The sequence below is a fragment of the Vanellus vanellus genome (genome assembly GCF_965231255.1).
Source record: "Vanellus vanellus genome assembly, chromosome: 1".
NCBI lineage: Eukaryota > Metazoa > Chordata > Aves > Charadriiformes > Charadriidae > Vanellus > Vanellus vanellus.
This window is the reverse complement of record NC_138905.1, coordinates 24913381-25039679: the sequence shown is the minus strand read 5'-3', so window position 1 is coordinate 25039679 and position 126299 is coordinate 24913381. Positions and strand designations below refer to the sequence as shown.

General features: G+C 41.7%; 3 protein-coding genes across 3 annotated transcripts; all 3 read left to right on the top strand.

Moving 5' to 3' along the window:
• Positions 1 to 38549: 38549 nt before the first annotated feature.
• LOC309685963 (hyaluronidase-1-like) lies at positions 38550 to 48715 on the top strand (the record flags this gene model as incomplete). The annotated part of the gene is made up of 3 exons (XM_082498455.1): positions 38550 to 39467; positions 47047 to 47136; positions 48287 to 48715. The coding sequence occupies 3 exons, from the start codon at positions 38550 to 38552 to the stop codon at positions 48713 to 48715; spliced, it is 1437 nt and encodes a 478-aa protein (XP_082354581.1).
• Positions 48716 to 62972: 14257 nt separating this feature from the next.
• On the top strand, positions 62973 to 116212 carry HYAL4 (hyaluronidase 4; the record flags this gene model as incomplete). The annotated part of the gene is given in 11 exon segments (XM_082498454.1): positions 62973 to 63305; positions 63307 to 63347; positions 63349 to 63442; positions 63445 to 63450; positions 63453 to 63707; positions 63711 to 63815; positions 63819 to 63857; positions 65867 to 65926; positions 65930 to 65953; positions 115260 to 115336; positions 116155 to 116212. Coding segments are annotated over 11 exon segments (1092 nt in total).
• Positions 116213 to 116376: 164 nt separating this feature from the next.
• SPAM1 (sperm adhesion molecule 1) lies at positions 116377 to 122194 on the top strand (the record flags this gene model as incomplete). Its single annotated transcript, XM_082492676.1, has 3 exons — positions 116377 to 117345; positions 119614 to 119703; positions 121535 to 122194. The coding sequence occupies 3 exons, from the start codon at positions 116377 to 116379 to the stop codon at positions 122192 to 122194; spliced, it is 1719 nt and encodes a 572-aa protein (XP_082348802.1).
• Between the last annotated feature and the right edge of the window lie 4105 nt (positions 122195 to 126299).

Here is a 126299-nt window from a genome sequence, read left to right as displayed (position 1 = left end):
GAAGGAGCGATCGCCGCCGTCCCCGCCGCCGCCTCCCCGGATGGGGCCCGGCAGAATGCGGGCGCACGGCGGGGACCGGCGCGGCGCTGCCCCGGAGGCCGTGGGAGCCGCCGGGTCAGGGCGTGAGGGGGAGCGCGGGCGGGGTCGCCGGTGGGCGCTGCGGTAGAAGGGGCCGTGGGGCGGGGGGAGGCTGGGCCCGGCGTGGGGAGGGTCACCCGGAGCGCCAAGAGGTCCCGACATGTGTAAAACGGCACCGTTGCCTCGACTGGCCGGGCGGGGAACGGATCGAGAGCAGCCCTGAGGAGAGGGGAGTGGGGGTGATGGCGGATGAGAAGCTCAACGTCAGCCGGCAATGTGCGCTCGCAGCCCAGAAGGCCAACGGCATCCTGGGCTGCATCAAAAGAAGCGTGGGCAGCAGGGCGAGGGAGGGGATTCTGCCCCTCTGGTCTGCTCTGGTAAGACCCCCCCGGAGGACTGCATCCAGCTCCGGGGCCCACAGTATAAGAAAGACATGGACCTGTTGCAGTGAGTCCAGAGGAGGACCACAAAGATAAGAGGGCTGGAGAACCTATACCGTGAGAACAGCCTGAGAGAGTTGGGGCTGTTCAGCCTGGAGAAGAGAAGGCTCTGGGGAGACCTTATAGCAGCTTTCCAGTACCTAAAGGGGGTCTGCAGGAAAGACTGGGAGGGACTCTTCATCCGGGAGTGTAGCAATAGGGGTAATGGTTTTAAACTGAAAGAGGGAAGATTTAGGAAGAAATTCTTTACTGTGAGGGTGGTGAGGCACTGGCACAGGTTGCCCAGAGAAGTTGTGGATGCCCCATCCCTGGAGGTGTTCATGGCCAGGCTGGATGGAATATTGAGCAACCTGGTCTAGTGGAAGGTGTCCTTGCCCATGGCAGGGGGGGTTGGAACTAGATGATCTTTAAGGTTCCTTCCAACCCAAACCATTCTATGATTCTATGACTGACGCAGGTTACTGAATAAGTGCATGGGAGGGCCAGGCTCGGGGGTTCGGGGGCGAGGGAATGAGGGTGTGTCAGGAGCACTTCAGTTTTTAGTGAAACCTGATTTAATTTGTAACTCATAAATCTTTTCACCTTTTGTGACAGGAAGGAAAATGTTTCCTTGTGGTTTGCCATACAGATTGTGTGATTCCCCACTGTGTTGCATGGGGCGGGTAGTTCATGCGGTCCTGGCAGTGCGGAGGCGATGGTCCCTGGCTGTGTCACCCAGGGAGGCAGGCGTGGGGGTGGGTGTCAGCCATCACACTGCCAAATGCAGGCTGCTACACTTTGAGGCAAAATACCTAAAAATAGTAGCAGGTGCTTAAGGTTCTCCAGGGGGTCAGCTGCTGAAAAGAAATCATGTATACAATCAGCAGCTCCCCCTGCTTCTCTCCATGTGGCAGCAACTAGCTGTGATGGAGGTTGAAGAATTTTCAAAACCTGAAGACCCAGACCACAGCTGCCTTATGCCTAGCCTGGCTTTCAGCTGCGCAAAAGATATGCTCGTGCTTCTCGTGCAAGGGTGAAAAACAGATGTCAAAGTGAGCACCTTGGTTGTTTTCTCTGTGTTTTTAGGTGAAGAGCGTGTTAGCTTCACATCTTCTGATAAATTCGTTGTCCATCTGGAAGGCGCTAAAGCAGTCCCCCCATGGTGATTTACTTTGTTTGTATTGTAGGAAAGAACTGCAGAAACACAGGAGGAAAGTAACTACAGGAGCACAGGAGGAGAACCTGTAAACACAAGTCTTTGTATGAAGCTGTACTGACTTCTCTTCATATCTTCCAAAAGGTCAGGCGGGAACAGATGGCAACCCCTTCTGCTCTGCTTATAGGCCCTTTTTCCTGTACTTAAGTGTGTCCAGAAGTGTAAGGAAGGGAGAATTGGTGGAAAATCCTGAGCTTCCAGCATAAAAAGGATTTCAAATATTTACATATATGGAACTCCGCAATCTCCAAATCTTGCAGAAATGGCTTAGGCCTTTGCTGTAAAAGAAAATCAGTAGGAACCAATGCTGCCAAAGTACTTTCCAGCAATCCTGGGTTCTTCAGTTTTCATTCCTTTCTTGTATGTGCATATTTTAATGGAGGAGGAAATATTTTAGCTAAAGAATATTGGCAGTATTTCGCTCATTGAAAATGTATGTAAAGAGATAAAACACATGGAAGCACTTTACAAGACACTGTATATTCTGGGTTTTGTTTGTTGTTTTTTTTTTTTTTTATTTCATAAAATATAGCCAAAGCCATTTCAAGGAAATTTACATACCTCTGTTGATGGTCACAGTGTCAATAGCTGAAAATAGAGTACACCTTTAACGGGTACATGCTGGTACTGTCCTCACCTCTTCAATCACTTATACTCCTTGATTTTTTTCTCATTTCTGTTAATATTTACTGTTTGTTCCTTGTGTAGATCATGCCATTCAAAGAGAGTTCTGGGTGTTACGGGTGATACGTTTTGCTTCATACTGTTCTGCTCAGACCAGCTGGCTGGTAGCTATTTGTAAGGGCCCTTTAACCTTCAGACTCTATTGTTAGGATTTTGTTTGCTTTTTAATAGGGGTAGGCAGGAAAGGGAAGAAAAAAGGACTATTTTCAGACCTTCTGTTTCATTAATTATGCAAAAGCTGTTTCTGTTTTTGTATCATGGCAAAGCAGCAAGTCCTGAAGGGAAATGGAAATATCAGTATCTGGTGATGAGACCAAGGGAGCCACTGAAAAATAGATTTTTGCCTTTGATATTTACGGTCGCAGTAATATCAGCAAACCGATGCTGTTCCTGCATAAAACATCCAGTTACAAGCAAAGTTCTCCCAAGGAAAGCCAGCTGCTAGAATTACCTGTATATATTTTGAAGAAATTACAGTCCTCTTTCTGATCTCTCTTAGGGAAATTGCTGTCATTGTTTCTCCAAGTCTTTCCTCTGAATTTCTCACTGGAGTCCTTAGGGTTCAAGCTGTGTCACCCACTGCTGATGTCTGTAAGCTTTATGGGAAGCTGGTCTTCTGTATTTTTCCATTTCAGGGTACCAGCTCATAGCATCAAGGTACTGAAATACATTGGAAGCAACATAACATGTATCAATATAAGCAAGTGTAATGATTTTAAAGATTTATATTACAAATACTTATTTAATAAACAGTTTTTATTATCCTTGTCAGTCTTATCTTTGACAGAAAAGGTGTATCTCTGAATTTTGTCTTTGAATGTGGACCTCTACAGTAATTTTTTATAGTTTCATACTTTGAATTTCAGAGTTTATATATTCACACCATTTCAGAAATAATACTCTGCAATTGAAAATGGAGTAAAAAGGTCAGGATAGCTTTCTACTTAAAGTTCATTTTTCTAGCAATTTGAATCATATTTTCAAGGTTTTATCAATGTCTGAATTATCTAAATGCAAGAAGAAGTTAGTTCTCTGAGGATTTTTTTTTTTTTAAAGTAGTGTCACTGCATTTCCAAAATCTTGATTTTGTCCCAGTGCCAAATTTAGGTCACACAGTTTGGTTTTCTTATTTTCCATAAGATGAAGAGACAGTTGATTACACCAAAGAGCAGACAAGCTTAAAGGAGAACGCGTCTCTCCATAGAAAAAAAATTCCTACCATCTCTTTTTCCATCTTGTGTTATTCTCAGTGACAAGTGGAGCAGCCTGGGACAAGTGCAAACCTCGCTGCAGCGACCACATACGCGTGGCTGGGGGAGATCAGGAGTGAGAGCGTATGATTACTGTCACCGCACGGGAGGGGTATGTCAAAAGGGCAGCCCAAGAATGAACAAAAGGGAGGAAGGGCTTGTTTCCCTCAGCGCCCTTTTTGGTTGGGCATGTAGAAAACACCAGTCCACTTACTGCAAAACCACTTGTGGTAACCGAAAAAAGGAACTGTCTTTGTGGTTGAAAGTGGGTTTTGAGCTGTGAAGACAAAAGTTCTCTTTTTTAAGTAAACCACGTTGTTTTTCTCAACAGAGACCTCATCAAAGAGGACTGGATTTGCATCATTACTGAATTGATGGCAAATAACATATTAGTTATTTTAATGACAAGAGGTTCATTTACTTCTACTCTCTGTGCACTGAACCTTTAAACGTTTAGAAATCCCAGCCTGCTCTGGAGGTAACTGAATCATCTATTAAGTTACGGCTCATTTCAGATTCAGTCACTGCATTTCCTTTCTCACAGAGATTTTATATTATCTGTTTCAGGCAGGTGAGAGTCTGGAAGAAAGAGGATCTGGAGTCTATAGTGTCTATTTTTTCCTCTATATTGAATTCATATCCTGTAGATTTCAGTTACAGAAGGACATGAATTAGCAACAGAAGTTGCAAAAGTTGACAATTATGTTTTATTTTAATCAGTCAGGAAAGCCTCTGCTGATTCCATATGGATGTGAAAGTGTAGTGTCAGTAGGAAGAATCCTCTCCTTTTGTGGGCCAGCCGCACAGCAGAGCATCCTCGCTGCTAGAGTGAGCAGGCTGGAGCCTGAGAACCAATGCTGAGGGACAATAAGTTCTTTCATTTCTTGCACGAATGCCATCCGGGGTGCCAGCTAGAACTCTTTCTCTCCCTGTAGTGCCTGTTATGCATGTCTTTCTGTTTGCCATATATTTTCTAGATCAAATTTTTGACCTCAGACTGTTTACTTAAAGGAAAGTAACTTGTGGCCTTCTGTTTTGCTCAGCAAAGGATAACATTGATTTTGCTTTGGATGTGGAATCGTACTTTGAATATGTGAGGGTGAGATATGGGCAATTCTGTTTTAACTTTGAAATCAGTTATGGGGTTATTGAGCTCTTTTCAAGAGTTCCTCCGCAATTCCTTTGTGGCCTGAAGCATCGGACTGTATCACTCTCCTTTTCAGGACTGTGGAGAAGGTGGACTAAACAACATACTGGAATTTGAGGTATCCTATCTGTCCTCTTAGTACTTATTTATTGATCATCGCCTGCAGTAACTGTGGAACAGTTCTGTACCTTCTCTGCAAAATAGAGGAAAACATTTTTCTTTCCCCGGCCCAGCTAGCCTGTAGCCTTGCATCAAAGCTCATCTTCAAAATAGTATAGCACAAGGTTTGTTGAAACACTCTTTTTATTCTCTTTGCTTGGTTTATACCTCACCAGGGGTATGACTTCTAAGTTTAAAACCCAGCAATAACCATGAGTGGAGTAAATAAGTTCATTTTGATTTATCCACAGGTACTAAAAGGAATGTTTATTCCTTCCTCTATGTTTCCTGACAGTTTTTAAATTCAATGTAATGAAACCCCCCTTCAGCCATTAATCAGCCACTATAAAGCTCATGAACTTCACCAGTTAAAAACAGAAAAAGAAAATCATGTTCTTTCCCTACTGCGATCTGCAAATCTGTCGTTAGAGAACATTTCCTTAACAACAGAAATCTTGCTCTGGCTTTGAAACGCCAGTTCTTGCTTGCAGCGTGACTGACCTCCCACCCTCAGTGTGGTTCTGACCAGGAAGCCTCATCCTTACGGAGCAGAGGGGAGCACAGTCAAGTGCATCCCAAATCCACCCTTTTTACTGTAAGTGCTAAGTACAATGTACGTACTCACCCTTTAAGACCTGGCTTGAGATCTGTAGTTTACTCCCAATAGGTCAATGAACAGCTGATAAATATGTAATGCAACTCAGCAACAGTTGCAATTTGGATCTTGATGGATGACTTAATAACTTTAATGTAGTTTTTCTTTCTTTCTTTCCTTTTTTTTTTTTTTTTTTTTAATTCTGTATCTGTCATGTAACAACCCTAAGGAACAGGTGTGAACCACACACCTTGGTTCTTGTTGGGCTTGTGCTGGGGCTCACGCCACCAGATCCTTACTGCAGCCCTGTGGCGTGTCAGGGCTGGTCATGTCCTGCCAGGCCTGTTCTGCTGCTGCTGCCCTCCAGGAGTCCAAAAGGCAAGATCCCATCAAAGGTCAGCTTTCATCTGGCAGATGGGTCCAGACCTGGGGCTCCGCTGTTGCATCACACTGTCTCTGGTGCATTAGTACGTCTTTAATCATCTTACTTCTGTGTGGTTTTGCTAGTTGATGCAAATATTTAGGGGGAAAAAAGAAGAAAAAGAGCATTCTTTATGCATCAGTGTTCATGAAGGCGTATGGCTCCACTTCATAAAGCAAGACGGAGAACGTGCGTATCTTGATCAGCCTGATTTTTGTGTTCCGGGAGTTTACTTATATCAGCTCCAGGCCAACTAGAGCCACTGGTGCAGTGAACTAAATTGTCTTTATAGGAAAAAGAGAATATGCTTAACAAATCTAGAAGCTTAACAAATGTATGCTGTAGGAGCTTTAACAAATATAAACAACATGAAATTGAACATGCTGCAAACTGACTTGAGAAGATGGATTTTTTTCCAAAACCGTATGTGCAGTCAATTGACTGTTGCTTGTGCGTGTGATGCATCAACACGAAAATCTGCAGTCTGTCCAGTTGTGTCACCTCAGAGATAAGCAAGTCTAAAAGTAAATCTTTGGTTTTGATTGCATCCTAGTAAGTAAAGATAGTCAAATTTCCTTAAGACCTTAGGAATATCTAGAATTTATCAGACAGGCAAGTTATTTTAATTGGTACTTTCCTGGCTACCCTATTATTACTTTCAATTAAGGACTCTTCCCATGGTATGTTAAGATGGCACATACAAATGATATCAGTGCTTTATGTGGATATCTATTTTGCTCATGCTCATCAACTCAACCTGAAGAAGAAGTTGTCCTATGGGAACTAATCTAGCTGAATTTTTCTTTTTTCTTTTTCTAACTAAAATACTGCTATATGTGTAGCACAGCAGTGCCTGAAGCTCTGTACAGATTTGGTGCCCAGGTGCCTTGTAAACACGTATGAGAACCCAGCGGCTGCTCCAGAGGGAGGTGACGTTAAACTTGGAGAACATCCACAGGAGTCCACCTCCTAAAACTAACCATCCTTGAATAAATATTGATTCTGTGTGCTACGACCTGAAGTAGAGAAATTTAGTTAAGTTCCTTTAATCAATTTTCTTTCTATACTTTTTTGTGGCAAAAAAAATTGGAAAATGTGTAACACTTTTTTTTTTTTTTGTAGATGTCATGGTTCTTCAAGCCTACCATCACGTGTTAAATATATATATATATTTCTAAGCTTCAGACCCGCCATTTTTCAGCTGACAGAATATTTTTGTTGATTTTAAGAAGACCAGAACTTATTTTATTTGAACTTTAGGGTTCATTTTGCAGTGTTTGCTGCAATGGCATAACATACAATGCTCACCTGCTTTGTCCAGTTAAGTTTCTTGGCCTTGAATTTTATCGTATCTATTTAAAAGATGAAACCAAATGTCTTCGTTTAAAATACTCTCACAATAATTACAGTATGACAAGTTGCTGTTCAAAAACTAGAAACCTACAGCACAGTTAATCAGGCTTTCTGGGAAAATTCTTGCTCCTGCTATAGCAGCTCTTTCACAGAGGTCATGGCAGGGAGCCAGAGGAGGTTGGTAGACAGCTAGGCAACCAGAAAAGAACAAGTTTGTCAGCATGTACAGCTGGTTACCGTGAGAATAATTTTCCATAAGCATAGCCTGCGGAATGTTTGCTTAAAGGGGGGGAGTGGTGGTTAATTTTTCACTAAACTTCCTAAAAGCTAAGCCATTTTTAACTGTGGCAGAAAGTAATTTGTTCAAATCAGATGGAATAAGTCTCAGTGCAGTTTTTGTACTATTTTAATACTACCTACACATTGCAGTAGGATGAGGTATGATATTTCAGTATATATAGACGATAAAGGATTATTCTCATAATGGTACATTATGACAATTATTTTGGATAGGTGTTTTGATTTCTACTAGCTACAGCGTTCGATTCAGAACAAGAAAACATGTTCTTAGTGCAGAATAGACAACCTTCAGTTATTATGTTCTCCTGCTTGTGAATGTCATCTAGATTGCCACCATGTAACCATAGGAAATAAATTCTCTTTCTTTTCTCCGTTGCTCATGGTTATAACCATAGCGTAACTCTGTGGGAATACGGGTGGTCTTACAAGTTTTATGGTGCTCTGTAACCCAAAATCTCTAACCAAGTGTAACTGAATCATAGTTCCAATCTCCAAATCAGGTTTAGATGTGTTCAACTGCTGCGCTGTATCTGTACTTCCCCTTTCTCTGGCTACCATGCAAGGTCAAGGCTGAAAGAGAGTATTGTACAGGTCTGTGTCCTATGGAGACTTCCTTCACACTGAAATAATGTGGAGTTAGCTGGTTGCCTAACGAATGGTATAAAGTAGATGGACTGGAATAAATGCATGAACGCTAAACTTTCAAAAGAGAAGACAGAAATCAATTCATACTTACACAGAAAAAATGTTTTTGACAAAATAATAACCTACTCCGTTTTTAATATCGTCCTTGACTATACAGAATGTTTGCCAAAGTCTCTATAATCATGTGTGTTTTATTTCAAACATGATGCAATACATAACCTGCAGCCTGCTTAATTTTGCAATATGAGCTGCCTTTATCCATTATTTATTGTCTTCTAATATGAGGAGGATCAGAACATTAGACAGAAAGAGCACAGTGGCTTTGAAGATGAGTCATAGGAATGAGATGCAATTCAGTAGTAGAAAGCACTGTGCTGAAGTGTCTCGGTTGAGAACGACCGAGGGGGAGGCTGGAGAATGGTTGGGAGGTGCCCTGGCAAGGTGGCCTTGGAAAGGGGAATACGAGTCCCAGGGGCTTCAGGGGAGAGATTCCCGCTGAAGCCAGGGAGGCGTTAGTGCCATTGTGTAAGGCCCTAATGAGCCTTATCAGAAATAATGCGTGTGATTCTCTCTGCCTGTTTTCTAGAAGATGAATTTAGATTGGAACAGGTTCAGAGGAGAGATAGCACGTCTGGGAGAATAGCGAAGAGGAGATGAGGTATCACGGCAAAACAAAATGACAGAAGACCTGAGAAAAGAGAGAACTGTGTAAATATAGTGTACTTCCTGATCATCCCATAGATACAATTTTGGTTGAATAGGTATAATTTCAGTGCATACATGTAATTTCTAAGTGATCCACGATGACTGCATCCTTGTTTATGATGGGTTGAGGGACTTTGTAAGGAACACATCAGAGAAGAAATATATTTTTTTAAAGGGAAGGGCAACATTGAATCAAGAAAAATGTTTAGGAATGAATAATGGATACATTTAGACAGAAATGTACAGATTCCTAATTGTGAGGATAGTCTGTAAAGTGTCTCAGCAGGATTAAGTGGGGCCAAAAAATTGAACTGCTTTTAAGCTGAAGCTCAAGACATTTATCAAAGCAATTCTGTGAAGTGTTGCTTTTACCACCAAAGGACAGGACTCAATAATTCAGAAAATCCCTTTAGTTTTTCTGTTCATATTTGTCTTTTAGGTATCTTACCATCTAAAAAGTAATAACAAAACCAGTCACTGCTATGGAAGGAATTCAGAATGCTTGTGTCTTAAGTTGTGTAAAAATAATAAATAATGTGGGGTCTGTTGGAGAACAGTAGCTTCTAAACAAATCTGCCGAATCTTAATTTAAGTCTCTGTTTAGTCTGCAGCGGTGAAATTGCTCTGAATAGAAAATACATGATAAAATATGTCTGACAGGTCTTGTCAAAAAGCTCTTCCATTCTGTTTAGCACTTTCCAATAATAGACAATCTCTACTGCATTTAATGAAAAATAATAAAACTGCTGAAGCCAGAACTGATTGCTGGTTAGTTTAAAACAAAAAAAGTTTATAACCTCTCTTTACAGTGTACTGCTCACTCTCTCTATCTGGAAGTCAGTGGTTAAATAAAGTCTCTCTGGGAGGAAGTTTCCATTCTGAGTCATTGGATTGACAACCTTTGTAGAAATTTAAATGCAATCCTATTAAACAATACACTTCTATAAACGCTGAAGGATAGGTTTCTTTCGCTGAGTGCGGGGGCACGGAGCTGCAGTATCTCGGAGAACAGCTTGTAGAGAATTTGTGTAGCTATGAAAAGCAATAAGGCTGGGAACTGCCGGGCTAGAACACCTCTGGCATCCCATCAGGAGGACAGGCTATCTAATGGTACAGGACCCACCGGCCTGCAGCAATTATCTAAATGGTGTTTGCCCACAGGAATAAAGCAACAGCCACATAAATAAAAAATTATTGGGTTTTCTTTCAATATCCCATTAGAGCTGGATATTGTTCTTGCAAACATCATTTGAAATAAGTGTGTCAATAAAATGCAAATATCTGTCACAATACTTGCTGGCGTGTATTTTAAACATACAAAATTTAGAAAAATAATTTCCTCTAAACTTACTTTGTGGATTCATTGACATTTGCTCTATCTGCCATAACTACCAATTTGGCTTCATTTTGAGTTCACTCTCACGCAACTGCAGAATTTGGCCACAGGTTTTTACCCTTATAACCTCTGGCTAACCTATAAGTGAAAAATGTAAATGTGCTAAAAATGATAAAAAAAGACAAACACTACTCTTGTCACAGAAAAATCAGATACGCATAGAGGAAATAAATTTTTCCGATATTAAAAATAATCGTTTGGTGAATGTAAAGGCCAGTCAGCCCACTCAGGATGCTGAGCATACACACTGAGGAGAAAACTAGACAGATCACAGATGATGTTGTAACGATGCAAAGGATGAATGATGAAAAAGGGAAATGGGAAGGTGTTGGACAGCTTTCTGGAACAGCAGAGAAGACAACACCAGCAGGCTGGGAATGCATGAGATGCCTGTTCTGCTTGAATCCCAGCACTCACAAGTGCCAGGGCACGATCACGCTTCTGCAGAGCTGCCCCCAGTTGCTGGGCTGGGCTCATGGTGAAGCCTTTGGACACAGTCCCTCCTTGGTGGTGGGCAATTCTCAGTGCAGCTCTCAAAGCCTATGCAGATACTTGAGCATGAAAACCACCACTCCCAACATAACCCCTTCTGCTGGTCATGCACACGATGCTGTGCAAGTCGTTTCTTGTTTTCACCCTTCTGCTATCACAACCTCTAGATTGCTTAAGATTTGGCACTGGTCTTGGCCTCCTGGGGAAGGGCATCTCAAGGTGATTGCAATCTATACGTGTGGATGCAAATCCGGTATGGCTCGGCACCGTGCTTATCAGAAAGGAGGCATTCCAAAAGAGAAATGTGGTGAGGTCCTGCCACTATTAGAAAATACTACTATCAACAATTTCTGTCTTGTAGCAATAATTTTATCCACTATCTCCACCTCTACGTGTTATTTCTTCTTTGTTAATTCAAAGCAAACAGTGGTCGGCTGGCCTAACTTTCTCTTCTCCCTCAAAAGCAAACCTAGTCATAAAAGTCGAAAGTTTGTGTTTCGCTGTACTTGTTTTTCACTTGAAGAAACTGAATAGCTAAAGTTATGCCAAAAATTTTAACAAGCAAACAAACAAAACTCAGTGAACAATCTACACAAGTGAGTTGTGTTTCAACACATGTTTCTGAGCCAGCAATCAGAGATTTAAAATATTTGGAAACAAAGTCAGCCGTTGACCAATGCAGTCCATAAAGTTAATCAGCCGTAATATACTCCCTAAAGATTAGGAGTAATTTCACACCGGGGGGGTAACCCCTCTCCCCACTGGCAAAACAGGCACTTTACAAGTCTGTAACGCATCAGTACTTCACATCTCATGGTAGCCCACAATCCGGAAAGCAGTGTGCTCATTTACAGTAGCTTTCATTAAAATTGCCAGGTATTGCAGAGATGGGAACATTTGTGCATGTATGTTTATATATATGTATGTTTATATATATATGTGTATTAGTAGATACATCATCACTGATTTTTCTTGTCCTGCACAGCTGTTCCAACAGGGATGCATCCTGGGCACTTCACTATAGGAAAACTCTCACCAGAGAAGCATTTGCCTTCAACAAGCTTGAAGAACATCCTTTGTCTTTGGCCTTTCATATGCGTATTATACTGGAACTTTTGTACCAGCTAAGGCTATAACTGGACTTTCAGTGCGGCTGTACTGTCTGGATGAGATTTTAAAGCCCAGGGCCCTGAGGACAGGCAGGACTTGCAAGAAGGTAAAGCTTTTTCTTAGAAGGCTTTGAATAGCTCTGCTTCCTCACATGGATTTTTGAAGTCGCTGCTGGTCGTCCAAGATAATTTCAATCTAAAATCATGTGAAAAAACTTCTGCTCTCAAGGTGCTGATGTGTTTGTGGATTTTGTAAGCAGCTGTAAATGTAAACTTCCTCATATGGAAAACATTTACTGTGAATCAGAGGGATCTGTAGTGGGTGCAAGTTGAGCTCAGTAGACGTGTGAGACTTTAAATGCACTGTGAACCTGACTGGTTCTCCAGCATGTAGTCCTATCTGCAGTGAGGTAGGTGAGATTTTTACTAATGAAAGGTGTCGGAACAATCCTGAACCCCCAAACAGCTGTAACTGAGTGTTCAACCCCTTGGGTATTCTCTTTTCAGCCACTGCCTGTTTTAAGACTTCAAATCCTAAACTGTTCCATCAAAGCCCTTTTTGATATATTCTGCAAAGACTTCTGCGTCTCTTGAGCTGAATGGCAGGCAGTGAAGGTATAGAGGCCTGATAATAAATATTAGGATTTTAAAAATATATGATTATTGAATGAAGAAATTCCAAATTCTCCTGCTTTGATTGTGTCTTGTGTAACTATCTGAATGTTAAATACATCTTTTTTTTTTATTGATAAATCTTGATGATGATAAATCTGGCTAAATCTTTTGGCATCTTTCATTTCATAACAATAAAATTATTTCCAATGCTCCCTCATTTTTCCCCGTCACAAATGCTGGAAAACAGAAACTATATTAGGGTGTTGCCCATTCTAATACAGGCAGTTAAGCAAGCGCAGAGAACACGACAATTAATATGGCAAGCAGTATGACGAATGATGGTGACCAAGCTCTCTGCAATTATAAAACCGTCTCTGGGTTCTCCCAGTCTTGCTCCAAATTTTGTTCAAACTGATGAGGCAAAGCTTAAAATTTAGAGGATTTTTCCATCAAAATTGTGCGCTTGTCTTTATTCTGCAACGATGGACTGCAAATGGCAGGAGAAAAGATTTGGGGAAAGGTTCCAGCTGTGTCATGCTTGGGGTCGGGCCCGGGGTGCTGCAGGAACAGCTTCTACTCTCAGTGACATTTTCAACCCAAGAAACACAGCAGGAGATGAGAAGGTGGGTGGAGTGGCTAGCATTTAAATGAGCCAGGCTGCTTCTAACATCAAAAGAGATTCAGTTCAAGAATTGGCCAAAGGGTCAAACAGATTCCTGCCTTGCCTGAGGAAGTATTTCCATAATGATTTTGGTCTGCCCAAATGCTTGCTACAAACATGGAGCCAGGCAAACTCCTGCGTTTGCCAAGGGCTTTGTGTTGGGCTAGGAGTTGTCCTCTTTCCTTAAACGTCGGACATTTAACTTCTGGACAGTGTATCTTACCCAAATTACATCTGTACTGTGTTTCTGTAACTTTTCAATGCTCTAATATATGTTCTCAGTTTATTGCACAAGGTTGTGATGTCTTTCCTCATTGGGTGAATAATTGGGCTGGTTTGCTATATGCACTTTTAATGTCTCTTGCTTAATCTCTAGAAATTCACAGGTAGCTAATTATGGCCTTGTTAAGTAAGATTTCAGGGAAGCGTTTTCTTATGATTTGCCTTTACAACTTTATATATATATTTATATAGGTATATCTTTATATTCTTATGCTTCTTCATGAGTAAATGCTGCCGTTATTTTACAATGTGCATCCATGTAGTGTCCTGGAACATCCCTTCTCAAGAGAAGAGATGATCATGGGAAGGAGATCTCAGAGAGGATATATCCCATCTGGAATCCCTGTGGGTACTTCCTGAGTCAGCAGTTCCGAAATGGAGACCATCATCTCCTTGAGGGTAAGGTGTGGCATAAAACCCAGATGAATAATTCCCTAACAGCTTAACCTTCCAGAACTGGAAATTCTGAGAGCTGTGTCCAGAAACATGTGGGTGCTGGGTATGTCCAACCAGGCTTGTGCCTTGGTCCTGGCAGAGAAGCAGAGCTGGTGGTGACAAGGATGAGGGGCAGAGAGCAGTCCTGGTCCTGGGGGGTTAAGATGGAAGCACTTGGATGTTGTCTGTTTTCCTGCATGAGCTTTGGGCAGCAGAAGGCTCTGAATTGCTGTCCTGTGTCACACCGGGAGGATGGAAAAGACCTGTCCCACCTCTTCCTCTCACCAGACATGATCTCCACACCTTGTAGGTATAGGGGCACTGTTGAGCAGCAAAACCTACTGGCCTTCCCATTTTCCCCCCATGCTTTTAGGAGCAGCTAGTCCTGCAACAGGGTCAAGGGAAGGAGCTGCATCCAGGTGCTGTGAAGTTCAGCCTTCTGTCCAGCAACAGGGAAATGGCCTCTGAGCTTTGCTCACAAGGGGCAATGCCAATGCAGGACCATATTCTTTGCCTGACTATCTGTTTTTTTTGAAGGAGAAAACTCTTGTGCTAGGTTTTGCTTTACAGCCCAGCTCATACTCAGGCACTGATTTTGGAAAATAGTTTTAATTAACAACAAATATCTTATTGTTAACTTGTGTTTCAGTGATTAAAAAGAGCAGTTATTGTTACTTTGTACATTAACTTTTGTGAATGCCACTTTATACGTACACTTAGCAAAGGCCAAAAGAATTGAAAACACCTCTAAAGGTAAAGCAACCAGGGCTATAATATATAGTTCCTCCCATAGGTTTACCACAAAGGATCATGCCAACCCCTTGACGCAGCATGTGGAGCTCTATATTAAGCTATTTTAATGGCTTTCAATTCAGTTTTGAGCTTTAGAGCTTGTTCTTGAAATCCATATTTAAGATAGTCTGTAAGAAGTCATTTGGAGTGCTGAATTAAATATCATCCACAGGGCTCAAAAAATCGTGATAATGTCGTTTATATGAGGCACAAGGGGTGGGATTCATTTGACTGTGTGCAGATTGCTCCAGGAGCTATCTGCATCTATGCTAACCGCATCATTTTCCCTTTATAACCAAAGAAGAGAAATAAGGACTTCAAGGGTATGAGTCAGCTGATCTATTTCAGATATCTGGTGTACGAGGAGATGAACTGCACCTTAAAAGCAACAAGCACAAATACAGGCTCGGCGGGGAATGGCTGAAGAGCAGCCCTGAAGAGAAGGACCTGGGGGTGCTGATTGATGAGAAGCTCAACAATGTGCAATCGCAGCCCAGAAGGCCAACCATATCCTGGGCTGCATCAAAAGAATGCCAGCAGGTCAAAGGAGGTGATTCTGCCCCTCTACTCCACTCTCGTGAGACCCCACCTGGAGTACTGCAGCCAGCTCTGGAGTCCCCAACATAAGAAGGACATGGACCTGCTGGAGCCAGTCCAGAGGAGAGCCACGAGGATGATCTGAGGCCTGGAGCACTTCTATGAGGAGAGGCTGAAAGAGTTGGGGCTGTTCAGCCTGGAGAAGAGAAGGCTCTGGGGAGATCTTATTGCAGCCTTCCAGTACCTAAAGGGGGCCTACAGGAGAGTTTGGGAAGGACTTTTTACTAGGGCATGTAGTGATAGGACGAGGGGGAATGGCTTTAAACTAGAAGAGGGTAGGTTTAGATTAGACATTAGGAAGAAGTTTTTCACTCTGAGGGTGGTAAGGGGTCTGGGTGGTTGTCCAGAGAGGTTGTTGAGGCCCCATCCCTGGAGGTGTTCAAGGCCAGGCTGGAGGTGGCCTTGGGCAACCTGGTCTAGTGAGAGGTGTCCCTGTCCATGGCAGGGGGAATGGAACTCTATGATCTTCAAGGTCCTTTCCAACCTAAACCATTCTGTGATTCTATGATTCTATGATAACTATTACTCCCTAGGGGCTTCGAAAGGAGCCTTGGTGACCAGTTCAGGTATAGACAGTTGTACTGGTGTTATCCAAAGAGAGGTGGATCCCACTGAGATGACTGTCAGTAATTATGGGCATGCCTTTCAACAAATGAGCTCAAGCACTACGCATTTTACTCTTAGTCCTACAGCTGTTTGCATATTAAACAAGCTGGTAATATTCTATCATCAACAATTTTCTTGGGCTTCTCTTTTCTCTCTTGACAGCAGATTGCTGACAAGCTTGACTAGTCCTTTACAAGTAGAAGAAATTGCCGTATTTAGAAAAAAAAGACTGAGAAAAATGAGTCTCCATCTTGATAAATCTCAGAGTGAAGGTGCAGGTCTCAGTTTTTAAGCAAACTGAAATCCTTTATGTATGAATTTGAACAATTTTGACTCAATTCTGGGAGTAAGACGTTGCCACTGCAAATGTGGCCATTATGTTCTTGACAGACATATATTAACTTGCTGCTTTTTTTTTTTTTTAAATTTTCTGGGGCTGACCTCAAAAGGGTTTTTCAAAAATCATTTTTAGACATTAGCCGAAGTCTCAGAAATCTTTGTAGCATGGTAAGTTATCAGAATATCGTGCACTTTTTGCATAATAGAACACAGGTCTGCTCTAAAGTCTTCTGAAACAAGGATTATTTTTTAGACTCAAAAGGCTGCTCTGTAGAATTATGAGAATGAAAAAGGTGGGGGCGGGAAATGAGAGAAAAGTGAAAACCAGCTAAATTTACTAAAGAAAAAACCCTTTCATTTTCACCCACAAGATGGTGCCACTTCCTCAATTTAAAGCACAATTTTCTGTTGAAAACAATATAAAAATGACTCTTACGAAATTAATCCCCATGAAAAGGGTGAGAGCGCAGAATTCCTACTAGTGCCTTTAAAACAATGTTTAAATGGGATTTAAATGGCATATGGTCCTTGTGCTGGCCCTTTCCACGAGAGTAAGATACATCCTGCATGAATTCCAGGACGCGTTTGCTGATCTGCGTGACAGAAATAACCCGATAGTGCATTTTGTCACTGCTAACTCTTCAGAGTCACATCGCTCAGTCTGAGTGGGTTTCTGTTTCTTTCTGTGCACTGTGAAAATAATCATTTAGCAAATTTCAAAGCCTTATATCTAAGGAAACGTACTGAAGATGGGCGATGAGCACAGATATAACTGCAATTTGAAAAGAGTGGGGTTGCCAACGTGTGGCTGAGAACACGTCTGAAAGCCTTCGTTGCTGGGAATGATTAATCAAGTGGAAAGCTACCAGCTACCAGCTTTCCTTTGGGTTGCTGCTGAGTTTACAAAGTTGGCAGTTAGAAAAAGAAGACAAAACACTGCTAACTTTTAAACTAAATGCATAAGGAGAGTAAAAAAACAGAACATTCACAATGTAATTTTTATGAAGAAGATTCACAATAGAAGATTATGAAGAAGATTATGAAGAAGATTCACAGTATCATTTCAGAAGAAGAACTTTTGTGATGGCAACCGCTCTTTATTATTATTGTCACCTCATTAAGGGTGAAAACCTGAAAGATTAAGAAACCACATTATGGTTTTGTACACTTCATCTGTAAAAATATATTCCAATCAAATACCGACATGGCAGGAGATGGCACAAGAGGCAGCCCCATGGCAGCTATCAGTCCCTGTCCTCACCTGCCCTTTGCTTGTCCCCTCCCAGTCCCTCTGGACGCCCTGGTCTTTGCCCCAACCTTCTCCCATCCATACTGCAGCATCTCCTACCTGCTCCCCTGGTTGCTTCCCCTCTTTGCTTCCCCTCATACTCATTTAGTAGCTGCTTTCTCTGTACATCAGGCAAAGAAGTGCAGTGGAGCAAAACAGGATGGAGGGTCTCCTTGCCTTTATTTGGGGTTGAAGTACCCCAAAAGTAGTGTCTAGTGATGCGAAATCTTTGGGCACACCTGACCGTATGCATCATTGCCAGTCCAACACATGATGAGAATATGTTTTAATTTACTAAGAATAGAGGCATAATTTTGTGTTTTATCATGGAAATCCTAATCTGTATTTAAGGTGGACAAAGCAAGCTTTTAATCACATGATTTGTGTGCCTGATTCCTACTGAAAATCAAAACAAATAGGCTCCTACATCTCTCAGGCAGTCTTGTGAGTTTTATTCGAGAGTGTAACCCAAAACTGTTTCTATTCACATGGTTAGGAACAGCAGTGTGAATGACTGAAACGGTTTCAGGTGTTTTTATTGCACAATGAACTCTTTTTTAAATGTAGAAACCCTAATACCGGTAGCTGGATGACAAAGCATGAATTCGCCTCCCAACCATGAAGCAAGTCATTGCCTCAAGGTAATTTCCCACTCGCACCCCGCTTCTGCCTGGCCCAGGTGATACAGTGTCATCCATATGGTGACCCCTAACTCTGGTCACCGGCTGAAGCACGTCACCATCCCAATGGGTGTCAAAAAGGATCATCTAATTCAAATTGCGTTAAGTATGGGATTTTGCATGACTCAGGGTAGTATGATGGCTCCGTACCTCCTTTGTTTGAGCAAGCTGTGAGCCTCAGGATGTGTCCCAGCATAAGTCACGCAGGGTGTTTCTCCAATGTCTCTGTAATCCGGTTCCTTATGGGAGTTCCCCATATGCATATGCAGCCTATGCTTGAAAAATGAAAATTAGTTTAAAGATGAGACGCAAACATTTATGGAAAATGGCCATACTACTTCATTAGTTTGCACAAAGGTCTGGATTTGAGGTTGTGTTGCAACACCCTTGGTTTTTACCTGTTATGTAAGAAGCAAAATTACATATTTTTTTTTAATTAAAATGCTAAAAAAGGGAAGATTAATAGAGAGAAGGGAGGAAGAAAGCAGAAAAAGCTTCAAAATCAAGGTTTAGATTTTCAAAGAAAAAGAAGTGTATATAAATTGGGTTAAATCTTATTAGAAACCTCAGTACACCATATTTCTAAATAGTTCCACATTATAATATCATGTTTTTTATATTATACCATATTTTTAGAGAAAAAACCCCTCTCATTTGGTGGTCTTTAAAGTCATGATTAATGCCTCTTCCGTGAAAAAAAAAAAGTGTCGATTTCAGACAGTGGCTTTTGTGTTTCACAGTTAAAATTGAATCATATTTCCTTGTAAAGCAAAACAAAGCTCTCTGGTAGGAAGGGGAAGGAAGAAGGAAGAGCAAAGGCAGGAAAATATAGCTTCTGTAACTGGGTAGCTTTTGGAGCACATGATCCGAACTGTGTTCTTTGGGCCAGGAAAAACATTTGCCTTTTTGCTCTTATTTTCCTCTCTACAATTCATGGAAAACTTTTTTTTTTTTTTTTTTTTTTTTTTTCAGAACTAGGTCTGATTGTTTGGGACTGGTTTTTACCTTGCTGTGCTAAGCTAAATGTGGCAGGGTTAAGGCAATCTGCCTGACTAAGACAGGTTCTCATGCAGACAGAAAGCAGAAAGGATGGGGGAAAAATAATGCAAAGAAGGAAAAGAAGCTGGAAAGGAAGTTCATACATTAAAAGCATGATTATTAGAAAGCGCTTGTGTCAGAGGCGTGAGCTGGTTCTCTCCCCATGACTGATTGCTGGTTCCTTTTTGGTGCCAGGGCTGCTGAGCATCGCCACCCCTGCGGACACAGCTGCCCCAGGGTGCTACGAACATCACCCATTTGCTCTCTGTTTTAGTGTGGTGTAATGAAGCTGTGCGATGCCAGTGGGTTTTGGGGTGCTGGTTCACAGTTCTCCCATCCTTGTTTCATCTTCAGCACCTCTTAGTCTTTCCTCTTTCACTTCTCCTGCACAAAGGGCTTTTAAAAGGCCAGGGAGCATGGCCAAAGCGAACACTTCTGCAAATATCTGTATTTATCGTATTTCTACTAGCTGGAAAACAACTTTTTGACAAGATGTCATGAGCCTGAGTGTTCAACAAAGAAAAGGGCTAAATAATTTCAGAAAAAAAAATCCTTTGGTTCCATTGGTAGCTTACTGTTGCCCTCCCCACGTATCCAAGCTCTGTTTTACAACACAGACTTCAGATAATGAGTGTATAGTGCGAAGTGCATTTTGTGAGCAGTGGCTTTCTGATTGTGATTTCCATATATGACGAGGTATCTTTTAGATAAGCCAAGACTTATTTCCCACAAAAAGTGTTTTCTCAAGTGATGCCTAATTATTTTTTCTTTTCAGCATCCAAAACATAAGTATTTATTATGGAAAGGAAAAATCTTCATTTTCAATGTGGAGGAATAATCTGATCTTATGGGTTTTCTATGTTCCTGGCTTGTTTTCAATATCATGGTAGAAAAGATATGAAAATTATGCAGACAAGAGTTAGAGACAGGCCCCAGCTTCTGCTCTCTGGCTGTACAATAGAAACAGAAGAAAGTTGCCTTGCAGAAGTACGTGGGAAGTCATGGCTGTTCTTTAGCTTCCTTTTTAGTCAACATAAATTGACATTTTTCGCTCCTTATTCATTTATCTCCTGCTGTTGCTTGCAAGTACCGTCAGCCGTACGGGCCTGTGAGTCAGCCACCTCTCTGCATGAAGCTGAACAATAAATTCCATTTCTTCCTCCTTGTACTTTAAATATAACTTCATTCCTCTGTTCAACTAAGAACAAGGTCTGTTACTTACTCTCTTCTTGAGGGATGAGATTACCAAATCCCTTTGGTGTAACACAAAAATTCATCTAAGTTCAGAAAAAAGTGAATGCACAACATTTGTTTTCTAAGAAAGTACCAAAATAATGGCAATATCACTGAAAAAAAAAATTAGCAAGAGGTCTTTGAGTAAAGTATTTCAGCATCTCAAACCTGGTGACTTATCTTCAGGGTGATTCTTATCTTCAGTGTTCAGCGAGTCAGCCCGACTTTTCTCTAATTGATAGTTGTGCCAAGAGTTGGGGAGCCACAGATCTCATTTTATGAGAGTTGTTACTGAAGCAGTTATCACTCCAAAACGATGTTCTGAGTGTGATAAGCTTGTTTGAAGGCTTTGAGCTTTGAACATATTTTCTGCCTTTGTATTATATCTTCCTATTGTAGACATACCCATTGTCAGAGTAAGATCTTCGCTATCTAAGTGCAAAAGCCTGAGCATATTCTCAGGAACACCGTGCAAGAATACCTAAAAGCCAAGATTGACCAAGCCACTGGATACATCCAGAGAATGATAGTAAGGTGCACAGTGCATGCATTTACTCACAGAATTAAATATTTGCAGAAATGCTGGGGCATTGCTGTAAGACATTCTGTCTTAAATGGCTTTTTAGGTCCTTTAGAAAACATAAGGAAAGTCCAGGGGTTTATCTTCAATTTCTTATGTTTTGCATTAGGCTAAAAGGCAACATTAGATGTTCCTTGGCCAGAACCGCTAACCTTATTGCAAAATTTCCTTGTAACACTGCTAAACCCCTGATCTTTCTGCTGACGAAACCAGACCACTAGCCCAAACCTTGCATTGGTGTTGGCTGACTGACAATTGCCTTGGTATTCACAAGCCTGGCCTTTATTTCACCCTAAAGCTGTGCACACCCACTGTCCTTTCCTGCATGGCAGAAGCGTGACTCACACGCAGGTTGTACATATGTTATTCAGAGACAGTCCTACCAGAAAGAGTTTATATATATACGGTTTATATACATACACAAGAGGTAATGGGCACAAACTTGAACACAGGAAGTTCCATCTTAACATGAGGAGGAACTTCTTTACTTTGAGGGTGGCAGAGCACATGGCACAGGCTGCCCAGAGAGGTTGTGGAGTCTCCTACTCTGGAGACGTTCAAAACCTGCCTGGACACCATCCTGTGCAACCTGCTGCAGGTGACCCTGCTGTGGCAGAAGGGTGGACTAGATGATCTCCAGAGGTCCCTTCCAACTCTGACCATTCTGTGATTCTGTGGTTTGACATCCATGGGTTGCGTTGGCAATTGAGCATCAGGGAGTCTGGTGTCTCCTAGCAAAATAAGAGGGGTAGGTTGGATTTGGTCCTGCATCTTGAGAAAGGTGGATATGACACCGGGTCAGAGTCCTAGTGCTGGCAACGGGGGCCAAGCACTTTTCTGACAGAGGTGACCTGAGCATCCTTAACTTCAACCAAACTTCACTGAAAGCCTGTCACAATGGGGTGCTCTTCCCCAAAAAAGACGTTGTTGATAAGCGCTGACAAAATAGTAGCTAAGAGTAGATACAAGCATCCCAGACTTGTCCCTGTCCAAAAAGAAAGCTGGGAGAGACAGTTTATTTTGTCTCATGGTTACCTAGACATTTTTAGGATGTGTTTTAGTTTTACTTTATCTAGCAATAAAATCAAATGTCCAGTATTCATGATTAAATGTGCTCAGAAATGCAAGAGAGTGACCTAATCCATTAACCCTATAACCCTTGAAGGGATAGATTTATAAAATTATATAAGGGCTTAAAGTGCAGATAACGATCTAATAGTATTTTCAAAAGCAACAGCCCTGGGTCAGTGCTACCAGTCTTATGCCCAAAGATAGCTACGTGCCTGACTGCACTGAAATCGCCAATAAACAGGAGTTAAATATTTGAATAATTTTATGTATGAGCCCTTAGTCCTATGAGGCCAAATCTGTTCAACTGCTTTTAACAGCGTCAGTAAGTGCCTGTTTGCATCTTTAGGCAATGATGTGATCTGGAAATCTGACGACAGGGGCACAAACCGTCTTACTTCACATACTAACTTTAAATAAAATAGACCCTTAGGAGCGGAATTTAGTTTCAGGTAAATGTATGGGCTTGAAATAAAGCCCATAGCCCACAGGTCTAATCAATTTGACATAATTTATTTTAAAAATCAGTATTAAAACTCAGTCTAGTACTGGATTATCCCTACACCCCTTCTCAACCTTTTTTTTCCTAGCTATGGAGCATAAGGAGTTATTCTGTAGGTTATTCTGTACGAGTTATTCTGAGTTTAGCGTTTTTTAAAACTCTTAAAAGTAATTTTGTTACTAAATGTATATTTTTCATAGAATTGCTATATTAGTCCAGTTGTTTAATAAGCTGTGAGTTTTTTTAGAAGCATTTAGTGTTCAGAATGTGTTTGTGCCATGGCATAGAACCTGGATTTTAATGTATATCAGAACTTTGTGATTTTCTTATAGTCTTTAAACACTAATATTAATACCTACTTGGTAATTAGTTAGGAAACATACATTCTAATTATTTTGTCAGTTATCTGAAAAGAAAAACCAGCCTAAACCCCAAACCTGTTCTGTGTTTGAGAACAGACTACATTTCATTCAAGTGGCAACCCATATTCATATTGTGATTTCCTGAGGCATTTCTTTCTTGATGCATAGGAAACTGGATCATATTTATCAGGAATGAAACTTTGAAATAAAAATATCATTATTTTTAGATGGATAATAAAAGGCTGGGAACAGCTGAGCTTTCTCTCCAGCTCTAAAGAAATCCTACTCTACTTAGGCACGGCTTGCTTCCTCAAATTCCTTCCATTAAAGATCTTGGTTAAATTTGTGGTTGTCCTGGTTTCAGCTGGGAGAGAGTTAATTTTCTTCCTAGCACCTGCTGTGTTTTGGATTTAGCATGAGAATAGTGTTGAGAACAGATATTGTTTTAGTTGTTGCTAAGTGATGTTTACAGTAAGTCAAGGACTATTTCAGCTTCCCATAGAAGCTGAGAGGGAGCATAGACAGGACAAGCCGGCCAAAGCAAATCCCATACCACAGACGTCATGCTCTGTATATAAATGGGTGTTGGCCGGGGTCAGGGATCTGCAATCACTGCTCGGGGCAGTCTGGGCAATCGATCACTGGGTGGTGAGAGCAACTTGTGTTGCATCACTTTATTTTGTGTATTCTTTTATCATTATTATTATTTTCCTCTTCTAAACTGTCTTTATCTCAACCCACAAGGTTCTTTTTTCTCCTTTTTCTCCTTCTTTTCCCTACCCGACTGGGGTGGGGAGTCAGTGAACGGCAGCACGGCCCTGTTGCCAGCTGGGTTTAAACAACAGTAATTTACACAACAGTAATTCAAATAGAACCAAAGCACAAGCCTCTCTCTGAATTATTCCCCCAACAGTCTGTCCCTACAGCTCCCTCTCTTCTGCTGCAGCCTGTCATTCCCTCTGTACCACAGACCACTTTCTGCATGGCTGGGGCTGAGGTCCGGCTGCCGAGAAGAAGGAGCAGAACTTGGGAAGGCTCCCGATGTAGATGTTCAACTCCCGAGTTCAGGCAGACACAACAGGAGTTAAGTGCTCTGCAAAAATATCTCTGGCTGCTGTGGGCTTTCAGATTTAGCAGAAGGTTTGTATGGCACAGGGGGAGGTTGGCAGCAGCTAGACTGCAAATCCTGGCGTCATTCTCCTCCTGTCTGTCAGAATTATATATATCCACGCACAGGCATCCCTTTGTCAGATGGGAGGAATTCGATAGCTGCTGACTCATGGCAATTGTTGCACCTCCCTCATGAGCTCCATTTCTCAAATATCAAATTTTAACCGCAACGTCAAGTAAAAATAACAACAACAATGAAACACCCTGAGTTCTTAGTGCCCACACAAATGCAGGTAGAAAGAAAGGTGAAAACCCAAAACCTTTGGTGGGTTGAGTATTACACTGACTTCTATTTAGTATTAGTATCGCCATGAAGTAGTATTGTAAACCAGAAACTACTTGTTCTCAAAGCTGCTTCTTCCGTTCTGGGCTGTTTGGGGGCGTTTCATCATCTGAATACATGCTTTTGGCTCTTGCTGGCTTTTTTTCCCCGGTGGTTGGAGGGATTTCTCTTGCTCCGGCAGCTCAGAGCGCTGCCCAAATGACTTGTGATCCCTTGAAGCGCCATGTTCTTGAGTTGTCTTTATCTCCTGTTTATCCTGCAGAATCCACTTTTCTGAGCGGTTCCAAGTAAAGCCCGGGAGTAGGTTGGTGCCATTCTTAGTTGGTGCCAGCCCTTTATTTCAAATTTGTTGTTCTTTCCCACTTTAATCAAAGAAACTCAACACTTGCAACTGGTGTATCTGAGTTGTTTTTTCCACCCTACCATTCTATTTTAAGAGTGTTTGGGTCTATTTTTTGACTATACCAAAGATTTTCCCTACAGGTGTATAGAAAACCAAGTACAGGTGCAGAGCATGTAAATATTTGGGACAGCTGTTAAATGCACCCTCTGACATATCTACTGAAGGTATTAGGCAACAGTCTGTACCGAGAAGTTATTTCAGCTTTTCCCGTTGTAGAAGGGATGCTAAAGCCCTCACAGAGTATGTAGATATGGACACAAGTCTGTCTGTCTAATTGCATGTCCTTCCCTGACAGCAAACCTCAGCCAGACACTCAGTGGGGGGTCAGGTCTCAGAGACCATCTCATCTCTACCCATTGATGGAAAAAATCTGCTGAGCAAAAGATGAGAAAAAACGGGAGTCATGCTGCAAGCTGGAGAACCAGTGCAGGAGAGCTCTTCTGTACATGCCTCAGCCTTGGGAAACCTGAGTTTGGAGCTCAGTCAAGGATGAGGCGCAGGTCCATAAGGAAACTTGCCTTTATTATTTCCAGGACTCAGGGGTAGCTACTTGTTTCCTATTTAATTCAAATAGCTGTGCAGATTCAGAGACACATGTGGCAAGAACAACAACAAAAACCTCTGTAGTTGTTCCAATAATTCTCTGGACTTGTTTCCTGTATTTATTTCAAATTTAATACTTAAATGGCAACAGTCAAGATGAGGAAACCCAGGGTTTCCTTCTTTTACACTTTGCAGTTCCCACATGGGAATGGGGACGTTTCTGACCTCCTTGTCTGCACTATTATGATACATGTGTGCCCTTGACCATCATAATTCTGCATGTTGGGACTTTTTCTATCCATCCCTATACATTTGATGGGGTTTTGACTGATCATTGAGGTAAGATGTAGCTGTTTAAGCTGCTGTCATGCTGAATAATATTAAAAACCTCTTTGAGGAGCACACAAGGGTGCTTTGATGTTGTTGGTCTCTCCTGCCTTGCTTTGGTCACTCATGCCGTCTCATGGTGCTCAGCCACTGGGATCAGGAGCTGACAGTCCCTGGGGTCCACTTGCAGGTGTCATGTCCAGGGAACAGCAAACACTAAAGGCTTCGGATTAAGTTTTAGGGAGCGTTATGCCTGAATCATAGAACCACTTAGTTTGGAAAAGGCCCGTAAGATCATCACATCCAACTGCTAACCTAACACTATGAGGCCCACCACTAAACCATGTCCCTAAGTGCCATGTCTACACATCTTTTATGTACCTCCAGGGGTGGTGACTCACCCACTTCCCCCGACAGCCTGTTGCAATGCTTGACAACATTTTCTGTGAAGAATTTTTTTCCTAATAGCCAATCTAAACCTCTCCTGGTGCAGCTTGAGGCGCCATTCCCTCTTGTCCTATCACCTGTTACTTGGGAGAAGAGATCTACCCTCGCCTCGCTGCAAACTCCTTTCAGGTAGTTGTAGAGAGTGATAGGGTCTCCCCTCAGCCTCCGTTTCTCCAGGCTGAACACCCCCCCCCCCTTGATCTCTAGACCCCTCACCAGCTTCATTGCCTTTCTCTGGACACGCTCCAGAACCTCAATGTCTTTCTTGTAGTGAGGGGCCCAAAACTAAACACAGTACTCGAGGTGCAGCTTCACCAGTGCCAAGTACAGGGGATGATTTCTTCCCTAGTCAAATTATTCCTGATAGAGTCCAAGATGCTGTTGGCCTTCTTGGCTACCTTGGCACACTGCTGGCTCACATTCATCTGGCTGTTGACCAACACCCCCAGGTCCTTTTCTGCTGGGCAGCTTTCCAGCCAATCTTCCCCAAGCCTGTAACATTGCACAGGGTTGTTGTGACCCAAGTGCAGGACCCGGCACTTGGCCTTGTTGAACCTCATACCATTGCCCTCGGCCCATCGATCCAGCCTGTCCTGATCCCTCTGTAGATCCTTCCTACCCTCAAGCAGATCAACACTCCTGCCCAACTTGGTGTTTTCTGTGAACTTACTGAAAGTGCACTCGATCCCCTCATCCCGGTCATTGATAAAGATATTAAACAGAACTGGCCCCACTACTGAGCCCTGGGGAACACCACTTGTGACTGGTCCCCAACTGGAGTCCATTCACCACCACTCTTTGGGCCTGGCCCTCCAGTTTTTTAAAATAGCTCTTCCCGAAATATTTTTTTTTGCTTGGTTTTGCAAGCATCTCTGTTTCTCCCTGTGCCGCAGCGGCCAAGCTGTCTCTGCTGTTAATGCCTGTCCCTGCTGAGTCCAGAGCCTGTAATTCTCAAAACACAACTCAATTCTTCTCAAACACCAGTCCGGTGTCAGGTCATAAAAGTAGGTGATACAAAATTATTATATAAGACACAGGCTGCTTACAAGTAATACGGCTAACTGTTTAATGAACTTATTTACTTATTTTGCAATGACATGATGTGTGTTTAGGTAAAATTCTGCCCTTATCTTCAGATGCCCTCAGTTTCTCATTAGTTAAAAGCCCACTCATTAGGACGAGCACATTCCTAGGACAAACAGATCAGCAGTTGTAAATTGTTACGCCAAAGTTTTCTGCTGTTCACTGATTTTACAGAGGTAAGTGCCATGTTATTTACTCAATTAATAATCAGTAAAGACAAAGTTTTACTTCTGCTTATAGTCTACCAGTTAGGAAGGCTTTCGGTCTTATTTTCTGTAGCATGTCAATTCTGGACTATATTTTATTTCTTTTTTTTTTTCTGTCAAATAGCTATTTGGTGCTTTACACTCAGCAATTTTAAATTAGAAAACTGATCTTGAAACACTGTCTGCGAATAAAATTCACATTTGAAAAACAAGAGTAATGTTTTGGTGTTAAAGGTATTTCAGTATTTGATTAATCAATTTAATACTTAAATGCACTGGGCTGTGCATGAAATAGTACACACCTAGAAAGTAGCTAATTGTATGTTGGTCATGTATTTAATCCCATATGAAAAATAAAAAAAAATACTTATTTCATTAGAAGCAAAACATTCAGGGTAATTGTTTCAAGGTGACTCACAGTAAGGCAGTCCGTCACCTACAAACACTGAGTTTTAAAATAATCTCAAAAGGAGCCCAAAAGAGGATGCAGTTAGTTATTTGACAATGAGTTCTTCTTATTAATGATTTGTGTTAATATATATTGTGCTGGGTATTTGTAGAGCTAGAGATATTTTTAATTCATTTATTTGAGACAATGTAGATGCCAGACAAGCTGTGTATTGGCATGCAAATAAAGTCTGAAGTTAATTTCACCTCAAATGCTGTACGCATATTTTCCAAATTGTCCTGAGTTTCTGTTCGGCAAAGTGTAATATTTCCTTTTGTGTTATCCAAAGAATAGGAATTATTTACTGCAAGCAGAGATTTACAGTGGAAATACACAACTGTTTTAAGCATTTGCCAGGTTTTTTTTAGCTGACTAAAGGACACATTTTTCCTCTCACAAGATTATAAATGCTTAATAACTCCATTAGTTCAACTGGAATATTTCCAGATTTACACCCCTCAATTAATTTCAATTGAATTTTCTTGAGTTACACCATCTGAAAGCAGAATTTATCTTCGAGAGAGCTGAAGTTAATTTAGCTTACAGCATTTTCTCAGGAATAAGCCAAAACCTGATTGTAGGAATTCTCTGTTATCAATTCGACTTAATTTTCTCTTTTATAAGTGCCTCTAATAACAATAAACCTTTCAGAAAATGAATGTGTGAATTAAGCAGATGGTGTGAAAGAAGCTAAACTGTTTTAAATGCTTCACAACAATGTAAACTCATGTATTATTTATTGTACAGTATTACCCATTCAGACATTCTTATAAGCTATTAAAATTACATGCTAGAAGGAAAGATGTATTCTGTTAGTGCCAATTAATGTTCATAATCTTCAGTTAAAAGTATTTAGTAATAAATTAAAAGGCAAATCTATAAAACAGTTAGAATTTCTTTTCAGAATGCTGTTGGTAGGCACTTTTATTTTCACTCATCAAGGGCCAGAGCCAGAACAACAGTGTACTGAACACTGCTGAGGACATTAGTCTTAATTATTCAGGGAATTAAGGCTTTAACAGCTCTGACAATCAATATGGCTCCTCAAGAAGGCAAAAAAATACAATTTATTTTTTCCCCTTTATTCTTTGTATATGGGGAAGAAATAAATATTATAATTGTATATAAAAAGTTATACTTTTAACATAAACTTTACAACTTTAAACAAGAAAAATATTTTTTTTTTCTAAAATATGTTTTCCTCCAGTTTATAATGCAATAGAAGCAGAATGGAATGGAATTGAAAATAACACCACATCACGCTTTTTCATAAAAAAATTAGATCAGTGCTTCATATATTAGATGCAATCTAAATTCACTTATTAGATACGTAAAATGGTATAATATGCTAGATTTTATATAGTTTCATCCACTCAGAAAGTACTTCCTTTTTTCAATCCTTCAGCCATTGAAAAATTGTTTGTGGCACACATATATTTAATCTCCCTCTACTGCACAGATAGAATCAAACCATATCACTTTATCTTTCCCTGGTATTCAAAGTGTCATCAATAATCAGAAGTGATTTAAAATGACAGGACAGTCTTTTAACTAAAACAGTACTGGGAACCATGACCTGTATCGTAATTTTCCCTCTGTCACTGATTTGCTAGTAATCACCGAAAAGTTTCAGTACCCCAACAGGGGATGGTTTTCTCTCCATCAGGAAGGAAAGAACTAACATTTGAAAGACAGTGAGAGGTCCCTGTGTTAAAGGCAGTGGGGCAGTGAGGGAGAAGAGCCAGGAGGGAAGGAAACCCCTGGCCAGGGCGATCTCCAGGCGCGTGTCCCTGCTTGTGTGTGAGCACCAAGCCAGGAGAAGCTGACCCCAGCGCAGCCGCCTGTGACTGAGCGGGCTGTCCCTAGCCTCAAACAGCCAGATCCAAACAAAAAGGGGATGCAGACTCCAAAAAAGGGATGTGAAGGCAGTTGGGACAATTTACAGAGTCGTTGCAGCGCTGAAGCATTGGACTCTCGGTGGGTGCGTCGGGTGCCTAAACTGCACACGTGGAAAGGGAAAGGTCGAACATCTCAACCAGCGGGGTTTTGGTGACAACACTCAGATGCAGGTGTCTTCACCTGTGAGATCTGGCAGTGACCGGGGCCCGAGTCTTAACTTCATGGACGAAAGAGCACTTCTGATGGCAAAGCCTAGCGGAACGATTGCAGCTGGCTGCAGGCTACGCCGCGGGTCTGGCACCGGTACCGGGGACCTGGCATAGCCTGACCTTCGCTAACCTGTGCCATCGTTTCTCACTTTTAAACACAGCTAAAACTTCTGTCGCTCTGGAAATTAAAAGTCAAACTGCAAATGAAAAGTTACAAGTCTCCTGGTTTTACTGAGGTTTATACCAGGCTGAAAGCAGTTTAAGGAACAATTTCGTACTTCTGTGAAACCAGTCCTACAGCCAAGGTGGGGGTGAAAGGCCATCACCATTTATAGCACCAAATAGTCCTCAGTCCTGTTGGTACTAATGGGATGACTTGGCATAAGAAACAATGTGTGTAAAGATGTAAAAGTCTGGCCTCTAATGACTATCCAACAAAGATGTTACAGGTAGACTAGGATAGACCAGGACACATGAAGTACTAAAATGGTTATTTTTAACAGAAGAGAAGAATTATGACTTCCATAGGAAGAATATCTTTTCAGTACCAATTCTTGCTTTTTCATTCCCATGCTGCCTTGCAGTTATTTCTCTCAATTTAAGGCGTGACATGAGCTGCACATAACAGAAACAACAAAGCTAAACAGGAAATGCCTAAGCAGATCTCTGGCCCAAATATGACTTACTGTAAAAATGTGATACACACACAAGAATGTCCTCTGGTGTCTTCCACTTGCCTTAAAATGAATAATCCACAGTTTACAAAAATGTCAGCAGTGATAGCATTGGCCTGAATCCCATCTCCTTGCTCTTTGAAGTTCTTTTCACCGATTTTGCACGAAAATAAAGGGATGCTACTTTGCGCTTTGCAACCTGGTATCTCTGTCCAGCTACTGGAATTGAACTGTAATATGGATTGTAAAGGAAAATGTCAATCATATGTTTGGTTTTGTACTTTTATTGATTTGTAAGGAAGACTGCAAACAGTTTAGTGTTACTCTCCTGTTCACTTTTAACTTGGAATCTGGTCTGAGAAGTATAGCCGGAGAATTAGGAAGATGTGAGTCAAGAGACTGAAAACTGGCAGTTGTGAGGATACAGTGAATACTTAATCTCTCTCTAATGCAGTTTTACGCTTTTGGACCGTAGAAGGATTCAGGATAAATAGGCAGTCTGTGTCCATCTTACCAATTTGTCTAATGCAAGCCATTTTTCACCAAAACCAGGAAAAGCAAAATTTTTTACATAATTTTGCAACAGAAGAATAACAGCAGAGAGGGAGCAAGACAGAGAGAGAATGTACGGATTTGGTCTTTCCATTATTTCCTAAGAAGACAGAGAAACACACATACATGTTTGGATAAACACATGGCATCCTGTAAATGCATATTGGATGCATAGAAATCATACCTCATAGAGAATAATGTATCAATGCAAAAGATTTTTCAAGTTATTTGCAAGGTACTTTTAAATGTGATTGCATGGTGGAAAAAATGTTTAAATACAGTTTAAATCTCCTTATTTCTTAGCCACAATAATAATTTCTACCCCAAATGTGGTCAGACTATGTTCAAAAAAGGACATTTCCTTAGCTGCCAATTTTGCACATTCCTCAGTGGAATGCAAAGAATCCAGTTACATTAATTTCCTTTTTAAGTGCCATCATATTTAGTTTATTTTCCAAGCAAAATGCTTCCCAACAGATATGAGAACTATTAGTTAAAATGTATCTACAATGAAAGAAAGTACAGTGCTACACTCAGCAGTTGCAAGACAGGGGTCAATAGCGCATGTGAGAGGCTGAAAGTAAGCTTGGTAAAGTGTTGTAAATCTAGTTAAGGCCACAAAGCATGATTCTTTTCCGTTGGAAAAATCACCTTTCCTCCATGATTTCACCGCACCTCTTTCCTATTCTGGATTTTAAACTATGTTGGTCAGATACTGGTTAATGAGGGAATCTGAAGTGGCTGTTACTGTAGGAACTCCAGATTTTATTATTTTTTTTTTCAAAGTGTGTTTCTGAGTTCCGAAATAATTATGGAGTTCAGTGAAAGATGCACAGCCCAACTCCTACTTCACAGGTAGAACCACATGTCTGTGTTTCCTACTGCGCATGACACTGCGTACGTTTCAACAGTCTTGAAACTGAGAGTGCAGTTTCCCCTTCCCTGTCTTGACTAAAGGAGCAAGATAAGCTCAACTTAGGCATAGGATACAGGCTTCCAGGTGTTACAGTTGTGATGTGATTCAGTTTTTAAGATCAACTTTATGATATCTCAGAAAGATTGAAATGTAAACTAAACCATCTTTTTTAATCCTGCTTGAAATTAGGTCTAAATGTACATGCTTTCTCTGCTTCACCGCCACTTCTGCTTAAAATCTCTTTCCTCTTATGTCGTACTTTCCCATTATAGCTCTGAAGATCTAACATAGATTTCTTCAAAATGAGTACAAAAATGATACAGATATCCTGTAAGTTTCTCAACTGACAGCTAAAGAATGATAATGAAAAGTCTCCAGAACATCAACTGTTAACTAAAGTATACAGGGATTTTTAAGTTTTATGAAGTGCTTATTTGATTGTAGAACAGTTCTTCTTATCTTGTTGCCCATTGACATTAAACTGTATAGGTAGTCAAAATACTTAAAATGTCCAACTCTTGCAAGATAAATCCGAACAACGAATATCTCCATACAAATGAGCTGTTTATCCAGAAGAGATTATAAACCTTGGGCGTGAAGAACGATTAAACTCAGCAGAGGATGAAAATGCGGAATGGCGTTACAGCTAAATGTATGGATTATACTTCCTTGAAAAGTCAGCATATGGAGGAGTATAAAATGAGAGGATGCATTTTCTGGCTATTATGAATCATAGAATCATAGAATCGTCTATGAAGTCACATTGGCTGGCTATATGACCAACATATGAATCATAATCAAAAGTACCAGCTGTAACATCATGTGGTGCAGTGCAAAGAACGCCAGGATAATCAATAAAAACCATCAGAGAAGCAGAACTGGCTGTCTAGAGAACACCATTGGGCTGTATTGGAACACATGGTGTGCAAATAGGTTTCTTTAGGGTGAGAGCCTATATTTTTATTAATTTAAAGCTGTTTATTTTGGAATCAGTGTGCAATGAAGATGTATAGTTCAGCTGTTATCAACTGTTTTGGAATGGAAATATAGTGGAATTCTGACCAATAAGCAAGTGGAAATAAAGGTTGGACTAAGTTAACAGCATTTACTTGGGAAAAGCAAACGTTTTCTTGTTTCTTTTAACAAAAATGATGAAAGCAACATGCGGAAATGAACTCGCTTTTTCTCTTCAAGAAATAACGAATCTCACCACACTTATTAAAGGATATATTGAAATACAGCCATAGCCCTCTTCATCCTAAATTGCATAGCAGAAGCTGATGCACATAGAAAACTACATGTTATTTTGTGCAGTGACAGCATGATCCAAAGTTTCCTGAATACAATAAAAAATATCTCATCAACTTCAGTGGTTTCGTGACCAGGCCCCACTTCTTTGACTCATGAAGAATTCATTTTTGTTTTTAGAATATAGAGCAGAAACACTGAAAACAGTTTCTGCTCTGAAAACACTGTAGTGCCTCAGAAAGCTATGTGCATCTTTGGGAAGTTAAATTAACCATGATAATATGTCACTGAATCAGAAAAGGGGAGAATTTGAATCAAGGATTGTAATGAGCTTCGAGGAGGAATCGTTACTGTCTGTACTCGTTAAAAAATGGGCATTAAAGCAATCCAATTAGTGTCCATGCATGAGACTAAAAAGGCCGTAGTTCAAAGATATAATAGTGGAAATTGCAATAAAAGATGTTTTGTTCTTGTTTAGAGGTTCTTTCGTGCATTTGTGAAACAACAGATACATTATTTTCCCTTCTTTCGGAAACTTAGGCTTACCTGTTTCTTTGAAAACCAGTTTCACTTGGCTTCAGATGGCTTTTTAAAGAAAAATTAAGCATCTGTAATTAAATTCCCATGTGCAATTAACATCAGAATTAATTGCAGATTAATACAACTGGATTGGAACTTTTTCAAAGAACAATTTTTTGCAATTGTCTCCTCTTAAAGGAATTGTGTCTGTGAGAGTGTCTCCTGTGTGTAATAGAAAGTAGCAGGAAAAGCAAGATGCTTTGCAATTAGGTGCTTTACCCATCTAAAAGGTAGGCATGTTATCTAGGCGCTTATCACCTCCTTTTCTAGGTTAGTGGAGACAGCTGGGTGACTAATTCCATATAGCTTTAAATGAGGAATTTATCGTAGCGTTGGGAGGTGCCCAGTATTCATTGGAGGACCTTGAATGACTGTCCTTGACCAGACCCCTAACTTCTAAACAACTTGAAAAGGTTTATACAGGTTCCTGCCCTTTTTTGTGGGATTCAGCTTGCAGATGCAGACATCTGCATGTCTACAGTCAAGCAAGGTGTCCAGGCTTCTTCACAACTTCAATGAAGATTTGGTAATTCCAGTCAAAGGACCCTCAAGAATTATTCAATGTGTCCTGAAATAAATGTTTTCATTTTGTCACTCGTGGTGTTTTGTACATGGACCTGAGCAACCGGCTCTAGGTGATCCTGCGTGAGCAAGGGGTTGGACCAGATGACCTCCAGAGGTCCCTGCCAGCCTCAACCACCCTGTGATTTAAAGCTCTGTCAGGGACAGTGACAAGAATTGGGCAGCAACTAAAAATATAACATAAAATTATCCTGCACTATTATTTCTTGGCCTACCTCTGTTATGGTTTATTATCTGCAATATCGTAATGCCGAGGGCTGTCAGATCTAGACAAGAACTGTACTGTATTAGTCATTAATACCTGACAAAATGATCTAATTATGTGTACATTATAACACAAGGCTGGACAATATCAGCATTTGGATTGTGGGAATAGGCAGTTGGGATCCTTTCCCAGATGCTTTCTTAGACAGAAATTCACCAAAGGTCTTTTCTTTCTCTCCTGGTTCTCTTCCCATTTCATCTGAGCCATCACTTTTTGAGAAAATCTTTGTTTATATTATGGGCTTGTTCTCATGTACTGCAAAGCATTGCAGTCCAAGTCATGAAAAAACACCTACTAATGTACTAAGTCAGTTCGCTGGATCAAAGGAGGAGTGCGAAGTATCCCGATGCATTCATCAGTTTTTATAAAACAGGAAAGGAAAGGTATTTTTTTGTGCCTTTTTGTTTGTTTGTTTGTTTCTTCCCAGCCTATGACGTTACTTAGATGACTATGCAAGACTCTGCAGGAGAAGAGAGAAAAAGATACCAGTTGCAAGCATAAGACTTCCAGCAGATCAGTGCAGTGAGAATAACCTGGCATCCTTTTCCAACAGGCACGCTTGTAGGTAGTACCAGCTTGATAGCCTGTAGCAATGGTCCGTCTCACTCAGGGATGTTATCCGTAATAGGATCTAAAGGATTGTGAGCAAAGTTTTAAAACTTGGGTGCTAAATCTATATTTAGGCACGCAAAGCAAGCAGCCAGAGAGCGGGTGAGGAAAGAGCAGGAGCATAAATCTCCAGCTTGCTGATGAGGGCTTGCTCCTGGGGACTCCTGCGTTGTGGCTTCCTGCAGTTCCGCTCTTCGCCCACTGCCCCCAGCCATTGCTTAATGCAAACTCCCTTTCTCCAGCTCTTCGGAAGGTGCTCTTGTACCAGACCACCGGTTGGGGGGACTTGATGCTTTTCTGGGAGTGAGGATGGAAAAAAACAAGACTGGGGATAGAGGAGAGAAAAGCTGTTCTGAAGAGGATAAAAAGACAAAGTAGAGACTAAGGGAAAGGCAGAAGATCAGAAGAGCAGTGGCAGATAGGAAAAGGAACATCAAACCCAGCAGACGGGAGAACAGCATGGAAAGACAAATGACAAGGGAAGAAATCCTGCATTATATCATTCGTGAGAGCTAACAAATTTTCAAACAGTGGAAAAGTTTTTTACTTTAATAAGTCTTCTGGAAGGTTTGTATAGGGGTACCTGCAAGCCTTCCTGTAGATTTGGCATCCCATTATGGATTAAAAGGTAATATCTAAGGAGTACTACAAAATCTAGTATTTAGAGTGGTGTGTTGACTATACTGATTTGGAAAGCAAGAAACCTGGGGATCCCTGCTGTGAGCTAATGGGTGGGTAGGTGTGAAGAGCTCTTTTTGTCTAGGAAAGGAGTTAAGTGCTTAACTGATATTTACTGAGTGAGAAAATACTAGGGACAAGTAAAGCTAGGTTAATTATGATAGGATAACTTGGGTCTGACTTACAGGCAAGGAAAGAAATCATTAAAAATGGATGTAAAACTAGGGAAATATCCAGTTTCAGGACATTTCAAATTGGCATGACTAGTGCATGAATTGAACCTGCAGTGCCAACAGTGATTGCAGTGATTTAACGTGTGAATAAAATGGAGAAACTGGACAGGTGAATGATAGAAGATAACAACTGAGAGGATAAAACATGTCATACTGTAGATGCAGTAATGTTCATAAGAGCAAATGACTTTTATGATCTCTGGAATCAAGCTGATATGTCAGCTGGACCCCACTGTGTAGCGTTTGCTCATCAGCACCACTAACGGGTACTGCATTCCCCAGCAAAGAGACCTGAATGACAAACCCAGGACGGAGTTGAGCTGTGCTTCGCGGGGAAGAGATGGGAGCAGGGTCAGATTCTGGAGCAGCCGACTGGGGGCAGTGGGTGCACAGCTGCCCCACGGGGTGCAGAGTGGGGGTGTGGGTGCCCGGGGTGCAGCTCTGGCAGCTGCCACCAGTACTGGTAGTCCCCAAGACAGTGTGACTGTCAGGGAAAACAGCAGACCCTGAAAGGAAAAAATAATACTAATAAGCCCCCCACTTCTACAGACCAGTTCCCTTTTTCAAAGATACAGCCTGCTTTTCCAGCTAGTTCAGATATGCTTAGCATAATGTATTTTCTTTAACATATTGATATTTAATTTGCTTTCAGTATAATAAGTAGCTTAAACCATTAAGTCATTAATAGCATCACCCTTCTAGCCTGCAGACTGATTATCACTCTTGCATCTATTCATTTGGAAAATAGAAATCAAATTCAGGGGTAGATAACAATACACTGTTTTTCAGATATGCTGAAAATTGCAGCGTTCCTGAGTTCTCTTGATTAATCTGTGTGCGGTAGAAGTGTCTGCCTTTTGTTTCAATTACCATCCCAATCGAGACCATTAGTGTATACATACAGTAAGGAAGGCCTTAGCCCCGTGTTGTGGTTTAGGCCAAATCCACTACTGGGGACCTGAGGGACCCCAGACGGGACCGACAGATGCTCCCCTCTACCCCTCTTCAAAGAGAGAGGCAGAGGAGGAAAAAGAGACTTATGAGTTTAGAAGGAACTAAACTACTTTAATGAAATAGTAATAATAAAATAAAAAGAAATAATGAAATATATACAAAACCGTATCAAGCTCCCGAGATGACAATCACGTCACCGGCTGGCACTGGGGCAGTCCCAGGCTGGACTCAGTGACAGACGGGAACTGGATTCTGGATCTGGATTCAGGATCGGGATCACAGGCAGACGAACAGAGTCCTCCTCAGACGTCGGCCATTGAAGGAAGAGAGCTGACCCTTTGATCCCTCAGCTTTTATACTGAGCATGAGGCAGATGGGATGGAACACCCCGTTCGCCAGTTTTGGGTCACCTGTCCTGTCCGCTCCTCCCCGCAGGTGGGACCCCACTAGGCTTTTCCGCTTCCGACCCTCCAACAGGGCAAATAACAAAGTTGGTTGGCCTTGGGGGTTATGGCAATAAGTATAAGCAGGAGCCTCTCTGCACACCATGCCTGGGCATCAGCTCTAAACATTGGTCTTATCACTCTGGGAGAGCGAACACTGTCTGCACAATATGCAGTTAATTTCAGTAATTAGAAGAGGCCCAGCTAAGAAGAGAAGTTACTGAACAAAATTAGTTCTGTTTTACCTCAAACCAGGACACCCCACTGTGATTCTAGGCAAATCAGACTGACCACAGCAGAACATGCTTGGAAGATGAGATTTCAAATGAGCAGCACATTCTGTTTTTATACTGTTGTTTTAAGCTAATCTTCTACTAACTCATTTTTTGTGGACATCAGGGAGCAAATAATTGTTAAGGGGAGGTCTGAATCAACTGTGGGAGGTGTGTGGCTGAGAAGGAATGCAAAAAAAAGAAAAGCTGAGCATCAGAACACACTTCCAGATAGCAAAGCTATCAAAAAGCCTATCAAAGCATTTGAAATCAGACTTAATTTTTACAAGATCACAGTTTTGCACTTTTCTCTTTTTGCACTGGGTGTAGTGTTAACAGAAGTCAAGCAAAGTAAAAGACAGCCTTTTGTCATCCTGTCTGCTTCCAGGGTGGCTGCTGCCCTTGTAACATGTCTTCTCTCATTTTTGTTTTCAAGGACACATCATAACAATTTCCCAGAAAAAAAAATAAACCATACCATGGATGTTTGGGTCAAACGGTTAGCAGTGACAGCGCTGCTTACTATGGTTGATGCTGAGCTGCCGAAGCCGGCACGGGCCCCTCTGGTTCTGCACAAGCCTTTCGTGGTTGTTTGGAATGCGCCAACGGAGCAGTGCAGGCTGCGGTACAAGGTGGACCTGGATCTCAGTGTTTTTGACATAGCGTCCAACACCAATGAGACTTTGAGTGGATCCAATGTGACAATCTTCTATCACACTCATTTGGGATACTACCCCTACTACTCAGATAATGGAGATCCTGTCAATGGAGGGGTGCCCCAGAATGAAAGTCTTATCAAACACCTTAATAAAGCAAAGTCTGACATTGACTATTGCATACCCATGAAGAAATTTCAGGGACTTGCAGTCATTGACTGGGAAAACTGGAGGCCACAGTGGGATAGGAACTGGGGCAATAAAAGCATTTATAGAAATAAATCTCTTGAGATGGTTAGGAGACGGCATCCTCAGTGGTCAGAGGACAAAATCAGGAAAGTGGCTAAAGAGGAATTTGAAAATGCTGGCAAGAGTTTTATGAACAACACTATCCTTCTGGCTGAGCGTATGAGACCAAACGGTTTGTGGGGTTACTATCTTTACCCAGACTGCTACAATTATGATTACAAAGAGCACCCCCAAACGTACACAGGGAAATGCCCAGCCATTGAGTCTTCCCGCAATGACCTTCTGCTTTGGCTGTGGAAGGAAAGCACTGCTCTCTACCCTTCCATATACCTGGACTATATACTGAAGTCAAGTCCGAATGCACTAAAATTTGTTCACTATCGGGTTAAGGAGGCAATACGCATTGCCTCAATTGCTAGAAAAGACTACGTTTTGCCTGTGTTTGTTTACTCCAGACCATTTTATGCCTATACTTTTCATGTTTTAACAGAGGTAAGCAGACGGACTTCTTTAGAAATTTAGAGATTAGAAACAGCCTCTTAGAAAAAAACACTTTCTAAAAGTTTCCCTTGTATAAAAGCACTTATGCATTTGTTTTTTGTATTTAAGGCAACCCCTCTAAAAAGAAGTACTGCAGTCAGAGTACAAAACTCTACACCTTTCAAGAGTCAATATTGCAGTGCTTTGGTCTACTTCTATAGCATAACATTGCATATTTTTAATGAGGGTAATTTAAAAAGAAAGTACAAAGAAATCATTTCCTTAAGGAAGTAATTCATTCTGGTATTTTAATTCTTCAGGACAGCTTGATAAATGAACTTGACAAATTTTCGTGAAGTTTAAAACTAATTAGTGTAATGGAAAGATAAACTTTCATGAGAAAGGAGCCTTAGGGCTTTTTTGTTTCTTTATCCGAATGTAAATTCATTCAGTACAGAAATAAACCAGTCAAGTCAACTAGTCTGGCCTGGGGTTCCTAACTCCTGCACGATGAGCATTGGCCATCTCACTTTCCAGAGGTACAACACCTTCAGATATTTTCATGGTCCAACATTTAGTGCTAACACCGTGGAGTCCTTTCAGTAAAGAAACCAAGTTTTTTGAGTCACACAATGTTCCTTCAAAGAATGATCAAGAGCGATAAATACATAGTGGCCACAACATTGATGGTAAAAATATATGAGTACAAATCCCAGACTTTCTGGACATGCAATGATGATTGTGGCTCTGACTTTGTTTATGCACATAGGAGAGAGGCACAGATGCTTATTCATTTCTCTAGCAGTTGTCCCAAGTGCTGAATGTTTTGCTTTGATTGCTATCATCTCCAGGAGAATGGAGGAAATCTGGGGCAGGGAGCTCATGGAAACAACCCCTCTATGGCTAAGGGGGTGTGGGGGTGCTCCCTGCCTTTGGTTTATGGAGAGCTGCAAGAGAGCTCCCTTCTGCTGCTGCCAGAGACAAGTTCTTAACTCAGACCAGAACAGCAAAAGGGAGAGAAGAAGCAAAGGAAAAGGCAACCGTCATTCCAGCAAACCACAGGCTGCATGTGGCTTCAGCCTGGAGCTGGAGCTGGAGCTGGAGAGGTGCGGTGGAGCCCCGACAGCCTGGGAAGTGTTTCAGGCAGCCCCCAGGAAGCAAATGTTACACAGAAGCAATCATGAATTTGGTCTGCCTCATTTTTAGCAACCAGGGACTCTTTGGAGCTGTTCTGTGGGTGACGTGGAAAGGGCAGGTCCTGGCTGACTCGGGAATGGTGGGCGAATAGGCAAGGCTGGGTCCCGCCGAAGGCAAGGAGCCACTGGAGTCGGTACAGGCAGGATTTCACCCAGAACACCTTCACTGAAGAATTCGGGCTGTGAAATAAATGAGCATTCCTCAAATGCAGGCTGTAATAACACCTTTTTATAACATAAATTAGTCCCTTAATCGATACGAAAATACCACAAATGTTACTGTAACGCTATGAAAACTAACCTGCTGTTACCGGTTATGCACGAGTTGAAAATCTGTGGTGGTATAAAGTTACTCTTTTACCTTAAGCTGTTTTCTGAACAGTACTGTGGTAATTTGGAGTGACGTCCCTCTTAAGTTATACTCTCTAACTCACAGGCCTGTTTTTCAATTGCATGTAGCCATTTCCTTTTGGACGCTTTAAAGATCACTACAACTCTGCAGCCAGGGAAGATCCCTGCATAGCCAGAGAAACATCTTTGGGTTACGCTCCAGTACATATTTTCTAATTAGGACAGTACCCAGCTCTGCAGGCAGCCACAGGGACAGGGCTTGACGTGTCTCCAGACTGCACACATCATCTGTGCAAACAGCTTGGGTCTGCCGGGAACTTGCAGGGTTGCACTTAAGAAAACTTTAAATAAGAATGATCAGGAAAAGAATGTTCTTGTTTTCCTTCATAGCCCTGAAGCCACCAAGGTATTTTAACTATGTTTTTCTGTCCTCATTTGACCCATGACATACCCCTCAGTGATGTTCACAAACCCACAAACAAGCATGAAACCTCCAAGCTCCAGCAACAATGTGTGTGAGTGTGACAAGGAAGGGAGCCAGTGTAGTACAGCGACATCCAGGCTAAATGGCCATAGAAAAATTGGGATATCAGGCTAATAGATACTCACGCTCTGACAGGGACTGGGCTAGGAGAACCACTCTCCGGCTCCATCAAGCTGTGCAAGAGCTGTGAAATTCTGGTCCAACAGAAATAATTGTTGACATGTTCAAGCCTTGTGTGTAAGCCCTTCTGTACACAGTATGAAAAAAAAAACAGTAAATATCACAGTGGAAGGAAATAGAAAGAATGGTTGTGAGTCAGAGTCACTGAGGGAGAGACACAGGTCTGGCAGACCTTCAGAAAGATGAAAGGCCCAGGTCCCAAACGGATGCCGTAGCTATGTGTGCTGTACCTTTCACCCTGACTGCACCTGGAAATCAGGTGAGTTGTGCACAAGGTATCCGAGAAATTCATCCTGCTTTTTTTCTTGGAAACAACTTACAAATTCTGAATTGGGATCCCAATCATTATGAAAGGTTTCTTTATTTGCTAGAAATGCGTATAAGCAGTTTGCCATCTGTAGGGTATTTAGAAACTGTCCTCCTTGACAATTCACTACTGAGCGTGTGGGAGAGGGAAGTTACGCAGTAGCATCTGTGCTTCCTGGCTAGATGGCTGAAGTCATTAATAGCGCAGGCTGACAACTAGCAAATGATGAATAATGGATAACAATTCTCTCGTTCACCTACAGATAGTCTTCTCTGATGACCAGGTGTGTGTGTGTGTACAGAGACCGTTCCCTGCAACCACGCCAGGCTTGCGCTACCATCCCTGAATACAGAAAAAGCATGTCTGTAACTAAGACTGTTCAAAATTTAAAGGAAACATCACAGATGTACTTATTTTTCTCTCCTCAACATGTAACTAGAACTGACTGTCCTGTTTCCTCTCAAGCTCCAAAACTGAAACGCCTCAGCTCACCTCCTATTTTTTTAGTGTCCAATGCAGTGACTTGGCTGATCAAAATATGGAAAAACATTGACAGGAACTAGAGCCTCCTCCTCTCTGCCTGAAATCAGCTGTCTGCTCGGAGATAACCCAGCGTAATCTCGAGGATCTTTGGTTGTTGCACACTGCCCCCAAAAGCTTGAAGGAGGATGAGCACAGGAAGGGAAGAGGCTTTGTTGACTTATCACTTGGAGAAATACCAGGCACCTAAGTGGCAGCTGACCCACAAAGTTGCCTCTTCAGGACAGTCCTCTCACATGGGTGGATGAGGGTTTGATACAAGGACTAAAATAGGATTCCCCACCTAGACAAATCCCAAGATGCTCATATTTAAAATTATATCTAAAATTTTTTAAACTTGCATGGTTTCTTCCGTATGAGGTATTTCTTACACTCACACGGCAGAGCCATGGCAGTGAGCCCACACTAATGCCAAGCTGTGCTGTGTGAGGAGCAGCGGTAGGTTCAGTCCCAAAACCGGGACTGCTGTGTCTGAGGCCGCTGGTAGAGCTCGTGTGCCTCATTCAGGGCTTCATGGAGACACCTCCCTATCTCTGTTCCTGATTTGCCGTTATGAGAGGCACTTATCTTTCCTTTTCTCAAAATACCCAAATTGGGGGGTGAAACTTTTATTTTCTAACCCTGTCTGTGGCAGGGGAAGGGGGGGTGGTGTCTCCCTCTCTGCGTGACCATCTGGTGGTCAGAGCACCCAACTCTGGTGTGGGAGCTCGTGGCTCACTTCCCTTCCCAGCCTGCTCAGGATGAATCCAGCACACCAGGAAAGAGTTAAGGAATCACCAGACCAAAAAGAACAGGAGTACAAGAGAGCAAAAATAAAAGACAGGGTGCAACCTCCTGTTCATGGGTTATTAAGGGAGGAGCCCTTCTGAGCTGATGGCTTTTGAGGTACTGAGCATCAGTCAGTCATTCAGTAAAAGACATAAATATGCCAAGAAACGACACTCAGAAACATTACTTCTTTCCTGGTGGGCAAGTTACCTAATTGTTAAGCTGAATTCATCATAAGCTGTATTCAGGTTCCCTCTTGTTTCTCTTGCTCTCCTTTGAACATTCATTGAACTGGTGCAAAGTGAAATGGCATCAGAAAGAGAAATGTCACCCCACTAAACGTTGGCTGTAACCTCATGGTGAAGGTAACCCCAGCTGAAGGGTTAGCTGGAGATGATGTATCTTTTAAGCATTGGGGAAGAGAGAAAAATTCATCCCCTGTCTTTCGAATTCTTTTTCCTCCTGGGGAGGGCTCTTAGCACTCAACCTTTGTTTTAAAGAATACAAAAAGAGGAAAGGTACGGTGGAGGGAGAGTGTTTAAATGAAGTCCCATACAATTTTTTGCGCAGTGAGCTGCTGTTTTTGCCAGCATCCCACACCAGTGCAGATGTTATGAGTCCTTTAAGCATCCCTAGGGGAATATACCTTCCAATCAAATGCCAGATTTTGACCTCAGCCTGAGAAAAGCGCTGAGTTTCTCAGCATTGGCAAGGTGGTGATTCTGGGGGTGTGGGAAAGTGGAAGCATAGGTGCCTCGGGAACTTCAGTTGTGGTCAGTGTCATTGGACTTCACACACACGGAGGACTACCTGGACTTTAAGGGTCACACTCTTGGTTTCAATTATTTTATATCCATACGAATTAGATATGAAGTGCCGAAATCCCTTTCCAGATTTGAATGGAAACAATTTCTCAAAGTAACAAAAGAAAGATGTAGAATATGAGGGGATAAAAACTGGATTTACTGACTCCTGATCAAGCACCCTAACTCCTAAAGCAGATTACTTACAAAATGTTTTTTTCGGGGTTTGCTCAGGTAATCCAGCAATGCTAAATATCTATTGATTATTTATTTTGGCTGCCTGAAAAAGTTTCATTAATTTGTTAATGAGATCTGAACTGTGTTAGTGCTTAATCACTCAACCATCATGTGGCTAACGTAGAATTGCAGTCCAGCCTTTGTATCTGGGCAATCATCATAAAATGCTTTGCAGATGAGGAAAGCCTGGGAGCCCTCATTACCAAGAGGTCAGGCTGTATTTTACATTCTTTTAACATTTGATATTTTTATCTTTAATTCACATACTTTCATACTTTTTTTTTTTTTACTGATAAATTAATTCCCATAGGAAAAAAAAAAAAACCAACCGCCATTTCCCACATGAAAGTAACACCTGCAGCCCACACCACCATCCTTTTATAAAACTAGCACCGGACAATATGCTTTTAAGAGTAATGACATTCTCTAAAAGACTGCTTGGATGATCAGCAGCAACACGAACTTCAAGTGAGACCAATTATATTTTATATCACTCTGAACTCTACACTAAAAGCCAGTAGGCAAACTCCACTCTTCAAGTTTTCTGCAAGTTTTCCTGCACTGTTTTATCCAACCTTCAGTTGAAGGTGAAAGTCAGTGCTCGCTCTGACTTCCCTGTAATTGTCTTCAACCCTTCAGCAGATTTTCCCTTTCCAAGGTATTTATTTGTGCCTTCTTTTATATCTATTGGGCCACGAATGTTTCAGGAATGGGGACTCCTTAACTACGCATTGGTAAATCAACAGGCCCACTTACACAGTGAAATAAATTATTTAGTACTTATTAAAAATAATCACATGGTTCTTCCACTCTATCATTTTGCATTCTAAGGTGCCACCAACATACAGTGATAATTTAGCTGGCCTTTTGAATTTTTTTTTCTCCTAAAAAAGGTGAAATGAATGTGCCAAAGACCATTCATTACTAACTTTTTAAAGGAATTTGCTGTTTCTTCACCAAACTAAGAAATATTGTTATGTCATTACAAACACTGATCAGGAAATTCTTTCTAATCAATTTTTGTAGATGGGAATGGTTTTAGATGTAGTTGATCATGCCTTGAAATTTGGGGGTGGAAGAAGATCTTTCCTCCATATTTTCCAAGATTTAACTGCATTTCTTTAGACACAATATTGACGGTCTTGGGGAATGGCTTTAAGACACTTGCAAGGTATGTTGCTGTGTTGTTGGCAAGGCACCAGTGACTCCTGTTCCACACACAGTCTGTGCTCCAGTTTCTGCTATCGCTACAACTCCAGCGCTTATTGGTGCAGCTCTAAAAGTAGACATTTAAGTCAGTATGCAAATGTGTGGGTTTTTTTCCCCATTTGGCATTATGTAGCACTGGGAGAGGCTTGTTTTTCAAATATATGTTTCCTGGAATAATGGTGTTCACTCCGGTAGGAACAGCAGCTCCATACCTGTTTGGAATGGCTAAAACAGCACAAGTTAGACACCTGCCTAAAGCCTATCAACTGCAATTAGGGTAATCCAGTGATGTGTGATCATACTTATCATCATCACTTGCCAAAAATGGTGCCTATGTAGGTATGATAATCATTCAAAGACTGGTAGATAAAATAGCTCATTCAATTCTTACTCCACCAGTTTGGTTGGAGGACCTCTTGTGAATAAACTGTAATGATTTTATTACTTAGTAGTCACACTCATGAATGCAACCTATGCAAACCTTTGGAGATACACAAAAAAGCTTTCTAAACTAAATAGCAATTTTATTGTGAAGAATAATCGTGCTGCCATCCAGCGTGACCTGGACAGGCTGGAGAGCTGGGCAGAGAAGAACCTAATGAGGTTCAACAAAAGCAAGTACAAGGTCCTGCACCTGGGGAGGAAGAATGCTAGGCACCAGTATAGGTTAGGGGCGGACCTGCTGGGAAGTAGCTCTGAGGAGAAGGATCTGGGGGTCGTGGTAGACAGTAAATTATCTATGACCCAGCAATGTGCCCTTGTTGCCAAAAAGGCCAATGGAATCCTGGGCTGCATAGGGAAGAGTGTGGCCAGTAGGTCAAGGGAGGTCATTCTCCCCTTCTACTCTGCACTGGTGAGGCCACAACTGGAATACTGTGTCCAGGTTTGGGCTCCCCAGTTCAAGAGGGACAGGGAACTGCTGGAGCGAGTCCAGCGAAGGGCAACTAAGATGATTAAGGGATTGGAGCATCTGACTTATGAGGAAAGGCTGAGAGAGCTGGGACTCTTTAGCCTGGAGAAGAGAAGGCTGAGGGGAGACCTTATTATGGCGTACAAGTATCTAAAGGGTGGGTTGAAGGAGGATGGAGCCAGGCTCTTTTCAATGGTTCCCAGTGACAGGACGAGGGGCAATGGGCACAAGTTGGAACACAAGAAGTTCCGTTCAAATACACGGAAAAACTTCTTTACGGTGAAGGTGGCAGACCACTGGCAGAGGCTGCCCAGGGAGGTTGTGGAGTCCCCTTCTCTGGAGATTTTCAAGCCCCGCCTGGATGCAGTCCTGAGTAATGTGCTCTGGGCAATCCTGCTTTGGCAGGGGAGTTGGACTAGATGATCTCTAGAGGTCCCTTCCAACTTGAAAATTCTGTGATTCCGTGATTCCGTACTATACCACAGGACTGATGTTTCCTTGGGGGGAGGGGGGGGGGGGGGAGGAGGAAGTGATGCCTATATCCTAGTCCTTTTTTATTTTTATGTCTTTGGTTTCCTGATATCTGGTTTTGGACTTCTTTTTCAGATGGATCTGGTCAATACCATTGGTGAAAGTGCGGCTTTGGGAGCAGCTGGAGTTGTTCTGTGGGGCAGTATGCAATATGCCAGCTCAAAGGTAGGTCATTTTGGTTTATTAGTATTAATGAATCACCTCAGTACCTCTTCTCTGCCACCACACCCTCTGTAGCACCTATCTATCTTCATCAATATCATCAGCCAGAGACTGAGGATGATGGCTCAGTACTACTTTCTGGTCTCATTAGTTCTATACTTCTGTAAGGCTGAGAAGTCCCATTGCTTCAGAGCACATTGCTTTGGGCAGGTCGTTTGTAGCATCATGGAATAATGAGTCCAGGTGAGAAGAAAGACAGGTTTTGAAGTAATGACATACAAATATGAGCACAGCTTTTTTTGCAGTGTTCTACTTTGTAGCTATGGCAGCTTGTACAGATCCACAGAGAAGGAATATAGTCTGGAGGGGGGCGTATTTTCTCTGGTCACTAGTGTTGAAATGACACATGGGAAATAATGTTGCCACAAGAAAAGGCCTAGCCCTCCCAGGTTCTTCAGGCTTTCACAAATAATCCTTCTTGAAGTGATGGAGGAGGCAGGAGGCTGCACTGGGGTTTCACAGAAGGCAGGGCAGGCTTGTCCCTGCTCCCAAACCTGGGCTGGGCTTTGGTGCCCACTCTGCTTTTCGTGCAGTCTGCTCTCCTCCTACTGAAATCTCCGGCAAAGCATCACCAACTTGGGCAGAGGAAGAGGGAAATCTGAGCCAGATCTTTCTAGCTGCAATTGCAGCAACCTCTGTGCTGGTGTCTGAAAGGGATGTGGCTCCTTGTAAACTGAAGGAGTTGCAGAGATCAGGACCACAGTGGTGACTCAATATGTGCCGTAAAATCTACTAGTCCCATGTGCTGCTCCTTGTCAGCAGTTACCAGCAGTTACTTAAGGAACTAGTTAGTCTCATATTAGCATATAAACTCTTTTTCTGTTTACTAGGACTCTTCCCTAGTCCAATACTATATGTTGCTACCAAGCACCCAAACAGACAGTATAGTAAAGGTGAGTATTTGGCTAATTTTACCCTTGGAAGCAAACTCACTTAAATCAATAGATTACTCCAGTATGTAAATCCAGCAAGATTTATCTCAACAGGTTACTTTAGCCAAGAACAGTTTTGTACTAACATCTTCTTAGATATAAGAAACTTGCAGGTAGTGCTAGCTACTAAGAAATGTGTCATGGTCTTTTATTATCTACAGGAGAGTTGTTCAACTGTGAAAAGGTACATTGATGGACCCTTAGGACATTACGTCATCAACGTGACCTCAGCAGCCAAACTATGTAGCAAAGTCCTGTGTAAGAAGAATGGAAGATGTATCCGCAAGAACAGCGACTCTTCTGCTTACCTCCATTTGTCACCGACTAATTTTAAGATCCGAGCCCGTCACTCAGGGAGGGGCCCCAGGTTCCAGGTGACTGGTGAACCCAGCCTGGAGAGCATCGAAGCCATGAGGCAGAGATTCATGTGTCAGTGTTACCAGGGCTGGACAGGAATATTTTGTGAAGTGCCTGACCAAAGGCTAATGGAGCGCTGGGTTCACATTCTGTTCAGTAGATCAAGAAAACAGAACTTTTATGTCTTCCTCTTAGGAGCCATGCAGCTTCTTCTGCTTTATACTGCACACTAGAGTCTTCTGAGGCAGTGCAAGGAAATAAGAAATGGTGCCACTAAGACTTCTGGTCCTTAGCAAGTTTCTGTTATGAAGGGAATTACCATTCTATGATTCTGTGAAAAGGCATTGTTGATTAAATAGTTTAATTCTGTTTTCTTCATTTTCCACTCCTGGAATTGCTTCAGACATTAAAGATTCTGAAAGCAGCCCCCTCTTTTTTTACCAGCTCCTTTACTCTTAACTCATGATTTACTCATACGTTCAACAGATAAAGCTTCTGCAGCAACAGTGGAAGATGTACGTGGGTAAACGAATAAACCTGTACAACAATTCATCCATGTAGAAGCTTAAAAAAGGACACAGAGCCTCTTTGTTTCGGGGCTGGATGATTTGACATATGGCAATGAGGAGAGTTTTCATGTGGACCAGAGACTGCAAACTGTTTACTGCAGCTCTCGCTGAAGTCAAATGACATTTTCTGTGAGCAGCAGCACTGTGCCCACTGCAACTCACTGATCCCACAGTTTCTGCACAGGCAGTCTGAAGAGTGTAGATTTATACATCAGTGCAAGCTTCTAAAAGATGCATATTTCAGTATTTCAAGGCCTAATTATATTCATGTCACTTCTAGATGTATCAGTATTTCTAGTGGCAGTTTTGTGCCATCAGTTTCAAAGGTACTCTTTGACTGAAAATCTCTGTAATTGCCAGTCAATGGGTCAAATATTCATTTTCCCACAGTGCCAGCCAACCAGCAAAATGTATATACGTTTAGGTGAGTGACTCATGAGCTCTGAGAGTGGTGCTGGCAGCTGTCATGCACCAGTGGTCCTGCTCAGGCAGGTGATGGGAGAAGGCTTCTCATCTTGCTCTGACCCCTTGGGAGGCAGGCAGCCTTGCTGGTTGGCATCACGGCTGCCTTTGGGGCCACTGACGGTCTTTGCTTTCTGCTCTGATAACTACACAGCTCTGGCAGCTCTGCTCTCCTACTGGTCCTGCACAGTCATCCAACCAAGCTGGCTGGTCAGCGGCTGGGAAACAGGAGCAGGCTGACAGACCCCACTGCCAACATGCACCTCCCTCATGCAGGGGAGAAGAAGATGAAGAACTCTACTTACCGACAAAGTTTTGGCTTGCTTCCTTCAGCTTCAGATGGGGCCTGCTTTGGAGGCGATGTGGCTTAAAGAACCACTGATTACTGGTTAATTTAGCAACCATAACACGCCATCCTGTCAGGCTGTGGCATGTCCATTTGCAGTTATTCATTGATCCACATTCATGCGTGAGCATATACATTTCATCAATGACTTATCTGTCTTCCACACAGCCTTTCGCTGTAACAAACAATGAATGCCTTCATTGAATTGATGATAAAACCAAGAAATTCCCTACACCTCTCTCTGACTTCGAGAAGGTATTATTTTTTTTTTTTTGAGGCTTTCATATGATGTGTTGAACTGAGTATCATTCCAGAACATGGACACAGTAAGAAATCCACATGTGGGTCTAAACCACTTTTTTTTACCCTGACTAATGTCTGTTTTGACCATTTGTGGCCAGACTTTGTCACTTACATTACACAGCATCCTACTCCTGTAGCAGTTTGGTTAAAATCAGCAAGGCTATGTGGAGAGGATACTCAACTGAGTGAGGAAGTCTGAATCTGGCCTTCAGCCAGACCCCTTTCTTGATGCTCCCCTAAATCACTTTAAATGTTAACATGTCTCTATGCATTATAATCTGAGGGTATGTCCTATGTTCTTTGTAATCTCCTGTCATCCCTGGACATTTCTTCATGGTAACCCCACAAAAAAGCTTTCTTTGGTTTGCCAGGACCAGATTCACAGCTGCTGTGAACTGTGATGCTCAGATTCACTTGAGCCAAAGACCCAGTTCATAACATACCTGTGGTGGATATGTAAAGACTGCAATGATCCCCTTAAACCTAGACAAGGAAATTGGAGTGAATTCAGTTAAACAGAGATTTAATGCTAGCTATAGTGAGTCACTCTGTAATGACATGTGCTGAGAAGCTACGGGAGAGTTTTGCCATTGACCTTTTGCTTTGTAGTGCATCAAGGCAATGGATGACAGCAAAAGTTATTTTTATTATTTTGGTGTGGAAGAGAAGGGATTATAATTACAGTTTGGAAAACCTGACAGTTGTTAGGAACTATGCCTTTACACTGAAGCTAGGGTGTTTACCTTTTCAGATTTTTTTATTGATTATATATATTCTGCTTTAGCTCCTTTATTCAGTTCAGAGTTTGCTAAACTTCAAGAGGAACTTACACATAATTTGGTATATTGAGAGTATAGAAACTATTAGCTCATTTTTACCTGTCACCAGTGTCGGTCAATACTTAAACTGGATGCCCCTGCTTTGTGTATTGCTGTCTACTGTTCTGAAACCAGAGGTGATGTGAAAATGCTGTAATACCCACACGTTGTGCTGGGGAAATGTGTTTTTAAAATGTTGTGTGTTGCTTTGTAAAGTGTTTCCACTATTTCTGTAGGCTTATGACAATAAGCTATATAGAGACTCATACACACATTTTATTTGGATAGAATAAATTCAATTAAAATGACATGAGGTCTTAATCAGTTAAAGTTCTTGTACTTCATGGAAAGTTTATACAAACAATACAAATGCTGGAGGTGAAGTGGCAGTATTCCTCATTCAGTCTGTGATGTATATTCTCTATTAGGGTACACTGATAGAGCCCTACTAAAGTCTGTCAGTTTATGCCAGGTGTAAATCTGCCCGATGACTCTTCTTCTTAAGTGAATCATTTTGATTCACTTAATCCAGGTCTGAGTACTGAAATCAAATTCAAATGAATAGGCTTTCTTGCAAAGCCCACCCACCTGGAAGGTAGGGGAAATGTATCTTTCTTTTTTTTTTCCCCTACTTCATTGATCCTCCCAAACAGTATCATATGGTTACAATCTTGACAATTTATTTCTTTATAAGTGCACTTCTGCCTTTGATGGTACTTCGTATCAAATAAAACTCCAGATGTTACTGTAGTACACATAATAAATAGCAAGTAGAGAAAGCTTTGCAAAGTGTATTTTTTATTACAGCCTATTTAATATTGTTGTAGGTCTTGCCTGGTCATTCTGGTACACATAATTTTACAAAGATTTTTCTTCTGGTCTAGTTGTATGGTCCAGTCTTTGGAGGGACATGATCCAATTTCTATCTGTGTTAGAATTATCTGGAGGAGGGAGAGTCTGAAGCAGCAAAGAACTGTGCCATAACCTTTATAATGATGTCCTTAGCTAAAACCAGCTCTTAAAGCATGGTTGATCCTGGGAAGTGGGCACTGGTTTCTGGAGGTAATAGTAACAAGGATTTGCTGTATTTCAGCTGAACCACCTCTGCTTCAAGATGATAATGGATTCAGACCCCATATCTTCACTCTTCCCAAATGCTGAGCAATGGAGTTCTCTAATCCTCTGCTTCTCTTCAGAGGATAAACAATACCAGCAGAAGCATGACTGACAGGCTTCAAGCTTTTCTCAAATTTGCTGATTTAGCATTCCAAAACTTTGCAATTTGTGGAAATGTTGTGCTCATTTCCTTTTTCTCTCTCACCACTGCTGGGTTTTGCACTTAATATAATGTTGTGTATTCTGAGCAACCCATAAATGTATGGAAAAACTGGGATTCATTTTGTTTGACACTGCAGTCTGACAGGTAGATGTGCACAAACTTGAACATAGGAAGTTCCATCTTAACATGAGGAGGAACTTCTTTACTTTGAGGGTGGCAGAGCACTGGAACAGGCTGCCCAGAGAGGTGGTGGAGTCTCCCACTCTGGAGACATTCAAAACCCACCTGGACGCCATCCTGTGCAACCTGCTGTAGGTGACCCTGCTCTGGCGGGGGGTTGGACTAGATGGTCTCCAGAGGTCCCTTCCAACCCTGACCATTCTGTGATTCTGTGAAGTGTGAGGCTGCAGTTCCAGTTTGACCAGCTTTAGGTGCCACTGGCATCTGCTTCCCACTCCCAACTTTTCCCCTCACTCCCATCCGTGTACCGCGGTGTGCTGTCCCCTGCTTGCGCTGGCATGGCTGTTTGGGTGCCCTTGCGCTGATCTGGGTTGGGAAACCATCCAGGTCAAAAGCTCCCCTCGTTAAAAATGGTGCCTCCCCCTGATGCTTTTTCCTAAAGTCAGATTGCTTCCTCTATCTGACTCACATCGCGCTGCTCACGCAGCTGAGTCAGGGCTAAGGAAGTGGGCAAAACCCATAGGGAAGCGGTAGCAAAGCCTGGAGGTTGAGTATTGCCACTCAAGACAATACGTCATGATTAAGCAGCCTTGGTATGTGGTTGGCAGCATCGCTTGTGGCTCACCCAACCCGTCCCGCGGAGTCCGTGTGGCAGGAGAGAGGCAGCACCTGGCAGCTTCTGCCCTCCTCCGCACCTCCATGGGCAAAAGCAGGGGGCATGTTGGTCCGAGGATGGGGGGTACTGCTGTGCCAAGGTGCCTACTGGGCTCTCCCAAAGCTGAGGGCTCCTTGTGGTTACCAGCCTGGACCTCGGTGCCTCACCAGATGCCAAAGGCAGGGCAGGTAAAGCTCGCCTGGAGTGACCCAACTCGGGAATGTGGATATTTAACATGTTTTCTGAAGTCCCCTTTTGCCACTGAGTCTTTAAGGTGAAAAAAAGATGAGAAAGGCTCGCTGGTTGAACGTAATCACACCAGCATTTTTGTGTTTCATCAGCTTTTTCCAAACCCAACGTTCTCTGCTAGGGCCAGTGGTTTTGTAAAAATGGGAAGGACAGTGTTATAATAAAAAGTGCTAACCGCCCTCACAGGCAAAACTGACAGAATGAAATCTCAGACCAGTTTGGATCTGTAACGCTGTGCACAAATGCGTATGTGTACATTCCTTCTGTTAAAACTCCTTGCTAAGGTAAAACTATGTTGCTTAAATTAAAAATTAGCCCAGTTTTGCACTTAAAGCATTTGTTGTGGGTAGTGAATTAAAATTGCACATCATGCATAGTAAGAAGAAAGTTTTTTGCCAAAGAAACTTTGATACGCTTAAGACGCTGTGGCAGCCACAACTTCTTTTTTGTTTACGTTTCAGGAAAAGTAATTTCCTGTCAATCTGGCCAGACTGGGAGAGTGGGAGTATTTGCAAACACAGGTTACTCTAAAAATAAGTTGGAAACGATAGTTCTGTACACTTCGAAGAATGATACTGGCTGGGAACAGTACAGCTTCTCAGAGACAAAAGTCCAACCCTTCAAAAAAAACAAGGAAACCCAATGATGTCACATAGTGCTTAATGAGATTAAAGCCCCTAAGTTGTTCTTATTCAGCAATGGCACGGCGTGCTTTCCGCCTTCCCCAGTACGCAGCAGTAAGGAGCAGTTAGAGGTCACGCTAGAAAAGAGGGGAGAACTCTTTTGGTAGTTTCCCAAAGTAAGTGCGCATTTGAGATTTAGCTTTGCTGCTTTTAATAGTTACAACACTTAGTGCATCCCTTGTTTAATGTCACCAGAGTAATTCCAAGGTAGTATTTTCTCCAATTCAATGAATATCTTGTTTAAGCTGTAATAAGCAAACGAGGGGATGTGTGTGTGTGTGTTGATATACATACATATCTACATGCACATGTGTATAGGAGAGACCGTATGCACGTGTATATCGTAACACATGTGTAGGTTTGACCCAGAAGCAGCAGAACAGTTTCAAGGGGCGTGAGGCTTTGTTTTCTGCCCGGTGGGAACAAGCTCGGAGGCAGTTGTGTAACCTTATAGCTTGGCACGTATGGCCTCTGCCGCCGCGCGGATTATGTCTATTATGTAACGGCGTTTATACAGGAAGCTAACAGCATCTAACAAGCTAAAAATAAGCGGACTTCTATAATTTCACAGGACAGTATTTTAAACTTCGCTGATGCATCTGCTCTTATTTCAACACTAAATGCGGCCTCCTCAGGCATTTTATTTACTTTTTGACAAGGATGATATTTTAACAGGCTGGCAGCCGGTTTTCTCAGAGTCAGAGCTCCTTTCTCATTTTTCCATTACAGCAAGGACTCTCCTGGCTTTTATTTAAGGTGCTCTCCAGTAGCTGTAAGAAGCAAAACAGCCCGGAGTATCAGTCCTGCTTTTTCCAAGCCGCGTGACATTTGTGGGCAGCTTTTGGAAAAACATTTGTTTCCATGCTAGTAATAACCCTCTCAGTCAATTAGACAGTGGATTATTAAGAGCATTTTTTATATTGCTCCTTCAGGTGCTGGGTTTCCAGGGCAGAACAAAAAGCATTTATTTTTTCCCTTTACTGAAGTTGCTCCTTACCTTGGCTTTGTGTCCACTCCTCCTGTATTTCCCATTGGTAGGAGGGAGGTATCCTATGGAAACCCTATGGGGCCGACGCCTCACTCCTCGGCTGTGGTACGGGCAGTGGGTCATGTACATGGAGGGCAGATGGATTTTCTTAAGCTGACCCTCGCTCTCACCTTGTGTTGTTCCCCCTGCCCCCCGTGTACAGCTGCTCGTGCCTCTCCCCATGGGGAGTGGGAGTGCGCTTCAAGAAAGCATTTTAAAACCCAAGGAATTAATCTCTCCATTTCTGCACAGGGTTCCTGATGGGGATGTTAAGACAGGCTGGTGCCAGCTATCGTGTCTGCTGCGCTGGGCTGCCTTGTCTCTGTGGGCGCAGGGACAACCAAGGCACTGTCAAGGGCTGTTTGGCACAGGAGTCCCTTATGTGGGAGAGCACAGGCCCTGGTGGTGATGCTGATCTTCCTCCTGCCCCTCCTCACCCTCAGTGCGCTGCAGTGGGACCCAGGGATGGGGCAGCACTGGCCCCGGGGGAGATGCACGCTGGCCTTGGGGGGCACAGGAGGGAGGCAGGGCCCATGTGTGCCACTCCACCGCTCTATCAAAGGTGTTTCTTCAGGCTTGGTGAAACCGAGTCATGCAGAAAGGTCCCAGAAATTCCTTGAGTGCCTACAAGAGTAAGTGATGCTGATGGCATGGGGTTAATTAACACGAGCATGAACTGAAGCCCTTCGGAAACTGTGGACTGCTCTATAGACAGGTACTCTTTTTTAAGTCTCAGCATCAAACTTTATTTTGTGGAATTTGGACAAATAACATTTTTGCTAAACCTAGAAGTAGGGAGGAAGACGACAAGCTCTCCCTGGGCCTCTATAGGAATTGAGGTACTGATGCACCTTGATTTAGAAGGAGTAGCGATGTGTAAGCACCATTGTTGCATTCGTATCTCAGTAGTAATACTCAGCTCTGAGTATACTTGGACTGAAACCCAATAATAAACAGACGTGGTTGCAGTGAAGATGCTAATTTGAGTGGTAGAGTTACCTCACTTTTGACAGAAAGCACTCGATTTGTCATTTTCCAGAACGCAATCTCCTATTTTAATTTTGTTGTGATTTCTCTGCCCTTAAAGGGGTACAACCTTACATCTGATGTAAGCTGGAATGTCTTTATTGATTTGCAGTAGCTGAAAAGCAGGCATGAAATATTCATGTTTGCTTTGTTCGCCCTTGGATTTCCCCTTTTAGGCTGGCATTCCTCCACTGTTTCCCAGCACCCACCAGCTGCTGCAAGGACAGTCAGCAGCAGTTCCTCAAAACATCCCCTCTGTGCTCCCAGGGAAGCAGCAGGTCATACGGCGGCTGAGGAGAGCTAGATGGAGAGGCTGCACTGGGGCACGGCCTCCGACAGAGGCTTATTAGGTTTTTTCAAAGTCTCCATCCTTACATGAGGCTTACAGAAGTTTACATGACTCCCGGCTTAAAATAATTGCAATAATCCCTTAGACTGACAACACTGAATTGTTGTATTTCCTCCAACAATAACATTTAGTTCTAATGCAATACTCAGCTGGGGAGGGGGGGGGGGGGGGGAGGGGGGAGGAATCAAATGCATTTTTTTGTTGTGGTGTTACAGCTATTCTGTAGGAGTAGGAAGAAAGGAATGTCACCCGAATCTGCTGGTGCTGGGTGCAAGCTGTAATCACTCCAATGCGTGTGTGGGTGTTTGTTCTGCACAGTCTGGGGGCACAATCTTATCCTAGTGCAAATAGAAAGTAACTCTGCTGGACTCCCAGGAAAGTTAGTGGGAGGAGAGGCAACTCCTTCCTATTGTGCAGGGCTAACCTTTTGTTTAATTTCTGTGAGAAGAACATGCTCAGAACATCAACCATCTTTTATTTAGTTTTCAGTTAGGATTTACCATACAATTGAATTAGGAAAGTGGACACAGAGGAAAGCTACTTCTTAAAAGAATCAGTTCAATACCATTTAAAATGCTATGAGGAATAAGAGCAAGTCAACACTAATCTGTTTGTATTTGATCTTTTCTCTCAGTAACCTCAGAAATATGACAGGATACGATGAGGGGTAATGGCTTCAAACTGGAAGAGGGGAGGATTAGTACAGATATTAAGAAGAAATTTTTCACTATGAGGGTGGTGAGACACTGGCACAGGTTGCCCAGGGAAGTTGTGGACAACTCATCCCTGGAGGTGTTCAAGGCCAGGCTGGATGGGGCTTTGAGCAACCTGGTCTAGTGGGAGGTGACCCTGCCAATGGCAGGGGGGTTGGAACTAGATGATCTTTAAGGTCCCTTCTAACCTAAACCATTCTATGATTCTATGATTCTATGAAATATAGGAAAAAGAGGATGGTAATGACATGTCGTGAAGCCCATATCTGGTCCGTGCTGCATGGATGCACCATGTACTCGGGACCCTCCTGAAGAGGGAGACCCCAAGCAGATATGATGCCTTAAAATGGGATCCCACTTTTTTTCTAATGCAGCCTGAAGCCAGGTGGATGACTACGCTGTCTTGTGGTCCTCTAAGCACATCTCCCATATGTGGCTCTTTGCAGTGTGGGTATTTTGAACTGCAGATAAATGAGCAGCCCGGAAGGAAACCTGGGAGTCAGTTTAAGTCAGCTCCTGAACACAGTCTTCATGTCTTGAGGCTGACATACCCTTCAAAGAATGTGACTCTCACTGCTTTGCACATGGTGTAATCCATATAATTTTTTAATATGCTATCACATGAAGACAATGTGATAGCAACGCAGACCACACAGGCTGTTTGGGGATTCAGGTCATTACGTTGATTCTCTAGTATCAGCATCCAAAATATAGGCTACCCTTTTTGGAAAAGTGGGGTGTTTTGGGGCTTAAAACAGGATGAAAATTGTGGTATGGAGCACTGAGAACCTTGCCAGGCTGGACAAAGGCCAAAGAAGCTTTGTGATTATATCAGTGTGTGCCAGAAAATGCCCCAGTCACTGGCATCTAGAGCATTGGGGGAGTACAAGCTAAGCATAAAGACTGATTTTATGGACGTTTCAGTGGGCCATTAACTCAATCCATCAAACCGCCTGCCTTTTTGCTAGGACTAAGTATGAGTCTAATGTCCCAGGCTGGATAACTGTCTGGTGTAATTGTCTACAGATGAGAGACAACTGTGCAGCATGAAGTGGAGGACAAGTAAATAGCATAAGGGCACTTGATCAATTTTCTTCATTTTCCATATTCAGGAGTCCAGCTGGCTGCCAGAATGCAAGTAGTTTCACGTACATAATGAAAAAGTCCACATTGGTGGCAAAAGGAGCTGAGAGAATAGAGGCAAGATGACTGTCCTGATGAGCCCCACACAGACATGTAGCTCATCTGCTGAAATCTGCTCTCCTCCATCCAACAGTCCCAATCTTTCATCATAGCAAGTTAAATTTTGCTAAAAAATCGCTATCAGCACCTGCCTTTCAACATGCCGTACACGTTAAAATGCTGAATTATAGCTTTTGATGCTTTATTCAGCTTATTCCTTACAGGTGCTGTAGGAAAAAGCTCTGCTGTGACAGATTCATACTTCATTCTGTAGCATTTTAAGGGTGCCCTGCCCTAAATTTGAAACACTATAAAATGTCCTTTGGCAGTTCATGCACTCCGAGCACTTTCATCAGGATCAGTGAAGCACTGTATGAAAGGAGTTTGAATCTCAGCTATAATAAGCCGTCAGTGTTAGCAGGTCAGTCACATAATTGTGAGGTGATGTCCTGCTCCGTTTTAATTCTTCGTTATGCTGCATACTCGGTCCCCTGCATTTACTAACAGAACATAGATACTCCACAGAATTTCATCGAGGCAAATCACTCACTAAAGGATGCCCTTGTCTAATAAGCCCCCATCTATAGGGGGGAAGGTAGAGGATGGCAGTGATGCATCCTCCCACACTGTCCTCCCTGCAAGCTCTGCGGGTCTCAGGGTCATCTCCTCTGCCACCAGCCTCCAAGCACGCTGCCTCCAAATCCATATCCGGCACAGAGAGAAGGATTCACTGCTGACAGCATGACGTCAACTGGACAAACCTTGTTCCAGCCCATCAGACTTCTGAGTGTACTAGATTTAGCTTTGCTGATAAAAAATCAACAAAAGGATTATTCTGTAAAAATCCAGGGATTTTATTGGATCTCTGCGGGTGTGAAAACTCTTGTTTCAAAATCCATGCATGTCTTTGATAAGGGTATTTGGTGATTGGCTTGCCTGCAGAGACAGCCTGGTTAAAGCCCATCCAGGTTGTGCTGCCTCACTATCACGTTGTTGTAACAGGGTTAACCAGAAAGGAGAAAAAGTCATTGTCTTTATTCATCATTTGCAATTTTTCTAATCCTTTGATATGAATAGTGTGACGTCACTGGAGGAGGATTTTTGTTACAAGATAAATGCCAAAGCTTGAAAGTACATTCCTCAGCTCGAGATTAATTGGGGAGAGGCATACAGGGTTTATATAATCTGATGAATGCTTAGTCTTTTACTTATAGCCAGCTATTTTTTTTTCCAGCAGTATCCTGCGATCTGCTTCAAGTACTCTCTATGTCTATTCAATTCAGACCTGCTTGTTTTAAGCAGGTTTTGCTTAGTCTAGAGCTGGTTGCTGTCTAATGAAGACATACGGTTCCCACTTTCTCTCCGCTGGGAATTGCTGCCCACTGTGCCTTTGCACTGTCATCTGGACACCAAGATGGGCTGCCTCCGTGTTGCTTTGGATTACAGATTAAAATGTAATTAGCAGAAGGACTTTAACCAGATACATTCATCCTGGTTTTTGTCAACTATGACAGACACAAACAAAAGAAAAACTTAGCAAAAAGAGGAAAACTTTTCAGTGTGTTGTAATCCTGCACAACTACAAGCAAATTTGAAAAGCCTGGATAAAGGGGAAAACACTGGGCAGAGTCCGGGCACAGGACATCCTTTCTGCATGCTGCAAACAAGGGACTTCAGAGCCTGCTCCCGGCTGGAGCGTGTGTGTGCTTGTGTGATGGCTAAATGCATCAAATGGAATAAAATCAGAAGTCAGTAAACCGCAGTGATTTGCCCTCACACAGAATATTAAATGGTAACTGTTTCCTCCCTTATAATAGAGTGACTACAAATACCTTTCTGTGTTAAGTCCCCCCTGACAAATTTTTCTCAGGGGGCAGGGTGATCTGCCATGTCTGTGCAGTTTTCAATAACCTATAGTGGCATTATTACTGTTGTTGTTATTATTGTTATCATCATCGTCATCGTCATCATCATCATCATCATCATCTTGCTGATACTGTCATTCCCATGTGTCATCTCGGAGGGCCCTGGGGCAGCAAATCAGTATAACCAGCACGCACTTAAGTGTAGGGCTAATTACACCCTGGCCCAGCCCGAGGAGGGACATGCTGACCCACAGCACGGGGCAATGCCAAACCTCCCCACATCCCACCAGTGGGCAGAGCCCAGCTAGAGCAGCTCCTGGCAAGTCCCATTGGTTTTGGTGCAGCTTGTCTGGGCAGCACTGGGCCTGCCTGACTCAGGGTTTGTGGTACACTGGGCAATGCCACAAGATGTCCCAGGGCACTAATGGCCACCACACATGCTGCTGGTGTGTTGTGTCAAACGACACAGGTCTTGCATGGGAAGCGCTCCATGAATCCTGGGATAAAACACCAGAGGGATGTGCCCAGACCAGCTAGTGACACATCCCCATCCAGACTGTGACCGGTGTGGGAGCAGAGGGGCAGGATGGTGATACAGCTCTCACAGGGGGAACTCAACATGCTGCAATTTAGAATCACGTGCTGCAACTAAAAAAAATAAATAATAATTGTAGGGATTTGCTGCCCTCTGGCAGGATTTTCTTACAGCTCTGATTCTCTGTGAACTGCAAGAGCAATGCTCAGCGACCACGCTCCAGCACAGCAAGGTCTCTGCGTTTCCCAGTTGGTTGTAGGCAAAGCAGAGTGATCTGCTGGGCACCGCTGGTCTCCCTGCAGCCCTCCTGGAAAGCCCAAAGCCCACGCTGAACCCAGGCAAGGGCTGGTGTAAAGGCCCGAACTGTTGGGTTGGCAGGAGCCCCTTGTCCTGTCCCTCTATCCCTCTGGGGAAGATGGGGCAGCAAGCCTGACTCTCTAAAACTGGTCCTTTGGTTGGTTGTCTCCTTGCAAGAGCAAGCCACCGTCTTCCAACTTCAGCTGTACATCCTTCTGGCAAGAAACTTCGGTTTGGCCTCTAATGCTGACAAACCCTGAGTGGCTTTTCTGAGTTGGTATGGTATGGTATTATTGGTATGGTATACGCTTTCTGAGAGATACTCAGCAAATTGGGTTAATTTTCATTAACACCATTTTCCAAAAAGCGCATTAATGCCGATACGACACTTGTGGATATGTGGATAGTGGTTCTGAAAACCTGGGCCTTTTCTTCACTAAATACAAAGTATCGTGAGTCTCATGGGTTGAGACTTCTCTGATGAAATGTTGAGTTCTGCAGTGTCTACACCATACTGCATTGGTTCTGCAGATTGCTTGCCTGGTCAGCAGGAGGAACAGCACATCTTGGACACATCAGAGTGTTCTGATGTCTCACACTGTCAGGTGACTGTATCCTAAAAGCATCCATGGCTTATTAAAAGTACCTAGGTTGGCTACCTTGGATGTTGATATTTTTGCTGCAGGTACCTGAAATTAGGTCATGCTAGTCCTACCCTAAAATAGCAAAGAAATGGGGGAGTGGGGACGTCCAGAAAAGTACCCCAGGTACACAGCTATGGCTCATTGTTTTTCTGTTTTGAGATAAAGGAAGGATAACATAGATGAGCTATACCCATTAGTGTATGTAACAATCTGGATCTGGCTACCCATATATCCAACCCATGATCCTCACCTCCAGTAGGTCACAGTCCCAGGAGAGAGAAACAGGTAGGCGAGGACTGAGGAAGAAGTACAAGCAGGACTCAAATACAAACCCATGATCATCCCTGATGGCTGATTGTACAGCTGTTTGGGATTTCCACAGGGTTTTGAATGCAGTGGGGGGCCTGGGGTTTGAGGGTGAATAAAACTCTCTCTCTCTCTCTTACATATAAGTATGCAGGTTTTGTGGTATATCTGGTTTCTTTTCTGCTTAATATACACACATAATTGGCACGGACCGTGTGACGAATGATTCCACTTGTAGCACTGGCCACAGGCCGTAGCATCAAAGTCCACATTGCAGAGTGCAGTGCTGTGCAGAGCCATCGTTGCTGGTCTGGAAGGCGCGAGCTCCATGTGATGGAGGGGCCAGGCTAATAAATAGCTCAGAGCAAGCATTCATGGATCTGCTTTATAGCTGTCAGGGGTTTGAACTTGTATCCCTTTATGGTACTGCACGATTATGGTGAAATATGTGTGCTTGTTTAGAGCTATTTGGAGTGTCTCTGGCTGGCACTGTACTAGACAGGTCAGGGATATTCCTGATGCTGTGAAGATGGTGATAAAAGGCAAGGTTTGATTTTACAGTTACCTTTGTTATTACTGAGAGAGCTTGAAGAATAACGAAAACCATTTCTTCATCAACCTTTCCAACTGCAACAGCCACAGCCACTACGACATCCTGGGGCCCACTGAAGCGATGGCAACCTCCTCGGTGATTTTAGTAAGACCTGGATTGATGACACAAGCAACTGTCGTTACGCTGACTTCCACAGACCTACGCTGATTTACTTCAGCTGGGAATTTGAATGAGAATGCGCTTACTTTGTTTCTTCGGTGTTAGTATGGTAGATACCTTAGAATGGCTAATACCAATTCATATAGCTGTATATGGAGTAAGTATTGATGCCTCTTCTGTCATGTTCCACAGACAAACTGGGGGATCTTTGTAATGTTGTCTCTTAACTCATGAAAATACTGCCTGAAAATGGGATACTGTCAGGCATCATTCACCTTTCAGCCCCTGGCATGGCTGTGCATAGCACTCATCTGGACTTCCCTTGCTATGAGACCAGCTCGACCACTGGTTTGGGAGAGGAAGACTTTCATAGCCACCTGACAGACCTGTGCTCCCTGAGGTATGACATTGTGCTGAACATGGAAATGTCCCATATAATTGGAAGCCCATTAGTTAAAGCAAGAGGGCAGAACATGACCATGTTTTATTTTAATAGGCTTGGCTCTTATCCTTGGTACACGTCACAGGAAGTCTCTGTTAATGGTGGCCTACTCCAGAACTTCAGTTTTCAAACTCATCTGGAAAAAGCCAGCTGTGACATTAACTATCATGTCCCACCCAGCTAAGGATTTCAATGGATTAGCTGTCATACACTGGGAGCTATGGTCCTCAGTGCGCCCGCAACTGGGATGCAAAGGGTGTCTACAGAAGAACAGCCAGGAAACTCATAACTGAAATGGGAGGGAATATTTCAGCAAATTAAATGAAATGAACATTTCGCCAAACTTTCCTTTGAAGACAGTGCAAAAGCTTTTATGAAGGAAACAATTGCATTAGGAATGAAAAGCAGACTAAAGGGCCTGTGGGGATGCTATTTATACCCTAACCGTCACAATTACAGTTTCCGTGATCAGAACTACCTTGGTTCCAGCCCAAAGAGTGAAGTTTTGAGGAACAATGAACTTGCCTGGCTCTGGGGTAGCAGTGCAGCCCTGTATCCTTCCATTGGCATTACAAAATCCCTCTGAAATAGTCAAAACATTTTGCATTTTTCTCAGTTTAGGGTGAATGAATCCATAAGGATTACCTCCATGACATCCCAAGATTATGCTTTCCCTGTATTTGTGTATGCTTAACTAGGTTATAGAGATGAACCTTTATTATTTCTCTCTGCGGTAAGCTGTTCCTGGAACCATGTGGGCTGCATTTATGCTTTAACCATTCTTGCAGATGGCACATCAGAATGGAAATCCTCCTACTTGTGCCAACTCTGCTGGTTCATGTTAATTGTCCACATGCTTTAAAGAGCTCAGTGTTCTGAAGAAAAAATGCAGCCTCAAATACCTATTTTTTTTTTTTTTGCTTTAATTCATCACTATGCTATACTCAAACGTGCATTTGAATGGATTAAAAGGATTTCAGCAATTTGATGTAGTACATAGGAGGCAGTTAATACATTAATCCCCCCTCATGTACTTTCTTCTGCTCAGGTATGCAATCACTAACTAATCCCCAGATAGCTGCCCCTTTTATAGAAGGGAAACTGAGGCAGAGATGTTAGCAACTTGCTCAGTGTTACATCAGAATGGGAACTTGAAACCAGCAGCCTTTCTGCATGCCTACATCTCAAAAACATTTAACTTGGTCCCGTACCTACCTCGGAGCAGACAAGTGGTGCACCAGAATGAAGGAGTACTGCTCACATGGGCTGAACACACACAAGGATTTTCAAAATAAGTGCCTTACCCGACTCCTTCTTTATGTGATTCTGGACATCCTCCCAGAAACTGGATGAAGACAGTAGGTTTCCTGTGAAAAGGCAGCATAACCTATCTGTCACAGCCCTGGCTTCGTTCTTCCCTGTAGACAGCGACTGCACTACCAGCAGGTCTCAATTTCTGTGTTGCAGAGCTTAGTAAGTGAGCTGTATTTAATTTTAAAAGTCTGTGTTCAGTCTCTCAGCCCAGGTACGGAGTCTGAAGCTGGCACCTCTGGGAAGGAGCATTAGTTACCTCTCCTATTCGGTCCTGCTACTCCCTTAGCACTGCCATCACCCACCACACTTCCCGGTAAAAGGCTGTGCTTGTCTCCATCTTGAAGGCAAATGCCTATTCTTAGGCATTAAAGGAGGTGCTTTGGTGGTTTTATCCATCTTGCCCTTCCTTAGCTTTGCAAGAGGAGGATAGATGGACATCAATAACTGCCGCAGGCTGGTGTGCGTCCCCTTTGCCATTTTATGCTCAGTTTCCTCCTCTTTTCCCCTTCAGTCAACTAATTCCCGTGAAGTTTTTCTACTTTTATTCTTGATGTGCTGTGGCCTTCGATCTCCCTTAAATCGATGATGTTATCTAGGGAGTCACTTGCATATCAGTGGTCTTTCATCTTCAGTGCTTGTGGCACAGTAAGTCACTTGTTGCTGATCCTTAATCACTGTTCAAATTAAGGATAAACTTCCAAGCACCAAATACCCTCTCCTTACAGCCTGCAATATGAGGAAAAGGTACAGTGAAAGACGTCTTTCTGAAACAAACCTAGAAAGAGCGTGAAAATAAAAACTGAAGATTTGCCAAGTGTTGCATTTTCCCTTTCATTTAAGGCTGCACAATGCTGACATTCTCCCTCCTATAGTGTGTGCCTATTTACAGTCACTTTTTCTGAGGTTTTCATAAGAATCTGAGTGAGCTCCTAGGGAAAGCAGCAAGAACAATGCATGCCTTTGGAATCACAGCTTTCAAATTGGAGAGGGACTGGAAAATGGCTGATTGACATGGCAGAATGGCTCTCTCCTTCCCCTTATCAGCAAAAACAGAGCTGAGGGAATGCTTTAGGGAATTCTCATGTTAAAAATCCTACCCTAATGAAAAGATTTGAGTTGCTTTTAGCAATTGATGAGATATCAAATAATTATGCTTAAATTTTGCATGAAAGTAAATTAAAATGGATTTTTTTTCCCCAGTGTTTGTTCACTTGCTTATTACCAACCTCAGTTTCCAAGTTTTGTTTAATAATCTTTGTACTCTATACAGCAAACCTTTAGCCACAATAAAATGTAGATCTTAGGGACTAGAATGAAAAGAAAATGTAGTCTGAGGGACAGCCACAGAGCAAACCATTGGATTACTTTAGAAAGGCTGTAAAATGCTGAATTAGCCTGACAGTGATGTCTTTACTCTTTTCACTGCAGCAAGATCTTATTAACACTACCAGAGAGAGTGCCCTGGGAGCTGCAGGCATTGTTATTCGGTGAGATATGAATTTAACTTCTTCAGAGGTAAGCCTGTGCCTGATTTAAATGCAATGTGTAAAAGATCTTCATTTTATCCTATTAATAGACACTGTCTGACTGCACCAGGTCAGAGTACAGCAGAGCTGACTGCTTAACCAGCCTTTGCTGTCCCCCAGTCAGGATGACCATGGAACATGGTAAATTCTTCCTGGCTCAACAAGGTCTTGTAAGACTCAGAGGCAACCAGTGGTAGGGAAGGAAGCCAATGGCTAATACCAGGCATTTTGGAAGACAGTTCCTCAATAGCTATCATCCTGGTCAGATTCCTTTCCAGTTGGATAAAACTCCGGGAAATCATCTAGAGCCTGATTAGCACATCAGTCAGACAAGATTAGGTGTACCACTGGTGCCCAGCAATTTGTCAGGTTATGGGAACACTATATGTGCCTGTGTGTGGGCAACTAAAATGAAGCAGGCTGTTGAGATCAGATGAAGAGGCTTTGTATTACGTGGTATCAGACCTAGCCACATTAAAATCAAAGGTTGATTTCTGAGGCTCCGTCATGTCCTGGAGCTTTCAGACAGCCACAAATCAAACTTTGTCATGAAAAAAGACTTTGTCCTTAGAGCTGTGTGAAATGGGTGTTCTGGGCTGCTTTTCTCCTGGCAGATAGTATAGAAAAGCCAGCCAGCATGAGAATGAATGGCTGAAAATAAGTGATCGGTTGTCCTCAGCAAATTCAATTACTGCAGCCAATTTTTGTAAATATTCGGCTGTGGTTTCTGTCAGGGTCAATGTGAATAGGAGGGTGAACTTCCTTCCAACTCGGGCAAGTGACAAAGGCAAACCCCTGGAGCATCTCCATCAGCTCTGGACCCCCACAGTCTTGCCACACAGCCACGCTGCCATCACCTGCGTTTCTAGCATACATCATGGCTTCTTTGTAGATCTACAGACTGTGGTGTTCTCTGGGGAGTTCAAGTTGCTAAAGCCCCTTGCACCTCAATTGGGTTATATTTTCTGTGTAAAACTTGCTAGTAATCCTTTAAATCAGTCAAATTTAAGTTATCCTGAATGGATTCATTCATGTAGGCTGCTTACATATTGCATATTTTTCAGGATGTAAAAGGAAAAAATAGAGTGATTAGTTTCACATCAGCTAAAATTTCTTTTCTACCATTTACAGAGCAATTGTGCAGAAGTGCAAAATTTCTGAAGTAGGGCCCTACATTACCAATGTCACAGCAGCAGCTGAGGTGTGCGGCAGGCATCTTTGTCAGGACAATGGACAATGTGCGCGAAGAACCTGGAGAGCCTCGACATACCTACACTTGAATCCTAAGAGCTTCCGGATAGATGCCTCGGAGGACCAAGGATTTATTGTGAGAGGAGAAACATCAAATGAAGGTTTGGAAATAATGGCAGAGACATTTGCCTGCCACTGTTAGCAGGGTTATTGAAGGAACCGACTGTGGGGAAGTTAAAGTTGCTGATGACCATCCAGGGAGCTCTGCAGCTCTCTCACCCAGCTTTGCAGAGATCTGCCTGCTTCCTTTGCCTTTGATGAGTCTTCTCTAACTACTGCTTAGTCAAAGGGCTGGTTTCAGTCAGTGGAGAGGGATGGTAGAGTGGATACAACAAAAAGTCTCACACATTGTGCAGCTGGGGACTGGACATGGCATGGTCCCAGATGTAATCCACACCCTGCAGCTCTGCCCCGAGGTTTAATGAGGCACGGAGAGAGTGGGCCACCTTGAAGGCTGAGTCAAAAATGCACAGGTCATAAGAATACGTCTTCCCCTCGATCCCATCTCCTGAGATCAGGCTGGTTAGGAAGCTAGAAGCCAGGTTGCTGCCCTGCTGACAGCCACAACCAGGACAGCAGAAGCCTGCTACTACTGAAAAAAATAGTGCGAGGTTCACTTTTTCCCTTTGTAAAGAGAGGAAGAGTCTACCTCCTACTGGATGGCATACTGGATAGAGCACGCTCCCAGGAAATGATAGGTGAGGGGAAGTTTCTAGTTTCTTTTCCATTTGAGTGAATTAAAGCCCATGTTTTCCTCTTTCATGCCCTGCCTGATGGAGGTGTTCATGCTTTGAGCCCTCCATGAGGCACAAAGGAACGAGAGTCAGGACATCAGGAAGAAACAGGCCAAGCCACACTCTGATGGTTAGTGTATTTACTGAGAAAGGTATGTATATATTCTAATCCAACAACAAAGGGCCTTCCTGTGGTTTTTTCTAATGCCATGACTATTCAAAATATAATTAATAAGTGGTGCTGGGAGCAGGAGTTCCATCTCAGCTAGGTCTGCTTACATCCTGAATCTATGACAATACTCCAATGACTTTTAACTTTAAAGCAATGAAAGCACCCCATGGCTATTATAGAGGTGCAGCAACAAGGATCAGGCAAGTTTATCATCTTTGACAAGAAACTTATTTATGTCCCAACTGCCATTGTAAGTTCCGTCCTGTGGAGGGGGTGGAAAGGCTCCCAGGGCTCTCCTTCCCGTCAGCAGGGAGAAGAATGTCTTCTAGAGGTGACCATGAGCAGAAAGCATACCTGGCGTGTCTCCAGGGCACTCTGTGAACCTCCAGCTTCTCAGCTTCCCAGCTTCCCAGAGTTTAAGTATTCTTGAAAGAGAACCTGCTCGAATGAAACAATTACAAACTGTTCGGTTATTAATAATATGCATTAAAAGATGCATGTGCACACATATAATATATATATGAAACAACTGTGTCTTTATATTGGAATCTCTGTAGCTGGAAAAAGATTAGACAAACAGCCATAAGACAAATAAGGGATCTATGAGAGCTATGCTGCGTTCCCCGTTTTTTTTTCTGTTTGACCCAGGCAAAGGTTTGAAACGTACCATCCAACTCCCACTGGCCTCCATTATTCCTTTGTCTCAGAACCTTAAAGATCCCATCAGGCCTTTGTGATTTTGCACCTCTTAGCAGCTTTTCATTCTTCAAACATATGTTATTATCCTCATATCTAACCTCAGTGAGTTATTGCCATAATAACTACGTTAAACAAACGATTGTAAGGTGAACAAACACTATGTTAATAGAACTCTTGAAGGAAAGTGAGAAAAACTCTCATTAATTTTTTTGACAGAACTCCATTGTAGAAAGAAATATTTTAAATTCCATTTAAGTTAGGGGAGACTGACTAAACCACAGCCAATCAATAAGAAATAAATTGAGTTTAGAACGATCCCTCTTTAAAAGAAAAAAAAATAAATGAAATTCAGGCTATTTCTTTCAAAAAATAAATGCAGCATATCCACTAAAAATGTCTAAAATATATTTTTATAGTGAAGAAAATTAGAGATATTTTGTTGTTGTTTTTTTTTGATGGAACAGCTTTCTCAGAAAAATGGTTTGTTAAAATTAAAGTGCTGATTGTGGTGGATTTTTCAAGGGAAAGGTGTAAAAATGACTCATTTGACATTCTGCTTGTGCTGTAGGTCTGAAGTACATGCTAATAGGAAACAAAATGGCTTGTAATGTTTTCTGAGTGGCATTGAATTAGATGTTAGTTTTGACTCTTCTTGCTGTCTTTGTTAAGGTCACATCTTACTGCTCATAGTAACTAAATGATGGGAAAGAGAACCAGTGTTTTATAAAGTCAAATCTCAAATTCTTCTGTGAATGTGTTAAATTAGCAACTGTCTGTAATACATTAATGCATCTTATACAAATGTTATGATATTCCTTGGTACCCAAGCATGTATCCAAGTATGCAGGCCCAGATTTCTCCCTCCTAATATATCCACTGAAGTGGGACAACTAAATGAGAAGCTAGCCAACTAGGGGGGAGGGCAGCTCCTGAGGACCACTTTAGGTGCAATGGGGTTTGGCTGCTTTCGAGGTAAGTAGCCCTCAGGCAGATGTTGTTGGAGATGGCAGTTTTGGTGAGAGGGCCCTATATCCCACCTCAGTATCAATCCAGGCACGTACACCTTGGTTTGGATCTGGGACACAGTTGTTCTTTAGGCAGAGATGCAATGTCTTTTTATCAAAGCACAAACCAGCTCTGTGATATTGCTTCCTTACATTGAGAGATAGAGGGTTGGTTTTTTATTTTTCAGTGACTTAAATAATTTTTTTCAAGTGCTCTCCTGATATTCTGCATTCAGAGAAAGACCTCAAAATCCAGGCAAACAACAAAGCACAGGCCAGTACAACAAAACCGGGCTTTCACATATTTCAGAAGTATCTATCAAGTTTCGGTTTCTCTCTCTCTCAACAGTATTGGCAGGCCAGGTGATTTTGTGAGGTTCAAGTAGCCAAGATCTGCAGTGTGACAGTGATGACCTGCAGGGTGGTACAGTGAGGAGATACTTCCCAAACCACAGCAGGTTACCCCCCACAGCAGAGTACCCGACATGCAGAGTCTCTTCTCACAGGGAAAGCTGAATCCGTCATCCCTCTCCTTTTGAGGCTGGACACTCAGGTTATGAGAGATCTGGTATAAATTTGTATCACCTGCACCTCTAAGATCAAACCACCTCTCTCTACTCTTCTCCTGTGAGGAGCATTTCTGATTTCCAGTTTCATAACTCTTTGGATTTCTGTTTCCTTCTCTTTGTGTTTCCTATTGCCTGCATTTCACGGTCCTCAAATGATGTGTTGGCATTTGCATATTTCTTTCCTGGGATCTAAGTGTCATAGACCATCCTATACAGAATCAGACTGCCTAAATTTCAGACGTGGGTTCCCCTCGGTGTCCATATCCTTAAGATTTAGGCATGCCAAAAGTGAGCATTATGGTGACTAAATTATTTTATGGATTTCAGTAGGAGTTAGACACCTAAGCAGGCCTGAAAATCTGTACCCAGGCTCTCAGGAGCTGCATAGTTAAAATTATCGCACGTGGTATGTAGAACGTAATGCAGCATGTCATAATAAAACTGACGGTGAAAAAATAATTATTCTAGCTCTATGCTTTTTCCCTGCAGGGGATTAAAGTTCACTTTATGTTATTATACCTACTAAATGCTGGTGATAAAATTAACTAATCTCTGTACATCCATGAGAATGGATGCTTTTAAGTATAATAAACATACCTTCTCTTATTATAGTACAGATTGTGATTTTTTCCTTTCATGTTTTGTGAGGCTAAACATTTCCTAGTAATATCATGTGAAAACAATAATATATGAAACTAAAAATCAGAGGACAGATGATAAGCACAGAAATAGTTTAGTCAGTGCTTTTGATGGTCTGACCCAAAGTCATATGAAGTCAACGGTAAGTTTCCTTTGCTTTCAACAGGCCTTGCATTGAGCTGGGATGCGTCCCAGGGAATTACACCAGAAGGGTCTTGAGACCTTGATAGGTGCCTCTTCCACGCTAGAACATTCCTAAAATAGATCAGAAAAAAACAAGTTTGAAGAAGCTTGTGTAGGCACCTAAACACAAAAGATATCTAAAAGGTATCTAAAAGGGCTTATTATCTATGTTGTTAAAGGTTTTGATAAGCTACCAAGCATTTAGATAACCAATAAATATCATCTGTGATTTGGTATTTAACAATATTTATTGGTATAAGGAATGAGAATAACCTTAAACATTCTTTCACCTAGCCAAAAGATTAACAGTCAGCTAAAAATCTGCATGTATCTCACTAATTGAAACTGTGTACAATTTTCAGTACATATAGTTTTTTAGCAGAGGCAACCAAGGTTATTGAAATGGGTTTGTAGTTGTGAATGAGAACAGGACGTAAGGAAAACTGCTCTGACATTATTACCTGCTGATCACCCTCCTAGGCTCTTCTATGACTCACTTTGAAATGGGAAATCTGATACTAATTCGGAATTTCAGGTTATTTGGAACTTCCATTTGTAGTAATTCTCTGGTATTGACATGTTGTACCACATTTCCCACTGGCTTTATGTTGGCAAAGATATCTTCTCTTTTTCCTTCTATTTACTGTCATCCTGGCAAAGGACAGATGTTTGAAGCTGGCTCCTGGTTGCAGTCATACCATGAAGTGGCTGTAAAATTCATGGCCTTGTTCCTTCATCTAGATCCAATCAGGCAAAGCCCATCTGCATGTGTAGCCAGTTAGGAGGTACAGAGCCAAGTGACAGCTAGGTTAAGCTAGTGTTTCAAATTAAATCAGAAATTCTGGTCTGCTGTAGGCAGCCCTTGTCCCAATCAACTTATTCAGTACTAAACTATTTTCCTCCCATTAGCCCGGAGGCAGCTGAAGGGCGATGCTGCACCTTCTTGCCCAATTCTGCTGCTTGATCTTATGGACAGGAATTTTTCTTTATCACTCAACCAGTTCCAGATGTTTGGATGTTGATCTTAATCCCAGGCCGGGGCTTTGCTGCAAATCAGTTTGACAGTCAAGTGCAAAATAGATTTGCGTTGGCATAATTCAGGTGCCTAACCCCCTGAAATGATGGTTAAACTCAGCAATAACACCGTTAAATACAGCATTTTAAACACCGTACAGATTGCATTGCACATTCTTTCTTAGTTGTATTCTGTATTGAAATTGATGGGAATAGGTCTCCTAAGTACACTTAACAAGTCAGATTAATAGTTAGGAGTTTGTTTCTATTATTCTCATTTTCATGTAGAGGGGATTAAAGAGTAATTACCTATCTGAGCCCTAGTACTCTCAGTTATGACAGATTATATTATGCTTATATTGAATAATTTAATCACCACTGTCATTGTATTATGAATACTGGAACAAATTACAGACCTCTTGTATCTTTGCACCTACTTCCACCTTGTGCTCCACTGGTGGAACTCTGAGCTACCTCATTTCCTGAAAATTACAAAATTTCATTTTAATCTTAATTTATCTTGAACCCTAACCTGCTGAATTAGAACCTGAATTTTCTACTGGGCTCCCACTTTAATGCAGGATTTTCTGAACAGGCCTGTCTTTAAAAAAAAATAAATAAATTCAAAGGGATTGTGGCTTTCTTCAGCTATGTGAACTCAGCCAACGGGGTTGCTTACTCAGATTACTTTTCACAGACCGGTATACCCTACAAACTCCCTACAGAAAGTGAAGTCTCAGCTACGTGTGACTGCCTCAGTATTTAGAGGTGAGATATTAACTGTTGTTACAGACTTCTGTTCTTCTGATTCATTGGGAATTTCTGTATGTGTTTTGCCTACAAACGTGTTTTGAGAGTGGGAAAGGAGAAATACAGTATGAATGAGAACAGCTGATAATCACCTATTAACACACGTGGCAGGAGATTTGGATTCAATACTTTCTTTGTTTTGACAGAAGTGTCACACCCCCATCCTAACCCTAAAAAGATGTTTCAGGTCCATATTCAAACAAGATTTGTAGTTCAGCCCATGCCTCCCTATAAAGTAAAGGTAAACCTTCTGAACAGAACATCGACACTCCGCTATTCTAAGGATAGTAAAAGCATATGTCTTAATGATGGCAATGAATCTATTTTCTGCTAGGATTCTGGGTACACAGTGATTCTTGAAAGCTGGAGCTTATTAGCTCTTCCTGAAATCCATGTTTCTATAAGGATTCTCTCTCAGCAGACACGCGAGATTATGTTGAAATCTGCCAGGACTGGCTGCACTTACGCCTTAGCTGTGACTGCGGAAAACGTGGCGCTCCCTTTAACCCTCACTGGATGTGGTGGGCGAAGGCTCGAGCATCAATTCTCTGAAGATTTGTTTAGAGCTGGAGCAGCTCCGCAGTTCCCTGCTGCATGGGGAATTTGCTCTGCAGCAAAGCAAAGCCTAGCCCTTTTCCAAATCTACAGGTACAGGTTGTTGAAACGATCACAGTACTGGAGGCAAAGGCTTTCCTGGTCATCACTGTATCTCCCAGAGCCGTCTGTGTTAAACAACCGGGACACTAGCTTGTTTCTCCCAGAGTGGGGGGAGGGATGGCAGCTGAGCATTTAGGGAAAAGTCCTTAGTTTAAAAGCCTGTATTTCTGAGCTAAAGACTGCTACATGCCTCTGCTACCAAGAAAATCACTCTTTATTAGAAAGCAACACAGACTTATCCAGCATTCGGTTAAGGCAACATGAATACAAAAGATCTACTTGTAACTCCTGGGAGGGAAGAAGTGGGTGTTTGTATAGGTGGTAAAATCCTTTCCTCCACTTTCTGAGTATACTGCTTTTATTTTAATAATACACATTTTTTTACACTTTTTTAATATTCTGCATTGTGATTTATTGTATTTGAAATATAAAAAAGGATCTGATTCTATTAAAGTCATAAAAGGCTTTGGTTATGTTCTAAGCGAATACAGGGTAAAAGAAAATTTGTAATTTACAGCCTGGTCTTGCCTTTATCTAAATGATTATTAGAGTTTCTGACCAGTGAAATGAAATATCACCACTTTATATCATGGTCTTACCTTGACACAATATAGACTTCAGTATCAGTGACTTGCTTCCACAACAGTGTGGGGCAGATGGAGAAAACTTACTATGGCTGTACTTATGTCCAGAAATAAGATGTGTACACTGAAGAGCAGCAGCCCCAAACCAGCTCTGCTTCCTTAAGCAACCGAAGGAAACATCAAGAAAGGTGCATCAAGAAGAGTGTGGCCAGCAGGTCGAGGGAGGTCATCCTCCCCCTCTACTCTGCCCTGGTGAGGCCACATCTGGAGTACTGGGTCCAGTTCTGGGCTCCCTAGTTCAAGAAGGACAGGGAACTGCTGGAGAGGGTACAGTGAAGAGCTACAAAGATGATTAGGGGATTGGTGCACCTTTCTTAGGAGGAAAGGCTGAGGGACTTGGGTCTTTTCAGTTTGGAGAGAAGATGACTGAGGGGGATGTTATCAACACTTATAAATGCTTAAAGGGAGGGTGCCAGGGGGATATGAACAGGCTTTTTTCAGTGGTGCCCAGTGACAGGACAAGAGGTAACGGGCACAAACTTGAACACAGGAAGTTCCATCTAAACATGAGGAGGAACTTCTTTACTTTGAGGGTGGCAGAGCACTGGCACAGGCTGCCCAGAGAGGTTGTGGAGTCTCCCACTCTGGAGACATTCAAAACCCGCCTGGACGCCGTCCTGTGCAACCTGCTGTAGGTGACCCTGCTCTGGCAGGGGGGGTTGGACTAGATGATCTCCAGAGGTCCCTTCCAACCCTGACCATTCTGTGATTCTGTGATACAAAAAATTGCAGTCAGAGCTACCAGGTTTACAAAAGTTTCCTAAAATATATAGATGTTAGAGGCAGGCCTGACATCAGACTTCCCAGCAGTCATGAAACAAGTCCAGGCAATGCTTGTTTATCTCCCAAGACAAAGTCTTTGTCGGTTACCAGAGAAATGGCAGATTCTGGAGCTTCCCTTGCCTTTGTTCGCCACCCTAACTCTCCCAAGGCCGTTCAGCTCCTGGGCCTTTAGTTTCACTAGAACATTTGTCTGGGACAGCAACATGTTGAATGTTTTGAGAAGCAGAACTGAAAAAAGAAAGGAAACAAAGATACAACTCTGCTATGCACATAGGCGGTACCCACACCTGCTGGGCAATTGGGCTTCACAAGGGGTGCACTCTACTCCCACCGAGAGCTAGCAAAATCCTTCCAGTCACTTTGACAAGAGGGTCAAACTTCCATCCAAGAGAATTTTGACTCTTTATGATAACTAACACACATCTATAAAGGATAACAAAGGCTCAAAATGTAAAATTTGGTTCCGCATTTTGACTCTTATTCCTAAAACTTATGTTGATCAGGTCCACATTTTTTTGTTTGGTTGGTTTTTGGTTTTTTTTTTTTTGTTTGTTTTGTTTAACCTTCAGAATATTTGCTCTAACACTTGTATTGATTATATCAGGTCCATGAGGAATACTTAATGTCAAGGAGCATTACAGAAAATGTGCTATCTTTCTGAATTTTAGCCAGCTGTTTGATGCATAACATTGCAGTTTAAAGCTCCAGCTGAATTTTTAAACCATTTGGAAAATGAATCAGACACTTCAGTGGGACTTCTCTGATTTATACCAGCTGGGAATTTGACCCTCAGACTTTTAGAACAGGCTAATTGCCAATCAATAGGAAAAACTTTCAGTCGGTATGTGAAAAATAGCATTCAACTGCCAGTTCAGTCCCTGGCTTTTCTGGTGGAATTTTTACAAAGAAAATTGTCTCAACATTTTTAGTGGCTGCCCAGCTAAAGGTTCTGCTTAAAGCAGCTGCTATGACCTCACACGCCTTCGGGGCAAGGCAGGAAAGTATGTGAAAGGGGGAGAAACGGGAATAGAGCCATAGGAGACTTGTGTGCTGGGATCATTCCTCTCAGCCGATGGGCAGGGAAAGGCAAAGGGTTGACCATCAACATGGAGCCAAAGGAAAGGCCCAGGTGACTGTGTCAAACTGATATCCCACACATATCCTGGGAGCTGCTACAAGTCAAGACAGGTCTTAGCATAACACGGTGCCTAAAATTAGCACCAGCTCTCCGATGCTAACCAGATTCCTAAATAGGCACAGGAAGAAGGGCGGTGCCAGTGAAGGATGATCTGTGTAGGATGTTGAGGCACTGGTGCTCAAGTGTGTGGACCAAGTACATAACAGATAGCAAAAGTCCAACATCCAACCTGAAGAAGTGCTCAGCACAAATCTAGCACAAAACATCTGCCCACATTGAGGGCCCACAGCACCACCCAAGTACAGGATCCTACTGGAGGTGCTGACAACCATCTTTTGAGTAACAGCCTCAAAAGCATTTATAGCATTTGCTATAAACGGTTATAGCATTTGCCCAGGGGCTGGGGCCAATCTCAGCAGGAAGCTGTAGAATTTAGCTTTCTTCTTGCTTCTGCTGCCTATAGTCCTAACATTTTATCTTGCTGACTTGATAGATTAGGCCTATGATTACATAGTAAACAAAACGTTCAAGGCGAAACAGAAGACCTAAAGTAATCTCAGGTCTGGTGTTCTACTTTTCCCCAGTGTCTGAGTATATGAGGCTGCAGGTGAGCTGCTCTCATCAGACAGCCCAAAGCTGATAAAGTAACCTAGAAATATTGTTCTTTTCATCTAGTAATTTTTTAGTCATATGGAGAACGGATGGAAAAGATCGTTCGAAAGATGGCACGTTGGCATCTCCCCATCTTGGATTCCTACCTCTCGGCAGCTTGGCTCGTGCAGCAGGTCTGCTGTTCTTGGCTGGGTCTGGAGCAGCAGGCACACAAATGGCCCAGGTGGAATTATCTATTTTTAAACTGTTTTCTGCCTCAGCAGAAATTGGAAGCTGATCTATAGCTCCAAAAGAACATCAGATCTCTCTCATACCCACTCCCACACTGAGCTCACATCCTATTTCCCTGAAGTTTACTCAGAGAAATCAGGTTCAGGCGGATGAATTTCCTAAAATGGGCATTCATTAGTTACTGCTGGCAGAGCACAGTGAAGGTGGAGAGTGTTACAAAAGCAAGTAATAGCGTTATTAATATGTGCTATTATTAAGGCTATTAAAATACCAACTGGCATTGCAGAAAATTTGGTGTCATTAAATACATATTAGGGCTTTGTAATGAACTATTAGTGTGACTGGTCCTGTGCAATCTTGGCAGACAGAGTTTTAGAGGAACGCGTTCACTTCTCAGCTTTGAAGTGCTGCGACTGTAGTCTGTGGTGGGATTTGAAGGCAGAGCAGCAAGGGCAGTGGCGAGCATCGCCGTGGAGCCAGGTCTCGAGTGCAGCCCTGCAAGCAGGCTGTGCTCTCCAGGGCTGCCTGCACCCTGGTCCGCAACACTGCCACACTCCACATGCTGGTGAGTCCCCGGGCAAGGAGAGGAATGGCCATGACACATACCCAAGCTGTGTCCAGATGGAGTGTCTGAACAGTGCAAAGCTTTGTAGGAAAGGGGAAGGTGAGGGTGAGATGAGACCTCTGGGCTCTGGGACCCCTCGGCTCTGCAGTGGGGTGAAGCACTGGTAGGTGAGTTGCTGGGCTACTTGGTGGTTGCCATCGGACAACTTCTTGGCTGGTATATTGGCAGCCAGCTTTGCTGACTCCTGCATGTTTACCATTGCTTTTCAATACCTAGAGGATTTCCTCCAGGGCTGGCTGGCAAAATATAGAGCAAAGAAGAAATAATATCTTTCATTTATGAAGATGAGAATTTGGCTGGAGTTAGCTTGCCCTCTTTTTCTGGCTGAAAATTTTTTCTGGGATCTCCATTCATGTTCATGGGTACAGATGAGATCAGGTAAGTGACACCTGGGCATTGAATCTCACCCTTCCAAGAAACAGCAGGTTCATCCAAAACACAGTAGATGTTCTCTGCAGATCAGCTATAAAATCCCTACCCCAGAAGACCAAATCTTCCCAGAGGACCTGGACCATTGGTTAAGCCACACTAGGTTTAACCTATGGGGTGTGGAGAGAAGACTGAAAACTTATAAAGCCAAACGTCAATAGCGCTTAATGACTATTGTTTTTAATAGTTGGCGGCTTTTAAGTCACTTGCATAACGATTCCAATAAATACCTATCTTTTATAGTATGTCCAGCCAATCTTGAAATGCTTTACAAAGGCCATAAAAAATCATTTTACAGATAGTCAAACTGCAGACCAAAAAGACAAATTGTCTTGGCTTGTCTTGCAGCTGGCTGATGGCTGAGCTGAGAACAAGACAAAGGCCCCTGGACCTCAAATGAACGTGCTACCCTCAAAGCCAAAGGATGAACAGGATCCTGCTTTACCACAAACTATTGCAACCGTACATCCTGCCAAAGAATACATCCTCAAGCACAGCACAGGAAGGACCCAATGGACAAATAGTCCTTTCTTTGCCTCAGAAATCTATAATATTTCCTCTGGGGTCTTTCTCATGCTTTTTTCAGTGCTTGTGGTTAAAAGCACTGGCGTAGTTTTTGTCGAGTCAGTGCAGTTATGGCAGCATACATCTGTTGAACTCCTGATCCTATCTGTTCTCAGCAAAAGCAGCTAAATGTGAGGAACTGTACCAGAAATGACCTATGGTCTATCTCTACTGGGCATCTTCATTCATTCATCCTTGGGGAAAAAAAAAAAAAATCACTGACAGACTTGCATAAAAAGAACTAAAACCATGAACTGCAACCAGCAGGGGTTTTCAGAGTTTGCCAAGTGAAGCTCTGAGCAGTTTATCTGTCTTAATTGGTTTAGCTAAACTACATCATAGCCTTTCTTGAATGCTTTTTAACTGCTAAAAGCAGCTTTAATTCACCCTGTCTCCCTTTAATCCTAAAGTGACTTAAAACAACTTAAGCAAAGGCCCTTTGCTTTTGAATAAAGGTGCCACACAAGAGTTTTAATATAGTCAGTCCCTCTCACTTTAAATGCACGCCTTTAGCTAGTCACGGCATCATTTCCAGCTCTCCCCATCCGCTGGCTCCCAGTTCCATTTGCTGAATAGAAAAGTCCCAAATTACTAACTCCTGAGCCTGTGGAAGCAAGCCTCTAAAGATGGTCCTCAGTTTCAAGATCTAGAAAGCAAGGAGGAACTCAACTGGAAAACATCTCTAAAATCTCTGTAAAGTGAGGAGCTCTGGTGACCTGCCTCACGGTCACAGGCTGTCCACGGACCAGAGCTGCCCATGTACAGCCCCGCTCTGCAGCGGTGGGAACAAAGCCTCCCTGGGCACACACCTTCGGGGGTATGGCACCACTGGGAGAAGACCTACGACCCACCCATGTGGTGCCTGGTTAATGTTTATTTCATTCACAGCATTAAAACCTGAGCTATAGACATAGAAGCACTGTGAGAACTCTCTTGTCTACGTGCTGAAAATGTTCCTGCATGTACAGAATTCAACATAAAGGAAATACAGTCTATGAAAAGGTATTTCTTTATGTTGCCACCAAACCTATGAAATAGAAATCTGCTTTAGCTGTAGCAGATTAGCCTTATTTACATGGTTTGCCTACTTCTTGAATATAATGCGGTGCATGAATTTTACATTAAAATCTTTACATGTTTACATTCTGTCCTTTTTCAGGATAGGTTAATGAATAATACCTGCAATTTTATCGTGTTATCTGAGTGACTTGATCTTTCTGACCAGATCAATCAAATTCTTCTAATCAAGCTTCAAGGCAAGTGTTAATAGGGAAAAATGTAAAATTTACTTTTTAGAAATTTTCTCTCCTTTCAAATAAAATTTGCTTTTTCCTCAAGAGGTTCTTCGAAGAAACTTGCTCATTAAAATATTAATTGGAAACAGACAGAAAAGGGCCATGAGCAGTCACATATCTATTGAAATCTGCCTAGAGGAATGTGATTGCCTAGTTTCTCAAATAGACTTTGTAGCGCTGATCAATTCATTGCATTGAAAAACATGGCATAATAACCTTTCTAATCTTCTCTTTGCTCAGCAGATGATTTGATGGTGTAGAAATGAACAAATATAGTGAGAGTTATGACTTTTTCATATTATCTCCTGGGAAAGAACCACTTCCAAAATAAGGTAAACCTTTCTGGTGATTGAAAATAGAAGAGTTACATCACCATTCCTTATTCCAGACTTCACTATTGAGTACATAATTTTACACAATGCAATCCAAATATTTTTCCAGGATGATTCAGGAGATAGGGAAAAAAAAAAAAAAAGATGTTTTCCAACTGTTTGCACCACGGTAACTCTGTGTCCCATTGCTGGCTTCCAGGGCTCTGTTTTTCCAATGATTCCAAGTCCCTTCCAGTGCCACAGTGCTGTGGGCAGGAGCCCGGGCAGCTGGTGAAGCAGCACAGCAACAGGGTCCACAAACCAACTCCTCCAGGCGATTAGCCCAGCCACACAAGACGAGAGAATCAGAAATTCATCCTGTTTACACTGGCAGAGGTGGGCACCTGTTTGCTTTGCTCCTGCTCGCGAGGAGCAGGATTTGCACAGCTCCTTGGCAGCTCTGCCCTGTTTCTGCTGGACGGGGTTTCAAAGTGATCAGAAAAGAACATTTCTGGGTCTGCAGCAGCATATTGGTATACGGGCAGGGCTTTCATAATTGTTCTAGGGCTGCCCAAGCATCCCGGTAGCCTGCCGTTATGTAGCGTCGCTTGCCGGTGAGTTATGTCTTGCATGACTAAGGAGGCCTGGTGCACTCGTTGGAGAATAATCCAGTAAAAAACAAACACACTCACTTCAAGCCTCCACCTGTCTGTCACACTTCTGACTCGTGCCGACGTTGCAGAAGCTTGCAACTTTTCCAACGGCCGGTTTTCATTCTTTTTACATCTCTGATCAAGGACTTGAGTTTTTACAAAGTACCGAGTGCTTCTACCTGCATACCAAGAGCCCTCAACCCTCTTGATTTCAAATGCTGGGAGGAGGTTGGGATCGCTTTGTTTACCGTGCCAAAGAGTACATGCTGTAACAAGTGAATGTGGGCATAAGCGGTGTGCCACAAACTTCACTCCGTGCCACTTAGGGAAGGACTGGAAGAACTGGATTTCTGCCAGCCTGTGTAAAGGTAAGGTAGCCTGGGAACAGGCAGTTCTGGTCGCTCTCTCCTGCAGAGCCTTGAAAACAGCAGCTCTCATCAGAACCAGGTAAAAAAACTCTGCATGAATTTGCTTATTTTGGTTTAACCCTGCTGCTCTTTGAGCTCGGTCATTCCTAAGCTAAGGGTGGGATTCAAGTACATTCCACCTGAACTCCAGCTGCATTCCCAGAGGGACATGGGACTCCTGTGCATCCTGTGTCATACCTGCTAACCCCATGGAGATATCTGGGAAAGAACAGGTCAGTCATATTGTACTGTATATAGACAAGTGGATCATCACCAAGTGTTTTTATAACTGTTTGCACTGGGGTTTGGGGGGGGTTAGTCTGCATAAATTTACATTTAGAAAAGAAACGTATGTGTCCTAATGCACAGGGACACTCACAAAGGTAGTTTGTTTTGCTGTGCTTACTAATAGATGTGCACTGGTAGGAACCACAATGAGCTCAGATGCTTACATCTAGCATGCAGACGTTACCAAACTCCTAAAAAACCTCTGCTTAGGTATTTCCCAGCCCTCTAGACTGCTACATTCCTTCAGCACATCAGGCTTTCCCAGTAATGTCTCATCACCTGACTCCTCTTGCTGCCCAGCTACTTGGAGACCTATTTCACACTTACAGTTTGGTGGGATTCTCCGAAAGTCTCACCTATCTGACTGCCAGTGAGTGACTGGCTAAGTGTCCTTAGAGCATATCTCCTGGGCACCTGAGGGAGAGCCAGCTCATGCTGATAAATCTCAACTCTCTCTCATTTAATTCAGCAGGCTGGTATTGTAGGAAATGTGTTTGAAAGACCTGTTTGCTGATCTTCCTTGGGAGCAGAGACTCAAACCCAGGCCTCCTGCACTTCTGACTAAACTTGGTGAATCTTTAGATAGTGATGCAAAAAATAAGAAGTACTTTTGCTGAAATGTTACAGTGGTGGGGAAAATAGAAAGCTTTTGTTCTTTGTATATGTAATGTGATTATTTGCTCAGAACGGAAAGCCAAAGATGAGAGTGTTGGGGCTGTGAGCTGCTCCAGGAGGGATGGGCAGCCAAGAGCAACACCAGCACGAGCCATGCCCTCACCAAAAGACACAGTCCCACAAGGGCGGGACATGGCAGGCAGAGCCAGTTGCTGGTAACAGGGACCACTTGACAGCCCCAGATGAGGCAAGTGATGAACCAGGTCCAAGGGTTGTCCAGAGAGCCCAGTCAGGAACAGCAGGAGATGAGGCCAGAGATGAGACAACAGCACAGACCCAAGGGATCCACCCGGGAGACAGGGACAGACACAGGGCTGGAGATGGGCACCCCTGCAATGTTTCTGGGGTAAGGACCGAGAGCCCCAGGCTGAGCTGCAATGGAGCTCCTGAGCCATGGGCTGGGTGGTGAAGGCCCTAGGGGAGGCTGTGCAGAGTCAGAAAGGCCATTAGTACTTCAGGGCTGCAACAGAGAAGTGTTTGAACCCCTTTTGTCGAACAATCACAAAGACATGGAAGATAAGGGCTCCGGGCATGAGATGAGCCGTATCCATGAGAAGCTTTGAACGTTTAGACATAGGTACCTCTCATAACATCTTGGTGCAGCAGGAAGAAGGCTCAAGTTCCCTAAACTCCCAGAAATGTGCCCTAGCTGGGTGTTCATTTGGAGAAGGGCAGGGCAAGAGAGTTTTTTGAAGCTGACAAATACTACTAAAGGCAGATCCTTCCCTGTAAGGCAGGGGCTTAGCAGGCCATGGATGAAGTGCTGGACTAAGGCCTCTTGGAACTTCTCTGGCTTCTGTCCTTAACATATTTTGTGGCCATACAAAAGTCTATGATCGTTTTTCACCGTCAAAAAGTTTCTTAATTCATCATCTTCATGAGATCTGCTGTGGAAATACTAGCACCAATTACTCTCAATACAATTTCTTTTTCTGAGTGGAATTTACATATTTATTAAAGCATTGTCTGCCTCATTTAGCCTTAGGATTGAATAGAGAGAGGCCAGGAATGTAGAGAAATACAAATACAAGGAAACTGAAAACAGGTTTGAGCAAACCTCCTTTAGTAACAAGCTAAATTAAGCAAAAGAGTAGCTCTGCCACAAAGATTCTCTGCTGACAAGCTTGGAAACCCTCCCCAAATCACTTAGCATCTAAAAGCCATGAAGTTCCATTTGTTTATGCACAGTCCCCTCATTTTTAGCACATTTTAGCACAAAGATTCTAATATTCTAAATAGCCAGGAAAAAAAAAAAAAATCAAGAGCTTTATATTGCTTCCTTTGGGGAAAAAATAGCTGAACTATGTAAGGATTATCTACTAAAAGATGTTTTGGAGGATACTGAGCATCATTTCACAAATATACCGCTTAATCTGTCAAATATATTTACACGTACACAGACAGGCCTGCTGTCAACATTACAGCATTGGTTACTGCACTTAACAGTGTTCGTGTTGATAACAAGACTATGTTTGAATTTTATCGTGTACATTCATTCCTACTGGTCTGGCATTGTATACATTAAAATATCTATTTAACAGACCATAAGTAGGGGATACAACATCAAAAATAGCTCTTGGAATTGACACACATTCAAGATGTTGTCTTCCTAGTAAACTAACGATGATAGTAATGGTAGCGAGATTTCAGAAAGTCATGTTCTTCTCTTAGAGAGACACAGAAAGGGAAAGGACATGATGCTGGCAGGTAGACAAACTCCGTCGGTACAAAATGGTAGAGCCTGTTAATCTTTGCCAGCTCATTGTGTTTGCACATGCTAATGGCAATAAAGAAAGTGCCGTCACTTGGAAGTATTTATATCAAGGTACTACAATCATCTTTTATGCAGCTGAGCGATGTACGAAATAGAATAGCTTTTTGGCTGTTATAACAGCACCTATTTTTGATGTAGGAAAACACCTTACAGCCTGAGCAGGGCCTGCTCTATCCTTGTTTATCAACACACTGGGGGGAGAGGGGACACGGGTTAGGATAACTTTGTTTTTTCCATTAGTTCAACTTGTGAGCAGCGTAAAGCAGCCCATAAGACAAATCGACAAAACACGATTTTAGAAGCGAGAATGCAAGGGGTTATTTTTATTAAATCATAAATAAAATGTTACCTGTCAAAATATACCTCCTCCTCCTCCTTTTCCTAGGGAGATGAGTAGGAAAAAAAGCGCAACAGGTAGGGTAGGAATGCAGGCAATGGGTTAGGAATTTGGTCGCTTTTCCCCCAGATTAATGCCCCGAAGGGAAAGGCTCTGACCATGGCATGACCTCAGCTCAGAGCATCCACCATCTGCGGAGGAGCAACCCAGAGGAGGAGCAAATCCTGCTACTGCTGAGGGTGAGGTGCTGATGCCCTGGGCCAGGTTTGACCCAGGTTTGAGGGATTGGGGAAAAAAAAGAAAAGTTTTGGAATAACGGTGAAAGATCTTAATTTTCAAGGGCATATTCCAGCAGTTATGTCCTCTTATTTCCAAGCGATTCACATAATGCAACCCAGATGCTTCTCTGGCTATCACTTTAAAGACTCTAAAGTTATTTTCAGTCAGGAAATGAAAAAATCCTTCTATAGCTGTTTCATTTCAACAAATGATTTTGCCTTCACTTTTAAACTTATAAGTACATACAAAACCAAAATGAAAATGAAAAGTAATTTAAACTGACAAACAAACTTTTTTCTCCAGAATATTTTTATATTATTGCAACTTTCTCCTTTGTACTGAGATTTTATGTTGGAGAAAAAGTAAACAATTTTACACATCTCAGAAATGTGTTTAATTAAAAGTAGTGCCCTTTTTAATGCAAAACAGCTTTTCTAGCAGCTCTACCTCCAGCACTTTAAATACTAAAGTCAAACTACACTTTAAAACATTTTCTCTATGCATTATGCAGAATGCTACATATCATTTGGTCATTTCCACCCGTGGGGAGGGTCTTTAACATCTCAAAGCCAGAGGTGCTTAGAAAGCAAATAAACAGCTGATGGGGATATTTTTTCCTAACATTTACACTGTGGGCTCTATTATCTGTGTTTAAGAATGCATTTTACCAACCAGCTCCAACTGATTTAAATAGAATTCAGGCTTTGGAATCCTTTAAACGCTTAAGTGGTTCTGTGGGCCTAAACCTCGCTCCCTCTGGTTTAACTTATATTGACATTGGTAATTCAGGGTTTACAGCACTGAAAATAGGAACAAGAAATACAACCTAAATTCAAGTGAGGATTGGGGCTAGAGAAGCTTGTTCATAACAGTCACCTGCACCTTTCAGTGATCCTTGCCCACAGCCTAAAGTTTGAACATTTAGGGAAAAAAAAAAAAACAAAAACCCAAAATGAGAGAGTTTTTCAGCCTGTCACAGTCCATGATCCTTGCAATAATTTATTTTTTTAAAACTAGAAATAGAAATAGCAAAAAATGCCCCAAGATATCCTACTGTGAAGATCCTACCAAAATCAAGAACAGAGAAATTACCGGAAATTGCATTATTTTTTTCTTTCCTAGGAAAGTTGCCTGGTTCAGGAAACTTAGATGAGTTTCAGTTAGAGCTGGACAGCTTTTTGCAAGCTGAACAAAGCTTCTGAATATTCACGTCTCTGAATTTCCTCTTATTTATGAAAGCATTGTTTTTAATATTTATACTTACGTACACAAACATCAGTTTTCATACTTTAACCAACAATTTAGGCACCATAGAAATTCTAGCATATAGAAAGGTCACAAAACCAGACACTGAGTTGACTGGCTTTGGGCAGAATTGAAGGTTCTTCCCTTTGGGCCTTGAATGCTGTTAGGTTTCCACACTGCAAAGAGCAAATACCTCAAAAACCTTCTCCTCTAAGGGTCGCGAGCCAGCTGTTCCTTTCTGTCACATATAAGCTGCAAAACTCAACAAAACATCGCTATCCCCCGCTACTGTTGCATTTGCTATTGCTTCGGCAAAACCATTCTTCCCCCTTAATTTTCTGCTTTACTTCTGCAAGAATTCTCCATATCCCTTATCAAGAGGTTATATCCAGCTGAGTTCAGTGATAGATATTCACCCGTCGGCAAACACAGCTGTTTCTGAAATTCCGCTTGGCTGAAATATATCCCTGTGAGGTGAGCAGGATAATAAGGTTTTCTTTCTTGTAGCGAAGCCTTTGTGTGAGTCTGTTCCCCATCGTCCTGCAGGACTAAGATAGTCAAGAATACCAACAACAGCCAGAGTAGCTAATGGGCTTGTAATCTGATTTGCATAATGAAAAACCTGTATTAATGTAAACTAATTAACTTGGAAAGAATGACATTTGAAAAAAAAAAAACAAAACAACAACAAAAACATATTCTTCCCTTTGGAAAATAATATAATATGTGGAAAGTTCATATGATCACTTTATTGCCGAAAAGGCTGAATATCAGGCTAAAGGTGTGTGTGGGAAATTAATATTAGTGTACTATGAAATCTGGTGATCCAAAAGAAAAATATAGGTCTAACATTAGGAAACTTTGAAAATGAACTCAGTAATACTGTGAAACCTTTGTGCAGAAATCTTAAAACTGTTAATTTCTGTCCAGGCATGTCAGAGACATGTTTATCAACTCTGCAGGGAATTCAGCTTACCCAGGACCGCAGGCTGCGAGGGTTGGATTTCTAAAGATGGAGATAGCACAAGAGTGAGGACTGGGGACAGGACACCTAGATGAAGCCCCCGCCCCAGGATACATGCCAACCACTCGGTACCTCTGTTTGAGGGATTTTACACAACAATGCCCCATCACTTCTCTCCATAAATGTAAATCCCACACTGTTCACCAGTGGAGTAATAGTTGCTATTACTATTGCAATCATCCATAAGGACAAAGGTGGGATGATGAGACAATTATAGGAGGAGTGGAACCAGAAAGGAGGTGTTCAAGCAGGTTTGGTGTGGTTCCCCTCAAAATACCTTACACTTTCAACCCTGAAAGGGCAGGAAAGAGCAGAGATTTTGTCTGATAGTCATGGGTCCTGGGTAGCCTCCTCGTCATGGTAAAGAACCTTCAAAGAGCATCCTGTTCCCCCACCGAGGGGCAGCCGGCACATGTGGACTGGGAAAGACGCCTGAATGTTTGTGGCTTTAGGCATTTTGCTGCCTGACACATCTCATCTTTTACTGACCTAAATTCACGTTTTGGCAGTCGCTTCAGGGCATTCACAGGAGGCTGCGTCCCCTTTGAAGATGGAAATGTTATAAATGTCAAACACACCGGTGATTATTTACATGCAAATTTACATTGTATCAGTCATTTACATTATAGCAATCAAAACGATAAGGTCAGTGTTTTCTGCCTGAAAATAATGTGCCACTGAAAAATATTCGACCAACTCTAAGCTGAGCTCAGGTAGAACGACTGACAGATATCACATGTCCTTTCCTCAGATATCGGATGTGGAGCTTTCAAAAGTACAGTGAAGTTGTTACACACTGCCTTCCTGTGGCTCCTGAAAATATTTTCACTCCAAGTCTCACCATAAAAATGCATCACTGCAGAGCAGTTGTTCCTGTGATGCCTTTACAAAGTAATCCTCTCCCTCAGCTCATGGACAATTTAACGGCCCTATTCCACTAAATTCTTTACATCCTAAATTTTCAGGTACTCTAGAGCCTGGTCCTACTCACAGTATAGTCGATGAAAAAAGGTACGTTAATTTTGATGGCATAGGATCAGATCCTGCAGAACAAGGCATTTTATTAGTGGGGTTTTTTTAGAACTGGTAATAAATGCAGTAAATAAATATATTGAAAATCTAGTCAATATATGTTCTCTTTCCTTTGTTTCTTTCTATTAGAAATCTATAAATTTTTACCATTTGGTTGCCTTTTTTACCCTCCCATCCTGTTTCTGAATTGTTGTTTAATTCTCCCATGTACGGCCAAGTTCTATTCCTTTCTCCTCTTTATTAAGAAAATTTGTGGTGTAAGAGGGCACTGATTCTTTTCAACCTATATTTTGATTCTGCAGTATTTTAGTTTTACCTTGCGTAAACAAACTTAGAGTTATTCAGAAATAAAAGCAAGAGAAGACCTATCTCTGCTTGATTTTCCCTCAGAGACAAGAAGAGCCACTGAAGAAGTAAATTGTATTCACTGGGAACCAGAGTACGTTTTCTGAGTTAGTAGCAGTTCTCAGGGAATTAGTTGTAGTAAATTGCTCAAGTTTCACAGGCCAGTGGGCATGGGCTAAACTTCACGGTAGCAATCAGAGGAGGAAAAATCTTTCTCCCTCAAGGGAAGAAAGATGGTTGGAGAAAAATAATAAAAGAAAACCTTTTTGCTCAGGAAAAGAGTTGTATCTAGGAAAAGAAATGCTAATAGAGAATAACAAGTACCAGTGGCTGACAAAATAGTGGCTTCATCTAACTGCAAAATCATACCAATCAAATTTTATGTAGCGGTGGGACATCACGAGGTAGTATCTATGCATTTGCAATATTGCACGCTGATCTGAGCAAGACCCTACCTCAAAAATATGTTAAGCATTAAAAGCAATTTAGGGGAAGAGAACAGGACAGGAATTGAAGACACCACCATATATATATATTTAAAAAAAAAAGACAAAAATGACTGATTACACAATGATTTGTGTTAAAAGAGGGCAAAATCATAGGCTATAATAAAAATTGCTATAGACATCTTGTGTGACGTCAAAGGTTATAAATAAGAACAGTGGACTAAACCTAGGAAAGGAGGGAAAGTCTGGTGAATATCAGGGTAAAATGAAAGTTGTAAAATTATTTTGTTCTATGGGAAATATTTGAAAAGAACATGAGCTGTTAAAGAACAGACCAGGTGACCTACTAAACTTTATCTTACTTGTAAGATTCTGACAGCTATATCCAGAGAATGACATGTCATTAACCTCAATATCACTGATACTTTCAGTAAAACAAGTTAATCTGGCATATTGTCCTGTATAACAAAAATAGAAATTATTTTATTTAATGTACAAATTGTCAATGTCTGAATTATTTTAGATGAGAACTAAAAGAACTGAAGCATTTTAGGGTGTCGCAACTCGTTCTGCAGTTTTCTAATCCCTGCGGTGCAATGCAAAGACATTTGCTTGCACCGTAGCGCTCTGATCTGCAAAAAGATGCCAGGTCGTTTCCTATCATCCCTCTGAATCCTCCCATCCTCCCGGTGCAGAACCAATGGGGACAGTGATGCTCATTGTCAAATACACTTCCGTGTGCTGGGCCGCAGTTAATTACAAAGGACTTAGACTGGCTTAGACCTGCTTAGGATGCAGCACGTGACAATGCTCACTGTGTTGGGAAATGAATGATGAGCACTACTGTACTAACGTGTGATGTAACCATTAACTCAACGGCAGTCACAGAGAAATATAAAGGAGGTAAAATCAGTAGAGCACAGACACTATTTGCTAATGGCCAGCTGGTAATCCAGGGTAGCGAGTTAATTTTTAAAGGAAGAATTTGCCATAAGAGTGTGGTGCAGGCTCCCCCAGCTTCAAGATGGATTGCACCTCGCCGGGACATGGAACCCAGTCTGGGAGCAATTGCGAGGACAGCGCAATTTTTCTTCTTGAGCTTGTCTGTTGTCATTACCTATTTTGCTACATTTTCTGACTCCTGCTTCCAGATGGCAATTTATAGCTTAGCTGAATAAAGAAAAAAAAGGGTAATTTTTCTCCCTGTTTTGCAGATCTATTCTTTCATTGTGGTATACAGTGTATATCACAGCAAATGTATATTGTGTTTTCAAGTGCTGCTCAAAAGGCATGGACAATACAGTAGGGTGATTTTTCCCAGGCATATTTTTACCTATGGCACAGAGAACAGACGGAAGAAATGCCACCTCCTTTCTTCCTCCTCCTGCTTTATGACTGGCTGATATAGCAGACATTCATTCACATGACATGGCCACTATCATATGGAAGGGCAGCCACCCCATATAGATCAGGATGGTATCTGCTGCTGGGTTTCTACGGGGCATTTCATAGAATTGTAGAATGGTTTAGGTTGGAAGGGACCTTGAAGATCATCTAGTCCCGACCCCCATGCCTTGGACAGGGACACGTCCCACTAGACCAGGTTGCTCAAAGCCCCATCCAGCCTGGCCTTAAACACTTCCAGGGATGGGGCATCCACAACTTCTCTGGGCAACCTGTGCCAGTGTCTCACCACCCTCATAGTGAAAAATTTCTTCCTAATATCTAATCTAAACCTACCCTCTTCCAGTTTGAAGCCGTTACCCCTTGTCCTATCACTACATGCCCTTATAAAAAGTCCCTCCACATCTTTTCTGTAGGCCCCCTTTAGGTACTGGAAGGCTGCTATAAGGTCTCCTTGGAGCCTTCTCTTCTCCAGGCTGAACAACCCCAACTCTCTCAGCCTGTCCTCATAGGAGAGGTGCTCCAGCCCTCTGATTATCTTCATGGCTGTCCTCTGGACCCATGTCAACAGGTCCATGCCTTTCCTGTGTTGGGGGCCCCAGAGCTGGATGCAGTACTCCAGGTGGGGTCTCACCAGAGCAGAGAAGAAGGGAAGAATCACCTCCCTTAACCTGCTGCCCACGATTCTTTTGATGTAGCCCAGGATACGGTTGTATTTCTGGGCTGTCATTGCACGTTGCTAGCTCATGTTGAGCTTCTCGTCAATCAGCACCCCCAGGTCCTTCTCCTCAGGGCTGCTCTTGATTCATTCGCTGCCAAACCTGTATTTGTGCTTGGGATTGCCCCGACCCAGGTGTAGCACCTTGCACTTGGCCTTGTTGAACTTCATGATGTTTGCATGGGCCAACATCTCCAGCCTGTCCAGGTCCCCACCTCCTTTACCTGGGTTTGTTTTAGCATCTATTTTTGAAAGCAAATTAATTTAAGAGAGTGGTGCCTTTGCTTGCAAAGTATTTTAGTATTTTGAGCTGTTTCCTTCGGTTTATGTTACGGGGAGATGAACAAGTGCTTGGCGATGGCACTCATGAAGGACTCATGTAAGCATTCCCAATTTTCTAAAATCAGATTTCTAGCCCCCACTAGTGTAACTAATAAAACCAAAGGATTTGTACATGTGCACACTTGTAGTGGTGTCTGCATTTGTTTTATTTGAGTCGCTTGTTATTGAACCTGGCCCAGTTACTGCTCGGGCCCTATTGATGACCATGCTGATGTCCTGTATTTGTTCTTTATAAAAATAACTTTTACAGGATATTACTGCAGCAATTTGATAATAATTGTTTATAGAGTGGGCATCTTTAGAGCTAACTTGGTACAGGCAATGCTTTGATTAAACTGTCTAATGCTGTATGCTCTTTGGAAAAGTTACCAATATCCACGTTTTCCTTTTAAGCACGTAATTATTATAATTTATCTTTTTATAATTTTATTGAAAATTAGGCTAAACATCAAGTATTTGGTTATGCAGTATCTTGGAGAAAATGTAGATGAGCCTCTAAAGCAGACAGTTGCTGCCTCAGTGGGTCCCTAGCACGCCTCCAGACTGTGCGCTGACTCTCAAATTGAGTAATTTTGTATGATGATATTCACATTGTCCTTTATCACATCCTGAGCAGTGCAATATAGTGCAGAAAGTGCCTCCATCTCCTAGGGAGAGAAATTACTTCTCATTTTCTGTGTGAATAACTGATTATTTAGGTCCTGAATTCATCTACATACCTTACCTTTCATGCTCTAATTAGAGGCCTACTCTCGTCAGGTACCATCTGCAGGCAATGGAAAGAGACAGGCACTTCTGCAGCGTGATTCCTCCCCCCTCACCCACAGTTCAGGACTTAAAATGAACTTGAGACGTTCCTGCAGAGCCAGTCTTTGAGGACTGCATTCCTAAAGCAGGCACCTCAGCAAAATGCCTGAAGTTACCTGGGTAAACTGCACAGTAGCATTCAGTTCTTACCATTTTTACCATTTATGAGTTAGGTCTGTGGGTGTAGCTATATATCCATGATTTACTCCATCATTAGAGTGAGAAGGTGTCTCCTGGCAAGGATAACGCTACTAGATAGATGTTGTACATAGATGGGATGAGTCATGCTCTAAGGGTATCTGTCTTTTTCTGTCAATAAGAAAGAGTGTCTAGAATAACTAACTAGGAGCAGGGACCGAACTTTTAGATGGCTGAAAGAAATCCCATCCTAAGTGATAAAGGAAAGTATCAATTTGGCAGCTCAATAATCATGTCTTAGTTATCCAGCAGAATAAAATAGGCAGCAGGATGCAATCTTCCCTGTAATGTTCTGTGAGCGCCATTCAAAGTTATTAGGCTCTGATATGCCTGAAGGGCAGGAAAATAGCTCAGTCTTCATTACTCAATTACTTTCAGCTGTGCTGCAAATTTTATGACAGAGCGCTGGACAGTCACTATACCAATTTTATGTCCTGCAACAGGTAGCTAAGATACTAACTAGGTAGACTGGAACTGAACTTTCAACTTAGTTGTGATGCCACGATAGAGGGAAAAAATAGATTTAACTGTAGATACTTAGAATCCATTAAGAGAAGAGTTGGAGAAAGGCCCAGTGTTGTGTAAGTATGGGATAAAGATTATAGGTTTCTGGAAGATTTTAACGTTCTCAAGTCTTGACCACCTATTTTTGGTAACAAACCCTGCAATTAATTCTTAGTGGGTTTTATATCTTATGTTTACAGCATTTAAAGTCTTTTAAGAATCTTAATAATTCTGTAATCATATTGCGTGCACGAGCGAACAACTGGATGTTACACTGAAAAATTAGTCACAAGGCTACGTAAACTAGCCTCGGACAAGTTGCTTAGTGTTGGCTTGTGCGGTCTTGGATGAGTTCTGCAGCACAGAAGCAAGATCAAGCGTGTTTAAAGTTTAGCTCATTCTAGTGTGCAATGTCATGTCTAGGCTGCAGTGTGCAGAAATTCAAAGTTTGGTTTTGCTCAAGGAGGAAATAAATGACCCTAAACCTGATGTTTATATGTGGGCAGTTGGAAAATAAAATAGGCGTTCCTTCATCCCTTTTAATCCTTTCCCCATTTCATGCCTATAAAAACTATTACCATGTTTTTCTAATAATCTCCTTTAAAGAAATGTCCTTCATTCCTACTGCGCTGTATTTCCTAGACTTCTATTGATTTCCATGTTGTGCTGCATCTTTGGTATCCTACTCGGTTGATTTCTTCTACCTCAGGATACATTTTTGCATATGTGTTTACTGAGTCGAAGCCGGCACTTTCTTGGTCATTCCTTCCAGATGAGAATTTATTATTTTTTGTTTGCATTCTGGGCCAGACTGCTGGCAGACCTGTAGGGCATCAGAGTTATAGGCCACACTAAGCAAAAAACAACCACTTGTCTGATGATACAGGAAAGCCTCTGGTAGGGTTTTGAAGAGGCAGTGCATTCTGAGCCAGCACGTAATTTTAGTGCACATCAACATGCACATATGAATTCTGCAATCTTACCTGTGATGTCACACTAATGAAGAGTCCTATTGCTACATGCTTCTAGCAAACAAGAGCTATCAATTAGGCAACTGAGCATTCCCATTTGGGGACCTTTTTACATCTTTTTTTAATACCACTGTATTTTCCTGATCATTTTTCTGTATTTTCTTGGCAACAAATTACTTCAGCATAATCTTTCTACTCATATCTAACCACTATGGAAATATTTACATGCAAGAAGAAGCTCTTCCAGGCCAAAGGAAAGCTATACATTAATAATGTCATAATTAAAATGAGTGTCATGTTTTGGATTCACAACAATTATTCTGGCCCAAAGAGGCTGGCATAGACTGAGTCTACAGAAAGTGTACCAGTAGCTCAGGAGAAGTTCTAATTAAACATATTTCTCTCTCTGCTATGGATAGGTGCTGCGTGCTTTAGCGTTAATCATGTAGACACTTCTTCCCGTGCAAAACTGCAGCAGGTATTTAAAGCAGGATCAGAGCAAGATGTATATTAATTGACTCTAAGTCTATCCCTGAGATATCCAGCATTGGGGTATAAATAATTATGTGTAATAAAGCTGTTTGAAGTAGCAAATAAAAGGTGGTTTACTAAATACAGTAGTGAAATGGTTGTGTATCTATCTGGTGAAAATTAGAAGTTATTGACTTTGCAAATTGATTTTGAAAATTAATTATTATTTCCATAATCTTTCCGTGAAAAGTTAGTATGATAAACTCCCAGTTTAAGAGATAGGAGATTCTAACTATTGTCTTATCCATTATTAAGTTCCTCTTTTATCTGGGAGCACGTGAATTCCAAAGTGATATGACAAGAGAAGAGACACTGCTTAACTCTTTTGCATTGCTGATGTAATACTTACAGTGGAATTCCTACATTTGTAGGATTTCACTAGCTTGCAAGATTTTCCCCCCTTTTCTGTGAACTGATTATTTCCTTTATGTTCAGAGAAACATCTGTCCTAGATGATTTACTCTAAGGTTACTCAACATAAAAGCAAGAGAATAGCAAAAAAAACAAAACCAAACCCACCATGTAAAACAATCCTACCCAAAGCTTTTGAACTTTTTAATCTCTATCTTCCTCTCATGTTCTGTTTGTTTCATAATGATCTAATTACAGATGGTTTCGTTAGAAAGTTCAAATACGTGTAGTTGGGGTCTGAAAAACGGAATTAGAAATAAATAATTCACCCTGTTTTATACAGGCATGCCAGAAGTTCCTATATCATCTTTATATAGACAGTTTCCATGTAGAGTAAAGCACAGAAGAAACTGTAATGGTTCTCAAATGACTAGTTGAAGCATATAAAAAACACCCTCCAGAAATTCTCTTTCTATATTGCAAAGAATTAAACTATTAAAAATCAAATGTAGTCTAGATGTTAAATTCTCATGGAAATTGCCATTTCCCAAAGCTATTCCTTCAGGGCCTAAAAATATCGGGTAATGCCACATTGAAGCCTAGTGTAATTTTTATAACGTACAACAACATTTGAAGACTATGTAAGATAAATAACCTATAAACACTGACACTGCTGCCCAGATTCACCATTTCACTTGCCACAGTCTTCCCGAATTTGTTTTGGCACTGGTCTTTATGACTCCAAGTAGTTCTTTTTATGTCTTTAATATGTAGATTGTTAGCCTGGGAAGACATTTACCTTTTCTATACTGCTTTGCAATCCAAATGAACTGCTGCCTCTCCAGCTTTCAGAAGTTATTTAAATTCATTTCACAAGCAGGTGAATCAGTTCAGAGGCAGTTTATAATGCAGATTTTCTTTAAGGCTGCATTCCAGCTGTGTTAGGTGTGGAAACTCACCGGTATGGGAGCTAGCAGGTGAGCAACCTCCTATCCCAGCCCCTGTGAAAAGCCTTGATTTTTTTGTTTTGAATTCAAATTCAGGTAGTCATCTTCACACAGAACATTTATGACCTGCTTTAACGAGCACTTTTCTCAGCAGGCTTAGTAAATTTGACTCTTTTTTTTTTTTTTTGAGGGTACCAGACAGGTGGATCTGTTTCTTCAAGTATTCTAATAAACTGAGATTCCTATCTGTGTAAATAATTCATTTTTTCAAAGCTATTTTACAAGTGCATAAAGACTTTGTCAAACTGGATTTACATTTACTTGTATTATTGTTCTTAATGTGGAAATTAAGGGGAAAATTCCCTGGGTCTGATTCCTCTATCACTCTGGCAGAAACAAATCGGGAATACCCTCTGGTAAAGTTTGTGCAAGATGGGGACACCATTTTTAGATAGATCTGGTAAGAAATACTTACTAATCTATTTCTGACTTCTGCAGAAGTGATATGTAAGCCGGCAACAGGTAAATAAAACAAAAAAGATAATTAAGAGAGAGTCTTCTGGAGCCCTTGAACTTCTTGTAAAACAGGTCAAAGATTGATCATCACCTTTTAGTACCTGCATCTCAGAACTTCCTTCCAGGGCACAAACAGTTACGGCAAAGCTGTAATGAGTTTTTACTCTCCTTGAGGTCACATGCAAGGTGGGCGGGGGTAAAAAAAAAGCAGACTCAGCAGTTCTGAATGCTCAGAAAAAAAGAGCTAATTTAACTGCAAGAAGGTCTCAGAAGAAAATCGTTGAGATCAAAGTCCAAATCAAGTTCGATACGTGCAAAGCTGAAGAGAACAAAAACTTACCAATCAAACACGCTGTGAAGTACTGCTGGATGGGAAGTGTTTGATGAAACCTTTTTTTTTTTTTTTTTTTGACAGAAAATGCCAATCTGTTTAAAAAAAAAAAAAGCAGAGGAACCAAACAGAAACTAGTAGGGAACACAGGTTTCTCAAAGAAATTCATGCAAGTCCACAAGTGACTAGTCAAATGCTGTTTCTTGTTGTTGGAAATGCGTAGTTGCAGCAGAAGAGGCACTGGCGCGCCTGTTCCTGGCCACTGCGGTCCAGGGCCTGGCTGTGTCCGGGTACGATACAGCTGAAGGAGGAATGTTGCCTACACGCGTATCACCAGTCTCTGGTGCACATGTAGAGAGCTTCCAGCCGAGAGATGGGAGGGCAGCAGGGGATGGTAACACCTTCAGTCCCTCCAGCCAGAGCTGCAAGAGCTCATTTCTAGGCACTGTCCCTCCTCTCATCTGCCTCCTTTTACACATCCACACAACCTTCTGCAAAGCAACAGCCAGGAAACAAAGCCTCTTCCCTCGTGGGCTTTCCACGTGGCTTTGCTTGGGGTAGCGATACATCTCTGTGTTTGGGATGGAGGTCAATACTCTTTACCAAAGATGGTTCGTTCCTATTCAGTATCATACGTGATATTTTCTACTGCATATTATTCTCTGTGACTATGGCATGGTTAATAAAATGATTAGTATTTTAGAAAAATGTGGGTGGAAAACATTAATGTGGATTTTGCGTGTCTTCCACATGAATGACTTCCAGGTGGATTATATTTCCATAACAGAAAAGAAAGGTTCTGGCCCATAAGACGCATTCAGGCTCAAAAAAGTAAAATCTGGCAGCTGAGAGCAAGAAGCATGATTTGCTGGAATCCAGTGGTCCTGCTATCCTACATGGCAAGAATTTAGGAGCACAGGGAAGACTGTTAAGTGCTCTTTGTACTCTCCAGTCTTCACAAAGGAAAGGATACAGAGTGGGTTAGCTCCTTTCTGATGCTGTTGTGGTGAGGATGTGTGCTTCTCTCTCTTCTCCCCATGTGTGCTTTGAACTTGTCCGCACGGAAAGGATCCTTTTCTAGACATCCACATCACCACACATGAAGAGCCCAGTAGGCTTACTCTTGCTGAAGACACAATCCCAAATGTGCACTGTATTAATGAATGTGGGCTCATTGGTATAAATTTGCATAGATGCACCAGAGCTACCTGCACTGTATGGACATTCATCGGTGAGAATTTGGGACTAGGTAAGCTTCAGAAGCATCCTGTGCTATTGCACACTATTGTACATTGGTTTAAGCGGGAGCTCAGTTTCACAGAATCATAGAATGCTTTATGTTGGAAGGGACCTTGAAGATCATCGAGTTCCAACCCCACTTGACATGGGCAGGGACACCTCCCACTAGACCAGGTTGCTCAAAGCCCCATCCAACCTGGTCTCGAACACCTCCAGGGGTGGGGTATCCACAACTTCCCTGGGCAACCTGTGCCAGTGCCTCACCACCCTTCCCAATCCTTTTTGCACTTGAACTGGGTGAGGGAAGGGCGTCTCCTCTTTACTCCTTTATTAAAGCTGTTGCCTTCAATATGTACACATGACACACAGGAATATATCTTTCTTGACATAAAAGCATTTCAGTCAGGTTGTTTTTAGCATTCAAAGTTGAAGATATAACTTGAAAGTGCCTTGGCATAGATTGACATAAAAGACAATGAGACATGAAAGGCAATCAGGTAAATAAGAAAATTCTTATTTACTAATTTTTACCGTGCCTATTGTGCCTATTGTGCCTATGGCAGCTTGGCAAAGGATTAGAAAGATTTAAATGTAAATTAGGTATGTCATTCTCAAAACTAAAATGAGTTAGTTATTTGAAATAGGAAGGAAGAAAAAAAAAAAAAAGAAATGAAAAGGCAAAAGGACCTTCTATGTTGGCTTTAAAATCTCAGATCTGAGCCCTGGAAGGCACTGAGTGCAGCCACATCGCAGGAGGCCTCCCAGGGGAGAGCTGTGCTGCCCCTCACAGGATTTCTTTAGTCTGAACAGAGGAGCAGAAGTCAGAGGTAGCCTTGCATATGCAAATGTGCCAGAATGGGAAAAATCGTAACCGTGGGAGTGTGGGGCTGTGTCCAACCCAAAAGCTCTGCAGAGACGGCAACAGCACAGCTGCTCTGCAGAACCGAGCGTGGGGCTGAAACCTGCTGGTTCGATCCATGTGAGCTTTTAGGCTTAGAAGGTGCGGTGCACAGCCATTCCACAAAAAGACCGGCTCAGGCCGTAAAAGTAGTCCAGAAAAACTAAAAGTGTTCTGTGCCAAATAAATACGCTGCAGTTTTTCACAGTTTACCACTGTCAGGACCCAGGCGGGGGCGACTGCAGTGCACTGTACCGTGCAGGGAAAGTGCTTTATTTGGACATGAGAGGAAACTCTCTTTCGGGCTCCATTTCACGACACAGACGTACCCACAGAGCAGCCAAATGCCACAGTGGACGAGGGGAATTTTCAGAATGACTTTAACTGCTGTAATACAGTAGAGGGCTCTGGCGCTCAGAGCCCCGGTCTTGCCAGCATTCAGGAGATACTTCCACCTGGAAAGTTTATGCACACATAGGAAGGAAAACATCTCTCGGATTAAACGACAGCGTGCTCCCAAACTCCCCGGTTTTGTTCTATGCTTAACATACATCCTGGGGCAAGGCAAGGGAGTGCACTGACTTCCACGTCTCTTCCCCAGCGCCCTGGTTTCTACGGTTGGGAAACCTGGTGACAAAGGCCAGAATGAGCCCATGTGAATTGAGGTCAGATCCCTGACACAGACGCTCAGAGAGTAAGATTTGAGGGTGTGCACAGTACGTGCTTGTTGGTCAGATCTCATGCAGACCTCAGTCCTAGGAAAAGTAAGACTTGCAGCTTCACTACCACCTAAAGTGGCTCCTTCAAGCAAAAGTGAATGCAGGAGATAGCTGCTTCTGACAGCCCACCTCTGTGGGTAGCTGAACTGTAGCAGATGGGGGTGTCTGGGTGGAGTTAAGGCATAGTTCTCCAAAAAGCAGTTTGAATTCTTTACACTGGAGTTGACAAAGTACTGTGGAAAATATCTAGAAAATCTTGATTAAAGAGAATGAACTGGTAAGTCATGTCTACATGGGGAAAGCAAATCCAGAGGTGCACAGAGCATGCCAAACGTGAGCATGCTGAGAAACAGGCTACAGGTGCCTTAATGCTTTGCTCTGCTGAGAAATTAAGAGTCAGGGAGGTGGGATTCATCTCAGGGGATCAGGGGAGGTGTGGAGAGAAGACACCACACCCTCAGCTCAGCCCCCTGCCACCCTTCATTCCACCGAGCGCCCTCAGCCTCGCAACCCGTTCTGCCAAAATGACAATGTTGAGTTTTGCCACAGCTTATTAATGGGATCATTTCCTCCATGCTTCATTCTTGGGGCAGCAAAAGTTCAATTTTTGCCTACAGTGCTTAGAAGCTTTGGGTTGCCTTTGCACATTACACACCCTATTTTTTTATTTGTAGCATTCAGTGATATAAACTGGGTGGTATTTGCATATCTTTACCAGCTTCTCTTCCCATCTGCCTTCAGACATCTCCTCTTATTAGCTGCCAGCTGTGGCTTTACTTTACTTTTACTTAATTTGCTGCCCCACAGCCAGCAGGAACACCTTCCAATTTGTGTTATATCAAAGTGAAATCAGGAGCCACACAACAGCCATACCCTTATGATTGGGAGGAGCACAGAAACATTTAGCACCAGGTTATTGGGTTGAATCCATTCCATTCAGTAGCAACCGGAAATTGTTCGTGTCTGCTGATGGGCTGGCAGCTGTGGGGCGTGACACCGGTGGCTCTCCTCCAGTTGCTAATGGACAGATGTCCACATCATAAAAACGCAAACAAAACTAATGCTTTTGCTGGCGGCCTCAGCAGGGGACGCATTCAGTGGACAGTGAGGTTGTTCTTAACACAAGACGATGCCCACAGAGAAGCCCAAGAGTGCTGGAGCGAGTAATTTGCAGACCGCCCCCCTGCTGGGCTCGTTGTGGGGATGAGTACCTTCTGTACCAGCGACTGCAAGTCTTGTTTTGAAAGAAATAGTTTGATGATAGAAGCCAGAGGGGATGTTGCTGGATGTCTGAGACAAACTAGTAGGTTAATGAGGTGTGAAGAATGAGTTGGTCATAGTTCTCTGCATCTCTTCTTTTTCTTGTGTTTCCCACACCTCTGCAGACCCATTTCTGTATCTCCTCAGGCTCCTTGACTTCATTCTGTTCCACACCATCCCTTCCACCAAGCACAGTAATGCTTCCTTCGAATGCTGAGAATTATTTCACTTATTTAATACTGCAGCCAGCAAGAGCCGGCTTATTCTGGGAGGAAATTCCTATTTGACTAAGAAAGTGGATGCTGGACCACAAAATGAGCGGTAAAGATGCCGGATGGGATTCTGGCTGTAAGACTGCTGTGGAGTAGATCCTGTATCATAAAGATGCAATATTACAGTAGAGAAAACCACTGCTACAGGCCAAGTGGAAATGTAGTCAAGTGGTCAAGTAATCTACAGCTTGGGCTGAAACAGCAATGGCTTTTGCTAACTACCTCGAGTCTCTCAACAGTAATTTGACCTACATAGTCTCATTATTGTGTGTCTTATTTTCCTTTTTCTTCTGACACATAAAGGTGGTTCCCTATTTTCCGTGAAGGAGAACAGCATTTTCTTTTACAAAAATAGCAGGTGGAGGAATACAACCCAGACAAAGGCAGATTTTAGCATTAACATTTAAAATACCAAAGCTTTATTTTCATTTTTTTTTCTGGACTTTTACCAACCAATATTCTTTTAAAATTCTTAGGTAATTAAAGTACAGTAGTATATTACTGAGTAATGATAACGTGAAAATACTTATTTTGAAAAATTCTATTCCATCTTCTTTCTTCATGGTAGTAAACTGCTTTAGAGTGTTTTTTCTCAGAATTTTAGAATAGTTTTAAAAACTTATTTTTAAACCTCTTTTTCTAAATTTTTATTCTGCTGATCTTAAAAAAGTAAGATAACTGAATATTTTGACTATTTTGTAATTTGGGGGATTTATCATTGTAGACATTTAAGAAGGATATGCCATGGAGTACCAAAAACTTAGTAAAAAATATTACACAAAGCAAACACAATGTATGACATTTAAAATGACAAAAATGTTGCAATACTGAAATGGAAGTCTTGAGACTGAAATCTGTTCCAAAGACAAAATTGTTTTTATGCTGAGGGAGAAAAGAAGCAGTTTTTAAATTGCCACATTGCAAGTATAACAGAGGGTCCACAGCTCAAAACGGCTGTAGCCCGTGGCACTGCTTGCCACCCTGTTGCTGTGGGAAGCCCCCAGCTCGAAGTGCTGTGTGAGCATAATCGGAGTTAGGACTTTAATGACAGACAGTGGAGGGTTGAATGACAGATAGTGGAAGGTTGTCTAATCACCTTTATTTCTCAAATGAATCCAGAGGAGGGCAACAAAGCTGGTGAAAGGGCTGGAAGGCACGTCCTGTGAGGAACAGCTAAGGACTTTGGGTTTGGCTAGTTTGGAGAAAAGGAGGCTGAGGGGTGACCTCATTGCTCTCCGCAGGTTCCTGGGGAGGGGAAAGGGAGAGGGAGGTGCTGATCTCTTCTCCCTGGGATCTGGTGAATGGACATGTGGGACTGGTTCAAAGCTGCACCAGGGGAGGTTTAGACTGGATATTAGGAAGCGTTTCTTTACCGAGAGGGTGGTCAAACACTGGAACAGGCTTCCTGGAGAGGTGGTTGATGCCCCACACCTGTTGGTGTTTAAGAGGCATTTGGACAATGCCCTCAAAAACATGCTTTGACTTTTGGTCAGCCCTGAATCCGTCAGGCAGTTGCACTAGATGATTGTTGTAGGTCCCTTCCAACTGAAAATATTCCATTGCATTGCATTGCATTCCACTCCATTCCATTCCACTCCACTCCACTCCAATGTGGGTGTTACCAAACCCTACATCAGCATCTGCCAGGGATGCCCCAGTGCTCTTGCCCGGATCTCTATGCGAGCAGCCTGAGTGCTAAATGTGGTGCTCAGTTCAGTGATCTCCAAGCTTAGCAACCTCACTATCCACTCCAGTGGAGGATCTCCTCCTGTGACCTGTTTCCCTTCCAGCGTGGATGCACCGCCTGGGGACACTCTATGCTTTTGCAATGCAGAATGCAGTTTTGTTCCCCCTTACCCTGTTTCTGCATAGCCATGAATAAAACTTTTACTTTTATTGGTCAAACCACTGCTGCACCAAAAAGCAAAGCTAAGTAAAACTATAAAATATTTCTTATTTTACAAAAAAAAAAAAAAAAAGAGAGAGATAGAGAGATCTCTTTCAAAGCATTTGTTTGGCATTTATTCAGTAGACTATAAAACATGGTGTGAGATCTCTGACAGGTAATGTGTTGTTACACTACTTACTGGCATCAGCTGTGACAGGTGACACCTTGAACCAACTACCCTGTAATTATGCTAAGGTTTTCCCCAAATGACAAATCCCAATTGGCTGGGCCAGGGCCCTGCCTTTCCAGACAAGGCTAATTATTTTGTCCACTCACCCATTCATTCATTTCAGCAAGCTCTGACCTGTGGAATCATGTAGGTGAGTATTCACTGCTTATTTTTTAATGTTGCTTAAATTTTTACTATTTTGAAATTTAAATCTCAGGGAGGGAAGGGAAATTTCAATAGGACTTCCCAGAAAGAGTGTCAGAAACTGTGAGGTGTAACCACCACTGTTATGAACCCTGTGTGATACTATCACCTATTTCTCTCTCAGCATGTTTTAACTTTTTTTTTTCATTCCAAGTGATTCATTGAACTATTACACACACAAAAGATTACTTAAAAACTGGAACTATATAGCTGTTGTTGGTATTGAGTAAAATCTGGGTCTCTTTATCAACAGAATTGTTAAAACAATCTTACATTAAATAACACTTGTTTCAAGCTTTTTAGGTTAAGTCATTAGTCTAAGCAATTTTTCTCCAGCGGTGGGAATAGGGAAGAGTAGTCTAATATAGAATTTTGTTTTGTTATGAGTCTATTGGAATAAAGTTATGCTTGGAGAAGTTTAATAAGAAGTTATTTGTCCCTAGTGAATGCTTCCAGTCCGGGGTGAAAAAAAAGACACCCGAATGTGTTCGGCCTTTCAACTCGGGTAAATTATACATTGCAGCGTAATAGTTATTTTTATATGAAGGTACAGATGGGCAAGGCAACCCACAAAATATCTGAGGCAAGAGGTTTGAGTCAGAGTTGCTTCTAAACAATGGAGCGCATGCTGGGCAGTCCCTGCCCAGGTGTGGGTTGGTGTGGGTCTCTATTGAAGCCTCCAAGGAGAAGCCTCAGAGACGGTGAGGATGTGGGCCATGAGAGCCAGGCCTGAATGGCACACGCTGCCAGAGTCCCAGCTCCCATGGCGAGTGGTCCAACCTCACTCTCTCATCGTGCAAAGCATTAAGGCCTTTTATCCTAAAAAACAGTAGACTTCACTGTGCCTCTCAACTTCACTGTTTAGCCAAAATTTGTGAGGGTTTGCTCGTTATTTCAGTTAGAAGAAGACATGGTGGTGAGGTCGGGTATCCCGGCTGTTTGTTGGTAAGGACAGCACCGCTTTGCCTCCCTGGCAGTGGCAGGTCCAAACAGAAATTCCTGTTTGCTGAGAGCTGCAAGCCTCTGCTTTCCAGCTCCTGCACTGCAAATCCTTTTCCTTTGGCTTTCTCCAAGGGTTATGCTAATGTGCTTGCTCAGGCAGGTCCAACCACTCCTTTCTTCTTTTCAGTTGAACCTGTTAATTCTTTGCATAACTGTTTCCCAAAACAGTGCTCGCTAATGCTAATGTCTCCTTTATAAATCACCACTGTTCTGCATAGCTTTGTACTCACCTTTGTGTTGAGACTTTGACATCTGCTTACCCATCTCTCTCGCTTATCTCCAGGGATGGGTGGCAATTACGCTGGCTCCTCGGTATTAGTAGGTTTATCAAAATAACAAAAGACTATGAGGATTGTGAAGAAACAGCAGGTGGAACGGGACACTGTAGGGAAGAGAAATTATTCTTGAGGGAACGTTCATTGCTTTACTGCAGTTTCATATTTTCCTCAGATTGTACTTCTTTTATACAATCATGGGGGAGAAAGGAATAAGGAATGAATTACAGTCCCAGGAGTGGAAGTTTAAAAGAGAGCATTCAGGTATAGCACAAGAGAACTTGCAACCACATACTGTGAAGACAGATGTTAATATATAAACTGGTACTGGGGTTAATAACACGTATTTATTTCTAAGGATAATTCCCTTTCAGGACCCCCCTACCTCCGCCTCCTGTTGCTCTAGCTATGGAACATCGCTACTGAAAATCCAGGAGCAGTTTAATCCGTGCAGGTTGGGTTTACTCCGGGGGTACATCTGCTCCCCTACTTTTAAAAGGGAACATCGCTATCATCTTTCTTGAAAGACCCTCTTTTCCTCAAAATAAGAGAGCATAATTTTGCAACTGAAACAGTTTCACATTTGGGATTGGCTGCTGTGTTAATTTTAAAACTGCATTACTTCCAACGATTAAGCAAAAACCAGTTCTCTCTCTTCGGCAGACGTCCTCTAGAACAATCTCTCTCCTTTCAAAGGCACAGCTGCTTTTGTATAGTGTAGATCATTTTTTCATATTAATCCCTAGAACAGGGTAATGATTTGCTGGGGCGGGGGGGAAATGTATTTTTAACACAGATGTATTGCCGCTATCTATGTGCTGCGTGAAGGCTTAGAAGGAAAGAGCATTGTGTATTTTCATGTTGAGTTCAGACTTCTGGTTTTCAAAATAATACTCCTATGGGGGATGATGAACACGCATCCTCCATATAATGGGCTCCCTTTGGTACTGTTTACACACTTGTAGGTATAAAATTATCTTGTTTGGAAGAGCTCACTGAGAAGATCTAGTAAATTGCTTAAGAAGCCTGTTTTTGTACTGTAACTCCAAACACACAGTGATCTGTACTACAGATCTTTGTAAAAACTGCTGTCCACAAGAGTTTAAAATGGTACTGCAGTACAAGCTACTGTTGCAAAAAAAAGGTCACACAGTGCATCTTAGGTGGAACTTCAAAGCATTATCTTATCTTAGAATGGTTTTGGTTGGAAGGGACCTTAAAGATCATCTAGTTCCAACCCCCCTGCCATGGACAGGGACACCTCCCACCCATTCAAAGATTACTTAATTTACTTAGAATAGGGGAATCAATGGAAATTTTACCTACAACTTTGTCAGACAGTCCGAAGAAAGAACAGGAGAAATATACAGGCTAAACCAGAGAAAATAGGGGCTGTTTGTTTGTGGGTTTGGGGTGTGTGTGCGCGTGTGTCCCGGGCTTGTAATTAGAATTATTCAAGAGGGTTTGGTGTGATACAGTGAAAAGTATTTGACTAAAAACAAAGAAAACCACTAGTTGCTTTTAAAAATTGGGCTGTGACTTGCCCAATATTCTACACCGTACCACAGAAATGTGATCCAAATATACTCCTAGGTTGATCTGTGCTTTAATTAGCTGTATAGTAATCAACATTAGTGGTAGATACATGACTATATTTTTCATATGAGATTGACTAGTAATGCCTGTTTTTAATGATTTCAAATCTTGCTACAGAGAGCATGTTTGGATTTGTTTTGCCATAGAGCACTAGAGATTCAGCAGACAGTGAAGATTCTGCAGAATAACTGTAGTGAGATGGAATACTCTGCAAAGTGACACGTGATGGACTCTCTATCTTTTCCCTGATTCCTCTGCAATGGAAACTGTCATTACAGAATCTGAGTTCTGCCAAGCCTAATTATACAGAATACAGCAAAGGAAATTTTCCAAATACTCTTGGAAATGTGTTCAGACAGTTTATTTGGCTAACTTGCTAAAAAACAAATTAGAACATCAATAAACAGGCAGTTAGGGTATTAAGAATTTTTATAAAAGTGAGAATTAGAACTTGTAAAAGAAAAAAAAAAAAAAAAAAACAAAAATGAAGAGGATAGAATTGTTCCTAAAGTTTGAAATTAGTCATGGTACATTGCAGTAGTCATTGTAAAACTATAAAAAATAATTGGGACATATTAGTAAAAACATACAGTGGACTCAAATAATTGAACAGTAGCTTGACTAAATCTTGTGCATACGTGTTTTTTTTTTAAGGGGGGGCTTTCTACAACCTGGATGCTCAGCTCCTGACCCTTACGTCATTGGCATATTTTGATTTCTTCCAGAGGCAACAGTCAAGAATGCCTGCACAGCAATTTGTTTGGAGGTTTACTCAGGCTTCAGGTCCTCACACACTCATCGCCCTGTACTCAGAACTCAAGAATGGGAGTAAGCAATGATGAAAGAGGTGGTTTGGCAGTTCTTGATGATAAGGACAGCCACAGCACTGGGGTGTAGTTTGACAAGCATTTCCTGAATCAGACATGCTGGCTAAACTAGCCAGTTTTGCTGGTTCATATACTTAGTCATGTAAAAAAAAAAAAAAAAAAAAAACCCACAAAAACAACTAAACCAAAACCTTCCTCTCTTCTTTTGGCTGAGGTATTTTTAACCTGAACAATTCATCATGTGGCCTCACAAAGAATTGCCCTAGCCCAGCTGAGAAGATTTTACTGAAGTGAGGGTGGAGTTTTAGAAACCACTGTCAAAATAAGTGCTTACCGAATTCTGACTTTACAGACAAATGTGGCTTTAACGCATTCATAACGAAGCTACACCCTACTATGAAAAGACCATCTTTCACACTTAAAATTTGATCAGGTTAAACTTGCCATGAGCTGTGCAACACAGATGGTTCATAATTCCAGAGGTGGAGTTTCTTTCTGAGGAGCTTCCTATTCCTCACAAGTGTTAATGTTATCCTCAAAACACCTGTGTGTCTGTCTTAATTGAATATTATTGCCTTCTCTTTTAGACATGCCAAAATTACCTGAGTTGGGAATGCCAAGTAACTACAAGGTGCTTTTTCATGATTCTTGTTTGTAATGAACAAACAGCCTCTAGCACAGGATGTGCACCTCTAAAAAGAGCCGGAGGGTTTAAATCCTCTCTAAATTGAAGTTCCAGCAGTGATACTGTTCCCTTCGTACAGAAGAAGGGCCATTTCTCACAACAGCACCACCTGGGGCAGCCAAGGACAGGGCAGGAAGGATGTCAGACACATTAAGTATTTTCCACTGATCCATGAAAAATACAAATGTTGACCATTTACAGCTCTTTGCTAGCAGGGTGGGCTGCTCTGATCCTATTCAGAGAAACTAAGTCTACGGACTGTATCAATATTGCTGGTACCTTTCTTTAAAAAAAAAAAAAAAAAAAAAAAAAAAGCTTAGGATTCTGCTTCAGGTTCCAAGTTTAAATGTGTTAACACTTAATTAAATATATCATTAGTCTGTTCCTCTGCTCCTTAGGAGTCTATTGTATTTCTCCTTAGGACTTAATCAGTGCTGATCTCTTCACAGGAATTGAGTCTTTAGATCTAATCTTTCACAACTCCATATTTTCATAGCCTTCAGATAAAGGAAGATACAAAGCAACTTGTCCCAAGAACTTACAATGTTACACTGTCTAGTATCATATCTTGTCTGTAGTGTTGGGAGTTATTTTTACACTAATGTAGCTACTGTTTATATGAAAATGAAAGAAAAGGGACTAAATCCTCAATATTCTGCTGTCATCTGCACATTTTGTGTTTTATACCACAGCTTTACAGGGATTTAGAGACTTAAATGTAAAGATTTAAAAAGCTAGATTCTTCTGCCCCATCAAAAAAAAGCAGTTCCACATGCAAAATTCTGTATCTGTATTTTTCCCAGCATAGGGAAAAGACCAACTAGTTTTCACATCAGTATTTTTTGTCATTTCACATCAGTTATTGTGTGTCACTGCTTATTAATTAATGACATAAATGTTGTTTGCAACACATGAAATGGTTAATAAACACTTGAAAACTGCCATGTAGAATCTAAGACAATAGTTATATTGATGATCTCAGGCTTAGAAACGTTCTAACGTGCTGCTGTTCAACCAGACACCACAGCTCAGTAACACTCATCTCCCTCGGAAGTCACAAACAGCACCCCTGCTTTCTCAGTGTTCAAAGAAAACAGGGAAAGTGTGGGGGTTTGTGGACTTTTGTTTGAAATTTGAAAAGTGTGGTTAAAGCTATTAACATAAGAATGTCAGATACTCGTTGTGCTTATTGGCTTAAGTTTATTTTTACTGTTAGCAGATCTGACTTGACTAAGCGATATCTAATTATCCCAAGGCTAAACGTGGACTCTCATGTTCAACTTTCATAAAAACCCCAAAGCTGAATGCTTCTAACATTTAGTGGCACTTGTTGAATACAAGCCAAAGAGTATAACTAATGATTTTTGATGGGACACATCATCTGGTTGTGATGCATAACGTTTGTATGAAGTTCAAGCATATGTATAGTACTACCTCTCCCTTTTACTTTCTGTCTTTGGACAAGTGGGGTGTTTTTTTTTCAGGGTCTCATGGCATAGCCCAGATCTATGACTGTGTAGCTACCAAAATATGGGAGCATACTTCCATTTTCAATTATGTGTGTTTCTGCAGTCCAGTTTATGCTGTGAAAAATGATGAAATAATTAAACCAAGAAAACTCCTATGACTTCCTCTAATATGTAACCTTTACAAATGCCAAATTCAGGAAAATGTAAAGCATAAGCTATTTCCCTAGACTAAGGACATTTAGATCCATCAGTACGTACTTCTAGTCAGGTAGCCCCAGAGCAATTAGTGTTAATATATTGTAAAGATATTGACTTTTTGACAAAGACAAGGGCAGCTTTATGACTCAGCTCACTTAGACCGATATTCAAGGAGACTGAAAAGAGTAACATTTATCAGAGCTGTCATCGTTAGGCTGGGCCAAAGGCAATCCTTTTAACTGGAAGCAATCAAGTAAAATAATCTATTAACTTATACCCAGCAGAGTACATTACAGCAAGATTTGGAGGAGAACAATCTCCCAACAATCAGTTAAAGCAAACTTTTCAAGATTAGCCAATAACAAATGAGTTATAGCTAAACCAGTAAATACAGTATTCAAAACAATGTCTTCCTCTTTTCTTCTATATCAAATCAGCCTGTTACTAAAATCCACTTATAAAGAAGGCTTACAAAGAATAAAACTTGTGTCCTGTTGTTTTCTGACTTTGGAGGCAAGAAATCTTTCATAACCAGAGCCGGAAGCATAGTAAAAGCTGAACTACACCTACAACTCCTTTCTGAGGTGATCCCATTTTATTATGATAAAACCAATTACAAGGATCACTGTCCTGGCAAATGTCAGCGTATCTCACCTCTTTATGTGTGAAAATTTTATTTCATTTTAATAAGTTGTATTTGCATAAGTGGAAAATATTTTCCCTCAGAATTTCTGTATGGAATTTTTCTAGTTTGTCCTAGAAGTATCAGTCTGCACCATCTTGGGAAATGTCATGTTGGATAATGTAGGAGCCAGCGAGGGGAGACGTTCTGTTGGACCTCATAGCTACAAACAGGGAAGGTGATGGTTGGGAGCAGTCTTGGTGGCAGTGACTATGAGATAGTGGAGTCCAGGATACTGAAAAGAGGGAATGATGCAAATGGCAAGATCACAACTGCTGACTTCAGGAGAACACACTTTGGTGTCTTCAGGGACCAGCTTGGAAGAAACCCATGGGAGTCCTGGAGAGAAGAAGGGTCCAGGAGCTGGTTGATTTTCAAGAATCCCCTTTTCCATGTTCAAAAACAGTCCATTTCCAAGTGCAGAAAATCAAGCAAAGGCAGGAAGAGCTCTTGACAAAACTGAGACATAAAAAGAAAGCGCACATAAGATGGAAGAAGGGACAAGTCAACTGGGAGGATGTCGTGGTTTGGGCTGGAGCAGCCACTGAAACAAATGACAGATGCTCTCCCCTACCTCTCCCTTCAGGGAGACAAGGATGAGAGACTTATGAGTTTAAAAGAAATTAAACTATTTTAATGAAATATTAATAATAAAATAATAAAAAAGAAAAGATGAAAATATCAAAAAAGAAAATAGTGAAATATATAGACAACCATATCCAGCTCCCAGGATGACGATCGCGTCACTGGCTGGCACTGGGGAACTCCCAGACCGGACCCAGTGATGGATGGGAACTGGACCCTGGATCTGGATTCAGGAACACACGGATTGGGATCAAAGGCAGATGAACAGACACTCCTTGGACACTGAAGAAAGAGGTTGACCCCTTTGATCCCTCAACTTTTATATTAAGCATGAGGCAGATGGGATGGAATACCCTGTTGGTCAGTTTTGGGTCACCTGTCCTGTCTGCTCCTCCCCGCAGGTGGGACCCCCTCTATGCTTTTCTGCTTCTGACCCTCCAACGGGGCAAATAACAAAGTTAGCTGACCTTGGTTGTTATACCAAAAAATATAAGTAAGAGCCTCTCTGCATGCTATCACTTGATATTAACTATAAACATCAGGTCTTACCACTCTGGAAGCGGACTACTGTCTGAAAAATATGCTGTTAATTTCAGAGAGTTCAGTTAGTTAGAAGAGGCTTAGCTGAAAAGTAGAATTACTGAACAGAAAATTGGTTCTGTTTTACCTCAAACCAGGACAGAGGAATACAGAGACACTGAGCATGTAAGGATGGGGTTAAGCAAGCCGAAGCCCACCTGGAGTTCAGTCTGGTAAGAGATGTGAAGGACAACATGAAGAGCTTCTACAGGTCTACTAGTAGCAGAAGACCAGGGAAAATGTGTGCCCAGTGCTGAATGGGGCAGGAGATCTAGTGGCAAAGGACATGAAAGAGGCAGAGGCACTCAATGGCTTTTCCACCTAAGTCTTTACTGGAAAGACTGGTCTTTTGGGATCCCAGGCTCCTTAGACCCATGGGAAAGACAGGATGAAGAAAGACTTACCTTCAGTGGAGGAGGATCAGATTAGGGAACATTTAAACAAACTGGACATACACAAGTCTATTGGGCATGATCGTATGTGCCCATGAGGGGCTGTATTTGCAGAATAAGCTGGCTGATGTCATTGTAGGGCTACTCTTGATAATCTTTGAAAGGTCATGGTGATTGGGGAAGGGTTTTGAGGACTGCAAGAAAGCTCTGTTCTTAAAAAAGGCAAAAAAAAAAAAAAAAAAAGAGGATCCTAGGAACTATAGGTTAGTCAGCTTAGCCTCACCTCAATCCCTGGGAGGTTGACAGAGCAGATAATTCTGGAAAACATTTCCAAACATTAAGGACAAGAACGTGACTGGAAGTAGTCAGCGTGGATTAAAAAAGAGGAAATCATGCCTGCCCAACCTGACAGCCTTCCACAAAGAGATGACTGGCTTGCTGGACAAGGGGAGAGCATGGGATATTGTTGATCTTGATTTTAGCAAGGCTTTCAACACTGTCTCCTGTAACATTCTCGATGATTAAGTACAGGCTAGATAAATAGACAGTGAAACTGAAAACTGGCTGAACTGGCAGGCTCAAAGGGTTTTGATCAGTGCCAGGAAGTCCAGCTGAAGGCCCATCAAAGTCCAGCTGGAAGCCTGTTTCTGGTGATGTATGCTGAGGGTTCATACTGGGTCCAGTACTATTTAACATCTTGATTAATTATCTGAACAATGGGACAGAGTGCTCCTGTGACAAGTTTGCAAACAATGCAAACTTGGGAGGAGTAGCTGATACACCAGAGCATCATGCTGCCACTTAGAGGGACCTCCACAGGCCGGAGAAACAGGGTGACAGGAACCTCATGAAGTTCAACAAAACCAAATGCAAAGTCCTGCACCTGGAGAGCAATAACCCCATGCACCAGTACAGGCCCGTGGGCTGACTGGCTGGAAAGCAGTTGCAGAAAAGGCTCTAGGAGGTCATGGTGGACACCAAGTTGACTAGAGTGAGCAATGCGTTATCGCAGCAATGAAGACCAACAGGCTCCTGGGTGGCATTAACAAGAGCATCTGTCACCAACAGGCCAAGGAATGTGTTTATTTCCCTCTCTTTAGCACTGGCAAAGCCACACTGACGTGCTGTGTTCGCTCCTGGGCTCCTCAGTACAAGAAAGAAATGGGCATACTGCAGCAAGTCCAGCAAATTGCTACAAAGATGAGTAAGGGATTATAGCATTTGTCATATGAGAAGAGGCTGAGAGAGCTGAGATTGTTTAACTCAGAGAAGAGATGGCTTTTTCCTGCTGTCATCTCTGGGCAGTTGGGGGAAGTGCATGAAGCCCTATTTTCTACAAGCAGATACCATGCAAATGATGTATTGCTCTTGGAGCAACTTAAATGAACAGACCATACCTTCTTTCCTGATGATCAGATCTATGATCTAAGTCTGGCTTATGAAACTGCTTCTTGGCAGAGTTTCTTTAGTTATCACATCAGCAGCTGTGGAATGGTGAAAGATCTGTATGGATGTTCAGACTTCAGTCAAACTGCTGCTTCTTTAACAAGAACTTGTTTGCCTCTTGTGATAGATAAGGCTTTTGTAAAATAAAGGTGAAATGGACCATCAAAGGCTAGGTGAGGGAATCCAAAACAGAACTGTGAGAACTCCTGTCTACTGCTGCTTGTTCAAGAGAACCAAAGAACTTGATCATGAAAGAGGACTCAACTTTTTTTTTTTTTTTAAATTAATATGAAGGCAATAAGCAGTCATCATACCTACCTCTTGATCCTGGGGTCTCAGGTATCTGCGGTTTCACTTTTCCTTTACAGCCCTTGTTGGCCTTTCTGACTGGTGGTTTAGCCTACAAACCATTGGTTTCCATTTCTTCCAAAACATTGAAAATCTGTCCATTGAAGAAAGAGTGAAAATCTTTACTGTAAAGTTGGGGGGAGGGAAAAGCTAATCAAAACAAAAAAGTGCAGAACTACATTTGACCGGAGCTCAGATACTTGTGAAAGGCCATGGAGAACTCTTTGCAGATATATGCATAATACTGTGGACACTCAAGTGTGGCACAAGAGCAACTTGTATTAAGAAGTTGAGAGAATGAGGATAACAGGGCCAAAATCCTAGCTGAAAGCTTGTGCTGGTCTGTGGAAAAGAGATGCTGATGGCATTCCTGGTAGAGAATGTAGAATGTACTTTAAGTTCCTTGACTTATGGTCAGAAACTGGGCTCTAGGGGCTCAGGGGTAGTGTGACCGAGGAGACAGGTGCTGTCATGGTTGGTGGGAGGAAGCTGTTGCAGTTCTAGCTCTACTGTACATTGCACCTCACCACCTATGCTACATTTTACTTCCCTTCCTTACCTGTTTTTCATACACCTGCAGGTGAGTTCTGAAGGGATGTGTGACACTGCTCAGTTGTACTTTCTGCTCCTTCTACTTGTGCTTCCTACTCCAGGATTATAAACTGCTTTGGAAAAAAAAAAAAAAAAAAAGACCTAAAAAAAATCCTCCTCTGCTGCTAAACCCTCTTCCAAGAATCCTTGCTATTGGTGCTTGTTTACCAGTCTTTCATCTATGCATGCTTCTGTCTTTGAGTAGCCAGCTTCATTCACATGTGCTGGCACCTCTAAGCCAAGAAAATTGAATTGGCTGTTGTTCCCTCCTCAGCTAGGTTAGGGACCCGGCACAAGGAATGGCTAGCAGCTCTGTGCTTCTCCCTCTGACACGATGACCAAGAGCTGGCAGCATGCCCAGGAAGAAAAAGAATAAAAGGGAAAATATCTCTACTGCCTGTTGGCATCCGAAGTGATGGTTGAGGAAGAAGCAAAGTGGGGTCTGCTAAATAGACTTGCTAATCTGGGAAGCTAAGTGCCTGGGTTCTGGCGCTTTTTGTAGACTCCTGTAATGCAAAACCCCTTCTCTGTGAAATTTGACTCCTAGAGATCTCCAGTACAACTTTTCCCTCTGTCCTTGATTTCCTCCTAGTCCTCAGAAAAGGCAAGCTAAGTCTTGAATGAAGAATCCCAGAATCATCTCTAGACAGTGTTATGCCCATTACAAGAGGCAGGATGTAGTCCATTTGTTGATAGCTTCTTTGATTGTTTTGGTCCCTCGAAGGTCTAGATTTCATCATTCTGGCAGAAGCTACTCTGCTATACTATCAGTCACGCTGCTCTGCCTTCTTTTTTTTTTTCCCACCCCCCGCCCCAGTTCCTTTCACACATGCTTTTCTCCCACAATCCAAACAAATCTGAAGTCTTCAGTGGATTCAGATGTGATCAAACTCAGTGAACACACAGGGAGTCTCATTGTACTACTACTACAACAATCTCTGCTGTGAACCTGGCTTGAGGCTGGATTTAGGAAGGTCCAAGTCTCCATCCACATCTCATTATGCTGTCAAACCTTTTTGGGTATGCAACAATTTGACAGATGGAGGCGTTCTGCCATTTTACTGAAACAAATTAAAGCAAAATCATGCAGCCAGAGGGATATGAAAAAAATGCAAATGGATAATAACTGCAACCTGTTGTCTGTATGCACTGTTGGGAGAAGAGAGATCTACGATTATGTGCCCATACTGCTTATAAATTTTACACAAAGTAGCTGCAGAAAAGATAAACAGAGAGAAAGACAATTCAAGATGTAGGGACCAGAGGTTTGTGGTTTCCACTCCTGGCTGAATTAAGTAAATGCAAATCAAAATCTTGTTTGCTTTTTTTAATACGTCCTCAGAGATTTTACATTCCAGCCTCCCTATGGCCCACTTCATGGTGACTCCTATATTTCTGTGCACACTCTTAAATACTTCTTAGATACCCTATGGCCTTATCGTGAGGTCTCTATGGAAAGTGACAGATCCATTTCAAAATCAGGAGGAAAGTGGATTCAGGTGAGTTACTGCACAGAGAAATGTTTTAGCTACTGGGCTACTATGTAAAAGTTGCTGACCGCACCATGACTACCACCACTACCATTATGTTCTTGAAGAAAAGTGTGACTGTTCACTGTTAGGTGTATGGACAACCTCAGCTTTCCTTATGAATTACACTCCTGGGTAGACTTGGACTTGGGGTCACTTAATCTGTAGATCTCAAATGGCCTCAACCAACATACATATGGCCATATACCAAGATGATACACAGACTTCAAGCCTGTTTAAAAGAGCTCTGGACAGAAGATAGAATGCCTATAATATTTCAGATACCTCACTGAGTTAAATGAGTGTACGTGGATTGTTTTCTTGCATCAACTGGAACAGTCCAGGTTCCAGTTTTGTGTTATCTTGTATCTTCCTTTAAGTGCTCTGTAAAATTACTGAGTTAAGACCTAGAACTTTATTTTGAGATAGGTGAGAAATACCACATATAGATTACTGTTGATTAAGAGAAGACGTGGTGAGACTGCTTACACTTACAGACATCAGTCACTGGCACAATCAGGGCTACTACCAAGCGTACTCATTTTGATCCATGGATCCACTGGATGCCATTCCACTGTCAGTTTTATATCTACTTTTTATATATATACAATTTGACATAGAGAGAGTTTATTTCCTCTATGATTGTACATTGTGCTTTTCCTTCAAAGGGGAATTTTATTCCAAGATTACAATATATTCAAAATCACAAATGTTATTTCTTTCATGGTTAGAAATGAAATGTTTATCACCTGTCACTTTATCTACATTTGTTTCTTTTTCTGCATTAGGTCTCAGAAGCTGTTGAAAGGTATCCTGCAATCTGAAATGACAGAAAGCCTCGTATAAAGGACACCCCTATTTTACAGCTAAGGAATACTGCTTAATAGGTATTAATCTGAAGAAATATATTGCATGGTAAAGCTTTTGACAGACTACCAACCTTCTGAACACCCAGAGAGCATTTAATTTTTGTCTGATCAGAAGCACCTAATGCCACTGCACGTGCTACAATGGAAACTCTAAGACAAATACGAAGTTTTGGTATCTGTGTTACCTGTACATATCCTATAGCATCCGGTATGGTGTTTGCCACTCTTCTAGTTTCTTGCTGTTCGTCTCTGAACATAAGAGCTCGCCCACTTGTTTCTAATTCACCTTTCCTTTCTATCTGGAATGCTCCTACAGAGCTTTGTCCAGAAAGGACTGGAGTGCAGCTGGACATGGAATTTTTTTCTCTCATTGGAAGCACACTGAAGACATCTATTGGGCAAAACATCACTCTCTTCTATCCAGACAGGCTTGGCTACTATCCTTATAAAAATGAAGTCACAGGAGAGGCGTTCAATGGAGGACTCCCCCAACTCTCGCTGCTGGAGAATCATTTAAAAAAAGCCAAAGAGGACATCCAGTTCTATATTCCTTCAGATGACCAGTTTGGATTGGCTGTCATTGACTGGGAAAACTGGAGACCTGTGTGGATAAGGAACTGGGGATCAAAAGACATTTACAGACAGGAATCCATTGAACTGGTTCAGCAGAGAGACCTCAGTCTATCAGAATCCGAAGCCAGGAATATAGCTAAAATGGAATTTGAAGCTGCAGCAAAATCAATTATGTTGGAATCTTTAAAGCTGGGCATAGAATTGAAGCCAAATCGTCTGTGGGGATATTACCTTTATCCAGACTGTTATAACTATGATTACAAACAAAACCCACATAATTATACGGGAACCTGTTTAGACATTGAAATAGAAAGAAATAATGAGCTTAATTGGTTGTGGGAGAAAAGCACAGCACTTTACCCATCTGTCTATCTAGAGACAGCCTTAAGATCTTCCAGAAATGCCCAACTCTTTGTTCGCAACAGAGTTCGAGAAGCCATTAGAATTTCATATGTCTCTAATTCTACTCATCCTCTACCAGTTTTTGTATATACACGTCCAGTATTCACAGATGTCTATGAGGAATATCTCTCCGAGGTGAGTGGAGCTAGACCTTAAATATTTCAAATTTAAGTGGAAAGAAATTACCAGGTGACACTTATTTAGCAAATATGTTAACTCGTATCAGAAAAAAAAGTGTCTAGATTTTGTATAAAAATTAAATTAATCCATCAAAGAAATATGATCAAATGGAACACTAAGAGATCTATTTTCAAACCTTCCTCATGTTATTTGTCAAATAGTGTTTTATTCTCTGAATTGTTCTCACATGTAGCAAAATATTATAAAGCTAGAAAGCACATTTAGCACATTAAGTCAGAGGTAAGAGATTTGAATAACTTCTTCCAAAGTGAATTAGTAAAACTGGGTTAGCCTAATGTCAGCTTTTTAGGTTATAAGAAAAAACAATAAAAAGGAGTCTTTCTTTTCCTTAAAAAAGGGTTTAAAAGCTAGTGAGAAAATTCTGTCCTTAGTTGTACTCGAATAGCTTTCTAAATGGTATTTCAGCATCTCATGGGTTAGTCAAGGTTAGGCTCTGATTAAGGCCTAATCATCTTACTGCAGTTCTGGCTACACTCTTCTCTTCAAATTTTTACATACACCCACCCTATCAGAGATACCACCAATCTGGGGAATCTTTTCCTGGTCATCCAGGCCATGAGGAAGGGGAAGTTGGAGGTTGTGGGCCTGGTGACTGCATTGTGACTGGTATCCTCTCAGTCAAGCATACTTTTTAAAGCAGTTAAGTGTTTTGCTCTTTCATTGTGTAAAAAAAGCTGTATTCTCAATGACTCTTCAATGAGCTTTCTCCTGGAGCTTGCTGTACACTTTTATCATAGCAAACCCAATCTATGATATACAGTGTGCCTTTCGGGGTTGAGGGATCAAATCATCATCACACTGGACAGATTTCCATCCTATAGAATAGCTTTCAGCTGTAAGACCGTTGAAGTTGGCCATCCAGAAATCTGGTCTTGAACACTGTGTTCAGTTTTGGGCCCCTCACTATAAGACATTGAGATGCTGGAACATGGTCAGAGAAGGGCAACAAGGATGGTGAAGGATGTAGAGCACAAATCTTATGAGGAGTGGCTGAGGGAACTGGGGTTGTTTAGCCTGGAGAAAAGGAGGCTCAGGGGAGATGTTATCGCTCTCTACAACTAACTGAAAGGAGGTTGTAGCAAGGTGAGGGTCGACCTCTTCTCGCTAGGACAAGAGGAAATGGCCTCAAGTTATGCCACGGTAGGTTTAGATTGGATAGTTAGGAAAAAGTTCTTCACAAAAAGGGTTGTCAAGCATTGGAACAGGCTGCCCAGGAAAGTGGTGGAATCGGCATCCCTGGATGTATTTAAAAGATGGGTAGATGTGGTGCTTAGGTTACATGGTTTAGTGATGGTTTTGGCAGTGTTAGTTTGATGGTTGGAGTCAATGATCTTAAAGGTCCCTTCCAACCTAGACAATTCTATGATTCTATGACCTTGGATAAAGCATCAGCAGGCACTGCCCCCCAGCTCTATATATACCTTCAGGGAGCAAGGGGTGCTGCCAGGGTCCCTACTGTGCTCCTAGTTAATCATTTAAATCCTGTAATCCTTACATTCTTCCTTTTCACATGTTGCGCCCTGCAGTAAGTTGTTTGTTCCTTGTTCTTTTTCTACCTATAGTCATCTCCCATCCCAGATGGGCTTTAAGATTTTGTCAGGGTTGGGCTAATAGCTGACCCTAAAAGGAGAACTGGACAGAAACAAATTTCCCAAATCAATCTCTGTAAAAGGCCAGACCCATTCTCTGAAGAAAAGAGAATCCTATTGGTGAAAGCTCTTTCTCTTTCTACTTTTCTGCTTTAGCACCTTCTGGTAACTGCAATTAAGTTTAAAATAAAATAAAATAAAATAATTAAAAAAAAAAGCAAAAAGCTGTGCTTTCCAGCCTCTGCTTCAGGCAGCGTTACTGAAACCAGTTACTACAAACTCTGAGCAGCCAGGAGGCAGTGCCACAAAATAAAGTGGTTGGAGGAGTGTATATCATATGCCTAACCACTGGCTTAGTTTTACAGCCTTGTTTTTCTAACCAGATGACATATATAAATTGGATATAGTTGGCAGCATTTTCTGGCATCACCTGTGCAACCCAGGCCCAGAATAAAATAGTGTAATTGAGAGCAGAATGTTTGCATCATATGTAATTGCTTGCTCTCTTCTAAGTAATTATTTTGGATATGTAATTTACTATATGCATTATACCTTTTGCCCTTATGTTATAGCTTACTTACATTAGTATGATTCTTTGCACATTTCCTTTCAGGATGACCTGGTAAACACCATTGGAGAATCTGCTGCACTGGGTGCTTCTGGAATTGTGATCTGGGGTGATATGAATTTAACACAAAATAAGGTATGCCAGATTAATTATTATATGACATTTTTAAAGAGCAATAAAGTGAAAAGGATATAAAGCATTATGATTACTTACATCATATCTTCTACTTTTAAAATGATGACTCCATATTGCCAGCAGTCTTCTCTAGTTAAAAAAACAAGCACATCTGAGGCTTAGGAATATTGTCATCGACTACACAGAGTAAGAGTTCAATCTTTTAAAACATCAGTGTAACTGTACAAGCTACCATGATAACTGTAGGCAAGTTAGCACTTGTTTAGTTAATTTAAGGAAAGAATTCCTATATCTTCATTACATTCCAGTCATGAAGTTCATAAAAAATTACTTGTGCTTGCCCAGAACAATTTTTAAAAGACCCTTCAGCTTTTTAAAGTGGTGCACTTAGCAATAATCTTTGAAGCACTAAGAGGAGTCAGTCTGTGACATTTCAGCTCTAGCCTGTTCTGTGTTGTAAGTACTACTTCGATTAATTTCTTTGGAAGACAGATCTGAGTCAGAAGAGGAAAAAAGTCCTATTTGGTTTTGGAAGGTCAAATACATAGTTTGAGCAACATTGTTATAAGAATGTCCAAATAAATCTTTTGAACTGGCTCAGTCTTACTCAGCAAGCTAGATATAATAAATGACTGTATGGGAAGACTCTTCTGAAGTCTTCTAAGAGCAAAGAACTGAAACTCTTCAGCACTCCTGCACCTCCTGTTACCGAAAGCATGCCCAAATAAACCCTCACAGCTCTGGAAGGGTCAAATTCCCAAAAGCATCCCCCTTTCATGCTTTTTTGTATGTGCCTACCTTTGAGAAAGTGTATCAGTTGCACCTGAAGCTTTTTGCCTGTTACCTCAACACCAGAACACAGAGGAGCAACAACCTTTATTGCTTGAATTCTGAGATTTGTATAAGCAAATAGAATTTTCCACAGCCCAGGCAGACTATGTATTTGTGAGCTAATCACACCTTTTTTTCTTACAGCTGTCACAGCCAGTAGACTTTCAGCAATGTAACATTACTGTGAGCTTCACTCCTGCAAGAATTGCATCAACCAAAATTTTCAGGCAGGGTTTTTATATATACCTAAAAGAACAACAAAAAAGCTACATATACTTCAGATTCGCTGAAGTGATCTCCATGGGTGTAAATATTAGCTGTATCTATGTGTAGTATTAGGCAAATGCCCTAAGGAGAGATAGTGTCAGAAACAAAGAAAGAGTTCACAAAGCCTCTGGTTATTAAACTGTGCCAAGTATATACAGAATATATGCCAACTTCATGATCAATTAAAATGATCAATTCTCTTTGCATACTTTCCATTTGACCATGCTCCCAAAATGCTTTTCATTCAAAAATGCCATGAAAGTTCCCTACTGCTACAGCCTAGCTATTTAGGTCAAGGGAAAATTCAAGTCTTACAGAGATGATTTGATAGAAAAATTACTTGTTCAGACTGAAGAAGTGAGATTTTTTCAAGATCCCTTCAAACCATTCAAGACACATAAAAAGGAACTTTGATCCTTCATGTAACTTCTGTAAATGCATCTGATTCAAAATGCTACATGAAACATACAGATAAAATGAAAGCTTAAAGTTGTCTGCTTTATGATATAACTGCTTTTTATAACATCTCCAGCAACCACCCAACATAAATTTGCTGTGATCCTTTAGCTATATAGCAACCTCTCAGATAAACTTACTTCCAACAACCAGTTATAACTACTATCAAAACCTAAGGAGAAACATTCATAGATAGCCACTACGGTCCTGATATTAGAATGACAGCATTTTAACGGTTTCCATACTAAACACTGCAGATATGATGCTCTTTTCACAGAACACCTGTAGGACTCTGGACAAGTACCTTAGGAGGACTTTGACCCCATACCTCATCAATGTCACGATGGCAGCCAGAATCTGTAGCCAAGTGTTATGCCAAGACTCTGGTGCTTGTGCACGGAAAAAATGGAATTCCAGTGACTATCTTCACTTGAACCCTGAGAGTATTGTCATTCAAATGACAAAGGATGGAAAATACACTCTGCGAGGGCAACCAGCATTTCAGGATCTGCAAACATTCATAGAAAAATTTGATTGCCACTGTTATGCAGGGCAGAGTTGTGAACCTAGAGTTGATATAAATGACATCCATTACCTCCATGCTTGCATTACAGAAGATATCTGCATTCACGTATCCTCAAATTCACTTTCTAACATAGAACCCTCTGAAGGAAAGATCCTGTCTAACAGAACTGTATTTTCACCTACCACTCAGAGTAAGGTGACATTATCTACACATCCCGAAATAGAAGATTTTCAATCTACCTTTGGAAATAATATACTCAACATAACATCTGCAGAATATAACACTGTCACAGCTGCCACTGGATATGATCTGGAATCAAATGACACTCGTACTTTCAGTAGTTCTTCATCCTATAAAATAAGGATGTTTAATCTCTTTTGTTTAATTCTAATTTTGAGAGCCTTAATATAAATGACCCACAAAAGTGAGGATATTCTTTTCTAAAGGTTTTATTTACACAGAAAAATAATTCCTGAAAGGCATAAACCAGCTGCAACTCTGTGGTCTTATCTGTATCAGGTAACCTTTTCTATTCCATAGGTGACACTTCAGCTTGAATGTATTTCTTCAGTTTAGTTCTATAAACTACTATCTGTGCCAAAGATATACTGGTATGTATACACTGATTTTACCATATGGAAGGATAATCCGGAATAAGGACTATTTTTTTACAGTTTACATTTTTAACAGTTATATTTAAAAAAAAAAAATATGTTGATAATGTTTTGTATACTTCAATTAAGCCAGTTAAATACATCTCAACCTGGATTTCATTGAGTCTCAGCAGTCAACAGGTTTGATGCTCTATGCAGGAATTAATTTCATTCCATATGAAAATTAGCCCTTAAAAATATTTGGCTTAACTTTAGATCTGTGGGACTTGGCAGTATAAAATTTATCTGGTTAATCTAACTTTTCTCCACTTTTCACAATACCCACAGGGACACTGTGTTTTTTCTAACTGTAATGTAAATGTTGACTTCAAATATTACAGCTTTGTTATTTCAAATTTGAGCTGTAGTGGTCTTTCTTTCTTCTTTCTTTCTTTCTTTCTTTCTTTCTTTCTTTCTTTCTTTCTTTCTTTCTTTCTTTCTTTCTTTTCTTTCTTTCTTTCTTTCTTTCTTTTTCTTTCTTTTCCTTTCTTTTCCTCTTCTTTTCCCAACCTCTCCCCCACCCCCCCCGCCGTTCAGATATCCCCTCCTTGTCTCAGCTGTTTTGTCTGGCCAATACTCACAACTCATCTGATCTGCTGCTGCACTCCCTACTGGCACTGGTCCTAGTTTTTCTGTCCAGCCAGCCTCAGCAACTGGATAGGACTGTCCATGCCATCTGGACAAAAGCCTGTGAGTGTGGAACTTTCTTCATTCTTGACTGTTTCCTGAGCAGTCTCTTTGGTGGAAACCAGTTTGTTCCTTAAGAAGATGCAGAAGTGGAGGCTGCAAGATTCTATGATGCCGGGAACCTTGGGCTCCCTTTCTTCACTTCCAGTGCCTGCGATCCCCAATCTCAGGACCACCTTTTTGATCCAGTCTGCTGATGGAACTAAGACTATTTGCTTAATATTACTTCATTGCCAAAAGCAATGTTAAAGTAGCAGAGATACCTCAGAAGAAAACCATTCCTGGTTTCATATCAAGACTCCACTTATGATTTAATTGTCAGATTAAGCATTTAGAAGCAATTAACTGTCATTCATTTGATAAAATATCCTTTCCAGATTATTATGTCAGATGCTTAATAGACAGCTGGACTTCTGGTGAGTGAAGAGTGGCTGCTGGCATGGATAGATTAAAAAAGACTCCCTAAAGCTAGGCATGATCTGCATAAATCACCACCTCCTACAGATACAACCTGCCTCACACCTTGGATTTCAATATAGTAGCCCTTTCTTTATGAAAAGTTAACGCCTAAATTTAGCAGAAAACACATATTATATCCTCTGCCTTTGAATTTACAGGTTGTCAGTCATAACAGACATGCAGAAAAATAGGCAAAGGCTTTAGATTTAACATGGAGAAATAATGTTTTATGGTTTTTTGGACAACAAGTTATCAAGAGGAAGTGACAATTTTCTCATCATAGTTATGGTGTTGAGTCCACAAGTCAAAGCTATTTCCACCATCAATATTCCAAGTAGGATAACAAATAAAAAATATATACGTAGTGGACAGTCCAGCACAAAAGAAGCCAGCTGGCTTTGATCACCTCTGTAAAAACATAGTTTATTCACTGCAGCTTTGATTTTGGTTATTTGATCTTGGGTAAACAAAAGCCATGGTATGTCTTCTGAATAATTCTTATACCTCAGGTCCCTCCTTTTTGCACTGGACTTGTGATAACTATCAAAGAGTTTCTAAAAACTGGAAACATCACTGGTAATGTCTTAATGTATTTTGTATGACTTATATGAAATTTTAATTTTTCAGCAGAATGCTTTCACATGGTCAAAATCTTACGTTGACACACAGGGTTGTAGTTCAAACACTGCACTGCTTTGTTAAATCAGAAATTGGCAAAGTTTCCTGAGGTTAGGCTTGTTTGTATCTATGTTCTGAAAGACACTGATCTGTGGCACTTTGTGATAAGAGGGCTTGAAGGTTCACAAAATTTACAAGACTTGCAATAAATATTTTTGGCTATCAGCCAGGAAATAGCAAGCAGAGCATTTGTGATGAGAAAAGCGTGAAATCTCCAGAAAAAGAGGAATGAAAAGTTAAAATCACAGAAGAGTTAAGACAGAGCACTCAGGACCTCCCAGTGGATGCAGAGGAAGTGAACTGCAGAAGTGAGAGAGTGAAGGAACAGGGAATGTGGACAGACCAGTCTCTTACCATTCAACAGTTTTTATCTACCTGGTGTTTAATACAGACAATCTTTCCCTGAGGCCCACCATAAAGATAAAGGAACACTGTAATGGATATGTTAGATTAGACCTATCCATCTGATCCTATCTCTTTTTTCTTGAGATCAGCCAGGACCAGAAAAGTAAAAGGAAGGTGAGAGGAAAGCAGACTATTGCAATAAACTGTCCACTGAAACGTGTCTTCCTAAGCTCCATCCATCAATATCATCTGGGATATTTATGATACTTACATGTATCTGCAATTCATGCTTTAAATCCTACAAACTCATCACAGTGAAATTCAAGCCAGCTATGTGTTGTGTAAAATCACAGTATTTTCCAAATATATTATTTTGCGCTGTATTATATTTGTCTTGCCTATATTCTTTGCTAAAGTGTCACCATGGAGTTAGTGAGTAAGGAAAGAGAAAAGAAGGAAAAGGGGTGCTATACCTTGCATTGCTGGTTACTATCTCATGTTCAAAGCCAAACTTGTATTCTCCTAAAGCAGACACCCCCCCCCCCCCAAAAATATTCACCTTCCATTCACTGCATTTCCTGTAATCATTAGTTGTCTCTGCAGCTATATAGTTTCAGTTTCTTATGTTCTTGTATTTTTCAAAAGATTAAATACTAGAGGAACGTTCATTTCACTTTGATTGCCATTCATTATTTTGTACTTCTCCTTTCTAGGCAGAATTCAGGCTAGCAATACTTCGAGACTGGGAAATGCTAAAATGGCTTTGATGAAGTGGTCTAAATGAAAGTCGTTTAACTGCCTCCAGCGCTCTCATTCAATGTTTAGAAGATTTGCTAAAATTTCAATTGAAATTCTGCTTCTCTAGCTGAAGAACCTGATACTGGCACTTTTAAGGGACATGGTTATTAGCACTTATAGAATCTGAACAGAACTGAAATCATACTCTAGTCCCTGCCTTACAGTTTCTTGCTTCTCTGTATTAAAAATAACAACATGGAGAGAGATTTTGAGAGACAAGCCAATATGACCACTCCATAGACAGCCTAGGAAGTGACTAGCATCCCAAGCAGTCCAACAAAATTTGCTTTAATCCCTGCATCACACTGGGACACCCTGTTGTATATATATCAGCAAAGAATCATGTGGAAGATTTCAGACCTGTGCAATATGCACTGGACAACTCCCAGACAAAGATTAGATTTGTACGTGTACCTATCCATCACTTTTCAATACAAACAAGATGACAGCAAAGACAGTTACATAATTTTAAAACATATTCAGTCATGGGGCATTGATGATGTTTTTAGGAAGACCTTCAAGCATACACACTTAAAACTTACTGGAAAGGTTTCCAGTGTGCTTGTGCAGGCCCCTTTGCACAGGCAGATACCCACACTGCCAAAGCAAAACAGCTGGCACAACTGGGGTCTGGGATTTCAAGACAGGGTCATGAGTTTCATTTCAAAGAACAACATTGATACAAAACAATGTTTATTGCATGGCTTAAAATATACTACTTTACTGAACAACATTTTCGTCTTCATTAGAGAAATTTCTTCTTTGTTGTTCTTCCTTGGCAGCTTTTTTCCTGTCCTATTGAAAGCCATTGTATAGGTGCCTGCAAACTTCACCCCTTAACATTTCTCAATGTTTCCTGATGTGTGGCTATCCCAGACCCTCCTGTGTATTTTTCT